We start from the raw sequence: 110,117 nt of genomic DNA, 5'->3' as shown, positions 1-110,117 counted from the left end.
GAGAAGGAATCTATATTAAGGTGTAACTCACGAGACATCAGGCCATCTGACGTCAACCTTCCCGCTAAGTCAGGAAACTAAGTTGGTGAGTGAGTCACGTGACGTCTAATCACGTGACATCAATTTCCCCGCCAAATTTAGCGGGGAAATTGAATTGGTGTCTAGGGGTCGTGAGCATGTTACGTGACATCAATATCCCCGCAAAAGTAGCGGGGAAACTGCCTCAGTCTATAGGCCTCGCAACGTCAGGTCACGTGACATCAATTTCCCCGCTAAATGTAGCGGGGAAACAGAATTGGTTATAGGTTGCGTGACGCCATTTTATGTCACAACCTGACGTCACGTGGCCTCTACACCAATTCAGATTCCCCGCTAAATTTAACGGGAAGACAAATGACGAAGGGATGGACGGACAATCTTTTCAGGTTGGTGGGTGCCGTTCAAAAGCATTTTATGATTTTAAAAATGCGAAAAATCAGATCTCGCCACTGTGTTCCCCGGCTGGTTAAGGTTCGCAAGTTATGAAGGAGCACGTTCAGTTGACTGTACAAACTTCAAGGTGCGTTGTTCAGCTTTCTCGGGTACAAAAGATATTCCTCCGCTGTACCGCATAGTCTCCACGACCAACGGACGCGAATCCGGCTCCCAACGGAAGGTCCGAAACTTACCGGAAGATGCATTAGCAAAGCTTTCTGGAACACATGAGGTCGCCACAAAAAGGCATGGATAATATCAGACACACAAATTTTATAAACAAGACGGTCGAAGACGACGTGGAAGGGCTCTCTTTTTACGTTCAAATCCACAAAAAACCACCACAGCACCTGGTCAAAACAAAAAGCTAGTTGTGAAGAATTTGCAAAGAAACAGCTGCAAAAAGGCAAGATTGCGCCAGAACCTGCACGAGTCAGCAAGAAAGACATGCTGCATGTTGATTGCTCTGCCAAAATTGTATCATAACAGTGATATTTTCAGCAAATTGTGGCACACCTCGCATCTGGGCCGCTTCACAATGTCGTCAGGGAGACTTCTCCGCTTTAAAGAGCTTTCAGCACTGTAGGCACGGTTGTTGAGGTCTTTGATGGTTAGTTCAGAAAGTACATGTCCGACAGTGCTTCAGTTGTACTAAAGGAGGCTTCAAGTTAAACTCGTAGAATTAGGGTTGCTTCTTCGTCTTTTCCCAATTCCAGTCCTCGCACTTTCTGGAGCTGGACAACTCAAAATTCGCTCTATATCCGGTTGCAACGCCTGCACTTGTTCTACGGCCCCTAATATTTCACGTTTTAAAAGTGTTTAACCTTCATGCAGATAGAATGTTAGTTAGTTAATGTAGAGTGTGCCTTGTTATACGTATCTTGTCCAAGAAGTTGGCTGAATGTTTGTTTTACCCCACAGTGTAATTATTCATGTATTGCTACTACGAAGTGTATACCATATAGATGCATAAACCCTGTTTCCTTTTGTAGTGTCCGCCAATTATGCCTTTATTGTATTTTGCGAGAGGTCGCACGAAAAGCTTCACTGCACTGACCGGGTGATATATATTTTTAAATATCTATAACACTACTTTTTTATTTCATATCTGGAATGCATCAAACGTTTGTGTCGCAAGTGCTGCTTTTATATATGTAATATAATTATGTCAGCATTTTGCGCAACGAAAGATATTTGTATCTTCTGGCGCTATTCAATAGGCGTACCTGTTCGTCCTTATACAGTTATTGATATTTTGCTGACTTGAACTAGAGATTTGAATAATAAACGCTTAAGCAAAATGATGCACCTTGTATATTTTGTATTTAACGGTGTCCTAAGTAGGTGTAGCGTCTTGCATTGTTCCAGACTCGAAGTTAATATGGTCTGGAATGGTTGCTAAGTACACTAACATTTTATTGAGATGTGGCCGAAGAGGAGGAGAAGTTTTCGTAGTTTGGTGCCATTATGTTGTGAAGTGTCCCTGTGCAGTCTCTCTGGGGACCTCTATACCTTCATCCGTAGGGTTGCCTCGAGGCGTCGTGAACTGGTGAAATTGCGGGGAAATACGGCAACTAGACGAGAGAGCAGCATCCGCGGTGCGATGGTGAGCTTGCCAGGATATTATTCAATGTTATGCAACCTGGATATTACGTGTAACTGATGCAAACCTGCGGCAAGTTACGCCACCGACGCGGCACCTGAGTGCGGTATCGTAATCCGAAGCTCTCAGGAGCCGCTCAAGTCGAGCGGAGAATCGTTCTCTCGGAAGCCGCTGTACGTTGGTGCGTGCGAGACCACAGAGGATTCCGAGATTGCCGTAAAATGGCGGCAACTCATTCTGCTCGCTTTAAGCATCCAAGAAATCCCTAAATCATGACAATACGCGGCTGATTTTCCTATTAAAAGGCATTCAAATATTGAGCACAGCCAGGTCATCTCAGGCGATGGGAGGAACATTGTTCCGGCAGCCAGGACGACATGGGACCAAGGAAAACACATTTCGCAGAGATTGCAAACGCTGTTATTACATAATTGGTATGCTCTTGCAGATGATAACAGCAAATAAAAGAATCCGATGATAACAGCACACGCACTATTTTAATTTTTTCCCCGCGGGAGTGATGTGTCTGGTCGTCAGCTGTCGAGCACGCGCTCGCTGGGTTGAATCGTAGTCCGGTATGTATGGGCAACAAGCCGCGCGCATTCGAGATATCACACCGCAGTTTCACTAGTCGCAGTCGCGATTATTCTTCGCTTGCTATTGGCTGACAGCGGTCCTGGTTTCGGAACATGCCCTTGCCACCGCCGCGGATGACCTCGGTGTATTAACGTGCATTACGGAATAGAAATTGCGAGACCTCCCTCAAGCCAAAGTTTCGCTAAAAAAAGAATTAAAAGGTGCCCAGAAGGTGTTTCTGGGATCACCTAAATGTGGCGGTAGCTCACTGTGGTGGCTATAATCATCCTAGAAATCCCTACCTCATGACGATACGCGGCTGATTTCCTTTTTAATAAAAGTAATCAAAGATCGCAACGCACTGAAGTCATCTCCGTCAACGGGAGTACCATGTTCAGAGTTCAGGACCCCTGCCAGCAAATAGCAAGCAAAGGAACCTCCGGGCTGTATGTTGCCCATACAGCCCGGACAACGATTCAACACACAACCCAGCGAGCGTGCGCTCAAGAGCTGACGACCGGACCCATCACTTCTGCGGAAGGCCAAGGAACAGCAACAACAACAACAATACAATTGAAATGGACGCTACTGTGAAGTGGCTGCGCGTAATTGATGCTACCAAGGCCGTTAGACCTGGTGGAATTTCTCTTGTTATTTTTACCAAGCGTAGCGAATCTGTAGCGTTGTATAGTTTTTGTTTTAAGTTAAATTTTCAAGACAGGAGTGGTTCCAATGGATTGGAAGATGGCGAATGCCACACCTATTTTTATATCGGGATCTAAAGTCAATGTTGAAAATTATTGTCCTATTTCATTAACCGCTATCTCATGCAAACTGTGGTAAAATATTATTTATAGTAACCTTTGCTCTTTCTTGGATTCGAGACATTCCTTTTCCCCCTCACAGCACGGTTTTCGTAGCGGGTACACTTGCAATACACAGTTTTTGGAATTTTATCATCAGATATCCAGATCATTATAGATCACATGAAACATGGTGGCTGCAGCGGCGTAAATTCCTCGACGGTCAGGGGGGTCCGGTCGCCCCCCCCCCCCTCCTTTGTTTGACAAGGAGGAGGACACCATGTACAAGTCCCCCTCCCCCTGACAATTACACCAGCGGCATCCCCTCCCCCCTTTCCTCGTCAACATTGAAGGGTCGGAGAACACAGACATAGTAACCCTGAAGCGAGAGGACAAAAAAGAGGACGGGCAGACAAGAAACTCCCCAGACGCGGGAAAAGCAAGGAGGAACTCGAGCCTATCCTTTAGCGGAAAAAATTCCCAGCTAGGTTGAGCGGAAAATTTTCCCCGCTAAATTTAGCGGAAAGAATTTCCTGCTAAATTTAGCGGGAAAAATTTTCCGCTAAATTTAACGGAGATTTTTTCCCGCTAAATTTAGTGCGGACATTTGCCCGCTAAACCTAGCGGCAAAATTTGTTCCGCTAAATTTATCAGAGAAATATTTCCGCTAAATTTAGCGGAAAATTCTCCCGCTAAATTTGGTGGCAAAATTTTCTTTAAATGGGAGGCCAGCAGGAGAGTAGGAGGTGAGGGTACGAATGAGGAGGAGGGGCATACCCTTCTCTCTCCGTACCTTCCCCCTCCTCCTCAAAGGCTGCGCTCTAATTTGGCATACCAGGGGATTGTAAACGTCTTCCATTTTTATTTTTAAGGAATTTTTCGTTTAACCTTAGAGTAGGTCCATAATGTTTTTTTTATTATTTTCTTTATTTCACCCCTACTTTGTGGCAGGCACGTTTGAAATAATGAAATAACTTTCATTATTTCAAAATGAGGACAAAAAGGGAACGACACACAGCCAGGCCTCGATACCTTTGTGTGTCGCGCCTTCTTCATTCTTGGTTCTCGGATAACAAAAAAAAAAATGTTCCTTGTAGTTTACAGAAATATAGTATAATGTCCAAAAATAACCCCTGCGTTTAAATATTCAAGTTTAACAATCACGCATTCTAACAGAAGTTCACCCGCAACATCTTTACAACTGCTTATAGGTTTTTAAACAAAAGTTTGATTGCAGTTCTATTAGCTGAGTAAAGAATTCCGTCGTAAAAGAATATGACGACTATGGAAAACTCTCGCAAATCGTCAACCAGGCACGAACATTTTGGGTACCAGCGGCTGGTCGCTGAGAAGGGACCCACCAGTCCTTTTTTTAATTTATTACATTTTGCAATACCGATATACACAAAGAAGTAATAACTGCAAACATATTCCAGAATGCCAGTGAAAATGCTGTCAAAACACAAGGAGATAGGCTTCGGCCAACTCACTACAGCCAAAGAAGTAGTTAAGGCAGGAAAGTGCGTCTGCAGTGTCTCCAGACTTCGAATAAAATAAGAGACAGTTTAACGACCGATCGACCTACCTTGCGCCTATCATCTCATTCATACTTTAGATTCCCTTATAAGCAGTCTTTCTGTTCGAAATTAAAAAAAATATATATATATATAAAAGTGAGAAAGGCACAAAGCTCCAAAATGAGTGTACGAGTGTAGAAGCCACAGATTGAAAAGCTAAGAAATTCACTTTTAATAATACTAACTTAAAAAAAAATACTCCAAATTTGTCAAAACAAAAGTACACCATGAAATACCAATACCCCCAAAACAAACTCCCCGTATACAGAACCCCCATTACAATTGATTCCCGGGGACAATTACTGATAAACGCCTACTTACTGATTCTTTAACGTTGACAATAAATCCAGGCTCTTACTGTTTTCGGCACCTGTGAATTTTCGGGCGTTTATTTCCTGGACTTTGCCACTTATCTATCTGCTCATCTCCGATAGTTTAGGGAATCATTAACCAAACTTAAAGATACAAATTAGCTCTCCATGGGTGATGCGTGGTGTGTTTACTCTATTCTAGAGTTCAATAAAAATCAGGTTTAGCGTGCTGTCCACCTCTGTTTGGGACTTGCATTCACCTGATCAAATTTAGTTTTACCCGGAAACATCCATTGGGGGGGGGGGGGGGGGGTTATTTACAAAATTGTTATATACGTAAGAGATCACTTCAGGGCAAATCCTTTGACAAGTTTGATTTTTTAAGCCGGAGGTTGCTCATGACGACTGAGACAAGAGTTGCCCGAATAAACACATATGTCGGAGGCTACTCTTTTCTTCTTCCCAGTAGATGAACTGCCGTGATCGATGTCCTCTATGAAAAAAAAAAAGTTCGTAATATTCTTTGTTGTTTTCTTGACACATATCAGCCAGCTATGAAATAATAAAAGGGGGGGGGGGGGGGGGGTAGGTGGCGAGCTCTCAATCACGTGCGCGCGATGTAACGTGTGAAGGAAAAGCCAAACCGGCAATAACTGGGCGGTTTCTGACGCCCCTCTTCCTGTGTGTGGGGTGGTGAGATTGTGTTATGGTCCGCCAGTCGGTTGCTTTGACGACTTGGTGTGAATTTGGTTTAGCGGAACTGCATTGTCCAAAAGCGAACGCCCGGCTCTCTTCTCCCCACCCAACCTCTTCAGAATGTGATCACCACCACTTATGGCCGTTTTTATTTTTTTTGTTCTTGTTTTGTTTTGTGAATTGTCCGTACAGAAGGTTAATAGAGAGTTTTCGTAGATCGTTTCGGCTGTCCCTCAATGTTCTTCGCAACCCGCTACAAGATCCGGGACTCTGCAGGCAAAGCTAGCGTCGCGCATGCGCAGTAGTGGCGTCTTCGTTCCGGAGAGCGTAGCCGAGGTGGGAAAACCGTCTACGAAAACTCCCTAATTACCGCAACCCAGGAGCCCCGTCCCCAAGGCCTATTAGTGCGAACAGGCGCGCACTTTTACGGCCTTCGAATAGAGGGGTTGATTCTCACTTGCACCGGCAGCTCAACGAGGTGACTGAGAACCTACCCTTCCTTCAGCGATTTAAAGGGGCCCTCCGGAGCGTTCTGCGATGGTCTATTTATGGCGGTAACTCAATCTACAGGCCCTAAGGATCCTAAAAATCATAAAATTACGGTCATGCGCGGCGGATTTCCCTATTAAAATTGCTATCAAAGTCCCCGGCACGCCCCCCTTTCTGAGATGACCCCGGAAAACGGGAGGGGCATCTCTTTACGCGTCAGCCAATAGCAAGCGAAGGATTCCGGCGTCACTGTGCGTCACCAACGCGGCCGACCACCGATCCGCGGAGGAATCTCTCCGGACTTTGTGGTCGGCAGTCGTCGTTCGTCGCACCGCACCGTCGCGCTGCTACTGCAATACGCAGTCGCATTCCACAGATGACAAGGAAAAGTTTGACTCGTTGACGTGGAAGGATCGCAAAGCGGGCTTCGGAGTCGGGATCCACGGGAAGAAGGAACACGTGTGTCGCAAACGCACGCCTGCACACGCCCCGGGAAGCAGACGAGCCGACGCGCCGACGCGCCGACGCATCACACCCTAGCAACAAGCTTGCGGGGAGAAAACATAGTTCACTGGTTTCGGAGCTATAATTGCGGACTATGTTTCCCGCACCACAATCAGTTTACGTTTTTCTCAAACTCTAATTTACAACGAGCTTAAAAAGTGTTGCAGTAATAACGTTCGTATTCGCCGCGAGATGCCGCATTTCCATTGGTCAAGTTTTAGCGATGGGCAGGGAGTGGGGGATTGTCTTCCAAGAGAAAATAGTCCCGATATATTTCTTCTGCCATCTGCTTAATAAACGGTTATGTAATCTAAAACTTTGTATACATATTAACTTGCACCTACTACGCAATATAACAACACAAACAGACGATCGCAGAAAGCTCCGGAGGGCCCCTTTAACTCCTCCTGAGGAGGTACCCCAGGTTTCTCATTATCAGCCACCTGCTTCCTGCCTTTGCTAACACTTCGGCGCACGCGAAGCCAAAGCCCGGCGGCCTCAATGCTTTATGGCTATACTCGTACTGCGCTGGCTGAATTTTTCATCCACCAAGGACAGATCAGACGCCTCGCTTTTCAATCACAACACTGTCCTCATGCGAGCGTTTTATTTTGTCTACAGGTAAGTTACCATGGACGTGTATTTTAAATATGCTCACTGACGAACTGGTATTCCCAGTTTATAGAACCTTACTCGTATAAAAGCAAAACAAGATTCCCAAATCACCTCTTTATGACAATTACACCACCGACACTCGAAACCATGAAGTTCAGTATTGCTATATAAAAAAAAACCTGTGCCTGTTTTTTTTTTCTGTTTCTTTTTTTCTTTCTTCTTTTTTTTTTTTTGCGTTACATTTTTCATGTGGGAAGCGATTTTTAAAGGGGCTGTGCAACGACATTGGGTAGGAATATTTCTTACTTTACACCAGCTTCCTGGCACTACTGGGACCCAAGAATACTCGAGCGCAACACCACTGAACAAGAAGCGTCTTCGTCGCGGCGGAATTCAAAGGATGAAAGCGGAGCTTTTTCTTTCAGTCTCTCCTTCCAAAGCCGCCTTTAGCTCCTTCGCGAAATTTGATGACGAAGCTGTGGGGACAATGGCAACAATACGATCCCCGGGAATGCGTCATCGAGCTTTGCGGTGACGACATTCAAATGCTGCTCACACAGCGGACGCGAAGACTGCGTACGCATTCGATCTGGGCTCGTGAAAATTGATGCCTCGACATGCATTCGGGTAGTGTAGTGGCCCGTGTCCAATCGCTGCAACGACGACAATAGCCGAGCCTTAAGGCTGCGGTCCCACGGCAGCCATCTTGAACAAGGCTTTAGTTCAACCAATAGATGGCGACACGTACACGTGGGGTGGCCGTAACATTGGTTCACAGTGGGATGGCTCGAGCACCATCACGTTCCCCTCGTGGCCTTGCTCGCGCCGCTGCCAGCTGTGCTCAGCTAGCTCAAGTAGCGTGGCCCAGCAAACGGATGTATGCGGAGATGCGGTTCGGCGGTTGTAACGGGCTTTCCCAACAAATCTTACCAAGAAGGAATCAAATGTTGATTGACGTGTTAATATTCTATCAATGAAAACTTCTTCTGCAGGAATGCACGCTCAGTAGACTCAATCTTCCAAGACATCAGTGGAAACGGACGTCAAGTCGCGATTTACGGTGCTTACCTCAGCATTTTAATGACGACTAAAATAACGTCACGAAATATTGTGTTTCACGGGGTCCGGCAGATGTTGTAAAGGTTGTTACATTATAGGTTCCCAGAAAACAAACGCCGTTGCAATATTTTCGGAAGTACCGACACACATAATGTTGTAAGTACAGCTTAGGAGGAATATGATGAAAACCATCAGAAGAAATAGGAAGACGTTTATTTGCAATGATGACGCTATGAATGAACGGCGTTTAGCGACGGCAAGTTATGAGCGTTCGGGAATTTAAAAGTTCACGTGATTGCTAACTATGGACATGCGTTTTTGTCGGGAGATGGTGTTGCGGTGATGACCTGATATCGGACGACTCGTGGCAGACGAACATGCAAGTTTCTTCTCAGCGAATGGTAGGTGTCCAGTGTCAAGCACAACACGTGGCTACCGACGTTGTCGACGTTTCGAACACTTACCGCTTTCGACAAATGTCCTGGCACCTGGGCTAACTTTCTGGAAAGACTCGAAGTCTTCCTTGAGCCCAACGCCATCATGAACAGTAACTGAAAACGATCCACTATTCAATCGGTGGGCGGCGAAGCGTATCCGCATCTGCGGAGTCATGGACGATGCGTACTCTATGTGGTTGGAAGTTTACACGATGCCTGCCACGACGTCCAAACACGTCAATGACGTTCTACGGTATCTTTTACCTACTTTTGCCCTACCGAAAATACTTTTCTTTGATAACGCGCCAAATCTTGCTTCAAACAAAATAAACAAGTTTTTGAAGAAAAAAAAAACGGCATCAGGCATCACATTAGTGCACCATACCATCCTGCAACTAACGGGCATGCAGAACAGATGGTGTGCGAAATAAAAAAAAAAGTAAAAGCCGTTTACAACTCCCTGTAACACCGAATTAGAGCGCAGCTCTTGAGGAGGAGGAGGGAAGGGTACTCGGGGGGGGGGGGGGGGGTGAAGTGACCTGGGGGGGTCACGTGACGATGACGATGATGTCATTATTGACGTCACTGTTGACGTCATCAGTGACGATGACGATGCGGACTCCGATGACGTCACTGATGACCTCACCGGCATCCGCATCGTCATCGTCATCATCACTGATAACGTCACCAGTGACGTCAATAATGACGTTACCGGCATCCGCATCGTCATCATCACAGATGTCATCAGTGATGATGACGATGACGATACGGATGCCGGTGACGTCATCGGGGAGGTCACGTGACCTTGGCGGGGGGGGGGGGGGGTCACGTGACCCTGGGGGGGTGGTCACGTGACCTCTGGGGGTGTCACGTGACAGGGGTCGCGTTACCCTGGGGAGGGGTCACGTGACCTTGGGGTGACCTTGGGGGTCACGTGACCTTGGGATGACCTTGGGGGGTCGCGTGACCTTGGGGTGACCTTGGGGGGTCGTGTGACCTTGGGGTGACCTTGGTTACGCCGACGCCGACGGCGACGCCGACGCCGCTCAAGCCGGGAACGGCCCCCTAAGAGCTGCGCTCTAAAAAAAAGCCCTTTTGAAGCTTACGGAAGAAGCAGTTGAGTGAAGAATCGCCAGGTTGTTGTTCCAGCAGCAAGCGACGGTCTCATCTTACACGGTAAAAATATCCGCCGAAGCAATATTCAGCGGACGAAGAGCCACACCCCTCGATGTCATGATACCATGGCTTACGAACGAAGATCGCGAGATTCCCAGATCGGGAGTAATTGCAGTTAATTCGGTCGGACAACTCGTCTACGTAAGGAATTTCATCGGAAGTCCGGCCTTCCATGTAAAACTTGAGTAGAAAAGGCTCTATGTTGGTTGACCGGAAGGTGTCATCTCTCTGAATACGTTGGATATCAATGCCCTTGAGTGTAAATATAACTAAATCACAAAACTCTCTTTGTGTATTGTGTAACTGCCCTTGTATTTCATAGTAGAAGCTATGGTGGTGATTTCTACCTTTCGCACCAGGCTCCATTTTCTTATTTGTCGCCTCATACTCCTTTGCGGTTTAAGTATGCTTCAAGAATCTTTTGGAACGGGGACACTTTACGTCAACGAGGCCATTTGTTCCAAGTAGTCAATCAGGGAATTCTGCTAGAAATTCAATCCTCCTTTTAAGGAATAAGCCGCACTTCTGCACAGTGCAGCTGTAAAGCAGCATCCTCATTGATTCTACCATATTCTGTTGCGGGTGAAGAAAGTCTTTGGGTACACGATACTTGAAACAAGTCTGGCACTGTACGTTGTGGTTCGACACCCACTAATGTCGTCGTCCTTATAGAGCCTCATCCTTTAATCATTACATCGTCACCTCATATTGCTCTTTATCAACAGTAAGTACAATAGGCTATCGCCATATTACAATCCAAGAATTGAAAAATTGACGCACGAGGACACAGCGCACCCGTAACAAACACTAGGACAACGTTCACAGTCACACCAAAAGAAAGGGACACTTACACAGCGCTGACTTCAACTCTTTATTGTCCTCGTGCGTCATGAACTACCAACTCGCCCGAACCTCTGTTTTAATGAAAAATTGAGTTGTTCAGTCCTTCAACAAGTTTATTATTTATATAATGTTATTACGTTACATTACCTCGAGACGATCGACGTCCATCGTCGATCTTCAAATACTTATACCTGTATATAAATTAGACGCACAAGGGGGGGGGGGGGGGGGCGGGGGGGGGGGGGGGGTGAGGTGGCCGAGTGCATGGTGTAGCGCACACCAGCTCGGAGCACTTGGAGCGAAAGCTCGCGCTGCAGAAGCCACCCCGCCCCTGCCCGTTTCGATCTGGAAGAGCAGCGTACCGGCGTGCGGTCGTGTGCATCAGTACTGCATAGTGCACGTTAAAGACGCCAGGTTTGCGGTTGTACCGCACTGGCTAAACTGCTCATCTACAGCTGAGAGTCAGACGCCCACTAAGGCGGACTAACTTCCGGCTGTATAAACATACACACAACAATTTGCAATTAGACGCATAATGACAAAGAGCACAGCGTGCCGCCTCTTTCCTTGGATGCCTCTTTTTAAACCAGCGCAAGCTCGCGCGTTCTCTCTTTTGAGACGGTTAGTACGGTCGCACATAAAACCCACGTTTCACCTACCCGGCCGCTTCCTCCTCTCATTATGTGTAGTTGGTTATAAATAAATAAGCTATAATAATAATGTATTATTCATATTTACTTTCAGTTTCAGTCAGGGAGAAGGAGTTTTGCGGGAACTAGAGCAAATAAATGAGCTGCGCTTGGAGAATCGGCACTCTCTTCCCCGTCAGTCAGGGGGGGGGGGGAAGGTGCCGCCGCTTCCAATGCACCCTCCTCAGAATTTACGGCGCTCCGTGGGGGCCGCCATGTTAAAACTTGATACCAGTGTTGCTGCATCTGTAGGTCATCTTTAAGTTAGAGCTGACGGAGAAAATCTGGCCACGGCGCAACGCCGATGTACGCTGGAAGCTAGAGCCGGTTTGCTTTCGTTGTTTTTGTTTGGTCGGAGAGAATCTAGCAACAACGCACGTTCAACATGGCGCCGGTATTGCTTCGGCAGCTTCGGTTCGACCACGTTTGACGCGGTTTTCGAGCACATGTAGCGAAGACGTGACCGGAGAAGTGCCCCTTGATGGTCCCGGAAGACGGAAAGTATCATTCGTAATCGTCGTGTGTGCATTGAAAGCGAAGGGAGTCACAGGGTCCACGAGTGCGCAGCCACAAGCCAAGGTTCACGACAGCGCTCCGTTGACTTCGGCGATCTCGTTCTGTTTGGTGCAACCGGTGCAACACGGCGATGGGCGGCAAAGAGTTGAAACGTTCGTGGTGTGTGGTGCAGTGCTTGGAGGTAGAAGCCCATACTAACACGAAGCGCAAATTGGTTATTGTGGGGTTGAAATTCAGCGGTTTCAGTCCCGTCGTCGTCAGCTGATCCGGTCCAGCTGGTCCGGGAGGACGCAGTGAGCGCTTTTAAAAGTAAATCTTCCTTCGTTCCGTTTCAAAATGTGGAAGATTCTCGACGCATACCGTGAGTAAAAAGCTGCGGGCGTTTTCAACAAAATTACGTCGTTTTAATGGAACAATGGACTCCGAATTGTTGTCCAAGACCTGCCGTTTTTATGCTTCGTGCTGTTGGCGTTTGCACAGCGACGCACACCGCCTGAGTAGATGATTCGGTCCTGCAAACGACCGGTCATACAGAATTTTAGGGAAACTTAAGTCACCACCGATATTTTCTTGTAAATCTCGTGTGAGTTTGTTGCGCTCGTCATGTGGTGTGAATAAATTAGGGCAACGTTTCCTCCTGCCTGCGGATGCATGAACTGAGAGCATTTTTTACGTAGTGAACATAGCGTTTTTTCTTTATTTTGGAAAGGTGATGGGGAATTTATTATGGTACAATCGCTTGAGAGTTCAGAAATTGGAGAGAGCGAGCATGCTTTCCCAACTTTGTCTCTTTTCTCTCTGGCATTGCCCCTAGTTTCAAGTTGCAGTTTCAGTAGACATGCCTACTAGCAGGTACAAACTGCTCTAAAGCAGGTAAAAGACTGGTAAGTCAGGGCGGCGCGGACTCCGTGTTTCAAGCTTTTCGCGAGGTGACTGGGTAAGTGCTTTTGCGAGGTATGTGGAATACACAAACGATTTTGTTACGCCCGTCGGTTGCGTCTCTCCAGCAAAACGAATAAGATTGTCTACAAAGGCGCAATCACAAGCCAATATTTACGATAACAGTGCATTTGATTTGGTGGTCCGTGTAGTTGTATTTTACCCTGCTTTCTGCAACACCGTGTCATGGCGAAGAGCTGGAACGTTCACGGATTGTGCTGGGCTACCGGTTGACCCAAAGGCGGATCCAGAACTCCGTTTTTTTTTTGTTTTTTTTTTCTTTGGGGGGGGGGGGGGGGAGAGGGAAAATCTAAAGCAAGATAGACAGATCTCGGGTTGCGCCTTTTGTTTTACCCGCCGCAGAACCACAGTGCACCGACGGCCCCTAGATGTGCGCCGCTGCGCGGACTTTTGGTTCTAAGCCGTGCTTTGATACCGCCGCCGCGGACTTCAGTCTCGGTTGAAGCGACGGAGTGGTTCTCCAAGTTCAGAGTAGAGTGTGCCTGCTAGGGTGCGGCCCACCCTATTTCGAACCCTCGTCCTTGAGTACCGAGCCTCCTACCACCTGGCAGGCCGGTAGTTGGTGTTACTTCGGGGGATCCACCCATGTCAAATCGCCCTTCGAGAAGGGGGCAGGGGGGGGGGGGGGGGGAAGCGGGGGCGTCCCCATCGCCCCCCTCTTGGGTCCGCCGCTGGGTTGACAGAAGCCCGCGTCGCCCGCATCGGCACTGAGTGCACTTGGGCTGTTGTAGTGGCTCTAGGCTGTTGATGCTCAAGCCTTTCATCCGCGGCTTGCCGCCAGCTGATCCGGCTGCTCGACGGTGAGGAAACGGCGAAAGTTACCTCTGAAGTGAATGTAAATCCTTGTTCATACAGTTATCCGGTGTCAAAGTGTGGAAGGTGTCCAACGTGTATTGAGGGCGGGAACTACGAGCGTTTTGCCTTGCTTTCGTAGCCGAAACCAGAACAGCGAGATAACTGCCTTGCGTGCTCCAAAATGATGAAAGCGATAAGTCGTCAAAAACCCGTTTCTAGGGTTTCAAACCAAGTAAACAAGACAAATATAATTCAACTTCATTGTCTGTATGCAGCAGGACTTATGTAACACAACAATACATTCTCGTTCCAAAACGAAAAAGAAAGTAAAACTCAGTCCGCCGTATATGGCAGCAACTTCTCCACTGCAAAACCTATGCTGGCAACGCAAGCGGTTTTAATATGGCAGCCTCCGCTTTGCGCCGCGTTCCCTTTCCCTCCTCCCCCCCCCCCCCCCCCCCCCTGCCGTCAGTGTTGTGAACGGCGCCATTCTGGTGCTTGTGCAGTGCAGGCGCAACTGCCGATCATCAAGATTTAAAAGTGCGACATCCTCAGCATTAGATTTGGTGTTAGGAAGCTCACGTAATGTTGCTTTGCTTTGTCGCACACTGTTTAAAGTTGAGGACGGAAAAGCGCTTCTTGTGATTTCAGATAAAGCTTCAAATAACTGGCAAACATGATTTTAAGCCACAATATGGCCAAGTGTCACTACTCTGACGCGTAGCTTATCTAATGACACTATTCATGCTCTTGTTCAAGAGGCTTGTAATACCTGGAGGGGCCATGACGTAAGCCCCGTGGATTCCACAAGCCACTACCTTTTGACACCTGCCTCTTCCTCATTGTTCCCACTTGTGCCAGTAATACCCTTGTTATACGGGCGCACTTAACTGCAGTTACGCTAAGCCACAGTTAGCGCACAATACTGGCCGACAACATTCTTTGGCTATGCAGTCAAAGCAATGGGCGAACGTGCGCTTGAGCATCTTGAGCACACATCAAAGCAGTGCACGAGCGCTCTCCACTTCTTCTGAAATAGCTGTCTGAGAGTATAGTGCGGTGACTGTGGTGCCACGTAACAGCAGTTAAAGCTGAGTTAACCACGGTTAAGGATGCTCGTGTAACAGGGGTATAATTAGCTACGGTTCAGAGTAACGACAGTTACTCTGAACCGTAGCAACCATGATTTAAGCCATATTGTGGCTTAAAATCATGGTTGCCAGTTACCTGAAGCTTTATCTAAAATCACAGGAAACGCTTTTCCGTACCCCACAAATGTTTAAACAACCCGCGACAGAGAATTGCAATATTGCCTCAGCTTCCTAGCACCGCATCTAATGCTGAGGAAGTCGTACTTTTGGATCATGACGATCGGCAGTTGCGTTTGCTCTGAACAAGACCCAAAATGTCGGCGCCCAAAACAATTTCGGGGAACGGAATGCCGATACTTTAAAGCTCATTTAGTGACTCTAGACATGAAGTGAACTCGGGTGTATTATTTTCCTCTTCGTCTTTATTGTTTATTGATTTCAATCATATCGAATAATGAATACATTATATCACGCTACAGGTGTGTAATTATTTGTCTTAGATTTATTAATCGGACCCAGTACTTAAACCATTCATTTTTCGATAGTAAATCTTCAATATATTTTTAAATGTGAAGGTAAAAAGACACGGAGATTGATGATGATACAGACGCCAACGCCGCCCTCGGAAATTTTTTGAACACTAGAAATCAGCAGTTTGTCTGCCACCCGCCAGGTAGCGCAACAAAACATCCAAACAGTTTTTAATTGTTTTTAAAATTTGCTAAGCTCTATACCTATTAAGAAACCAAAGCAAGATCATTGTGAAAATTGAATACATCGCAATGTATATCTATTCCAAGCAATAAATGTTATTCGATGCCAATAAATCTGTTTGATGTCCAAAAAAGATATGCATAAAAAACAGGTAAGTTTGAAGGGCTCCTGGAGCGTTATGTCTTTGAAAATGAAAAAAAGCCATCGTCCACCTCTTGGGCAACCATTGTAGCTCTAAATGTTATAAAAGATTTTGTCATAGCTTAATTATTTCCTCAGCGGCATTTGAAGTACCATGACACGAAGCACAAAAAAGTGCTACGTTTGATATAAAATATCTAAACAAAAAAATTTCACACAACATTAAGTTTTATTCTGCATATTACCAATTATAAGCACTACATCTGTAGCTAATTTCATTGCCCTAGCGCTTGTCATCAAAAACATATTTGTGCTGAAAAATGTAAATTTTAGGGCAATATTAGGAGGGATGAAAAAAACAAAGTAGTGCAAATACCAAAAAAGTGTATCGTTACATTCTGCTCCGACATCATCTTAACAAAACTGCTATATTGGAACCGTGCTATCTTTAATGGATCGTTCATAAAACATGAACTAGCGGAGCAAGTGAGGGTCCGCGCCATCATATTCGCAACGCTACAAACACGCTATGAACAGTAAAAACCAACACATACATAATATCAAATGAAAGAGTTTTGCATTGCCTTTCGAATGCCATTAATCTCACAAAACAGTTTTTAAAAGGAGAGGAGTAATGACCTGCCAAAAAGTACCTAAACTGTCACATTCAGTGGGACCGTGGCCTTAACAATGTCTGGAACTCAGCGCGTGTCCTGTGCTTTGCCAACCCCAGTGCGGGGCTATGATCAACATTGGAGGCATATAATCGGCTCCAGATCACGTGGCCGCTTGTTCTGGCTGCGAATTGGGGGGGGTGAACGGTGCTCGTTTTTCTTTAATTTTTTTCTGGAACTTCCATTGCGTGGGGTGAAAATCAAACGCGTGTTTCATAGGTCATTAACGTGAGGGATCCGTTTTAAGCGGTATTTGCACAAAGTACGAAAATTGTTGCATCGCCCCTTTAAAGGTGCGGTGCAACGATATTCAATTGGAATGTTTATCACTTTACACGAGGGCACTAGTGGGACTCAAGGATACTCACACGCAACGCCACTGACCAAGAAACTCCTTCGTTGCGCTGTAATTTCGAGGAGAAAACCGAGTGTTTTCATTCAATCTCTCCTTCGCAAAACCTGATGACGTAGCTGGGCGGTAGCAGTACCGCCCAGTGACGATATTTGAATGCGGCTCATAGATTGGACGCGAGCATGGCGTGGACACTCGATTTGGGCTCGTGATAATCGATAGCTCGAGAAGCATTCAAGTAGTGTCCTGTGTCCAATCGCTGCAATGACAACAACAGCCGAACCATAACGATGTCTGGAACGAGCGCGTGCCCTATGCCTTGCCAACCCCAGCGCATGGCTATGATCAACATTGGCGGCAAATAAGCGGCTCCAGATCACTTGCCCGCTTGTTCTGGCTGCGAGTTGAGGGAGTAAACTCTGCTCCTTTTTCTTTATTTTTTCTTTTTTTTTTGGGGACTTCGATTGCGTGAGGTGAGACACAAACGGGTATTTCACAGGTCATTAACGTCAGGGATCTGTTCTAAGCGGCATTTGCGTAAAGTACAAAAATCTTTGCATCGCCCCTTTAAGGTGGCTGCCACTGCAAAGTGTATGCCCCCCCCCCCCCCCTCCCCCGGACTTCGAACGGATTTACTCCCCTGGTTGGCTGTGTGTGCATAGATTTTCGTAAAGGTGTCAACTCGGTTCCACATCAGCTATTATTGCACGAACTGGCCATGCTAAACATATGTCGCAACGTTCTGAATACGAAATTATTTGCAAGGTCGAGAATAGTGTGCTGTCCTAAAGGGTAGTACATCCGCACTGACTCTGGTTACTTCGTGAGTGCCACAAGGAAGTGTCTTAGTACCTTTACTTTTTCTTGTATACATAAATGCTATCACCGAAAATATACAGGCTCATATTAAACTATTCGCCGATGACTGAGTATGATACAGGGAGATAAAGTCATCAGACGACCTCCCCATAATGCAAACGGACATAGGCATTTCACCTACTTGGTGTAGCCAGTGGAAAGTGAGCTCAAATCTGAATAAATGTGTAGCGACTGGAAACAGGGCGCCGAGGAAAACGACAAGCTGCAGGACAAATTTCCAACCTCAGAGATATAGTGGTACCTCAACACCTTCAGTGAACCTTCGGTCTTGGTCCCAAGTTTTGTATTTAGCCGAACCTCCGACCTCCGGATCTATATACTTATGTCTGTGTGTATGTTGTTTGAGGCAGGCACGTAGCCAGGATTTTCTTTCGGGGGGGTGGGGGAGGCGGGGCACTTATGACAAAATGCTGTATGAGGGGGAGGGGGGAGGGGAGGACCTATGAAAAATGGAAGATTTCGGGGGGGGGGGGGGGGGGGGGGGGGGAAGGGGCGGGCCCCATGGGCCTCCCTCCTGGTTTGAGGAGGGTACAAGACAAACGAAGTTATCAGACAACAATGCATATCTGAATGTGTGGACGCTATTTCTAGTTTGAGGAGAGTATATGCTCCGGATACTAGACCTGGTAAATGTTTGGTGGCAAACCAACAGTGTGTATTGAAGGCGTATAAAAAGGTCCCTTTGTGGTAATGCCCCAAGGCGTATGTATTTAAAGAGCAAGCGCTGCTTTATAAAGGAACTCTCCAGCGGTTAAGATTGTGGTAAAACAAAAATGAAGAGCCAAGCACTCAGACTGTGTGAACGTCTCACGTTAACTACGTTAGCTGGCAAGACAAAAAAAAATCAAAAGGACTGCACCTACAAGTCTTCCTTAGTGCTAAGAAAGACATGGAAGCGCAGCCATTTCCGATAAATGGTCACCGAAAGAGGTTTGTGGAAATATCAAGTTTCAGCATACCTGCAAAAACACCTTTCAAATTTAAACATCAATAATCGCTTTATAGTTCGCAATTCAAAGGCTGTTGTTGAAATATTAAGGACATATGACTACCGATCACAGTGTTTTCATCGTGGATGTTCAGAACCCTTTTTACTCGTTTCCCCAAGATTCTTTACAAGCCTCTGCCAAGTCTTACATTGAGTCACACTGTCAACTTTCGATTCGGAATTGAAGTGGAGTAACCTTAAAAGGTTGCCTTGAGCTTCAGCAATTCTATCTTAATTCCACATTCCTAGGCTGGCAAACGGGGTATTTTTGCAAATGTCCGGCGTGTGCATAGGCTTCAGTGTAGCACAGGTCTTAAGCAATATTTTTCTTCTGTGGTGCCGGCCGTGCTACAGAATCCTCCATTGACTCTGCGGCAGTCACAAAAGTTATTAGGTATATTAACGCTTTCCTGAAGAGGTTCGCATTCGTAGTCTCCGTTCGTCGAGAAATGGAACGAGACAGCTCCTTGACGTCGCCACAGTGTGCAGACTTATTGCCCGCGATATCCCTGTGCACCGGTGCCCATTCCACGGATACTCGCAGCGATGTTTTGTCTTCCCTGTTCGTCTCGAGTTCGCCCGGAAGTCGAAAGATTGCTTCGACGACGGCATAACACCGACTGTGTGTTATGAGTGCACGCACCGTCGACTGAAAGTCTGTAAAAATACGCAGTTTCCTACCTTTAAATAAAAACCGGCTGCTAAAACATAATCATAAGAAACAGAAATCAATCGCTGGGACGGCTGATAACGCAGCAGAAAGCTCGGCAAAAGAACTGGAAGTACAAACAAGTAACCTCCTTGGCCAGGCTTGGCCTCCTTGGGTACGAATGGGGCTGGTACGATGTCGGTGCACAGGGTTGCTTGACAAACAGCCAACCCGCTGATAATGTGGTGTTAGCCTTTTTAATATCGGTTTTAGAGTAGATCGCGGTTTCCCATTAGTGTAAAATTTTGGCGGTGCTCCTACTTAGTCTCCGTAAATCGATGTCTAAGGAACACCGCCGTCCCATTTTGCATCGGTGGAACTGGAACAGGCACTCGTTATATTTATACTAGAACGGAAAAAGGGACGGCTTTTCTTTTTTTGTCCAGTGGGGTAATTTTTAGTTTATTTTCATTGGGGAAATTTTAAAAGTACAAATACAATATATATACGAAGAGCAGGACCTCGTTAATGTTTTGGTTACTTATCTTAAAGTTTAGTTTGTGCGGCCCTCGCTTGGTAACAGTCAGTTGCAAGAGAGCTAGCGGACATCAACGTTTTCTTTCAGTGCCCAAGACTGCGATGCAAAGAGCAAACCTTTTAGTCTCACGAAAAGTCACAGAAGGAGGGACGTTTCAAATTCATCTACCTTCCTTGCTTCCAAGAATGCTCATACACCCAGGAATTTAAGGCCGACTACACACATCACTGAACTTCCACAAAGAGACCTACGATAACAACAAAAAGAACACGCCACCAGACACTGAACGCACCCTTATATCTCGAAGATTGGTTACCTAAGCGATACACAAAAATAAGCTTGATCCCTTCTCCCCTTGCCGCCCCCCACCCCCCTTTCAGACAGAACAACGAATCCAACCTTCACAAAGAAGGACTTGTAGTTTTCAAGACTGACTTTCCAAAAGCTCTACCCTTTTCTCCACTTACTCGTCTTGCGGACAGCAACATCGAGAAGAAGCTGCAGTTAAGTTCGAATAATGGAAGTTTACAAATTTAAACGCGAGAGGTTGGCTTAAAACCCTCTTAGAATGTAGGGTAACAGCACATTTGGCTCGTCTGAATCGATCACCCCAAACATAAATATTGTTCAAAGTTGATATTTTCAAAGGTGAATGTAAAAACAAATGAAACTCTGCTGCCGCTTGTTTTCTTCACCTGGTGCCTTTCCATCAAAGCATTCAAATTCGTATCTTGCCATTTGATGGGATAGATAAAAAAAAGAAATAATTTGCATGATATATCTAAATATGGTAATCAGCAAAATTCAAATGTAACGTATATATATAACGATACGTTCCGTATTTTAACTGCAACGAGAACGAGCTCCTTTTTCACATATGAAACTTGTAGCGGGAACGCGTTCCAAATATCTGAAGAGACGAGGAACGAGCATTCATTCCTTTGTTTGAGAAACACGTACAAGCCTGGCTTGTAGGAGTGCACCGCGTGTAGAAAAGCTTTCGCATTCCTACGCGTAAGCAGTCTTACGTGTCATCGTTTAGTTTGTTATACGGCGAGTTTCGCGGAACATTGCTGAAACGTTTCCGGCAAAAAATACGCGTCGCAGAAGAAAAAAAAAATAGAACACGTTCTGATTTTGAATGTTTTTTTACAAGCCGGTTATATGCCGGTCTCTTTCGCTACAGATTTCTGTCCGGTGAAGCAGTCTGAAGCCGGCGGTGGTCCCAAAGGCAGAGGCACTTTACAACAGGTGTCCGTCGACGGAGCTGTTACTGCAGACGTCCTTCGATCGAATATCCAAGCGAAGGCGGCGAGGGCCGTCACCCCACCCGTGAGAAGAAACAATCCCAGGTAGTCTCCCAAGTCATCCCTGAAATAGCCTGCAATAAAATGCATAAAAAAAAAAAAGAAGAAAACAAAACAAAGTCGGTTTATGCGGAGTATATCCTAGTGTCGGTTCCCGCAGGGGCGCCTCCTCGGTGAAAGCCGAGGAGGCGCCCCTGCCTTTCTGTTATAAGAAACACGGGGTGGGGCGTTGTCTTTGCGCTGTTTGCTTCGTGGGTTGTAATTTTGCGTTCTTGGGAGGGTAATTCCGCAGTCTGATTGACCGGCGAGCGATGGTGACATGCTCGGGATTTAGACATTGACAACTTAAGAAACGCTGAGCTTCTTAGGTTGTCAAAGACAAAATGTCGTTGTACTAGCAAAACACGAAATCAGCGGAGGCGGTACGAAGTTATTTAAAACCAAAGTAAGATGCCTAGTTTTTTTGTTCGTATTTTTTTTTTGTTTGTTTGAGAAAGAACAGTTTTCTTTAAACAACACCTTTATTGTAATAATACCTATATTTCCCATCACAGTCACAAAAAAGTAGCTAAAGTGTTATTGTAAAATATCCAGAAAGAATGATAGGAGCTCAGATACAGTGATCAATTGCAGGACTACGAAAATATCGGTGTACAATATTTTTTTTTAACATCCGATAGCAGCCGACGCTGCGGTCTGATTGAGCCAATCAAGCAGAACCAAAAGTTCATCATCATCATCGTCTTTCTGCGTTTTCTATAGACCAACTCAACTCACTGACGTCACGCCACTGCGGTGGCGCTGCAGTCGGCACTGCGCATGCGCAGACGCCTTACTCTTCCCGAATCTGGTTTTTGCGCGCGCGCAGTGCCCACACCTGGTGTGGGCAAAGCGGGCTTGTTTGGAAACATCGTGTTACTGTATATATCACGGGCTAAACCAATCACGCTTAATAAATGCGCCGTGGTCCTGCGCTTTTTACTGCGCCTGATTGGCTTAACCGGGTAATAGCACACGCATAAAAAAGACAAGCGCCAGACGACGCACTTTTAGCGCTTACTGATTAGCTCTATCAGATTGTGGCGACGGCTGCCTTCGCTCATAGCAGTAAGCAGAATATAAAACCTTTGCATCGCTTATCACCCCCACGAAAAAGGCTGAGTCACCGAGCTGTGGACGCATGCGCAGGTTGTGGTCTATACCGCACTGCACAAAACAGCGCATGCTCAGAAGGCGTTCCACAGTCCAGCAGACAAAGATGGCAGCGCGCAGAAGACGGTTTTTGCAAAGGTCTATGCGGAGCGTAAGTTCGTCTGCCTCTTTTGCAGGGGTTGTGCTGACGTCAGAACGGCGAGCGCTCTCACTAGCTTTGATTGAAGGATAGCGGGTAGAGCTCAAAGCATCTTGCTTTGAGGTCTATACCCACTATCCTTCAATCAGGGCCAACCAGAGCTCAGCGTTCTGACGCAACCACAACCCCTGCGTTGTGCGCACGATCTGCGTTCTTCGGGATGTTTCATTAAGTGCTCTATGCCACGAAGCCATTGTCTAGCTGCACATAGAATAGCGCAACCTACGAGACGAGACCCCCAGAGTTCGGGTGTTCCGTAATAATTCTGATGAGGAAGCTCTTATGCCCGAGTACCACTAGAGCTAGAACGCCTTCATGTGCGCTTCGCATAGCGTGATGCCAACTGCCTGTTTCCCTTTCCCACACCCTCTTCCACCGCCATTTTGTTCCTCTCATTGTTTCTCCGTGCGCCGGAAAGTGACCTTTGTGTCCAGCGGTCCTCCCATCCGAGAGGGAAAGTGTTAATCCTCCCTCCATGGGTTCCACAACGCTGCTCCGAGCTTGTGAGGTAAGGTGCTTGTTTCCGGGAGGGTTATAAGCCCCACGGATTATCGCCGAGAACCAAAATGGCTGCTAATTTGTCGGCGAGTGGTATTACAAAGGGTGGCATCACCCTAGCAAAGCGCACATGAAGGCTTCCTTACCAGATCGACAAACAGAAACATCACACACCGACAATCGTCGCGCATGCAGAGGGTGCACTCGAAGGTGCCTTTGGCTACCTTTGGCAGGCTTGCAATCTCTCGGTGCTCGTAAAGTAACCACGAGTGATTACAGGCCTGCCAAAGATAGGTTCGCGTTCTGTGCATCCCGCGCACATTTGAGGCTTGTCGGTGTTGTCTGTTTCTGTTTGTCGCTTTATACTCTACTCACCCTAGAGGCGAGACTGCAGCCAAAGCTACGCGGAGAGCAAGTCGTCTGCTTCTTTCGCAGGAGTTGCGATGATGAAAGAACGACATTGAGCTCTGATTGACTTTGATTGAAAGGGTAGCGGGTAGACCATAATACTAGATGCCATGAGGTCTACCCCCAATGTTTTGTTTTTCAATGAGCCAATAAGGGCTCGGCGTTCTGTGATCATCGCAACCCCCGCGCAATGAGCAAGCGACTTAATCTCCGCATAGGCGCGATCTAGCCCGCTCCCTTAATACAGGCATTTCTAGCGCGAATGCTCAACCAGCGGAAGAAGGCTTCAAAGCAGCAACCTCGAGCTCTTGCGCTTGTGCCATTGACTGCAGTCTCAGCTGAAAGGGATGGTGAACCAAAATTTGGATTTCAGAAAACAATGAAGGAGGGGTAGGCGGGACGCTAGAATCCGTACAACACCACCCATAAGGCGATATCTCGAATGGACGTCCGTATTTTCGGAAAAAAAGGTCTCGATTGAACGAAGCCCACGAGGCGCGTGACGTCAACATATCTCGCTTCCTCCCCTCTTCGCTTCGCCACCTCAAGGCGGCGAGGCGGAGACGACGCGAGGCCGTTTCCTCTCTTTCTCGACTTTTCTCGGAGAAACAAGACGTTAATATATCTCAAATGCGCCTCCTCCTCTTAGAAAAATACGGTCATCCGTTCGAGATATCGCTATATGAGTGATGTTTTGGTGTTTGTAGCGTCCCGTTACAGGCTTCTGCTGCCGTGTTCTGTGGAGTCCAGATTTTGGTTCAGCATTCCCTTAAAGGGAACCTGAAGCGGTTTTAAATATGAGAAAAAACACCTGAACCTAGTTAACGAGACCTCATCCATCACGAATATCGTATTCGTTTGGTCATTTTCTGCGCGGATTAACCGGAAAAGCGCCTTCAAAGGAGTGCCGAAGCCACGCCTCTCCGAAGCAGAGGGAAAGGGGAGAGAGGAGGAAGCCCGACAGCCGGCGTCACAAAAGGACCGGCTGGGGGACCCCGCCGCGGATGGCCGCGCTTTCCTCGTAGCTGCTAGTGTCTTTTCGAGCCGTCGTCGTTCTGCCGCTGCATAGCGCTTGCTTTTATCCCTTGAGTGGTCATGCTATTGACTCAATCGCCTGTCGTGTTGATTGTTTTCTTGTTTGTTCACGGGTTTGCGGAATTCTCGTGGCACCGAACCAAGTGACTCGTGCTGTGTTGCACGATGCCGTACTCCTGTGTAGCCGCCAACTTTCACGAACAGCGCTCGTCGCAATTGTTCTTCCCGCTTACTGTCTTTTCCACTTCGTCACCGAGATTTTAAAGGGGTGGGTGGGTTTGAGCAAGTACACCGTTTTTTGTTCGAAATGTGTTTCGGACGGCGCATATGAAAACTATGTACGTATGGGTTTGGGTCTGAAGAAGGCTCGCCTGAATCCGACGCTCTGCCGACCATCTTTGAAAGTACAAAGGCAATTCAGCGCATTAAAAGTCACAAGCCAAGAGGAAACGTAACTGGCTAGGAATTGTAGGTCGACTGTTCTAGAAAAAAACTATTACGTTATTAGAATTGTGCAGTGTGCTAGAAAAGCCGCGATCATTTAGCCGAATAGCGGGTTTCTATTCGCTCTCTTGTGTTAACCGCCTTATATTAGTGTTTAGTGTTGGTTTCTTATATTGTTGAAGTTACCATATTTTCCAGACCGACTTCGGTCCGGGAAATCTGGGAAACAAAAGACAACAATCTTGGGTAGTCCAAGATTATTTTCTTTTGCTTTTAATCTACTCGGCTACCCAGTCACGTGGGAGAGGAGGGCTTGCTCTAATAAGTAGTCATGCAATTCATAATGCGACTTTCACGGTGCAACTTGTTTTAGCATAAACTTTTTTTTTACAGTTGCTGACATTATTTGAGGTCACATAATTTTTAAACGTAAACCTAAATTGTGTTAAATTTTCCTTCCAAAGGTTCATATTCTCTTCAGGAGAGCCTTGTGGAAATACAAAGCATGTGACTTTCTGTTCTGAATTGAGTTCTTTTTTTACAAGTTACGCAGTGTTTTCCGTACAATGTTTCTGTAATGCAACAATTCTTTGTGCAGTAGAAATGCGATCGGACGATGATAATGCTTGGTGGCGGTGTGATGCAGTCAACAAATCTTGGTAAAAGTATGCGAATGTAGAGGCCCAGGAAGCTTTAACGAATAAAATTAAGGGGTGCGGGCACACATCTCCGCTTTAGTTTGCGGCAAACAAACTAAATGCAACAGAGGGTACTGCTATGACAAGGATGGACCTTTTGCGCAGTTATACGCATAGTGCCCAAGGACATGGCGTTGGCAGAACGGCGACCCAATTTTATCACCCGTCTCATCTCAGGGGAAGCTCTCCCGTCGCCCGAAGCCGATTATTGGCCTCGAGATCGACCTAGAGGTGGCACTACGGTCGCGCTATCATCATCATCAAAGCGGGGATAGGAGAACGGCCGCCCCATAGACTCTCCACGTTCGCGCGCGAGACGGCGTATATTCTTGCGTTTATTTTGTCGCATACTATCGGTGGGAAAACAATTCTAGCGGAAAAGGATGCGGTGCTGTTCGGTGCTTTAGTGAAGATCGAATTGTGTTGCAAGCGTGCGGCCTAAATTTATATAATCACTTCTGTGGGTGCGTCGTCTGCTCTAGGCGGACGTTGGAAAGCATGGATCAGCACGACTGATGCCTGTCTCCGGCTGAACTGGAATATTTATGTTAAATATTCGTTTTTTTTTCCTTAAATGGATGTATTGGCTCATCAACGTGGCAATTAAAAAAAACAATAATTCCAACCCAGATAATATAATACTGGTATTGTGGGCTGTGAAATCGCAGCTTCAATGCTTTTTTTTTTACTTCTAGCTTTTGCAGTAATAAAAATATTTATAATGAAGATAAGCTAGCCCCGTATTGGAAATTATCATGCTGTTGAGTTCCTCTGCCCTTTTACTGTGCCATAATGTGGGTAAGTTTTGTGGAGTCTGAACAAATCGACTGCGTTGCGATGAGGAGAGCGTGTCTCTTCTAGTTAAGACCTGCAAAGTGCACAATTGGCAGGACAACTGAAACAAGGGAAACAAACTGTTCTAATACATCTGCCGTGACTGTAATAAACGGGTGTGACCGAGCAACGCAGCAGTGTTCCTGTTATTAAATGCTTTTCTCGGTAGTGTGAGTTCACCCGCTTCAGTTTTCTTGGTGAGGGCCGCGGATGTCAAGAGGCTAATACTACAAATTTCTGGCTAAATAATCTTGTATTCAACCACAGTAGACTCTGCAACCCCAACAAACGACGCGCACTACGACACAGACAGCATCGGCCGCAGCGATACTCTTTTACTGATGGGGGCTAGACCTTTACGAGACTTTCCGATCACCCTCCGCTCTCATCTAACGTAAGACTGGGCAGTTCATCGATTAACTTTCAGATTATTCAAGTAATGCTTTAATTGCACTTTTTTTTTTCTGCCGGTTAATTGGAGTCTTGTGCTCGAGAAAGTCAAGAAGGAGTAAAAAATGCCTGCTTTAATATTTTTGGCGTCTTTATTTCTTTTGTGACACTGGCTTGCACGGTAAACCACTTCTTGCTTGTCATTCCACCGAGGGTGATTATACTGTTTAAATAATAACTTAAAGAATACTTCATTTTAGAAGGCTTTCCGTGTTCATATTTATTTAGGACTCACAACGTAAAGTTAAGAATGGGAATGCAATAATTATGACTTAGTAAAACCAGTAAAAAATGTGCAGTTTTAACGTCTTTCACGCAATATGACCGGCGAAAAATCAACATACGGATTTATTGATTGATTAGTCCATTAAAGGATACCGATCAGTCGGGTGAATTTTCTAATCAAACCGCAGACCCACTCAACATTCAATACTTTATGAAAGCCACGGTTTGTGCGAGAAAACAAAAATACGTGGGACGAGCGATTGTATACAAACCAACACACTAAGATTATGGAAGCTTCCGACTTATTGATAATCGCTTTGCTGAATTTATACGCGTGGGAAACGATACAACACAACCTTTAGTAAGAAGAAACGGCAAGAAAAAGAAGACATTAATAAGGAATGTCAAGCTCAGCCGGAAACGGGCTTGCCTCGTCGAGATCCATGCTTCTGAGCGCGCGCCCGTAGCAGACGACGCACGGCGGTATCCCCGCTTTCGCGCGTTTCCAATTTCGGCCGCACGGTGGCGACACGGTTCGATCTCGACACGGTTCGATCTCTCTATGTTTGTCCTTTGTCCCTCTTGTTCCCCTTCTCCAGGGATTACTTTCGTCGCGAATACTATCCCTTCAAACCACTTCAGCCTTGATGAACAATGCAGTCTGCACGCTCACGCGTGCAGCAGCTGGCAAGCACGAAGGCCGATGTGTGCAGAATTCCTGTCCTCTGACGACCGTTTTGGGAAGGGTCACGCTAATCCGGCTTGAGGCGTCCCGTCAATAGCACTCCGTTTATTGTCAACGTTTTAGGTTACAATAAGTAGCGGTCAGTACGTTCCTGAAGGTACAAAGCCGGCCATGTCGCTCGCGTCCGCGCAAGCGGTTCCTCGTCTCTGTGTTTATTACTGCGGGGGGTCATTTTCCTACTTCGCCAAAGGCAGAAACGCGTACTATGTCACGTCGAGGGTCGTTTGGACACATTCCTCTTTCGGATCCACCGAAAGATTTCGAAAAATCAGAAGCCGAACCCGATTTACAAGAGCAGAAGACCCGGCGCCCGGCAACTTCCGCAAGCGACGGAGCAAACGAGAATCGAGATGGTCCTTTTATGACGTAGTGGCGCGTCACGCATGGCTAGCCAATGGCGTGCCGCTGCGGCGATCGCTTCTGATTTCTTCGCTTTTTTTCGCGTTTAGGGATTATTTTGGGTCAAATGGTTGTGATATTTGGACTCACCAGGCACAAACGCGTCAGAATCAACCATTAACTCATTTTTTTCGAAAAGCTCTTCAGCTTCCCTTTAAAGGTGAACGGAGTATAGTGGGACTCGACCATTACGGTCTTCGCTCCACCGTTGCTTTAGTTACATAAAAAAAAAGACTGCGTTGACCATATTGCAATGGGAGAGTGACCCCGGGTCCTTGGATTATTTTAATATTCTACTTTTATTTTTTAGTGCCAGGTGACCTGTCTGTACTTTGTTGACCATTTAGGCCAGAGAGCAGTGGACGCTTTACGAACCAATCGGATCTACCAAACGGCATCAAAATCCCAATATCATGGTTTTCATAATTATGTGATGCCTATTTTATTAGCTAGACAAATCAAAATCCCTGAATTCCCCGTGCCTCGCCCTTTATTCATGTGTTCGCGTTTTCGTGTGTTTGAGCTCTATGATAATTTACAATACACCGTGGGTTAGCAATGTTACTGCTGTTATTACTATGCTTCCCATAGGGATATTAACCCCAGCCTGGGGCAGGAGGGAGATAAAATTTATAGAAATTTAAAAAAAAAATGAATTGGGACACACATCTAGCATTTTATTTCTAGCACAGTACACTTCTTCTTCCTCCTGTCTCAAACTCAGATTAATGACACTTTGGTAAACATTCACCAGCTCATCTGCACACTACCCCCCCCCCCCCCCCCCCGTCCATCAGCTCGTCTGCGCACCGACTTTATTTTCGGCGCTATTCTTTGTATAAGCCCAAATAAGACCGCAGCCAAAAGCTAGAATAAGCACTAACAAACACACAGGCTCAAACTAGGTCACGCTGCATGCATTGAGCGTATTTGGCTTAGCCGTGACGCTGCTCTTTTGGCGCCGCTTAATTGACCCGGTAGGCTCGTAGAATCGGTGAGACAATGTATAAGAATCGCACCCTAATAGCGATGTCACACCCGATAACCTTGAAACTCACTTACCCACCAGTAGAGGTCTTGGAAGAAGCATAACCCCAGCAACGAAGATGCATATTCCAAAGCACTCGCTGAAGCTATCGGCGTCCACAAGATCCATGTAAAACACCGGAACCAAAATCAAAGTAGCTCCGTTGCACCAACCTACGACTATGGCGAGGAATGCATGAAGATAAAACGCGTGGCAAAAAGGCATCAAACACAACGACACTGCACAGACAAAGAGACTGACGGCCATCATAAAGTTCTTGCCGATGAATCCTTTGTCCGTAATCCAACCCGATCCCATCCTTGCCGCCAAGTCTCCCATCGAGTAGAACGTAAGCAGAAGGACGGCGTTCCACTTGGAAATATTCCGGTCCGTCGCAAAGTCCACGATGACAGCGAGGTACGTGGACATAATGAAAGTGCTTATGCCATTGGAAAAGGAGAGTAGGTAGAACTTGGGTAATTTCAGATACGAAGGAAAGTTGACATTGAAGCGAATGTTTGTCTTTTTCGGTCGGACTTCATGTTTCTGCGTCTCGTAATATGCATCATCGATCTCAGACCCCTCAGACAACAGACTTTTGACCTTCTTGCTGCGATTCTCCGTTTCGGTGAAGGTGCGTACGCCATTTGTTAGGCCTGAGTATGGAACTTGTGTGTATTTCAGGTAGCCATCCCCTTGGTGTTCCTTTTTAGCGTGGTGATACTGTTTCACCGTTGACAGACATTCCTCACTAGAACTCATTACGAGTTTCGCACCCTTGACACATTCTTCATTTCCACTAACATCCGAATATATTTTTTCCTTCAAAGGCAGCATTAATGCTGAGCTCTCTTTGAGGGCAACTATTCGTTTATGTGACGCCTTTGTAATGTTGAGACCGAGCTGTGCACCTTTCTCACTAGCACACTCTAATAGACTAATCTCATTCTCTTTGTTTTCATCCAAAGGAATGCATGCGCTGTCCTTGTTTTCGAAGGGTGGTGGCCCTGGTGTTGTGTCTGGAGGTAGTCTCTGCAAAAGTGCCCCTGCAGTAGCGTTCAACATGAGAGCGCCAGCGATTAGGAGCATTCCCCTGGTGCTGTATTCGTCGACCAAGCATTGGAATAATGGCGGGAATATAAGTCCTCCAATAGTGAGTCCCGCGTAACTTACTCCACAAGCGACAGCTCTGTAACGGGTAAAGTGTTGTCGTATCACGGCGGTAGAAAGTGTGATAAAAGAGATGGCGATACCTGCAAACAAACAAATAAAAGTGATAATTAAAGTGTTGTGCATAAGATAATATTTGTAATATAATCTTTGAAGTTTTAGCGCTTTTCTCACGTCCTTCTTTTCCCCACACCTTCTCCGCATTCAAAAAAATAAGAAAAGAATGTTTTTTGTTGTTTTTTTTTTTCGAGCGTTCAGCGAAATAAACTCAACTTTCTTATTCTTGGTAAAGCATGAAAAGTAAAATAATAGATTACTAAATAATTTTTTTCTCCACAGAAATCTGTTCTACGCTCGACGTTATGTAGCAACTTAATATCAGGACAGTGCGAAATCTATTATGATATAAACCGGAGGTCTCCAAACCCCGGTTCGCCGGCCAGGTCCGACCAGCGCAAGCCTTCCGACCGGAACGCGGTAGCGGTCCTTCGAATGAAGCTTGGCACGCGGCAAGCTTCAAGCAAACACTCAGCTACCGGCCCAAAAAAATATGCATATAAAAAACAAAAGATAAAAGACGGCGGCGCGTTTTCTTTTTTTTTTAATACGCACAAGAAGATACTGAAAAGAACGAGAGAAATCGCATCGTAACAGGGTGCTCTCGCCATAACTAAAGATTTTCATCACCCCAGCATCACCATTCTCAGTCCTCCGTATCGTGTCTCTGTAACTAAATTAAAATGATTTAGCGTGCTCGTGTACATTGTTTCAGGATTAGTTTCATCATTTTTTTGTCTTTTTTTTCATTGCACGAATGGACCGAAGTTTTCACGCGCTTTAATTTATGCCTGGTGAGCTTTCGCGGTAACAATTGCTATGTAACGTAAGTACATCAATATTAAATTTCAAATTGAAACATGTGTATTTATCAAACTTAGTTTTTTTTTTCACTAATACTTACTCTAACATTCATTCCGTGTTTAAATTCTTACCTAGTTTTATTAGTTTAGTTTTTACTAGTTTATAATTACTATTTTTCTTCCCGGCCCTCGAGAATGCGACAGAGGCCTAATTCCGCCCCTTAGCCAAAACATTTGGAGACTTCTGGGTTCAAAGTGACTGAGCATTTTAGTAATATAGATATTTTATGAACAACTTTTCCATCCCAAATTTTCTGAGCTGTACCTGTCCCATTTGATTTTCTCGTCATCGGTATAGTTAGGTAAGTCAAGAAGCTGTTCTTCCTATAGTCGGATGCAACCTAAGAACAATCTTTTAGCTCCACCCACAAGCGCATTGCGCCCATCTGAAGTGCCTCCGCCGTCGAGAAAGTAGTTCGCTAGCAACGTTGCTTTTTCTTCCTCCAGGAAACCTGTCTTAAACTACTACAATATTTATTTAATTCATTCAGGACATTTAAATAAGTTAGAATACGTTTTTGTCAACGAAATAGCTGTTTAGTAAAGAAAGAAAGTCATGTAGAATGTACCGTCTTCCCAATTAATTTTCTGTCCAAGATACTGTCTAACATACCGTCTAACATACCTCTCAGCAGTGCTAAGCCTCGCGCCCGCTTCGGAATTTTCGTTGGCGATAGCGTCGCTGGATTCTCACGTTGTCGCGCAAAAACTGCTGCAAACGCAAGCCGATGCCATCAAGATTTTGTGGCGTAACCTCGGGCACGTAAAACACGGTGCAAAAAAGCAGAATAATTGTCACGAGAAACTATAGCATCGCGTTGCTAAGACCAGCAGCCATGTTGAGCTTTTTTTTTTTTTTCAAAAGGATCGCGATTGGTCCACAGAATCGTGACGTCATGAAAACAATTGGCTGGCGTTTCTCGGCGTAGGATTACATTTTCCTCTGAGAGGCATTTCCGGTTTTTTCTTAGCTTGCAACCGACTATAGCAAAATCTTTATTTTACCATGCATCTATACCCTTCGCTTCTTACTCTCGCAACACAGCGCGTTTTGAGTGCAAAGCAGTAATGTAAATCTCAATAAAGAAAATGTTAATCAATCAATTAAGCGCTAAAACACATTCATTCATTTCAGATGCCTAAAATGAGCCTCACAAAAAGTTCTACAATCGAAATTTAGGTTTTACAAGAACTTAAGCATTTGATAACCAAAGTAGCGTGCACTCACCATATATAACTCCCAAAAAGACGACAAGGAACCATATCCCGTTGGCAAAGAAGCAGACGGAAACGGCTAGGCCGCCGACCAGGCACGCAGGGACAGTCAACTTCCAGATCCCGTGACGCCTTCCCAGTGTTCCCGCTACAGGACCTACGAATTCAGATTGCATATTCCAGTCACACGACATATTACCGAGTCCGGCACTTTAACAAACTGTATTCGAGTGATTTCATTCTAGATACTTTGAGTGTGCTGAGCATGACTGTTTTACTCGGCATCTAAGAAAAAACATGTGGCTAATGGCATGAGAGTTTTCATTGGAATGACAGTCACATGCACTAGATAGGTTTACTCCGGAGCTTGAGTAATTGTGCAAATTTTAGATGATTGAAACCATAAGGAAATAAGAGCCGAAGCATTTTGTTTTTTTTTCTTTTCGTGAAACTTAGAGTGTGGCGTCGATTATAAATTGTAACTCGATTAATGGTCACCCTTTTTTGATTAATTAATAGATTAATCGGTCACGTTCATTTTCATTCATAATATTATAAAAAAGACAAAATTTCGATCTTCGTTGATTTAGCTGAATATGTACAATTTTAATTATGAACCAACCTCGGTGCGGAGTTGAGAACAGTTGAAAGACACTCACGTTCACAAATGCACGAGAAAAAGAGGTTAGTTGACATTCTCTGGCAAGAGCGATCTACTTTGATCGTTCATAATAGTATCTGCTGCTCTAAACGGACACTCGCACAGCGTTGAAGTGGCCGGGATACGTGTACCCTTCCGCACTTATCTGGAGTTACATATCTTGGCCCTACAGGTTAGTTCTAGGTTAAACTTTCACCTAAAGTTCGCTCGTCATGCGGGTGTTCTCGTGCACGTCTGCGTGGTAAAAGCGTTTAATATTTATTTCCTTTTGGTTCCTCAAAATTTTACCGATTCACAGATTAAAGAATTAATCGCTATTAAAGTATTACTTGAATGATCGGTAGGTTACTCGATCGATTGCCCAGCCCTAGTCAAAATACGCACTGGAAGAAACTGCCGCGTTTTCTACTTTCCCCCCTTTTGTTGTGCTTCAATGCGGATGCATGACGCTCACTGGAGAATAGAAGGACAAAATCAGAGACGCGGCATGGGACAAACGGCATTTTAAAAAAAGGTTTGAATGTCAACTCAAGCGAGTAGGCTCCGGGTTCTCTAATTCTGCTCGGTGAGATGGTAGAGACTCTGCAAAAGGCTATAGTTGGTGACAGGTTAAGAATCCAGTAGCTGTTCCGCCTCCGGCGCGAACTTTCTGCCTTTGATAGCATTAAACCTATGGACCATTTGCTATATTACCCAAGCATCAAGGAGAATGTAGGGATTGGTGTTCCACGCGCCACACGTGCTGGCCTCAGCAGCAGTAAATTTTCTAAAGCAAAAACCTAAAACAAATTGTATCTTGCACGCGCGTTCGTCCACGCTTTATTTTGGTCATTTACTTCGAATCTTTTATGCGGGGAAGGCGTGCGCGTGTGGCGCGTGAACACCAATCCCTGCATTCTCCTTGATGCTTGGGCAATACAGCAAATGGTTATTCGTATCATGCGCAATCAGAGCCCGGTTCAAGAAATGAGCGGGTAATGAAGGCGGAGTGCCTACTGAATTTTTAACTCGTCACCAACTAGTACCCCCGTAACAGTATAATATTAATAGAAGCAGAATTGAGTGCAGCACCACGTAATCCAAGATGCCTTTATCGTGTACGCTGCCCCTCAATATTAACGTTTATTATTTTAGTTTGTGCATATTCAGGGATCAGGAGTCAGTGGCTTGTCTCTCAGAAAGGGAAAGGAAATTGCTTCACAGTAACAGTACCACAGACCTCCGACGCAGAGGAAGATACCCATCAGCGTGACAGGCCACGACGCCTCTTCCCTGGTGATGTTCAGCGAGTTCAGAAGCGCCGTGTATATGATGGCAGCTGAGCGAAAAATGCCAAAGGCGAAGATGTTGCCCCAACAGCATCCTGCGGCCACGATCCAACTTGTCGATGAGTCCATAAGCAATCCTTCCGGTCGCTAGCACCCCGAAAAGAAATAAAATATAGTGTCTATATAGAGCTCGAGTAAAGTTACAGGAATCAGCCAAACGTCAATTTATCTAAAAATAACAAAGGTCTAACCCTTCACTTCTTTTGGCGGTTTGTTAAGTCGTCATTCATAAATTATTATCGTTTCTTTTTTTCGCCGATGGAAGGAAAGTTTTTGATCAGTCTACTTGATTTTTCTCTAAGAATTGCGGCAGGAACCTGCACTTATGTGATGAAAAATGTGGGAAAGTCAACATCGATTCTCGTTAAACTGAAGACTATACAGCTTCACCCTATGCTGCAGAAATGTAAAGATGAGAAGGCAAAGGCTGTATGGGCGTGAGCGTATACGCCGGCACGTGCGAGTGCAGCGGCGGTGTCGGCGGGCCGGGCGCAGCAGAGAGTTTCAGATAAGACGGCTGGGAACAATCACGTGATTGATGACGTAGCGGATGACGTTGGCGATGATGACCACCATATATAAACTGAAGCAGATCTATGCGTGAGCGCTGCGCACGCAGGTTGTCTCCCGTCTAAGCGTTGTTCTTGTGCCACTGCATTCTCGAATAACCCGAGAGGATATGTCCATTACCGCGGCACCGCTGACTGCTCTTTATTTTTACCGCCTAGCGGTGAAGTGTTGCTTGCGAGAGGGAGCCTACGAAAGCAGATTTTTTTTTTCAAACGTCGCAAGAGGTGCTGGTTAATCGTAAACGTCCCGAAAAAAAAAAAAAAAAAGAGCAGGAGCAAACGCGAGTGTCGCTGTCGTTGCAGCGTCCCAACTGTTGGCTGCCAAAACTTCCGCAGACTGTGAAGCTGGAAGAGCGACCTGCAACAAAACGGGCGTTGGCTGCAGCAACCAACGATGTTGTGACGCCGCCAGGATCGCGGACGGCGATAGCGTGACACTTCATATCCTATCGCCGTCCTCAATTCGCCCCTACGAATTATGCACCGAGCGCGGTCTATGCTTCAGAGAAATCCGGCACTTCGAAGCGGCACCGAACGATACCCTCGAATTCCCGAAACACTGAAATGCTGCAGCGCTAAGTCCCGTCTTATGGCTGCGCTAACAAATGCAGATGAAATCAAATTATAATGAAACGTCTGCGATGAGTGTATAATGGGAAAATATACACTTCGATTTAATTACTTTCTAAATTGACAACTTGAAAACCGAGTGGCCGAATATGAAGTTCTATGCTTCGCTTCGCCTTTAAAATAAACTAAAATTGTTTTCTTAAAAAAAGGAGTTATATGTGGATTATAGAGTATTTTTATTCCGCGAATCTGAATATCATGTTAGTTTTCCCCGAAGATATGACTAAACGCGTAAAAAACGTGAAAAACCTCCGACCAGTCGTTACGTCATACTATAGATCTTTGGGCCGCCAAGCGCGTGTCGCTCGTTTGGGCAGCGCGTGCAATTGCAAGGTTGGCAGGTGTATTCCTCCGCACTGACACCAATCTTGACGTTTTTCTTTTTCTTTTTTTTGTTCTTTTTATACTTTTTTAAAACTTTTTTTGACGATATTAAGAGTACGCGTGCATAGTTTTCATAGGCTCTGAAGATGTGCGAAAGCAGAGATTCCGAAAACTCCTTTTGTGACGTCACGCTCCGGGGAGGAATGATTTCAGCGGTACTTTGAAAACGATTTTCTGGAGCCTCCGTGCACCAAACTGAAAAATAAAAATTCCGAGGACGCCTAAGCACGTTTTATGAGTTGTAAATGCCAAAAGCATTCATGTCGTCCTTCCGCTCCCTTTGTTTGTCTGCGGTGTACTGGCGAGGTTGCGGCCACCGACGATATAGATGCTTCAAGCGTCACCATGTTCCCCGGCGCCGAGAGGAACAGAAGCGCCCGCAGCGCCGGCAGGGAGTGCGGCGGTGCGCCGCGCAGACCGCCCTTGCTCGCTTTTGACGGTTGCGCCGCTGGGTGAGGCAACGGCGGGAGTGCGAAGCTCGGCGCGGCGCGTGCTTAAATTATGTGTTCTCTCATCATCATCATCACCTTAGCTGCGGGTACCGGTTGACAACGGTTTACGGTTGACCTCAAAGCGTAACGTTAGGCCTAACGTCAGGCCAGCGCATACCCCCCCCCCCCCCCCCCGCCTTCCCGCCTCACGTCACAAAACTGCGCGTACCGGTTGACGACGTTAAACCCCAAAGCGTAACCATAGGCCTAACGTTAGGCCTAAAATCAGGCCACCGCATACCCCCCCCCCCCCCTTCACGTCAAACAGCTGCGTGTACCGGTTGTCGACGTTAGACCTCAAAGCGTAACGATAGGCCTAACGACGGCTAACGTCAGGCCAGCGCATACCCACGTCCCCCCATCCCGCTGCGCCGCCAGCACTTCAGCAGGCTCCTTGGCAACGATGACGCTGTTGCTATGGGTCCACATCACGCGTCGCAGCCAATGGCAATTTAGGTGCCGTTTTGCTCAGCCGGAATTTAGGTGCCGTTTTTTCGCTGCTTCAGACAGCGGCTACCGACAACGCCGGTTTCGCTCCATGGGACAGTAAATGCTTTCGCATTAATGATCTTGATATTCATAATGCTGGACGCCAAATCGAGACAATTTATGGGTTTTTACTCAAATACAGAACCCGTTCAGTTTCGCTTTGAGTCCACAGGGAGCCGAAGCTACGAGCTGATGAAACCAATCAGACAGCGCCAAAAGCGCATCATCACCATCATTTTCTTCCTGTTTATGTACGTGTTCCATCATCGCTGAACAAACCATAAACCGACAAGACCCGGTGAGTTGCGCTTTTGACGCTTTTCTTGACTTGTTCCATTAGCTCGCAGCATCGGCTGCGTCTGGACCTGAGACGAAGTGTAGGGACTTCGCCTAATAATAGTATAAACCTGAACCGTTGTTTTCAAAAGACCGGTAAAAAATTCAAAAGCACGCTGTTTGCAGTAGAAACTAAATTGCCTATTTTTATACCAAGCTCATGGCTTGAGAACGTTTTTGTGATTACTGTTTTGGAATACGCGAGCTTAGTGTGGTGCGCTTTCAGCAGCGATGAAAATATTAAACTAGAAAGTACTACAATATTAGATGATTGGTTTAAGTTTAATGCATTTAACACAAAATAATCATCAACTGAGTTATTTTAAAAAAAATCATAGCTTGGGACATCACAAGCGACAGCAAAATTAAATAAAATAAGAACTATTTGCAATTATGATAAACGGCTGTCTCCACATCCATGGTTTGAAATACTTAAAACCTGTCGGCGCCCTCACGGTTAAACCATTGCCGGGCATTAAAGTCGTATAAGTTCAAAAACTACTGTTACAGATTTTTTTTTTGTTTTGTTTGTTTTTGTTTCAAGGGTTATTCAAGTCTGGAATGATCTAACCAACGGTACTGTCACACTGGCGTCTTTTCAACATTTTGTAAAGGCTGTGGAGTTTCACTTTAGATACTTTTATCTGTTATTATGTCACTGCATTTTCATGCTAAAAATTTGTGTTAGTATACTCCTACAATAGCTGAGGAGATGGTACTGTGCTTGAATGAATAAATAAAATAAAGTATCCGCGAGAAAGCTACAAAGGCCGCGTGGGTGTGGCGGGCAGCAATAAATTTAAACCCCGCGTTATTTTATTTTTCTTCCGGCAAGAACATTTAGTTGAACTTTTCGGCAAGAGAGATTTTATTAAGTGCAAACGAGGCATAGTTTGCAGTCTTGTCCCTGTTACCTAGAAGAAGCAACGAAATAACGTTGATCGTTATTTCGTCAGAAATTAATCGATTCATTACCGTCTAGCAAATGCAGTAAAATATCCATCGCCATTATTTCCAAAAACTTACCAACGTTGCTTTTTGCGTCACTTTAGATACCAGTATATGGCGGGCGGTAATTCGCGGTTATAAACTTCGACATCAATCAAACACTGTGGGGTCGTTTGACGTTACATGATGCCCGATTCGATCAAGCCACGCTCCAGTCGCTCCCAAGGAAGTCACACAACACACCAAGTGCAACCAAACAGTTTCAGTAAGTCACATTCCCGCCGGCCAGGTCCCGTGCCTTATCTCTACTCCAGCTTAACCATTGCTGTCCTCTCACTTAAAACCTCCGACTTAAGTACTCATTCATAAGAACTGACTACCCGACCCCAGACTTGGCTGCGGCATCCCCGACTTGTAAGTAGTTCAACTACTCTACTCAAGTTACTGTAGTTTAACTACTTTTTCTGAGTAGTTTAGTAACTTTCTATTACATTTCGATTTCGGTAATTAGTAGTTTACTTTATTTACTTTTTCTGAGTAACTTCTACTCAAATTCCAAATTACTTTAGAATTTTAGTAGTTTTGCCTATCAACAAACTTTCCTGCACAAAAGAGATAAGGAGTTGGAGGGTCAGCTGATATTTGCAAAGGGGAAAGCATGTGGCGTAGGAAAGGGGGAAGGGGGAGAAAATGTGTTGAAGAGCCCGACACCTCCCAAAATCCCTCCTCTCCCCCCCCCCCCCCCCCCTCCCCTCTGCAACAACACTGCTACGAAGCGCGGGGAGCGAACAGGCACGACGGAAGAGAGGCCGAGTAACTGCGGGATTAGCGCCAAAAACTGCCGTTTTTTTTTTTTTTTTTTTTTTTTTTTTTGTGTTTCGAATTTTAACGAGACTTGACCCATTTGAAGAAAGGGCTGGTTCCCGCTACTCCCCTACGTAGATACTCTCGCCCACTACAGGAGGTGCTCACATTGCATCCTCACTCAAAGGAGGCAACAAAATGCAGCAACCGCTTTGAACCTCATCTGGTGCTCCCGTAGTTGGTGCTGTAATCGAAGAATCGCGTGCTAAAGGTCAACGCAAAGGGGACCCGTTTGCGCTGCCTTTCCTACCAAAACATAGAATAGGCAGATATTGAAAGATTTGAAGATCGTTCGAGAAACCTTAGTAATTCCGTCAACGTTTTTATATAAAAATTAATAAACAAGCAGTGTTGGGAAATACTCTAGGTACATGGTACTTAAAGACCTACTGTTTAGAAAACTTGTACTTAACTTGAACTACATCTGGGCATGTACTTGTACCTTTCGAGGAAGGTAGAACTCCCGACTTCAATGTACATTCCCCAAAATTAAAAAAAAAAAAAAGGTGTATCGTCGTGTGGAAACGTGCTCTTTCAAGACGTCACTGATCATTTCTCTGAGTGAAGTAATGGTGGTTATAAGACCGACACAAATAAGTGGCTTATAAGTTGATTGTCTCAAATAGCTCGTCACCGAGAGTAAAACAACTACTCCGTGGCGACTTGACTTTATACAATATTTGCTGCCATTTCCGTAAAAAAACTGATGCACCTCCGATTACCTCTGGAGCAATACGTAGCAGTTACAAAAAAAAAACACTGGGGAATGAAAGGGCATCATGATGAATTTCGTTAAAAGTTCGGGTGCTTTACCTTGAAATGTATTTATAGTGCGTTACTTCAAGTATATTGCACACAATGTACTTAATACTTTACTTGAAGTTCATAACCTCTAATTTACTTTGTACTTTGCTTCAAGTACTTTTTAGATGTACTTTACGCAACACCATAGACAAGAAAACACTGTCTAAAAATCAAGCTCAGGCAGTGCTAAACCTCAAACCAGAAATGACACATTTGTAGTACATCATTGACCAAACAAACAAGAAAGTACAAAACAATTATGCACGCACGTTAGGAACCAGCTATTAAAGCATTTCTTTGAAAAAGAAAAAAACAATGCGATCCATATTTGGCTAGCACAATTTTCCTAACGGATGAAAACCACGCACTTTCTTTTTACCATAAAAAGCATATAAAAGTAACTTCAAAGTAACTTCAAAAGTAATTCGCTACTTTTTTACGGTAATAATTTTTACTCTACTCAAATTACTTTCGAGGTCAATACTCAGTAACTTAACTCAATTACTTTTTTTTAGTAGCTTGTACATGTCTGTGGCTTCCTCATGAATCGAGACTTCCCGAAATTTGGTTGCTCCCCCCCTGGGTAGCCCCCAAACCCTTTGTCTCCCGCTCCCTCTCGCTCCCATCGGGGTTGTCATGTTAATATCCAAAGGGCACCCACGTAGCTTGAGCCAAGCTTTAAAAATATGTTGGTGCATTATAGTAAGACAAAACCGAATGAATAAGGTTGTTCATTGCTCGGAGCAAGTTAGGCTATTTTCGTATTTTGCCCAACAAACTCATTAAATAAACTTAATTAATTAATAAACTTTTTAGATATTCAATTTAGAGCGAAAATTTAAAGAAGAAAGTTTTAGAGCGTACTCATAAATATCCCATTCACTGTTTTTTATAAAAAAAACCTTAACACCTTTTTTTTAATGAGTTTCGAAAAAAACTTGCGAATTATGAGAGAAGCGTGAAGCTTTGCGCAGGTGCACCTTGTATTGCAGCGCTCTCAGCCGTGGCTTGAATAAACTAGGCCTGCATGCTGAATGCACCACTGTTGACTAAGCGCTGTTGACATATTCGTTCTTTTTTTTTTTTTTTTTTCATAATTCGGGCATTTTTGTTGAATCTCGGAAAAACGAACCCTGTTAGATCTTTCTTAATAAAAACCACTGAATTGGATGTTTTTGAGGACGCTCTACAACTTCGTCGTTGGAACGTTTGCTGTAAATTGAATATTTAGAAGTTTAGTTAATGAATCTTAATTTAAAATTATTTCGACAAAATACAAAAACAATAGCCTGACTTGCTGCACACAAATGAACAAACCGATTCGTTTCGTTCCGTCTTCCTAAAATGCACCAAACTGTTTTTAAACCTTGGCTCGATTTATGTGAAATACCCTTAATGTATATATATATATACAACAGGCATGGAGGCGGGAGGCCGAAGTCGGGGGTATATAACTGAAAAGAAAAAACCCTTAGTGAAAACAGCAACAACGGACGATTTAATCTTCGACGTTTCGGCCGGAGTCCGGCCTTCGTCAGGAAGGCCGGACTCCGGCCGAAACGTCTAAGATTAAATCGTCCGTTGTTGCTGTTTTCACTAAGGGTTTTTTTCTTTCTCAGTTATATATATATATATATATATATATATATATATATATATATATATGTATGTATGTATAAGGCCACCGGTGAGCCTCCAGGCGCACGGCGCCGGTCTGACGAGCTGACGAGGAATGCTAGCCCGTTACTGTAAGGCTAACCTTTCTGAACCAACGGATGTGAGCCGGTAGACAAGCGGAACATGCCAGCCCCGGCACTGGAGACGGGACGGGGTTCAAATGGTCTCAGACTGGTACACCGTACAGAATGTCGGCCTTGGCACCGCACACATGAATTCAGAATTAAGCTTCTCCTCCTCCCCCCCCCCCCTCCCCGAACACACTTACAAAGCGATATCATAATCCTTCTATCCTTCTTTTTATCAGAAAATACCCACAGGTGCCCACGGCGCTTTAGCCCTAGAAATGGAACAAAAACGTGACTAATTTTAATCAAAACTATGCAGAAACGCTTCAATAAGGAATAACGTGAAATAAGGAAAAAATTAACGTAATCGTTAGTGATTTTGCATTTTAACGTGTACGTGCGTCCGTTACTGAAAACTGTAACGCGTTATCAGTAAAGTCTTTACTTGTAAGTCAGGTAGAAAGACTAACCTGTTGCGTCGTGTTGACGGTTCGCTATGGTTTCCGTCCGTTGCAGTTTTTGAAACTTAAATATTCGGTGAAAAAGCAAGAGCAGTTGCACCTCTCTGCAACGCTTGAACTGCTTCTTTACACGCGTATCGAGGCCTGGGGAAGTGTGGGGCGCTTGCTGTTATCTCTCTTCTTATCTTGAGAGCCTCTCCATTGTATAAGATACCTCAGCGCATCAGCACCTGGCACAAAACAAAAAAAGAATGTTAGTGTGTTAGCGATAGCAATTATTATAATAAAGATGCATTGCAGTCCTTCAAAATGTTCCGGTCCCCGGGAGTACGACAGCTTTTGGAACCATCTGCTTTTAATATTAACAGTCACGCCATCCCTACCGAAAAATCCAGTATAACTTGCCACTATCTGGATTATGAAACCGGAAGTTTGTTTCTAGAAACGCGACAGCCGGATTGCAGACAAAGGAATAATTTCTGAAGACCTTAAATCCAGCTAGAGTGTGGATAGAATCCAGATAGATTTCCGGTTCTATAACCCAGATAGCGAAAAGTTATACTGGATTTTTCGGTTGTGAAAGTATTTGTGAAATTATGTGTGAAAGTATGTGTGAAAAGGTATGTGAAAACGAGCGACGATTCTAAGCAAACTAAGAATCTAATGGAATATAGAGTGTGTTCAAGGTTTGCTAGTATTTCGGTGGTGCTTATATATTGCTAATATGCCCGTCCTGTCATTAAATAAAAATGACTCCGTCGTGCACCTTTACGATCGGTTAAGGAAACATCCGAACGCAAAAAATGAAGTACGTGAGCTACGAAAGGTGCCTTTTTATTATTTTCTATGTCGGGCAGTTTTTATCGGGCACCTGCTCTCTGGCTGCCCCTATTTGCAAAGATTAATGGAGTGTGAAGGTGATGATTTGAACCCAGAACACGCATCTTATTTATTGCAATTTGAACCCAGAACAGTACTTACTTATTGCAATTTGATTATATTACGTGGCTTTCAATTTATTTTGATCGTCTGCGTGCATAAGGAGTTACTTATCCAGTGTTACTGCGTAGTTCTTGCTTCTCTCTTGGTTTCCCACATGTCTTTCGATCGTTTGGCACGCATATCCCTCATGCTGGAAAGCGTCGACGCCGTGTTCCCGCTAAGAGTGTCCGACAGTGCACATAAATACACGTACGAAGCGGTTTTAACACCGTTTTTTATACCACGAATTTCAAATAATAATACTGTAACTGACCAATTATTTCGTCTGCGTGACTGAGAAACGTTACAATGTGCCTAGTACGTACAAATTATTCGTGATATTTGCTCTTATAATCGAGCGCAGAGAGAAAATGCCCTCGCTTTTTCCCACAGGAATGCATTACCGGAAGTCAATTTCTGACTGCTTGCTGTCTGCTTAAAAATGCAACAGCACACTAGCGCCAGCTGAGCCCCTAGCGTTTATTGTAATAACTCTATGTTCGTATACGTTACCGGAAAACCTAACACGTTACCTGTAACGTCGTTACTTTTAACGCGTTATTTCAAACACTGGGCATAATGAGGCTTCTAAAGTCAGACACAAAGACTAACCTGTTGCGTCGTGGGTTCGCTATGGTTTCCGTCCGTTGCAGCATTTGTAGCTAAGATATACGGCGTAGAAGGAGAGCAACTGAAAAAACATTTATCTCCGATCCTTGAACTGCTCCTTGATACGCGCATCAAGGCCCGGGGGAGTGAAGAGCGCTTGCTGTTATTTCTGTTCTTATCTGGGAAGACCACATAAAATAATTCATCGCATTATCACCTGGCACAGAAAAGAAAGTGTGTTAGTGTGCTTGCGGTAGCAATTTCAATATTAAAGATGCACTGCCGTCTTTCCAACTGTTCCGGTACCCGGGGGTATACGATAGCTTTTGGGACGACCTGCACTTAAAGATTACGGTTACGTCATCCAATTTGTATCCCACCCGACCCCCTTTTTTGACGCATAATGTGACCTACACAAAGAACGCAATATGGTATAGAGACATCTCGGAGCCCCTCCCAGAAATGTTTAGCACTCCTCCAGATTGCCAATCCTGGATAAACCCCTGGCTCTGATCATTATGCTGATAAAACTAGCGATGCGTTTCGAAAGTATGCTACTTCGAGCATATGCGGGAATTCCGTTCAAATTCGTCACTTTCCCATTTAGATGCCACCAGTTTGCGTTCTTGAAAAAATAAAATTCAATTTAGAATTAGGTTATACGATGCACAGCAGTATAGCTAATGTCCGCACGATGCTAGTCCCATCCGCGCTCGCATTTATGTCATATGTCTCCGGTACGTAAAGAAAGATTCAAAGCACAGAAGAAAACGCCACAAAATCTTTTGTTTTTTGTAGTTCTGTTGCGTACTTTTTTATCACCACACAATTTTCACCTGAACCGTCATCTAGAGGTCAAGGTGCCAAGGTACCGGATATAAAGAGGCACTAAAGTGCATTTTTAATTTCGTCACTTGATGACGATAACGTGTCCCAACCGACCTGCGAAATCCGATATGAAAATTATTAGTCGTGGAATGTTTTACCACTAAAAACGCGATCACACATCATGACACGCCTTTTTGATACATTGACGATATCTTGCCGTATTTAAAAAAAAAGGACCACGCGTGATCGTAATTCAAAATTTTTCAGAACTCTGACTGTGCATAAATTAAGCTAACGTCATAAACAAATTTGCATTAGTACCCTTCGCAGTCAGGAGAACTTTTCTGAAAATGCATAGGATTGACAAGTTACTTACTATCCCAAGTTGTGAGGAACGTTTCCTTGAACTACCCGATAAGTGTAAGTTGCCGTTACGTCATAATTTATTCTATGTTCAAGGAGAGGTCAGAATATATGTTAGGTGTTTATTTAAACACTTTACATTTAAATTCTTTTTTTTAATGTTATAAAAAAAAACACCACAGCTATCCTCGAACGAACGTTAAATATCATAGGCCTGTTTCTCTCGGCCAGGGGGCGCGAGCGCGTCCTTGAGACTAGAACCGTATATTGGGAGAGTTTGGCCAGTTTATGATCTCGGCGCCGTAACGCCCCCCTCCCGAGTGAGTCTATCAGCCCGCGGCGCGGGGGGAGGCGCGAGCGCATGTGCGTATGCACCGGGCTGTTCCCTGCCGTGCCGGGTGTGCGGGAAGGGCGGCCATTTTCATTCTCCCTGTGAAATGCATCCAAAATTCGCTTCTTTCCTTTTATTTTGCTGGCTCTGCCCTGAAACTGATACGGTGTTATTCCTCGGTGGGTTAAAAAGCTAACAAAGTTTTTCTCCGCGTCTGACCTCAGACTTTCATTCAGGTGAAAATGAAGTCGGCCCGTAGCAGACGACGCGTAGCCTTAACAATGTTCGGTGACGAAAGCGTGCTGCGTCAAAATGGCGGACACTTCCTTGTGCTCCCTTCTTTCTCTCTTGCTCCTTTGGCGCTTTCCTTTCCTTCACTTTTCTCCTCTCCAGCGCCTTCGTCCCCACGCCGATGGCCAGACTCTCCCAATATACGGCATTGCGTGAGACTCGTTAACGGTGCACGAAAGACTGTTTAGGTCAAGGGGGTTATAAATACTACTGGGAGTAGGTTGCAATATTTGTGAAGCCTAGTCAAAAAACTTTAAACGATTGTTTGGCCAACTCTACCCTGAGATATCTGGCAATAGGCGCGCGTGACAAGTCACGTGCGAGATGGATGGTTGGTTGTGGAAGGATCTTTGCAGGGGTAGCGCACGCTCCGTCCGGTAGGTTTTATCAGATCGAAGGCTAGGCGTCAAGCAAGCAAGCAACCAAGCGGCTGAGGCGTATCACGACCAGACGACACTCCTCCTGGTACACGGAACGATCAGGGCGATCGCTGCAATCGCAACGGAGAAAACGAAAGCCTCGCGTCGCCGGGATGCTAACCTCCGCCGACTACGCTATGGCGCTTGCAACATCCCCAGCATTCCTAGACACGGTCTCCTTGCGCCCTCTCTTGGCTATTCTCAGCAAAACGCAGTAAAATGATAATTTCAGCCAAACTACTTCAGAAATCCTTAAGTTCCCCATGATATTTATAGAAGGCACTGATACATTCGTATTTAATACCTACTTGAACCTCAGGATTGTATACTTTTTATTTCTGGGCCCGATACAATATTGTATCGGCCACTTTGACTAAATTTTAAATTTATTCTCACTGAAATGAAGAATCGTAAAGTTCCCGAGGCGTATAATAGCTGCCAACTCATAGCACACACTGCAGTTTAAATTTTGGTATTTTAATTAATAATTTTTATTCCTCGAGACTTTCAAATACGGCCCGCATTTCGTCCCTGTAAAGTTAGCACTCCGCCGTGCACCAAGAAGCTTGCGGCCAAGCTACCTTTACATAGGCTTCTCAAAAAAAAAAAAAGGTTTGTTCGATGCGTTTGTGACAGCATATTGACTAAGAATGTGGCGGTTATAATATGACTACATAATAATTAGATGCTTACAATCAAAATTTCTGCCCTGGATTTCAAATATAAGCAATTGTTATGTAGGGTCAGAAACACTGGCATTGTATATATTTTGCTTTCAATTCGCCTGTGTACGTAAAGTTTTAGCTCGGTTACAGACACAAACTGAACAAAATTCTTTGAGGCATGTATAACTAGAAATATAACTAGAACGGCGCGCCGCTGACCGTTCGATTGTGTGTCTTTTTATCTATCTTATTTTATTGATACATATATATAGGCGTATAAATTAAGAACACAACGACGACGACGTTGAGAGGATGACACAAAGGGGAACAGCGGTGCCTCAATCTGAGTCCTGATTCCTCGGAAGCGGCAGCTTCTGCTTTGACTGCGCTACCTCCTTAGAACCTGACGCTTTGACTCCGGTGGACCCCAGTGAGCAACAGCGCCATCATGTTCCTGGGGCTCCTTCATGCACCGATCGAACGGCGTGCCCGAACCCCATGGTTCGCTGCTGACCCGCCCAACCCACCTCCACGAAACCTGGACTTCTGCGAATAGGACTGCCTTCCTCCCCAATACTTACAATTCATGTCGTCGTCATCCATGCATGTATATATTCCTCATATTATCATGTTTCATAGCTGCGGCACCGCGGGCCTCCATGGTACGGGCTGCTGCCTTTCCGCGTTGCCGCGGCTCTCCAGAGCCAAACAAATGAACGCTAAAAACTGAGGACTAAAGACAAAATGCTTTGCTGACTAACAGCCGGTAGCGCCTTAAAATAAAAAAAATAAAAAAGTGTTTCTTCGTTTAGAGGATAAAAATTCCAAAACTACACCATACTAGTGGCGCACATCACTGAAATAAGATACACAATACAGAAAATAACAGTATGTCTCTTGAACGCGAAATACACATAATTGGGGAGATCTTTTGTTTCTAAAAGCCAAATTCTGAAACCCAAACTAAGCTAATGTTTGCTGAAACTCGGGGTATATCGTGTGCATCTTTTCGAAAAAGTATCAAACGAAAACACCACGCAACATATTTGACGTTGTTTCACACCTCGAGACACTGGCTTGCACCGGCGCACCGACCGCCAGCGTAGCAGAGCGCGTAGTCGTGAAATGTCGGCGACTGATAATAATGATAGCTTATTTGCCAAAAAAAAAAAAAAGAAGACTCGGCGCGGACCTCCTCTCCGTCAGGGCTGGATTAGGCGCTGTAGGCGTTCTGGCTGATGCAATTTTTATATATTTATTTATACTGTTAGCTCGCAGCACGGTGTAAGATCAGGTGAGGACAGCGCGGTCCTCGCGACGTGCCCGATAAAGTTCGCGCTTCGCTCTCTCTCTTTCTCTATCTCACTATGGTTCCAAGCGGCGCCGGCAGGTGACTCGTCGACCCGTGGGCACGGCAAAAATGGCTCGTGGCGCCTCATGTACCACACGCGCAGAGCTCTAGCGAGGTTGTCGCACGTGCAGAAAGACCACGGTGTACCGGGGTGTCATGGCAACGAGATAATTGTTTTCGTTCTCACACACTTTCGCCGTTTGGCCGCCGGCGACACTGTTAGCCGCGGACACGGTGGCAGCGGAATGATGCAGCCTTTCGGATTCCCGTCGAACGAACGCTATCTGATTCCTCACGCCGCGCGTTTAGCCCAGCCGTGTGCTCACCTAAAGAGCTTACACCGTGGCCCGCAGGGGCTGTTACAGGAGTGCAACAGTAAACAAAACAGAACACTAGGTGATAGATATAAAGGCACATTTTTGAAGACTACAACTCACGAAAGACTAGAGTACGCTATTTTGTTAAGTGACGCAAATGAGCGGAGTGGAATGTATTCCCCCTCGTAAAGTATTTGGCCAGACGCAAACGGCGAAAAGGGTGGGAGGCCGGAGAGATGCACAGGAGAGGAGGTTCAGATAGGCGGTCGCGCGCTTCGAATTCCCCGTTTATCTTGCTCTAGGGTGCCTACATGTCTGTCTGTCTGAGGTTGAATACATTCATTGTTGCCCTGGACGTGCCAGCGCGTGACGCTCTCGCGGACTCGGTGCGTGACTTGGGCGGTAAAATGGCGTCTATGCATTAGCCAAAGCTACGCGCTCGAACTGAGCGACACCAGATTGCGAACGCTTCAAAATGCATAAAAAACGATTGGGCTGGAAAATGGCTGAGATGTCACCACTCAAGCCAAAGCGCGCGTGTGTATGAAGGCACTCTATCTTACTCTAAAGTCCCTCGATAAAACTCACGTTTACAAGTAGCGCCGACCATTGTTGTGGAAACGCGAAAAGGCACTTGCCACGGGCGGGTGCTCCGCCGCCATTCGGTTCCAAGAGCCGCTCATTTCAGTGTTGCGCTCCATTTGCTTCCAAGGGCCGCTCGAGACATGGACCTCGTGCACTGACGCATTTGACGCTACTTGCGAAAAAAAAAACGCAAACAGATCGAGGGGCTTTATCTTGCTCAAGGTTTGTACGCCACGTGTCGCGAGAATCGGGAAATAAAACAGCGTGTCTCAAAAAGCTGGCCATGCGTGGTCGGCTGAAGCAATCGGACTAGCTTTTCTTCAGCGGGGGTTACCTTACACCGGTAAGTTGTTGGTGCATTACACACGCAGTTTTACGATAACAGGAATCGATCAACAATTCTCTTCCGACGGTCACCGAACTGAGGAAACGATGTACTTCGTTCGTTGGTCGCGGCGGTGGCTGGACCCCATCGAAATGGAGCGTGGTGTGCTCCGTGCACTTCCAACCTGCGGACCTGCACAGAAGCGTTTCAGGCCGAATTGTCGCCTGAGAAGTAATGCCGTCCCTTCGATAGATTTGCCTTTCCAAATAAACGACATCTCTATGATTTCGCACATCATATCAATTATAATTACATCTACAGTTGTTTATTACTACAGAATATTCCATCAGTCACCGTCGACGATGGAAAAGACTGCACCGTATGTAGTCTTACATATTGTGCGCGGCATGAAAAATAAACTGTGGTTTATTTCTGTAGTGTGTTAAGGTCGTTTTGAAACAGCTCCATGCGCCGCTAGCTGTTTTGTATTCGCAACTTGAACGCCCTATGGGTGGCAGGGCTGTAGTTCCAAGATGGCGGAAGAGACGGTGATATAGAATTTCCAGGGTTTCCCGTGCGCCTGCTCGCTGACGCTGGTCAGCGCGCTAAAAATGATTTATTTATCTGCAAATGCGAAGCTGTTAGGGAGGGATCATATGACAGCTGACGGAGATGTCAATGCACGTTAGGAAAACGAGCATGCTGATATTTAAATGTTGCTGAAACCCGCACTTGCGAAGCTTTGTGGTGGGCGAGCGCGTTTTAGGCACCGGCCAGGTCATATTCTGCCACAAACATGTTTGTGGCAGAATATTTTTGAGGGAGATGAAGGTATCACGCTTTCGCTTTGCCTGGCCATCAGTGCTCTAGAAAGTGAGCCGCGAACGGTGAGCGTCAAGCTTCGGAAGAGCTGCGATCAGAGTATTGCTGCCTTCGTGTCACAGGCTCACAACTCGCTGCTCACCGCCTCGGTTTTAGTGTATTGCAACCCGTGATCAAAATGCTCTGTGGTTATCGATAAAAACTTTGTTACCGCAGGCTACCGTGCGGTGTAGCATTACAACCGGTTTTATCGCGCTGCGCCTTTGAAGTGCAATTTTCAGCGCGCGCCAGGAGCGTTGCTGTGCTCATCTCTAAAGAAAAAACAAAGGTTGTAGTCCTTACACTCCTTTTCACATATACGACACCCCAAAAACTTCAGTTCGCCGTGCAGCGCGCCGACGTCAAACTGAGGGCCCTAACCTTTACGAGAGGCTTGATGACGGCACAATATTGCCACGCTCGTCAGCGAGCGACCGCGCGCGTGGCCTAGTGGTTACCGTGCTTGACTGTCGTGCAAAAAGTCTGGGTTCGATTGCAGCCAGTGGAATGCTCTTTTATTTGTTCTTTCATTGCGTTCTCGTGAGTTCGAGAACATTCAAGTCAGATCGAGTTCTGAATGTTCCAGTCGCCGAACAATCTAGGCCGATTGTTCCAGAACCCAACGCGCGTACATAAGGGACTCCGCGTGCTGATCTGCAGTCAGTTTTCGCCCAGCGTTCGACTCTGCTGCTACGCCGATTTCGACGCCCGCGACGCTCCGTTATTATCTTTTGTACCCTTTTGTTTTTTGGCACAAGTACGCCACATTAAACGTTTATTTCTTTCTGTTTATTTATTGTTTATTGGCCACCACCCGTGACATTTTGGTGGAGGTGCGGGGTACCGCATGCCCGTGCAGCGTTCCCCTTCCAGGACCCGCAGTGCAAGCCCGACTCCAAGCTCGCTGACAAGACCACTCAGCGCGGAACCTGAAACTCGGACCAGCCGCCGCACCAAGGGAGAGGATCCGGAGTACGGTTTGCTCCTGGACAAACCCAAGCCGAAGAAGACGACGATGGACAACCACTCGCAGGCCCCCGCCGCTTCTGCCGTCGTCTACCTACCCGTCGCTCCTCGGACACCGGCTCCCTTCCACGGCGAAAGCCACGAAGACATCGACGACTGGGTCCAACAGTACGAACGAGTGGCCCGTCATAACGGGTGGACACCGGAACAGTGTCTGCAAAACGCTTACTTCGCCTTGGAAGCCACCGCCCGGAACTGGTTCGAGAACCACGAAGCTTCGATCACTTCCTGGGAGCAACTCAAGGCTGAGTTGCTAAGAACGTTCACGAACCAACAACGAAGGGAACGCGCGGAAGAGCTTCTTCAAGCGAGGATTCAAGGCCCTAACGAGAGCGTCGTTAGCTTCGTGGAAGATGTCCTGCGACTGAGCAACCGCGCCGATCCTGAAGCATCCGAAGCAAAGACGCTCAGAGTCTTGATGCGTGGCGTCAAAGAAAACATTTTCGGTGGTCTTGTGCGGAGCCCGCCTACCACCGTCGAAGGCTTCATGACGGAGGCCACCAACATCGAACGTGCCCTTCAAGCACGAGCCACCCACTATCACCGAGTTCCCGGCGTCGGTTCCTTTTCGCCTTCCGGCTGCAACACCACGGACATCCGCGAGATGATCCGACACGTTGTCCGGGAAGAGATCAAGAAACTTCTACCTGCCGCCGCAAGCCCAGCTTCGCCCTCAATCGCCGAGATTGTCAGGGAAGAAGTCCAGCAAGCGCTGCAGCCTGAGGTTCTCGTCAGCACCGCTCCGGAACCACCGACGTTGAGTTACGCCGCAGTGGCCCGACGGCCACCGCCTCCTCGTCGCACCTATGACACGCCGCCCCGACGTCAGTCTCCTGCGCCGCAGCACGACCGACGCCACGACGACCAGGTCCAGTACGCCTGCCCGGAGTCTCGCGCACCCCGCAAGACCGACGTGTGGCGAACGCCCGACCGACGCCCTCTGTGCTTCCATTGCGGGGAAGCGGACCACACCTACCGCCGATGCCCATACCGACGACTCGGGCTACGCGGGTTCCACCCGAACGACCCGCGCCCCCGTCATGGTGAACGCCCTGTCGAGATCGACGAGTACCTGCGACGACCTCAGTCCCCCGAGCCTGCGTCCCGCCGAGAGTTCCGGTCGCCGTCACCGCGACGTCCAGCTTCGCCGATGCACCGACCACGACGTGAAAGCCTGTCCCCCCTCGCTCCTCGCCGGGGAAACTAGGCGCGGCAACCCCTGGAGGTGGAGTTGCCGAAGACGACCGACGCCAAGATCCTCCACGAACGTCGGGGGGCCCCCACTCGAACGCTACCAGAGACCAAAACGACGCCGCTGCAGTGGTGTCCAATAGCCTAAACGTCATCATCGACGGCCACGACGCATCTGCACTCGTGGACACCGGAGCAGACTACTCAGTCTTGAGTGAGAGGCTCTCCCGCCGCCTTCGAAAAGTCACGACGCCGTGGGATGGACCTCAAATACGAACCGCCGGAGGGCACCTCATCACACCCATCGGGAGATGCACTGCTCGAGTCGAGATCCGCGGTGAAACGTGCCCTGTGAAGTTCATCGTTCTACAAGACTGTTCCAGAGACGCTATTCTCGACAGGGACTTTCTGTGTGAATACGGCGCCATCATCGACCTTGGTGAGAACAGATTGACGCTGCGCAAGCCCGTTCCGTCTTCAGAAAAACCTCAAACAGCGTCAGCCGCCGTCCGAGTCGCTGCCGACCACGTGAACCTGCCGCCGCGATCAAGTGTTGTCGTACCCGTAGTGGCCGATGTAGCTACCTGCGGCGAAGTTGTTCTTGAAGGCAACCTTCAATTACTCCTAGAAAGAGGAATAGGCGTCGCAAGAGGAGTGGCTGAACTTCAGGATGGGCGCACCGTGGTCTTCGTGACAAACTTTCGACAAGAAGCGCAACACCTCACGAAAGGTGCCGCTGTAGGCCACGTCGAGGAAATTCGGAACTCCGCCGAAATCGCCGCGATTGCTGAAGAATCATTCCCACCTCAGCAACACATTACGGCGCCAGCACAGCTCGACATTGACCGCAAGCTTCCAGGCCCGAAACGACGGCAGCTAAGTGACCTTCTCACCGAATACAGTGACTGCTTCGCGACGTCGTCGAGGGTGCGCCAAACCACCATTGCGAAACACCGCATCGTTACCGAGGACGACGCGCGCCCTGTGCATCGATCGCCGTACAGAGTCTCCGTTAAAGAAAGGGAGGTGATCCAGGAGCAAGTCCAAGAGATGCTGAATGACGACATAATCCAACCCTCAAGCAGTCCGTGGGCCTCTCCAGTTGTACTGGTTAAGAAGAAGGACGGAACGCTTAGGTTCTGCGTGGACTACCGGCAGCTGAACGCAGTGACGAAGAAAGACGTCTATCCACTCCCCCGCATCGACGACACGTTGGACCGGCTGCGCCACTCCCGATACTTTTCATCCATGGACCTGAAGAGCGGCTACTGGCAGATCGAAGTCGACGAACGGGACCGAGAGAAAACAGCTTTCGTCACGCCAGATGGGCTGTACGAGTTCAAGGTGATGCCCTTCGGACTGTGCACGGCTCCAGCAACGTTCCAGCGTGTCATGGACACCGTACTGGCAGGACTGAAGTGGCAGAGCTGTCTCGTCTACCTCGATGACGTCGTAGTGTTTTCCAGCGAATTCGACGAGCACTTGCGACGACTCCGAGCAGTTCTCCAAGCCATACGGACCGCCGGACTCACCCTGAAGCCGTCAAAGTGTCGGTTTGCCTATGACGAACTAAAGTTTCTAGGTCACGTGGTTAGTAACGAAGGCGTTCGCCCCGACCCAGAGAAGACTCGCGCCGTCGCAGCATTTCCAGTACCGACAGACAAGAAGGCCGTGCGAAGGTTTCTTGGACTATGTGCCTACTATCGGCGCTTCATCCGGGACTTTGCAAGGATTTCCGCACCACTCACAAACCTTACAAAGGACGCCGAGAAGTTCGAATGGACCGAGAAGCAGCAGCAGGCATTCGACGAGCTGAAGCGACGACTGCAGACTCCTCCTGTTCTAGGACATTTCGATCAAGATGCGGAAACCGAAATTCACACGGACGCAAGTAACGCTGGACTTGGCGCGGTACCGGTTCAAGTGCAAGACGGCACCGAGCGAGTTATCGCGTACGCAAGTCGGACACTGTCCAAGGCGGAGAAAAATTACTCCACGACTGAGAAAGAATGCCTTGCTGTCGTCTGGGCAATCACGAAGTTTCGTCCGTATTTGTACGGGAGCCCGTTCCGTGTAGTCACGGACCACCACTCGCTCTGCTGGCTTGCGAACCTCAAGGACCCGTCAGGACGCCTCGCTCGATGGAGTCTACGGCTACAAGAGTTCAGCATGACTGTGGTCTACAAGTCAGGCCGCAAGCACAGCGACGCCGACTGCCTGTCCAGAGCCCCCATCGAAACACCTTCCGGCAGCAGCAACGCCGAAGACGACGAGTGCTTCCTAGGTGCAGTGAACACCGACGACATGTCACGACGTCAAAGAGACGATCCTGAGTTGCGCGCGCTAATCGAGCACCTCGAAGGACGAGGGGGTACTGTCCCCCGTGTCTTCTCGAGAGCCCTGCCGACTTTCGTCCTCCGACAAGGTGTACTTTACAAGGAGAACTTCGGAGACAACAGCACACCATGGCTGCTGGTAATCCCCACCGACCTTAGAGCGGAGATCTTCCAAGCCTGTCACGACGACCCAACGTCCGGACACCTTGGTTACAGCCGTACGCTGGCCCGAATTCGTGAAAGGTATTACTGGCCCAAGCTGCCGAAGACCGTTCACTTTTACACACGGTCCTGCCACGAGTGCCAGCGACGCAAGAAACCGCCGACGAAGCCGGCAGGTCTCCTGCATCCGATCGCTCCCCCGACCGTACCGTTCCAGCAGATCGGAATGGATCTACTTGGTCCTTTTCCACCATCGACGCAAGGAAACAGATGGATTATTGTCGCCACAGATTATCTCACACGGTATGCCGAAACGAAAGCCCTTCCTGTAGGGACTGCTGTGGAAGTCGCCAAGTTCTTTATCGAATCCATCGTCCTCCGGCACGGCGCTCCCGAAGTTTTGATCTCTGACCGTGGATCATCGTTCATGGCCCAGCTGACGCAAGAAATCCTTCGTCTCAGCCACACCAGCTATCGGCGCACAACGGCGTACCACCCGCAGACCAACGGGCTGACGGAGAGACTCAACAAGACCATCGCCGACATGATCTCCATGTACGTCGACGTGGAGCACAAGACATGGGACGAGGTGTTGCCGTACGTCACATTTGCATACAACACGGCCGTGCAAGAGACCACCGGGGTGACACCCTTCCAACTGGTTCATGGTCGTAAAGTAACGACAATGCTGGACGCGATGTTACCCCACGAACCGGCTCTCGACGGAAGCGACGACGCCCAGGTGGTTGCCCAACGGGCAGAAGAAGTCCGCCAGCTCGCCAGACACCGTATTCAAGCCCAACAACGTGCCGACACTGGCCGCTACAACCTTCGTCGTCGGGACGTCCACTTCCAGCCCGGAGACAGGGTGTGGGTGTGGACACCGATCCGCCGCCGTGGTCTCAGTGAGAAACTCCTAAAGCGCTACTTCGGACCCTACAAAGTACTTCGTCGACTCGGGGATCTGAACTACGAGGTGATGCCCGACGGAACACGGACTTCATCACGCCGCGCTCCCCGACCTGAAGTCGTCCACGTCGTGCGCCTCAAGCCGTACTACGCGCGATAAGACTGCGAACTGTGATCTTGTGCACCGCTTGATAGGATTGTGTTTTGCGAGCCTCCGTAGGTTCCCATTTTTTTGTTTGTTTCGCTCTGTTTTGTTGCCTTTTACGTGGCATCGAGACGATGCCTTTTTAAAGGGGGGAGTAATGCCACGCTCGTCAGCGAGCGACCGCGCGCGTGGCCGAGTGGTTACCGTGCTTGACTGTCGTGCAAAAAGTCTGGGTTCGATTCCAGCCAGTGGAATGCTCTTTTATTTGTTCTTTCATTGCGTTCTCGTGAGTTCGAGAACATTCTCGTCAGATCGAGTTCTGAATGTTCCAGTCGCCGAACAATCTAGGCTGATTGTTCCAGAACCCAACGCGCGTACATAAGGGACTCCGCGTGCTGATCTGCAGTCAGTTTTCGCCCAGCGTTCGACTCTGCTGCTACGCCGATTTCGACGCCCGCGACGCTCCGTTATTATCTTTTGTACCCTTTTGTTTTTTGGCACAAGTTCGCCACATTAAACGTTTATTTCTTTCTGTTTATTTATTGTTTATTGGCCACCACCCGTGACAATATAAGATATTAAACAGCTAAAGTATGCCTCAAAGAATATCAGAAAAAAAAAGAACAAAAGGTTTTGCAGTAGGAGCAAAAAAAAAACGGTTACTTTTTTGTACAGCTCGGATATCAAGCCGCTCGTGAAAGTTGGTAGCGTCTGTTGAACGTCAGTGCGCTGTACGTCGAACTGAAGTTTAGGGGTGTCGTATGCTATGCTAAAACTGCTTACATAACGGGCCTGTTTAGAGGTTTTATTTATTTCTGTATCAAAAATAAATAATTTAATATACCGTACATTTTGTACTTTGTTTTTTGCAACGTTTCGGCCCCTCTCGCCAACACTGCCCGTTCTAAGCTCTCGTCATGAATGGCTGGCTAACACAGACGCGCTTAAAAGGCTTCGAGCATTTCTTTATTTGCTTTGTAATTACATGAAATCAAGAACGGGTATTTTGTCTTTTTAAACTGTCTGGAATAAATGGTTCTGTTCCTTGTAACGGCCTTAAAACGCGAACCCATTCCCGATGTGTATTGCTTGGCATACCGTTGCGCGACGAGTTTTCTCCTACTTATGGCAAAGAATAGACTTTTCATAGACCGTACGCTAGAGCACTTCATTATTAGCGCGAGCGTTTGTCGTCACGTTGAGGACAGATTGAGCTGGTGGACATCCCTGTCCTTCGGGCAACGCTGTTGCAAGGCGGAGCACAAACATTTCTATCTTAACGCGCGCACTTTTTTTGTCAAAACAGCTTCGCGCATTGAAGCTGACAGTCCCTACAACCATTTCCACGCCGCCGTCGCCGCTGCTGTCGTCCCCGCTCCTCTGGTTCTCCGTTCGTCCGCGAGAGGGCGAGCGGCGGGCTGGAGTTGCGAGTAGTTAGTAGCCAAAGCGTGGCGCCCTACTGTTCCTGAGTGCGTGATGTGTTTTACAGGGCTGGGCCCGTGCATGAATGTGGCAGGGGAAGTGGAAGCGGTAATGTATCAGCTATTAGTGGTGTACATTTCAGCACTCGAGGTCCAGAATGCTTCAAAGAGAAAGCTGTTTGTTTTGTGCCATATATGAAAGTTATTCTGAGCACCATTTATCATCCTCACGATTTGTACATGATACCGGTATGAATTTAAAAAAAAGAAAAATATTCAAAAGCATGTACCAATACTATTTTAGTGTAATGATGACAGGTTACCAGTAAGCTCTATGTATGACTATGTTGCAACAAATTCAATCGCACTCAGGTTGCAGATAAGCCAACAGAGGCCAGCTGCAGTGAACCGGAAAAAATGGAAATTCTCGGAGATGAGACTGCCTCAGTTGTGAGTTACATATTTAAAAAAAAATGCAACATTACCATCATCTATCAATTAGCAGTAGATTGGAAAAACCAGCCTAATTAACCTTCTTTCATCATGTCATGGCTTCTGCTCCCCATATGCTCACATGAACTAGCAGTGATGAGTCAGGACATACTGAACCTGCATTAGTCAAAGGAATGTGTTGGAACCTAGACATATATTAACTTGGGAATCCATTCTATGAGCATTATAAAGCTGCACTGATGTATGTACACACTGTTTTCATTTCCAGCAGAATTGAATAAGCTGAGTTAATTCTTTATAGTTCATCCAGCTTTTTTCCAAACCTACTGCAGCGGCCACTGACGTTTCTAAGCCATCGACAAGTTATGTAAGTATGCATTTTACATTGAGTGCTTTAAAGCGCAATTCTAAAAGTTGAACGTTCTGTGCCCGAGCAAGACATGGGAGTGCGTACCATTCTGAGAGATGCTCCTGAAAGCGAATCCTGACCAAGATAGGTGGGTGGGCAGGAATTTTAAATGGAGAGAGAGAGCTCAAGTGAGGATGCAGGCGAGCTGGTTGAAAACGGACGTCTTTAATCCTGGAGAGTGGGGAAAAAAAAACGACACTGCAACCCGAATCTCCAAAACACAGCTTAAGTCTATTAGACAAACCACGTTCCATTCACCCAGTGTGAAAATGGTTGTGTTGCGGCTTTACACAATAGTTCTGGCACATGTGCCTAGAGAGTAATGTTTCAACTGCAGTGTTAGAATGTATTTACCTCAATTTGTGTTTGAATCAACAGACTCCAGTTACAGTGAAATGGAAGAAATGGAAATTCTTGAAGACGAGACCAACCTCGCTGTGAGTACATATATTTCTAAAGGAGTACTTTTGTTGTTTTAACGATCTATCAAGTAGTAGAGCACCAAAAGCAGCTTTAATTAACCTAATCCCATTATGTATAGGGCTTTTGTACACCCACCATAGAGCTGTCATTGCCATCAACAAGCATGGTAAGGGAATGCCCTCAATCTACGATGCAAAAAAACTTAGCATGTTTTACTTATAAGATGCACAGCAGTCGCCTTGAGGCAGAGAGAGGTGTACAAAGCTGGCATCATCCTTTTTTTTTTGTTATGTGATAATTTCTAGGGCAATGAGACAGGTGAACATAGAGCAATGCATTGTAGGAATGCATGTTAAAAAATACCGGCAAATATTATCGGTTTAGGAGTATGACGAAATCTCCTGCCCATACAAATGTCTGTTATAGCTAAAAAAATTGCAAGCATAGCTTTACTATACCACAAGTAAAATCCACACATTAGTATGCAGTCATCACTAATGCTGGGAGAAATCGCACGACTTTGGTAGATTCAGTGGGTTCATAGACGCAAGCATAGTGCAATGGTAAGTATGGGACGTAGCAGCTGCTTCGCAAGGAACTCAAATTTCTCTCGAAGACCACCTCCAACCGAGAGGCTCAGCACACCGCTACAACAAATGGCTCTTGCACAGTAATACCAGGTGCAATGCACGGCGACTTTCAGGAGCCAGATCTGACATCAGCTCGCTCAAACGTAACCGGTCAAAAGCGTTAATCTTTTACTGATATGAATGTTTGGGAGAGAAGGAAAAAATGGATCACTCTCTTTTTTAGCATGTGAGGAGTGGTGGCGATAAAAAGGTTAATTTTTTTGTTAACAGTTAATGCCCAACTTTGCGCACCCTACCCAGTGGATCGAAAGCGTCTGCAAATATTAGGAGAAAGGTTCTTCTCAACGTTTCTTAGAATATAATCTAAGAAAATATATTTTAAAATAAGAACATAATTTAATCCCAAGTCAACAGCATTTTTTGTCTTAAATAAGGAATATAAATTTTGGTTTCTTTCTGTGTGGAGGTGCATTTTTGTTTATCCAATGTTTTCATTTTCATGAGCACCCAATTAGGTGATCTCTCATTGTGGTCTCCAGCTGTTCTCCGAGACCAGTGCAACAGACATTGACCCAGCTGAGCCATCAATACGTTCGGTAGATAGGCGTTGCATTATTACTGCTTTGACTGGCTAAGACATCAAAGTACACAACTCCTAAAGTTGAACTTTCTGCATCTAAGCAGGACCTGGGAGCACAACACACACTCCGGATAATGAATCCTCAAAGACGGAGGGTGGGCGAAATGTTTGAATTCTTGGAGCTAGTTCAATTCCAGAGGCTTTATTACGGATCACATGTTTTTCTTAGCTTTACTTGGTGTGCATGCACATTGACGTTTTGTAATTATCGTGATTTATTTACTACCTGCAACCACTAGAAATAAACGACGATTTTACCAACATAAACTTTTCTCACAAATCAATAAATATTCTTAATTTCATATTTCGTTTTGTACTTTGTAAAGCATGAGTCTTTGAAACTGACTAACACTATCACGATGTTTACAAGGGCTGCTATGCATACATAATTGCAGTGTATTCTATATTACAGTCATATGTGGATTAAGGTACAAACGCTTTGAACGACTTTTTTCACATATAATTATTTTGAAAGCAAAGAGTGTAGGTTTGGTAAAATCTATCTAGTTACCAGCTCCGGTCGTTTCTGTTTGACGAAAATTGGTTGATTACAGCAACTTGGATGAAAATCTTGCAAGTTGCGTTGCAAAATAAACTAAATGCTTTGAAAGAAAATCCACCTCCACAAAGACAGCAAGTGTGTTCGATATATGTTGCTGGTAAAACCCACTAAGCACCTACAATACGTTTATTCTGAATTGGGGCACATCTACAGAAAACACAACAAACTTCTAAGGCTTCCATCCCTAGATGAGGGATTTCGATCTCGCATGACTGGCTGCATGAACACCCTAGCTATGTGACTTTTAAAGTTCTCGTCAAGGGAGCCTGTTAAGTTCTGACCAATGAGGATGACCACTAACTGGACACAGAATTAAGGTAGCCAATGATTATGTGTAGTACCTGATGACACAAATACAGACTATTCAATAGTACACGGGCAAAGGCAGACGTACCTTAAAGGGCAACTCCGCTCAAAGATCTAATGGAAAAAAATGATGGACAAAAGTTTAGTGCGACTAAGTACAATCATAGCCAATTCCACGTGTCGAGGCAACCTTTTTAGCAGACTTAGGGGGTAATAGTTTGTCAGCCAACAACAGGAAGCGTGACGTCAACTTCGTGTCCTCCCGCTTTAACGCAGGTATTTCAGCTGGTGACGTGTACGGGGAGGTTTCTGACTGCTGCAAAGCGGAAAAAGCTTGATTTATGACAGACGCTGCTTGGCAAAGGCACAATGCGGAAAGGCAAACGTGTGCTGCGCTTTGTTGTTTGTACAAGTGCTAGCTTTGAGCATCATTTCAAATCATTTCTTCAGCAAAATCTGAAAATGCAGGCACTCGGCACACTAATAAGTAATCCAGAATGGTCCATACCCTGAGGCGGCACGAAACTGACGACAGCAGCAATGTCGCCATTGAACACTTCAGGCCAGTTACACACACTGCCGAAAAACAAATGATATTGCGTGATTCGGCGTTGCTGTCTAAGAGCTCAAAACAGTTATGAGTCATGACCCAAAAATTACAAAACATTGAGGGGAGTTGCCCTATAATCTGCTTGCCATTGATAGCCGGTCGCATATTCACCAGAACTGAGAGCGTTTGCTCTAACGTTGCATTTTTACTCGCCGAGGGCCTATGAATATGTAAGAAAAGCCTTCGACACGCGCCTACCACACCCAATGATAATGACCAAGTGGTACAAGACCATCAATGAATCCGCGGGTTTTTCTAAGGAAGCACTTGCTGATCGGCACATTAAAGTATCTCATAATGCAACAGCCGGGTACCCGACATTATATAGTCTGTAAGTAGATGAGATGGCGGTGAGAAGCCCCACCGAATGGGATGGGCGGAAGTTGCATGGCTATGTTGACATTGGCGGGCAGGTTCATGGTGATGTGCTGCCAGTTGCTAAATATGTGTTTGTTGTCATGGCTGTTGGCATTAACGGCCACTGCAAACTTCCCGTCGGATACTGCCTTACAGATGACCCAGGGGGAAAGGAACATGCTAACTTCGTGAAGCAAGCCCTCAGGTTAGTTCACGAGTGTAACGCCGAAGTCGTGTCACTTACGTGTGACGGGGAAGCCGTAAATATCACAAAGCTGCAAAATCTGGGCTGCAGTCTTGACATCGAAAATCTGGGAGCGGTCATTCCATACCCGGAAACTGAAGAGCCCGTCTTTGTTTTCCTTTATCCATGTCACATGATAAAATTGTTGCGAAACTGTCTTTGCGACAGAAAATCTATTGTAGATGGAGATCCGGACACCATCCAATCAATACTCATTAAGGACCTTTATGAGGTGCAGAAAAATGAAGGCCTACATCTGGCAAACAAACTGAAGGAATCGTATGTCCACTGGAAAAGCCAACCAACCGCCGGTTCTTCGTGGCTTGCGCTCCGGCCGTGTTACTGGCAGGACCGTTTTCAAATTTTCTTTTTAATTTAGGGGCATAAAAGCAAATGTGAAAACGTGTTACGGACGTAGCTTTAGGTAGTGACCATGGTGGAAACGACGAGGAGCAGAAAGAACGTAAACGGGGCGCAGTGGTTTCTCCGGTGGTGGTGTGGCGGGCGGGTTTCTCTTCGGTGCCTTCAAACTACGATGTAGGCTTCGAACTGTGTTTTAATTTTGATCTTCGACGATACTGGAAACAGCGGAGATGCCCGGTTGCTGGACGATGGGTGGGGGGTACGCCGGTTGTGCACTTGTGCGTGTGCTTGCAGGGAACTTATCGCTGTGTTTCTGACTGCAACCGAATTGAAGTATAAATTACTTGGCATCGGCGTGCTAGATGTCGTTCTTGTCGGCAAGGGAGAATCGCACGAGGCTGGGTAACGACAGCTACCACGCCGCTGCCACAAACTCGCCTCTGAGAGCCTTTAAACCGAGGATCCTATAATTCAATTGGCTGATTCTATTCACATTCTAACCAACTTAACCTCTCATTGACGCGGCATCCTAATTTTTTTATATCACATTTACCAGCAGTTTTGTGGTTCATCCGCAATAAACCAGAAATGTCTACAGGGAAGCCAATGTCAAGTTGACTTTTTGGTTCATATTTATTATGGTGCTTTCTCGTACTTTTCTGATGCTGCTACTCCCATTACATAAAGCTGAAGACTTAATTGTTAAGGCTTTGGTGGATTTCATCCCCTTGCTCCTTAAATCTTTTTGGAAAAATTGTGATTCATTGGAGCCTTTACAGTGATTCTTGTTTGTGTGTAAGGGTAAAAAGGTCTGGGATGAACCATGCAATTTCAAAGGCAAATTTGGGGTTTTATGTGACTAAACTGCGAGGACATCTGGCATACCCCAGCAGAGGACTGGGGATTAATTTCGACTACTTAAGGATCGTTTCACGCGTGCAGCCGAAAGCTCGTTTACACGGCGCCTTCTTCACAATAAGCCTCCGTCGTATTGCGGGCACCTCAGCCGGAATTCGAACCCGCCACCTGGGGATCCATAAGCCGGTGCTTTGAGTCGGAGCTACCGAGGCGGCAACATGCATAATCAACTGGTGTTCTACTAAATACTCAAAACATGCTTATTTGTGAAGGTAAAAAGATTGAGTGCAGCAAGTGACAAGTAAAATCATGAAAGCAGTTACAAACAACGCTGCCGTTTCTAAGAATTAGCCTACATTGTGTAGTGTCGGCTTACCGGCGATGCAGAAATACAGCCAATACAGTGTACTGCACTAAATAGATTTATCACCGACGGCATATTTTACTTGCTTTACCACAGAGTGATTTTGAACTTCTTAACATTTTCACTGTCATTTTTAAAATCTTAGAAAATCTACGATATGCAAATATTGGCAGACTTCTTTTTTCAGCTTCTTTCTCCAAACTGTGGTTAATATGCTTACTGTGCTGCCTCTTCCGTATGCTGACAAAGTAGTGCAACACATGAGCAACTGTCTCTTCTTTGTGTTCGGCACATGGAGATGTTAGTGTGCATACATCAAAAACGCCCTCAATTGTCTCCCAGTAAACAGTCTGACATTCTGCATTTTTTAATAAAAAAATTCCTGTTTTCTTTAGCAGGATAAACAAATTTTGGTTTGGATGAACTAGTCCTCCCCTGTTTTTGATGTTCGTCAACGATGCCTCAGCGGATATGTTCGGCTGAATTCTGAAAGCAGAACGGCATGTGGAGCAGCTCGTCACCTTTCTCAATTTCTCGCTAATGCCACAGTATACAATCTGCGGCATTAGTCCCTTCAGAATTTTTTTCGCTAAAAAATGTCCTCCCACTCCCCGTCATCAACGGAATGAGATTGTCCAGTTTCTTCTTCACCTGGTAGAAGAAGGGGGGAGATGACCTGCTCTCATCATCTGTGCAGATGAGGGCCTTGAAGTCCGACGAGACAAGTAAAGGTTTTTCTCTTTCGACCACTCTGCAGTTTCCAAACTTTGTAGGTTTCAGGAGACCGTAGATACTCAACGTCTGGTACAGTTGCAGATATATCGGTCATTCTGATTGCCTGCCATTCTGATCTTTCCAAAGAAACGTTCAATAGGATCCTGGTTCATCTTGCTTGTGACGACGAACCTGAAGTTGTGCTTCTCCAGCAGGAGCTCAGAAAGTTCCCTCGTAGATTTTAAGATGACACGAAGTCCTTCTGACGTGCTCTTTGTTAAGAAGATGTCTTCTATATGGTCGCACCACTCTTCAGTTCCTTTTCCCAAGTTTCAAGCCATCTTACACCACGGTTCAGGACAGCAAGGTCCGAGGTGGGGGGGGGGGGGGGGGAGGGGGGGTGTCCAAGGGGCGCGGTGATCAACTGGGTGGCACGTTACGCTTGTCGAACAGTCGAGCGGACCAGGGCTAGTCGTGCGCAGGACAGCAGCGTGGCAAAAGAAAGGGACTTTTCGTGTGAGCAACAGCTCGCGGTAGACCGTTTTTTACCCAGTTTGTCTGGAATCGAATATGACGAATTTTTTACATATCCGTCAGCTCTGAAAACCTATTTGTCTTATTTAAGGAGGACCTAAAAGCCTGGTGCAAGAAGGCATCAGGCTTCCTTCAACAGTGATCTTCCCTTAAAACTTTGCGTGCTTCATTGTCAATATGTTAGAGACAGAGACATTTTTTGTAAACACGACTCAAAGCTCAAGACGGGTCATAACAACAATGTTTCTGGAGTGTGTTGGTAGCTGTATGTGCTTACGTTACACGCTACACGCGTATGTGCTTACGCGTGTAGCCTGGAGTTGGAACTATAAAGCACGTTGCCCTCTCACTCAGGCGTTCAGGCGCATCCCTTGAAATGACCAATTCAATCAAAATATCGCTGCTGTCGCCACGCTGATTCTCGCAGCGGGTATATAGTAGAAAATACGGTGAATGCAGCCTCACAGCACTTTTCCCCAGGGTGAACATTCCCAAAGCCCCTTTTCGCCCTGGTGCAAGGAGGTCAGGTTACTTAGAGTGTGCATGAAGGACAGCGGCCGCACATGATAGGCTGGTTATGGAGAGCGGCAGCATGACGTGACACCTAGCAACCGAGGTGAAAGGCCGACCTACAAAACCATTTTCCGCGGGAGAAGAGGTTTCCTCCTTGCCACCCAGAAAGGAGGAAACCCCTTCTCCTTTCCACGGAGACTAGCTTCCGGAGCCGCCCTTTTCAGGGGAGGAGGAGGAAGGAGTGCGAGAGGGGAGGGAGCGAAGGTCGTTGGGGAGCACTTTTCTACCCTGCGGAAAATGGTTTCGTAAGTCGGCCTTTAAGGGGAAGGGAGGGGGGGGGGGTGCGGTGTTAGGGCGTACTTGGTCCGCCGGTGGGGCGCCGCGAGGCGGCGAGTACGGGTGACCCGAGGTAGGTTAATATTTTCTAATGAGCTATCCGCAAATGCCGGTCTGATCGTCGGTAGGTTCGCAATGACTCTAGCGATCGTCTGTTTGTGCTAATATAGTGACGGCCTGTGCACGTGTTTTCCTCTTGGCACTAATGGTTTGGCAGCGACCTTGAAAAACAAACAAGAGTTTTCCGAATGGAAGGCCGCTTTCTGAAAGTAGAACGCAAAGTAGTATTTAATACCTCACCCAACATGGCGGCTGCTTAGTGGTTGGCTCCCCATTCGCTCGTGTGACCGCGAGGTCAGTTCTGTCACGCCGCGCCTATGTAATTTGTTTTCGTACAGCTCAAAGGCACTTAAAAGGGTTCCCGCTCACGTATAACAGTCTATAATAGGCTTATATACTTATAAAGTTGTCTGGTCAATAACAGAAGCATATTTAGTTAGGTGTCTAAACCAAACTTTTATTTAGATATATTCAAATCATTAGGAAATCATCGAAATCACACAACTGGCTTAGTTATCTGGTTGTTTTCTGCTCTTGGTGGTACTTCGTGAGTGAAAATATTTTGGCATTCAAAGGATTGTAGTTTTCGTAAATAAAGGAAAGGCGCAGGACAAACTTCGTAAAGAATTTTACTACAATAAAGGAGTGGCTTTACTAAAACATGTAAACTGATGATCTTCAACAACTAAAGCTTTAACAGCTTTCAAGGCTTGAACTGGGTGCTTCGCTTTGTTAACCTCAGTTAAATAGCAAAAGTTTTTTTGTCAATCTATTAGGATAATATAATTGACCTTTTGATCTCCGTTCCACTAGAAAAGCGCATTGCAAAGGAAACGTAAGGCGCAGATAATTGACAAAATGTCGGGCCAAGATGTTTGCTCTCTCATAACGCTAAAAATTTATAAAAATGTTTATATAAATAATTTCTGCGGCATGCGGCACTAAAAACCCAAACACTTTAGTTGATGAGCCTCTACAAGATCACTCACCGAGTATGCTAAACATGCCCCATAGAAGCCTCACATCTTTATGTGATAGCGATTCTTATTCTTACGGTAAAAGATGTACCTTTCCGCTTGTTTGTTTGTTTGTTTGTTTTTTTGGGGGGGGGGGGAGGGGGGGGCTTTTTCAGCTTTCTTGTTCTCCAGGACTGTTTGCTGGAGCTCGTTAACAATTACGTCTTGTCATAAGCCTTGCGCAGGACAGGCGGCCCTTGGCGCCGGCTAGGAAAAATAACTTCTCCAGAATGCGATAAAATTTACTTTTTGGGGCACTAAACCTGGCCGCTTCCTTCAACCTTCTAAGTTTTGCAGGGAGCGCGATGACTTAAAGACCGAACCATTCTCAGATTCGCCTTACTAAACCCTCTTTGCCTTCTCATGAGAAAAAGACCACAACCATATTAAGCCAGTGAAGAAGGTTAGGCCCCCAAGAAGAAAAAATAGTCCTTGGTAGTTTCCAAGGGTGTCTCTAAAGTAACCTGGAAAAGAAATAAAAAGCACCATAAGCATAATTAATAAATTATTTCGAGTACACTTATAGCATGCGTAGTGGAGTTCTGCTTTCATCTACGTTTTGTTTTACGATCAGCTATGTATCAACCTAGAAATGTAGGTTTTTTTTTCCTTCGCGGCAACGTTCTAAGCTAGACGTAGAAAACTAAGACACCACACACCGAATAAGAAACTGCAGGACCTATAATATTTAAAAGGAAGTTTACGGCCACTGCCATGTTCTTCATTAGTAATAATTTACATGATGTCTAAGGCAGCAAGAGAGAGGCAGTTTACTAGCGCATTTATTTGGTTTTCATCTCTATTTTCACAGGTTACTGCTGGCCACGACTTGGCTCTACGTATACTAAAATATTTTAAGTCGCTGCGTCTATTAGCAGAGTTATAACATTAGTAGATAAAACACTTGGAAACGTCTGGCACAGGCCGTACATTTTAAACAATTGTTTACCTAAGTTGAATTAAAATAAACAGTTAAACTAGTATCGTTATCTTATAAATCTGCAGAACCTATAACATTCGTGAATCTACCAAGGAGTATCTTAGATTCATAGAGAAAGACAACCTACCAATCATCCAAGGTGTCACCAGAAGTGGGGGCCCGCACAGAATGCACGATGTACCAAAGCACACACTGAGCTTTTCGACGCCCACATGTTCCATGAGGAGCACCGGTATTATGATAAAGGTGGCGCCATTGCACCAGCCCGCCAAAAGGGACAACAGAGCATGAAGATAAAAGGAATAGCAGAGGGGCATCAGGAACAGTGATGTGGACCAGAGCAGAAAGTTCAAGGCCATCATTATGCTCCTCTTCAGCGTGCCTCTGTCCGTGATCCAGCCCGATCCTATCTTTTTTTTAGAAATAAATGAACTGCGCAAAGGACGAGGACAGAGGTAGAAACGAGTACGACACACAGAGCGCAGACTTCCAACTGTTTATTTGGCGCAGACACAACAGTATATATGACAGCAGCAATCAGTTTGCGGTTAAATAAGGTTTAAACATGACCGTCCAAAAAAGAGAATTCCTTGTCTGATAGTGAAACAGATTGCATGCTTATGCAGTCGTGACCTTTCTTTTTAATGAAGTAGGCTTCTACGAGTTTTCTTTCCGTTGCCTCATTTGCTCTTGCGAGAACACGTGTCCTTTGCAAATCAGGATGAAAACCGCATTTCAAACAATGTACAGACAGATGTCCGCCTGTGTTGTTTTTTATCGACAGATAGTGTTCTCGTGCCCTCAGGTTGAAACAACGTCCAGTCTCGCCAATGTATACTCGCCCGCAAGAAAGCGGAATTTCATAGATAACACCGGATGCGCATTCCGTGTATCGCGTGCTGTGCTCCTTTTTGCATTTGTTGATGTTCACTCTTGGCTTCATCATAGGGCACACTTTACTGAGTTTGCAGGGCGCTGAAAAGACGACCGAGAGACCATACCTGGCCGCTACCTTTTTCAGGTTATGGGACAGGCCGTGGTGGTACGGGATGACATGCACGCGCATTTTTTCTTTTCGCCTCTGCTCATTACTACCAGTTTTCTGCTTCTGTAGCAAGCGCACACATACAGCAGAGACCAAGTGTTGGGGGTACCCTGCGGCAGTAAGGCGGTCACACTGATCGCGGAAACTGGACGCCATTTCATGAACACATGATTTTTCTAATGCTGAAGTACAGCTAGACATAACGATGGCTCTTTTTACAAGCTTTGAGTGTGCACTGTCATAGGGTGTGCACTGTCATAATCTGTTTCACTATCAGACAAGGAATTCTCTTTTTTGGACGGTCATGTTTAAACCTTATTCAACCGCAAACTGATTGCTGCTGTCATATATACTGTTGTGTCTGCGCCAAATAAACAGTTGGAAGTCTGCGCTCTGTGTGTCGTACTCGTTTCTACCTCTGTCCTCGTCCTTTGCGCAGTTCATTTATTTCTAAAATCATGAACCAACTAGCCCGCCAAAAGGTGTTACCCGATCCTATCCTCGCCAACAAATCTGCCGTTGCGTAAAAGAACAACAGGAAGACAGCGTCCCACTTGGGAATGTTTCTGTCCATCGCCAAGTCCACTATGACTGTTAAGTAAGTGAACATGTTTGTCACAATTTGTGCCTGCGAAAAAGTGATTAGGTAGAATTTGGGAATCCAGAGGAAGGATACCAGGCCAGTATTCACTTTCACCGGGATGGGCTTAGATGCTCCGTCATGTTGTTTCAGCAGCGAACCTTCCACCATCATGCACCTATCATCGGGTACGCCCACCTGTCGTAGAGACTTTGCATCACCCTTTTTGAGGAGATGGCTTGCTACTTCAGCGTCTGCGAGATCTGTGCAAGCGGTGAGGTGTTTCTCTTCCAAGCAATCACCCACCTCACTTGCAAACAGTTCATCGTTTGGGGATATGTTGGGGCTCCTTTTGAGTGAAATGTCTTGCGGGATTATTCTGCTTGTATCGTGATTCATCGGGCAATCCAGGCGTGGTGAAGCGTTACCAAATGAGGCAACTGGCTTTTGTTGTGGAGTAGGCGGCAGCCGGTGGAGAAGTGCGCCAGCAATAGCGTTGAGCATGACGCCACCGCAGAGCAGCAAGCCTCCCCTTGTGCCATACTCGTCGAAAAAGAACTGCACAAGCGGTGGGTAGAGGAAGCTACCCAAGGTGACGCCGGCATTGCTAATCCCAGATGCGACGGTTCGGTAGCGGAGAAAGTGTTGACTGATCACTGTGTAGCACAATGTCAAAAGGGCTATGCCGCAACCTGGGAAGACAAATAAAGAGAGGGAGAGAGAGGGAGTGCAGGATCACATATGTGAAGATAGTCTATCTTTCATAGACGTTTTGCAAGTACGGCCCCAAATAGCCGCCTCCTTGCTGCTGATGTACGTTCGCTTATAGCTATTCAAAGTATTGCTAAGGCGTGCTCGCAGTTGCCAGACCTGTGCCCCCGAAAAGCGTTTTCCGCACACGGTGGCCGGACTAGAATATGAGGCGTGGCTACTTGCAAACCTGAAAACTCGCTTTTTCAATTTAAAAAGAAAGCTGACATATTGCACTTCGTAGATACACATTTTCAGCTTCACGAAGGGGCATATTTTAATACAATTGAAAATATTATTTTCATAGAGTGAAAACTTCCAAAAGGAAGACGCACTTGCTTCACAATGTGTATTGAGGCAGGAGGTAATTTAATTATTACTTAACGTTTCAGTAAGCTTGATTTTAATAGCTGGAATAACCGAAATATCAGTTATATATTTCACTGATCAATAATATCATTGTCTCGATCCATGCTCTCAACAGACAAATGCACACGATCACTAAAAAAAAGTACATATATATATATATATATATATATACACACATACAGGGTGTTTTTCTTTAAGCATAAGAGATTTGTTTTAAAAAAGTCGTGAAAGTTACGCTTATGCCGTTTGGGGAGGTGAGTTATACGGCCAGGGGGACATATTATAGGGGGCTAATGGTAACGATCAGTCGGCTAATTAATTAACATGCGTTAATTAACTTTTAATTAATGAAAATAGACATATGGTTCCAATTAGAAACTTGCTCAGTGTCATCGAAAAGCACTAAATCAGTAATTTTCAGAAAGACTTTGAGCGCGTGAGAAGCGTAGTAGTGCACTAAAGTTACCACTCGTGGAGCAGGTACAAAGCTAGCGGGTTGCGATAAGGCGCCCGCGCGATTTTTCCGTCTCTTACCTAGCCCCAGCCTTGTACCTGCTCCACGAGTAATAACTTTAGTATAATACTACGCTTCTTACGCGCCAGAAGTCTTTCTGAAAATGACTGATTTAGTGGTTTTCGATGACGATGAGCAAGTTTCTAATTGGAACCATATGTCTATTTGCATTAATTAAAAAGTTAATTAACGAATTTTAATTAATTAGACAACTGATCATTACGATTAGCCCCCCATAATATGTCCCCCTGGCCGTATAACTCACCTCCACAGGCGGCATAAGTGTAACTTTCACGGCTTTTTTTAAACAAATCTGCTAAGCTTAAAAAAAAAAAAAAAAAAAAAACCGGTATATATGCATATATATATACACACTAAGCAACAAAACCCCGCGTGAAATTTACGTCCTGCTTATAAAACACTGATAACTTAACGAGAATCGCTTTTTTCGCTTACCATGTGCAACGCCCAAGAAGAATGAGAGGTATGGAATCCCGTTTGCGAAGATGCAGACAGAAACGGACAGAGAGCTTAGAAGGCACCCCGTCAAGGTCAGCTTCCATACTGCCACGCGTCTCGCTAGAAGTCCGGACCCCAGGGCTGTGAAATAAATGACGGGAATTTGTTTTATGCGGATGCCAAGCCAGGCTGTTGCGAGTAAATGTTTGGGCGACCTATTTGCTCCGAACAACCTATCCCTACAGCTTCTCAAAACATTGTCTCGTATGAACGAGATAAGATTCGTTTGAAGAATATGATGTCATGACGACGACATGGCGAAACGCTAGGTCGTCATGGCGTTATGACGCCGTCATCATGTCATGTGACGTGATCATAACGTTATCATGACGTCATGGACTCACGTGACCTTACAGTCCTATGTCACGGTTCTTCATGACGGTCTCCTCATAGAGACCGGCTGATAAATCACATCCTGGGATCATATTCCTGACATAATTTTTTCCAGACGACAAATGTACCCTATAGCACGGACGAGTTTGCCTTTTAGAAAGATTGTTTTCTTCGACGGGCGCCATAACACCAAGAAATGGTATTCGAAATCGAATTCTGCGAGCAAATTGCACTTCCACCTACCGGCGGCAGAGTAAATCACGCCTGTGATGAACAGTGGCCACGCAGCCTGCTGTCGGGTCACGTGGTAGGTCGTCATGATGCCGACGTAGATCACCTGTGCGGCGCGAAACATAGCGAAAGAAAATATGTTGATCCAACAACAGGCGGCGGCAAGCACCCAGCTCCTCGCGGAGTCCATGGCCGGCCGCTTTCTATACGTTTGGCGCTTTGAAAGGGACCACGTTCCTTGGGGGCAGCTATCAATTGGGCTTATTCTTATGGGTGCTTTGGCCCAACTGATAAAGCAGGCCTTCATATGCTCTCCCTCGCTCCAGATGTAGATAGTGTTTAGGACTCAAGCATCTGGAACACGAATTGCAGCGGTAGCGCGTGCGAAATGCTGTTTTCGCGCGTTCTTGTTGAATTCAACCTGCGTTTTCCGCAGTAGACAACTGGGGCTCCAGGTTGGGCACTTGTCGAGGAAGTCGACGAGATCGTTAACCGCCGCGATGGCCCACTGCCGCGCTTGACCTGCGCGTTTTTCCGATGGCAGGGCGGCGCTGACCCATTGCGGCGGTCGGCAATCTTTCTCGCAGATTGTGCAACTTAGAACCCCTGTGCGGTCTTACAATTTTTGTTCTTTATTACAGGTCACGTGCTTTTCCACAGGGCAATAACACGATGTGGTGTAGAAAATTAAATTTACGAATGTGGAAGCTTGTGGCTCACATCAGTAACGGTCATTCGTTTAATTAAGGGCCTAGAGTTTACGGACTCACTCAAACCAGAAAGCACATCATGATAAGGGCAATTCCATCAAACATGAAGTCATTCTGCTGCTGTTCAATCATTCTTTGCCGTCGCTCTGGCAACTTGTGTGGGCGTCACGCAGCATATATTCTCCATAGCGGCTTTTAGCTCTTCGCTTTGTGCCCGGTTCTGCTGAGTGTCACGTGACAGGACAGTCACTGTGTTCCTTCTGGAAGAAATGGAGATGCAGCAAAAGTCACTGGAACGTAAACTTGTTTGACAAAGATCTGTTTGATTGGGTAAAGCTGCTGTATGCTTTCAGACTTTGTCATCCTTCTTACAACCTGCTTGATGAGCCCCTCCATGCCATCTCTGCCCGTGTAGATTTTGCTCGGACCAACTTGTCCTACAGCTACCCTACAAAAACTTGTCACGTATGAACGCGATAAGTTTCGCTTGAAGAATATGATGTTATGACCACGACATGATATAACGTGACGTTGTCATGACGTTATAACGCCGTCATCGTGTCACGTGACATTGTCATAACGTTATGATGACTTCATTGTCTCACGTGACGTAACAGTTCAATGTCACGGCACTTCATGACGGTCTCTTATAGAGACCGGCTCATAAAACACGTTTTGTGCTAGCACTGCAATTTGTTGCCTAAATGCTTGAGTAAGAGGGATGACGAAGCCTGACAGCAAAGTGCTAAGGTGGTTGGAGTAACTTTTAATGAATATATGCTGTGGGATGAGACGGTGCAGGACACAACCGTCGAGCTCTCAAAGGTTGTAGGCGCTTTGTATAAATACCGTAATCTCTTACCATCCTCGATAATGCTGTTTATATAACACGCCCTGTTCTGCTCATATTTCGATTACTGTTTCCTGGTCTGGGGTACCACTTCGAAGGCGAACGTCCAGAGACTTTTCATAATGGAAAAGAAGGCAATACGAATAATATGTAATGTAGCGTATGATGACACCACGAAATCTTTGTTTAAAAAGTTTGACACGTTAGAAATCATGATTACTATTGTTATAAGCTTTTGGTGTCATTTAAAAGATCATTAAACAACCCTGTTAGCGTTTTTGATTCAGTCTCTGGTTTGAAGTCGCGGGACGCAACCTACAGCACTCGTCATTCTGGAAACTGGGCCGCACCGCGCTCTAGAACCAATTATGGTGACCAGAGACTGGCTTTTACTCTTCCAAGAATTTTAAACAACATTAAAGCAACGGGAATTTCCGGGGCAAACACAAGCAAAAAGGAAATTCGTGGCCTATTTGAGTGATCTATTGAATACATGTCATGTTTTGAAGGTATAGAGGTATTCGCGTATATGTTTTTAAAAGTCATTGTGCTTTGTTGTGTGTTCGTTACTAAGCTCTTGGAGCAAGCGTGTGCAACTCTGAATTACGTATACATTGTTTAACCCTTTTCACTGTATATAATTGACACCACTGTCCTGTATAAACACTCGATTACCTGTCTTTATATATGTTAAATTGTTCATTCACTCATATGTTGTGTTTCTTCTGCGGATGTAAAGGGGAGGCGGCGGCTTCGTCCAGTAGCGACATGCTGTATTTTCCCCCTGCCTTCCCCTCTCAGACGGAGACCAAATAAAAAAAATTATTGATTGAGATATAGTTAAAAGGAATGGACACCAATCATAACCCTAAAAAGGTACAGCCAAGCGTTTCGAAACGGATTTCGTTTCTTCATCAGGTTTGACTACGCGGACGCAGCAGGCTTTCTTCTTCTCCTTTTGCTTATCGAGATACCTTATTTCTTCTTTTCCGGGTCTGTTAATTTGGCAGCTTTTCTTGCCAGGTGACGTAGGCCCTGGGTGTACACGGTTTGCAACGCACCTAGGCACCTGTTTATGTTCCCCGGTGGATGTTGAATGTGCAACGACTCGAGGAAGAGCCTTTTCCGTATATGTGGCTTCACGTTAAGCACGCCCGTGTTCGCGAAGTCGATTCAATGGTCGAGGTCCTCGTTGTGTTTGGCGGCAACGCTTTGGCCATGGTCAAATTTTCGCACGTCGTTCTTATGCTGACGGAGTCGCTCTGGAAGATCTTCGTTTCGCCAATGTAGGACGCGGGGGCACTCGGCGCATGCAATGTGCTAGGCCACGCCTGGAGCTCTTTCTTTTAATAGCCGGTCCTTTGTGTTGTGGCATGATTCGGCTCAGTGTGGACACTGGCTTGTTGGCAACTTAAATTCCCTCCTTCCTGAGTACACGCGCCAGCGCTTCGCCGCTACCTTTACGTACGGGACGCTGATGCGCGCGACGCGGGCAAGGGCGCGTCTCATTCGATGCCTTCTTTTCTTGGTGGGCGTCACCCATTGCTGGCGACGCGTTCAACAAAACTGCTGGTATAGCCGTTGTTCTGCAGGTCAAGAATGGTGTTCTGCTTCTCTATTCTTCGGTCGGCCTCTGATGAACAGATAGTTCTTGCCCTGAATAGCAGTGTTGAGACCACCGACACCTGGTGGCCTCGGGTGGTTCGAACCAAAGTGAAGGTGGCGCCCGGTGTGAGTCGATATTCGGTGCGCAGTGAACTTTGGTCCTTCCCCTCGCCTTGCCATCAGCACGTCGAGAAACAGCAAGGTGTTATCTCTCTCGTACCCTACAGTGCACTTTATGGCGGGCTTGTTGGAGTTAAGATGGGCAAGGAAATCGTTGACTTGATTTTTCTTTAAAACGCAGAAACAGTCACAATGTAGCGCATGAAAACTTTGGGTCTGCTGTCGAAAGACCGTAGCGCTTTCTGTTCTATTGTTTCCATTGTTGGGTTTGCCGCGGTGACCGATAGAAGCACCAATCGCCGTTCCGCTAACTTGCTTTAAAAGCTCACCTTTGCTGGCCCTTTCCTTGGTTGCCCAAATCAACTCCTTCCTTCTTTCCTAGCTTGCCCATCGCATCGCATGCACATACGGTGTAAATGAGGCCTAAGCTGTCTTAGCTGTCAGATGTCGCCTGTACTTCGTGTGTGAGAATATGTTGGTGTCCATGGGATTGTGGTTTTGAAAAATAAAGACGCAGGACAAACTTTGTTAAGAATATTACTCTAATAAAGGAGTGACTTTATTCAGAAAGCATGTAAGCTGGTGCTCTTTAACAACTATAATTTTAGTAACTCTCACATCTTTCAACCGCGCTTTGATTTTTAAACATTTTAAAGATTTAAAGCTAGAGAGCTAAAGGTTTTTTGTGATATTAATAAGATAATACCATTGACCTCTTGAGCTCCTTTCCAGTCGAAAAACGCATTGCTCAGAAAACGTAGAAATCAGATAATTAAAAAAAAAGTACGGGCCACGATTTTTGGCTTTCTCACAACGAATAAAATTTCTAAAAATGCTTACATAAAACATCTCCCGCGGCATGCAGCACTGCCAACCCAAATTATTTAATTGAGACTCCCTATTGCCCACCGAATCTACTACATATGTGTCCCACATAAGGCTGACCTCTTCGAGTGATAGCGGTTATTATTATCACGTTGAGACAAGTATCTGTGTTTTGTCTTTCTTATCATGCTTCTGCTATTTCTTTCTCAAACAGGAGACTTCAAAAACGTGCGGAGTCGCACAACTCCGCCATATGGCGTGCGACGTTCCGCTTCCGTTCGCGTTTTTTGCCAAAGGGAAAGCTTCCGTCCGCCAACAAATGCTTATGTCCTTTACGGACACCTACAGCATGCTCATCACCTGGGTCCACGGACAGCCACTGACACGCTCTGTTGGCGATCGCTCAATCGCTCCATGCCTCCACGGCTCTTCAAATCACACAAACGGGAAAGGGCGGGATACGAGGCGCGGTAGAACAGATGGACAGGCGCGCCATTGGTAGGTCGTATGTGGCGTCAGGTCTGACGAGCACTGACGTCACAGAAAATCAGAGGAGGCGAGGAGGAAAGCCGTGATGTTTGCCTGGTGAATGTCCAAACAGAAGACAGACTGCCGGACTTGAACTTTCACCAAGAAATTCGCTTCACGCGCTCTTAAGTGTCATGTTTGGACACCCTTTACTGGTGCCCGTGAACATCAACGCCGTGTCATGTGTCTTGCGCAGGACAGGCGGTTCTTGGCGCCGGCTAGGAAAAATAACTTCACCAAAACACGATGAAATTAACTTTTTTTAGGCTCTGAACCTGGTTTCTCCGTTCCACCTTCTGAGTTTTGCAGGGAGCTTTATGGCTTAATGATCGATGCATTCTTAGATTCGCGTTCCGAAACCCACTTTGCCTTCTCTTGACAAAAAGACCACAACCATATTAAGCCGGCAAAGAAGGTTAGGCCACCAAGAAGGAAAAATAGTCCCTGGTAGTTTCCAAGGGTGTCTCTAAAGTATCCTGAAAAAGAAATAACAAACACGATAAGAATAATTGTTAAATGATTACGAATACACGTATAGCATGCGTATACTTGAGTCGTGCTTTGATCTACACTGTTTTTTATAATCAGCTACGAATTAAGCTAAAACCATCGTGTCTTTTTTTCGGCAAAGTCCTAAGCTTGACGAAGAAAACTAAGACACCCCAGAGAAGGCTAAAAAACTACATAAACTAAATATATTAAACGAAAATTTATGAACACTACCATTTTTTATTAGTAATATTTTACACGATGACTAAGGCAGTAAGAGCAATGCAGCCTCTTGGAGATTTTATTTTGTTTTCATCTTTATTTCCGCAGGTTACTGTTGGGCATGACGTGGCTAAATGGGGTCAATAATTATTTATTTAGTGGCGTTTATTACCACATTTGGGGCATTTCTAGATACAATCGCGTGAGAATGTGAGCTACACGGCGTAGATTTGAGGCAATTGTTCCCTCAAGCTGAATTAAACTATACGGATCAACTATACACGTTATTTTGTGAATCTACAAAGTCAACGAAATCTGTACGCTACCAAAAAGCATTTTAGACTCAAAATAAAGAAATAACTTACCAATCAGGCCTGGCATCACTAGAAGTGGGAGCCCGCACAGAAGGAACGAGGTACCAAAGCACACACTGAACTTTTCGAGGCCCACAAGTTCCATGAGAAGCACCGGTATCATGATGAAAGTGGCACCATTGCACCAGCCCGCCAAAAGGGCCAACAAAGATTGAAGATAAAAAGAATAGCAGAGGGGCATCAAGCAGAGTGCTGAGGACCAGAGCAGCAAGTTCAAGGCCATCATTATGCTCTTCTTCAGTACACCTTTGTCCGTAATCCAGCCAGACCCTATCCTCGCCAACAAATCTGATGTTGCGTAAAATAACAACAAGAATACAGAGTCCCATTTGGGAATGTTTCTGTCCATCGCCAAGTCCACGATGACGGTTAAGTAAGTTGACATGTTTGTCACAATCTGTGCCTGCGACAGAGAGATTAGGTAGAATTTAGGAAGCCAGAGGAAGGACACCAGGCCAGTATTCATTTTCACCGGGATGGGCTCAGATACTCCGTCATGTTGTTTCTGAAAAGAACCTTTCACCATCATACACCTTTCATCGGGTTCGCCCGCCTCACGCAGAGCCTTTGCATCACCCTTTTTGAGAAGATTGTTTGCAGCTTCAGCGTCTGCGACATCAGTGCAAGCGTGGAGGTCTTTCTCTTTGAAGTAATCACCCATCTCACTTGTAAACTGTTCATCGTCTTGGGATGTGTTGGGGCTCCTTTTAACTGAAATGTCCTGCGTGATCATTCTACTTGTATCGTGATTCATCGGGCAATCCAGTCGTGGTGGAGCTTTACCAAATGGAGCAACTGGCTTTTTTTGTGGACTAGGAGGCACTCGGTGCAGAAGTGCGCCAGCAGTTGCGTTGAGCATGACGCCGCCGCAGAGCAGCAAGCCTCCCCTTGTGCCATACTCGTCGAACAAGAACTGCACAAGTGGTGGGTAGAGGAAGCTACCCAAGGTGACGCCGGCGTTGCTAATCCCAGATGCGACGGTTCGGTAGCGGAGAAAGTGCTGACTGATGACTGTGTTGCAGAGTGTCAAAAGGGCTATGCCGCAACCTGGGAAGACAGTGCAAGGGAAGAGAGGAAGTGCAGGATATTGTATGAGAAGATGGTTTCCATTTTTGATAGATGTTGGCAAGTATGGCCTCAGGAAGCCGCCGCCTTGCTGCTGATGTACATTCGCTTATATAGTCTTGCTAAGCCTTGCTGAGGCCTGCCCGCATTTTCCAGGCTTGCCCGTCAAAAAAGAGTTTTGCGCATACAGTGGCCAGACTAGATTTTAGGGAGTGGTTGGCCACTTGCAAACTTAAAAATTCAATTTTAAGATAAATAAAAGAAACGGACATATTTCACTTCGACGATAAGCTCTCTGAGATTCAGGACTGGGACAAGATGTTAATTCAGTTAAATTTTTTTTGTTTTGGTTTTGTACAGCGAAAACTTCCAAAACGTAAACACATCTACTTCACAAACTGTATTGAGGAGGGAGATAATTGAATTTTGACCTAATTAACAGCTCAATAAGCTCAATTTTAATAGCTGTAATGATCAACATATCAGTTATATATTTTTACTGATCAATAAGACACTGGTCTAAATCCGTGCTTTCAACGCACAAATGCACACGTTCACGCACAGACGTACAGATATACATACACTTGAGAATAAAAAAAAGCCACATAAAAGTCATGCCATGTTCTTTAAAAATTTTATAAATCAATGTGAACCGCTGATTTCGCTTACCATGTGCAACGCCCAGGAAGAATGACAGGTATGGAATCCCGTTTGCAAAGATGCAGACAGAGACGGACAGGGAGCTTAGAAGGCACCCCGTCAAGGTCAGCTTCCATACTGCCACGCATCTCGTCAAAAGTCCGGCCCCTAGGGCTGTGAAATAAATGGCGGAAATTCGTTTTATGCGGATGCCAAGAGAGGCTGCTATTAGTAAATTTTTGAGGTGCGTATTGTCAAATAAAATACGCTGTGGGACTCCGTCATCCCTTTCATACCTTATAATACCCTTCATGCTAAGTGTGTCCGTGTAATGTTTGCTCGGTACTTCACTTACGGTTACTTAACACTTATCACGTCTCAAACGTAGTACTTTTCAAAGATTATGACATCATGATGACGTCACAGTGTCACGTGACGTACCAGTTCTTTGTGACAATTCTTCATGACGATCTTCTCATAGAGACCGGCTGATAAACACATTCTGTGTTAATATTCCTGTTAGAATTACTTGTACAAATATAAGTCTCAGCATCGAACCTCACGGAAGAGTTCGTTTCGAAGAAAGATTGCTTTCTTCGACAAACGCCATAGGATCAAAAGGTGTTTGAAACCAAACTGTGCGAGCGAATTGCACTTCCACCTACCGGCGGCAGTGTATATCACGCCGGTGATGAACAGTGGCCACGCAGCCTCCTGGCGGGTCACGTGGTAGGTTGTCATGATGCCGACGTAAATCACCGGTGCCGCGCGAAACGTGGCGAAGGAAAATGTGTTGATCCAACAGCAGGCCGCAGCAAGCACCCAGCTCCTCGCGGAGTCCATGGCCGGCCGCTGTCTATACGTTTGGCGCTTTGAAAGGGACTGCGCTTCTTGGGAGCAGCTATCAAGTGGGCGTTTTCGTATGGCTGCTTTTGCCCAACTGATAAAGCAGACACTCTTACGCTATCCCTCGCTCCCGACGTAGATAGTGTTTAGGAGTCAAGCATCTGGCAGCACGTGGGAATGGCAGCACGTGGGAATGGCAGCACGTGGGAAAGACTCTGTTTTCGCAGGCACGTGCTAACTTAAACCTGCGTTTATCGCTATGGATAACTTGGGCTCTGGGTTGAACGCTCGGGGAGAAAGTTGACGAGATCGTTAACCGCCGCGATTGACCAGTGCCGCAATTGACCTTCGCGCTCTCCGATGGTAGTGTGGCGCTGACCCATCGCGGCGGTCGGCAATCTGGCCGACTTTCTCGTCGATTGTGCAACTTAGAACCCCTGTTCAGTCTTACGTTTTTGTTTTCCTCTCTAATTCTTGGTCACGTGCATCCCATAGCGCAGTGTTGGGAAGTGCTTTAAATGCATTGTACTTTAAGTACTACTTTAAGTAGATTGAAGAAACTTAATTGTACTTCACTTAAAGTACATTCTCTGAGTATGTACTTGTACTTTCCTTGAAGTATTTTTTTTCGTGTAACTTTCGAGAAAAGAGAAAAGTACAATTGCCGACTTCAGAGTACATTCCCCAAATTAGGTTTCGTTAAATTTTTATCACGAAATGATACTTTTTCAGCTCTGAAGAAATACTGGGAGGGATATTCTGCTCTTGCCAGAAAAGTGAGCAGACAACGCATCGCTCCATTTGTTCTGAGGGTTGCTTTCCCTTAGCTTTTTAAACTCTCGCTACTTCTTGTTTGGTCAGCGCAACTGAGGAGGTTTCAAATATTAGGAGAGCAAAATTAATCATAAAGTAGCACCTGAGACTGTGGTGCGGGAAAATTTAGGAGAGCGTCACAATGCTTTGAGATATTCTTTTGTCTTTTCCTTCGACTTGAAAGTTCCTTAATTTTTTTTGCACCCCAATCTCAGGCGTCATATTATGATTAATTATTACCAGCGCGCTTGCACATTTACTGTTTTTTTTTTTCTCCATTAAGGAGTTGACATTTCCTATGAGAGGATTGCTTGCGGAAGCTACGGGGCTGACGTCATGGTCTCTCCTAGTACATTTAGCCCCCTTGAGTGCAACAATCCAGTGCAAGGGGCGCCAAATTCAGAAGAGGGACTTCTGAATTTGACTCCAGTCCTGAAAATAACTACCCTGTGGCCACTTGACATGATCAAATATTTGCCGCTGTTTTTAAAAATATGTCATGCACCCCTGATTACCCCTGGGCAATGCATACCAGTTAAACTCACTGTATAAGGAAATGAAAGGGCATCATGAAAGGGCATCATGAAAGGGCATCATCAAAGATTGTGTTAAAATACTTGTACTTTACTTTAAAAGTACATTGTATTTATAGTACTTTACTTCAAGTACGTTGCACCCAGTGTACTGGGTGTACAATAATGTACAATAAATGGCAATGACAAAAAAAAACGGAAACTCCAAATTCAGAGCGAAAAAAAAGTTTGTTCTCTCTCTCTCTCTCTCTCTGTTTTTCTCGAACATTTCACGTGAAAACGGATTTTGTTTTGTTGTTAGAAGGGTGATGTTGCTCGATGTTGCAGAGCATTTGCATGCCTTACAATGAGCTGGTAAATGGCCTGCTGGTGTGCTCTTCACAGATGCTGCATGTTTTCTAATTCTGTCGTTTATGCAACGGCCTGTTTGTCCAGTGTAACATTTGCCGCGCGGAAGGGGAATGTGATATACAACTCCTGTTTGGCACTGAACATAATTTGCTTTGTGGAAAGTGTCGAATGCTTTCATTTGGTCTGGTGGTTGGTTACCTCTTCTGCACATAGAGTTTGTGCTTTGTTTAGTGCTGAGCAAAGTACTTGAATGTTGTCTTCCTGCGATCTTTTTTATCTTGTGAGTAATACCGTGAATGTATGGGATACAAATATTATTTTTTCTGGTATTTTCTTTTTCTTTGGAGTCTGCCGTTGTGTGTGTGTGTGTTTTTTTTTGTGCATATGTTCTCACAGACCTGTTCGTCCAATGTAACTAATTAAACTGTAATATCACTTGATGACCACATTTAATATTTAGTTGGTTTGCGACTAACAATTGTGTCTAACAAGGTAAATATTGGAAAAATAATGCTTTCGTAAAACAATTTACAAAAAAGGAAAAATATACGTCCATTCTGAGCACTAAAAAAATAATTTGCGTGTTTTTTTTTTTGTTTTTTTTTTTTTTTTTGCTGCGCCGCCAACAATTTTCGTCGTCCTTTTTAAATGAGAGATTTCTGAAATCGGTCATCGACCTCGAGGTCAGGATTGTTAAGATCTAGATTTTGCAAAAACGTTTTCACGCGTGAAATTGGCGCACGGTGTTAAAACGTGAAAGCAAAGGCTAACGTCTTCATGTGATAGCGATAGCGATTGTTATTATCACGGTGACACACGTACCTTTGTTTTGGCTTTCTTATCAGGCTTCTGCTATCTCTAGCTCGAGGACCGCTTCAGGGTTGTTCCAACATGTGGCTTCAAAAACGTGTGAAGCCACAAAACTCCGCCATACGGCGTGCGGCGGTCGGCTTCCGTCCGTGTTTTTTTGTCGAATGGAAAGCTTCCTTTAGCCAATGTCCGCTCCGCTTTCTTAAGCCCCCGCAACCGTTAGACGTCACCTTGCGACCCCCACTTTGCGAACCTCTGGCCTAAAGCATGCTCATCACGTGGGTCCGGGCAGTCACTCCCACGCTCTGTAGACTGTCACTCAATTGCCTTAAAGCTTCCACTACTCTTTAAGACCCCAAAACGGGAAAGGAAAATGCACCAGGCATGGCAGAACAGATGGCCAGGCACACCATTGGCAGGTCGCACGTGACGTCAAGTCTGACGAGCACCAACGTCACAAACAACCAGAGGAGACGAGGAGCAAAGCCGTGATGTTTGTCTGGTGGATGTCCAAACAGAAGACAGACTGCCGGACACCATCTTTCCCTTAATGTGGTGGAGAAGTGTCGCTCCACGCGTTCTTAATTATCATATTTGAGCAGGCGTTTCCTAGTGCCCGCGAATATTTACGTTTTCTCACACGTCTTGGCGCCGGCTAGGAAAAATAACTTCTCCAAAACACGAACCAATTAGTTTCTTTCAGGCTCTGAACCTGGCCGCTCCTTTCAACCTTCTGAGTTCTGCAAGGAGTGTGATGACCTAATGATCGATCCGTTCTTAGATTCGCCTTCCGAAACCGTCTTTGCCTTCTCTTGGGAAAAAGATCGCAACCATAATAAGCCGTTGAGCAAGGTTAGGCCACCAAGCAGGAAAAATAGTCTCTGGTAGTTTCCAAGGCTGTCTCTAAAGTAACCTGAAAAAGAAATGAAAGACACCGTAAGCATAATTATTAAATCCTTTAGAATACACCTATAGCATGCGTAGTTGTGCTTTGATCTACGAAGTCTTTTACGATCAGCTATGGATTAATCTGAGACCATAATTTTGGGCGGCAAAGTTCTAAGCTCGACGAAGAAAACTAGATACTGCAGAACGACTACAAAACCTCAGAAACTAAATTATTTAGAAGAACATTTATGGAGACTGCCATTTTCTTTATTAGTAATAATTTACATTATGAATAAGGCAGCAAGAGCAATTCATCCTCTTGGCGGTTTTATTTTATTTTTATAAGTACTTTCACAGGTTACTGCTGGGCATGAATTCATTCTATGAATACTAATTTTTTTCAATTTTTTGCGTTTATTACCAGATTTATAACGTTAGTAAACAAAGCACATGGAAACGTCTGGCACACTCCGTAGATTTTAGACAATTGTTTCCTCAAGCTAAGTTAATCTATGCGGTTCAAGTGTAGACGTTATTTTATAAATCTACAGAGCCTATGAAATCAGTGAATCTACCAAAGTGTATTTTAGACTACCAGTAAGAAAAATATTAACGTACCAATCAGCCCCGGTATCATCAGAAGTGGGAGCCCGCACAGAAGGAACGAGGCACCAAAGCACACACTGAACTTTTCGAGGCCCACATGTTCCATGAGAAGCACAGGTATCATGATGATGGTGGCGCCATTGCACCAGCCCGCCAAAAAGGCCAACAGAGCATGAAGATAAAAGGAATAGCAGAGAGGCATCAGGAACAGTGATGTGCCCCAGAGCAGAAAGTTCAAGGCCATCATTACGCTCTTCTTCAGCATTCTTTTGTCCGTGATCCAGCCAGACCCTATTCTCGCCAACAAATCTGCCGTTGCATAAATTAACAACAGAAATACGGAGTCCCACTTGGAAACTTTTCTGTCCATTGCGAAGTCTACAATGACAGTTATGTAAGTGGACATGTTTGCCATAATTTGGGTATGCGAAACAGTGATCAGGTAAAATTTGGGAAGCCTCAGGAAGGACACCAGGGCAGCATTCATTGTAACCGGGATGGGCTCAGATACTCCGTCGTGTTGTTTTTGCAACGAACCTTCCACCGTCCTACACCTATAATCGGGTTCACCCGCCTGTTGCAGAGCCTTTGCATCACTCTTCTTGAGAAGATCGCTAGCAGCTTCAGCGTCTGCGACGTCTGTGCAAACGGTGAGGTATTTTTTTTCCCAACAATCATCCATCTCACATGCAAACCGTTCTTCGTCTTGGAATGTGTTGGGGCTCCCTTTATCTGAAATGTACTGCGGAATCAGTCTACTTCTATTGTCAATCATCGGGCAGTTCAGACGTGGTGCAGCATTACCAAATAAGGCAACTGGCTCTCGTTGTGCAGTGGGTGGCCGTCGGTGAAGAAGTGCGCCAGCAGTAGCGTTGAGCATGACGCCGCCGCACAGGAGCAAGCCTCCCCTCGTACCATACTCGTCGAAAAGGAACTGCACAAGCACTGGGTAGAGAAAGCTACCCAGGGTGATGCCTGCACTGCTAATCCCCGATGCGACTGTCCGGTAGCGGAGGAAGTTCTGACTGATGACTGTGTTGCAGAGTGTCAAAAGGGCAATGCCGCAACCTGGGAGGACAGTGGAAGGGATATAAAGGAAGTACGGGGTGAGGTATGAGAAGATAGTTTCCATTTTTGATAGATGTTCGCAAGTACGGCCTCTGGGCGACGCCGCGTTTCTGCTGATCAAAAATTAAAAACAGCGCAGGGACACAGACAAGAACAAGAAGGTTGACGAACAAGGCGCTGACTTACAACTAAAGTTTATTTGTGCTAACTTTAGTTGTAAGTCAGCGCCTTGTTCGTCTACCTTCTTGTTCTTGTCCGTGTCCCTGCGCTGTTTTTTTTATATTTAACCATGAAATACCAACTAGCCCAAACTTCTGCGTTAGCCAACTTCATTTCTGCTGATGTACATTCGCTTATATGGTCTTGCTAAGCCTTACTGAGGCGTGCCCGCATTCGCCACATGTGTGCATCAAAAAAAGATTTTGGCGCACACGGTGGACAGACTTGATTTTGACGAGTGGTTGGCTGCTGGCAAACTTTAAAGTTCACTTTTAAAATAAAGGAAAAAAATACTAACATATTTCAGTTCGAAGATAAGCGTTCACAGCTTCACGAAGGGGTCAAGATATTAATTCAGTTTAAACGTTTATTTTTATGCAGCGAAAACTTCCAAAACGTAAACGCATGTATTTCACGAAGTGCATTGCGGAAGGAGATAATTTAATTGTGACTTAAAATTCTAATAAGCTTGATTTTATTAGCTAGTATGACCTACATATCAGTTATATATATTTACTGATCAATAATAAAGGGGTCTTGATTCCTGCTTTAAACGCACAAATGCACACGCTCATTTGAAAAAAAGTACACATATAGATGCACTTGAAAACAGAAACCCGCATAATTTTCACGCCATGCTTTTGAAAAACTGATAAATTAACGCGAACCGCAGTTCTTGCTTACCGTGTACAACGCCCAGGAAGAATGACAGGTATGGAATCCCGTTTGCGAAGAAGCAGACAGAGACGGACAGAGAGCTTAGAAGGCACCCCGTCAAGGTCAGCTTCCATACTGCCACGCATCTCGTCAAAAGTCCGGCCCCGAGAGCTGTGAAATAAATGGCGGAAATAAGTTTTACGCAGATGCCAAGGAACGCTGTTGCTAGTAAATATTGGGGGGCTTATTTTTAAATAAAATATGCTCTCAGACTCCGTCACCGCTCTCACACCTTATAAAACTCTTCATGCTAAGTGTGTCCGTGTAATGTTTGCTCGGAACTTGCCTTGCCCAAAGCGTATCACGTCTGAATGTGATAAGTTTCTTTTGAAGAATATGACGTCATGATGACGACATGGTGGCACGTGACGTCGTCATGACGTCATGATGGCGTCATGGTTCCACGTGACGTAACCGTCCTGTGTGATATTTCTTCATGACGGTCTCCTTATAGAGTCCGGACTATAAAGCGCATTGTGTTAAAATTCCTGATAGACTTTTTTCACGAATATGTCTGAGCATTGAACCTCACGGAATAGTTCGTTTCCAAGAAAGATTACTTCCTTCGGCGGACGCCTTAAAATCAAAAGGCGTTTGGACTCAAATTGTGTGAGAAAACTGCACTTAGCTCCACCTACCGGCGGTAGTGTAGATCACGAGGGTGATGAACAGTGGCCACGCAGCCTGCTGGCGGGTCACGTGGTAGGTCCCCATGATGCCGACGTAGATCACCGGTGCCGCTCGAAACATAGCGAAGGAAAATATGTTGATCCAAGCACAAGCCGCGGCAAGCACCCAGCTTCTCGCGGAGTCCATGGCCGGCCGCTTCCTCTCTCTTTGTCGCTTTGAAAGGGACCACGGTTCCAGAGAGGAGCTATCAAAAGGGCTCATTCTTATCTGTCGTCTAGCGCAATGGATAAAGCGGGCATTCTTACGCTGTCCTTCGTTCCCGGTTTAGATAGTGATAAATATACTCAAGCATCTAGGCAACGAATTGCAGTGGAGCGCGTGAGAAAGGCTCTGTTTTCGCGGGCACGTTTTAAATTAAACCGGCGTTTTCCGCTATGGATAACTTGAGCACTAGGTTGGACATTCGGCGAGTAAGTCAACGAGATCGTTAACCGGCGCGATTGGCCAGTGCCGTGCTTGACCTTAGCACCCTCCGATGGCAGGATGGCGCTGACCCATTGCGGCGGTCGTCAATCTCGCCGACTTTCTCGCCGAATAATACCAAGGACTTAGTATCCGAATTGGTTCGAACCTGTGTCCCTACCATGTAGCCCGGTCCCCGCGGGACCGTCTGATCGGATACCAAGACATCACCACCTATTACCTCCTCTCCCGTCGGATCTATCCGCAGGAGGATAAATCCATTAGCTTAGAACAATCCCAAGTCTGGCACCAACTTCAGATGAGAGCTTTTTCCAACCCGGTCACCATGACCCGTATCCACCCCAACCTTTATTTAACCTCGGTATGCCCCTCATGTGGCGCCCATGCCAACCTGACCCGAGTCATCTGGGCACGCCCCCGGGATCCCTTCCCCGAAATTACTTTTGAGGAGAGGTAGAGGGCTCTCTTCGCAACCCCGACCCAGACCCACAGGCCGATTGTTAAAAAGGGCGGAAGAGGTCGCCGGAAGGCCTCGGCCGACGACCACCACGGGAACGCCAACCTAAATCAAGGAGAGGACGTCCAGGAGGGAATGGGCCTCCGGCCCCACGCCCACCACCACCATGGGGACCTCTATTCCCCTTGGCCCATTTCCTCCATCAATAAAAAGAATTTTCTCTCTTTCTTTCTCTCCCCGATCTTACAGGTTTTTTTTTTTTTTTCTTTCGTAATTCCATGTCGCGTGCATCCCAGAACGCATCAACACGGATATGGTACCGAAAATTCAATTCACGAAGGCGCAAGGTTGTGGCTCACGCGAGTAACGCTTTTATTTGTTGAATTAGAGGTCTAGACTATACGGACTGACAACAAAACCAGAAGCCACACTCATGATAATGGTGATGCCATCGACCACGAAGTCAGTCTGCAGATGTTCGGTCATGCTTTGCCTTCGACCTATCGGCTTCATAGTGGGCGTCAAGAAGCGCATATTGCCCATAGCGGCTTCTCGGTGTTCGGAACGACGAGTCTTAGGGTGTGAGTACGGCTTTGAGCTCTTCGCTTTCTGCCCGATTCTTCTGAGCGTCCCATTCCAGGCATCTCCCTCTCAGAAAAATCCAAATCCAGAACATAGAGCCGAGGGTCATTGACGCTGCAAGCAGCAGAAGGAGGCCTTGGTATTCCCCCAGGATATCCCTGAAATAACGCGAAAAAAAACTTTAGGCCTAATCTTAAGAAACGTGATAAGCTTTTTTTTTTTTGATAAAAATACGGCCAGCAGTATTTTTCTTTTTTTATAATTATTATGGCAATTATCAGGGACCAGGACAAGGCGACGCTCGGCTCGAGCAATCGGTTCGCCGGCGCCATAAATGACTCCGACAGATTCGGCTACAATTTTGACACAAAAGCTTAATTTTCGTACCAACTGGGGGTTTGTGTACTGCACTTCGTGTTAGGTGAGGAACTTTCTTGCGATTGACTATGACAAGTAAAGCAGGCGAAATTACTTGTGCGGCAGTTGCAGTCTTCATTTGCGTAGCAAGTCAAAAAGTTGGAGGACCGGCTACAGTACCGACAAGTTTTGCACAATATCCCCGAATGATATCACGTATAGGTAGCGGCACCAAATATGTAGGCAGTCAACGCAAATGAATAGCAGACAACGAAGTTTTTGCGTCCTACGGCACTCTTGCGAGGTGTTGAAGTGCCGAGCGACGGCACTCCACGCGCGCATTCAAGTGCCGTCCAAGGGTGGTAAACTCAAGTCAAATTTAACAATTCGCATTTGAGTTGAGGATTAAAGTTAAGGAGGAAGAAGTAAGAAAACCGTTTCATGACCCCTTTAACCTGCCCGGCTGACAGCGGTATTAATATGAAGCACAGATGTCCCGGTTACTTGTACGCAAGCGTAGGTAAAGGAACGCAAGTAAACGGGGCTGTGTGAACCAGCCTCTAGTCTTTCAAAGCAAAGTCCTAAATCAGTTGGCTCTTCGAGCGCGCATTCGTCATCGCTTCATTTCGGTTACTATTTAACTCGAACCATTTATACTGATAAAGCTGATGCGTTCTTCTGCGTTCTGATCGCCTAATGCCGCCATTTCATTGGCTGCGAAGTGATGACAAGATGCGCCGGACTCGCCACGACCTGAGCATAACATGAATCAACCCGAAATCAAACAGCCGAAGTCGTGATTACTTTCCAATGCACCCACACGTTTGTAAAGCCCGCTGAATACATTGAGGAACTCACGGTTGAAGGAAACGTATCCGTTCCAGTAATTTGGCGGACGAAGTTTTCAACGAAGCGGTGTCAGTTCGATAACTTCTTCTTTCTTCTTCTATTTTGTTGACCCGCTGTAGCCCCCTTTTTTTTTTCTCTCTCTTTTTTAGAATCACATGATCACGATAAAATTTTACGCTGTGAATAGCCAATGCCAAGGCATATTCATCGTGCTTATTAAATCGAGTTTCTGTGTTGTTCTTGTTGTTGTTGTTGTTGTTTTGTTCTTTTGTGTGTCTATGATGAGTTCATTATGGGCTGATAAACCAGCGTGGAATTTGAATGTGCTGGCGACAGTGTTTTCATTATCACTCTGTTCATGCCACACATTTTCAGCGCTCACTCATGTAGAAATTGACGTATCGCATGGCTGCAAATGCGGGCGAACTGCTATTTGTCATGTTCAGAACCCGTTCCACCATAGCCCAATAGACAAAGATGGCAAAGAGCAAAAGGAGATTATAGTGACAGTAACAAACGCAGGTGTGATCTTTTATTTTACAATATTATACCCATACAATACAATACAAACTTTATACTCTCCACAGATACATGGGGTGAATGGGAGGCCGGAGAAAAAGCTGCAGAAATGCAGCTTGACGAGGTGCGGACCCCCTACTCAGCAGCTTCGACGGAATACAAAACTTACATAAATAAAATGAGTTCAGAAATAAAGAATACAAGTATAGTGCACACGTAGGAAATTCATTCCTAAATATAAAAACACAAATTTAGTATACTGTTGTTTGACATCTTCACTACATCTTTATTTCAATCGCAACATTCAATCAAGAAAAAGGTAAAGCATAACGACGTAGTGTTTGTTTTCCATAACTTGTCCTGCACTTCAAAACGAAGCAAATTGTTGTGTGTATGTTTATGCAGCCGGGAGTTAGTCTGCCTCAGTGGGCGTCCGGTGTCTCAGCTGTAGATGAGCAATTGAGCCAGTGCGGTACAACCGCTAGCCTGGGGCCTTTAACGTGCATCACGCAGTAGTGATACACGACCGCACACCAGTACGATGCCCATCCAGATCGAAACGGCCATGGTTGGAATTGAACCCAGGATCCTGGGTTCTGCAGCGCGAGCTTTCACTCCACGTGCTCCGAGCTGCTGTGCGCTAGCCCACTCAACCACTGATGCCTTTTTGTTTTTTTTCTTTATTGATGGTTACCGACTCTCCCCCCCCCCCCCCCCCCCCCGCCCCCGCTCCCTGCATTATGGAATTAGCCAAGGCTGGTGATGTCTAGACGGGTGATTATTTTTTTTCTTTTAATTCAAATAGCTGAAGAATTGTACTAGAACGCCCACATGTCGCATGTTTATACGCCATTGCTAAAATATAGCTTTAAATTTGCTGTATGTTCTGGAGTTTGTATAATTGAAACAATGACTCTGTGTGATAGATGTAGGAAATATCTGCTTTATTCGTATCACCGTTTTTGTAGTAACTGTATCATATCTAAAATTGAATCAATCGTATTTTCCCAAACGAGATCGCAGTAACACAAAGGTGAATATAAATATGAATTATATAAAACACTTTTACGCTTTTCGGTAGAACATATCTGTGTTTGTTCATAAATCCTACAAATTTACCAAGTTTACAGCAGAGTTTTCTTACGTGGTTAGTCCAGTGCATATTGTCACGGATAACTCCGAGTGTTTTAACACTCTTTACAAATTCAATGCGCAAAGACCCAAAGCTGAGAGGATGTTATAATCTATTACTTGCACCACGTGGGCGAAATATCATCTCTTTTGTTCTGGACACATTAATAGTTAAACAATTTAGCCCATTTTTTTCACTTTATAAGAAACGCATTAACTTTACTTATAAGACCCTCTTCAGATATCTGAAAAAAATACACTTGGTTCGTCCGTATATATAATATCTTTGCAACTTGAATCGAGCTTCATTGTGCCATTTATATATAACAAAAAAATAAGTGGTCCGAGGATACTTCTCTAGGAAACTCCTGATAATATATTTAAAGGTCTCGATCTCTGATTTTTAATTTGCACAAATTAGGAGCGATACTGTAAGTACGACTTAAGTAGTGTGAATGTAAGGTCACGAATGCGATAAGAAAATAACTTATTTAGCAGAATTAAATTATTTGTGTCATCAAATGCCTTGCTAAAATCTAAGAGCAGCCCAACCGTCAAACCTTTTCTTCGAAATTTCTAAGTATGTGCTGTTTTTTAACTGATAAGGCTGTTTCTGTTTATCATTTTTTTTTTCGGAATCCGAATTGACACTCAGAAATGAGCGAGTGTTTATCACAGAAATTAATATTGCGGGAGTGAATAACTTTATTTAGCCCTTTTAACACTACTGTAAGAATGGATATAGGACGGTAGCTCCTAACTCATTCTTGCTTCTTGATTTGAATAAAGCTAGAACTTTCGCGCTTTGAATGTTTTTTTAGGAAAGATACCACCTCTTGCCTCACAATTCCTTTTTTTTACGCTTCTTGTTAGATATAGTTTGTTGCAGGTCAAGAAAAACTGGACAAGCTCCTCTCGTGAAGCACTTCAGCCTTTCCTTTTTAACGACGGTACACTGGAAAGGGTGTGAGAGGGGAGGCGAGCCCACTCGACCTTTTCATATATTTTTTTTTAATTTAATGTTTTTATTCAGATAACATACATCAAACAGTTGTCTAGGGGGCCGTCGCCAAAGCCAACTAAAATGCCTGACGAGGCGCGTCTTGCCCACAGAAGACTGCGCCAGCGAGCGCTCTAGAGTTCGCGGCGCTGCATAAAGGTTGTTTTGTCTTGTTTTCTAGGGAATCCGCATATCAATCGAAGGTGCGCAAGGCGCGGAGGCCTTATCTGGTTCCCACCTGCTCTCCTCGATGGATCGAGACGTCAGTCGGTGCTCGCATGATTCGTCACTAGAGGCGCCCGCTGCCAGCACAGTGGCTATTTTTGGGTGATCCGAGAACGTGCATTATTTCGACGGCGGCACAAGAGCGGTCGTGTTCAAATAGCGACCTTGCGCTTTTGTGCCTGCGAAACGCGCTTTTTCGATCCAAGCAAACATGAGAGCGATGAACCCTGCTAAGCGCTACTGCTACTGCAGCGTGCTGGCGCCACGCTATACGCTAGGTGTTCCCGAGAAACGGAACACCTACCGTATAGCGTGCGAGAAACGGAACACCTACCGTATACGGTAGGAACATCTACCGTAACGCCCCAAGCCAGCCTCGCAAAACGCTGCCTGACCGGCCTCTTGGCCCCGCTGCAGCCCCACTGCGACCGGCAGGATTGGGCAACACGACACTTAGTTTCTAGAGAAATGCCGACGCCGTCGGCCCCACTGATCAACACATCTCAAAGTTCTAGTACACCCTACCTAGATCGGCGGCGAACAGCCCGTTGCCCGAGCCCACCCCGAGCGCCCGATCTGCATATTGGTTCCGGACAAATTCTGCGACATCTATGGGGAAAAGGCTACGAATAAATCGCGGGTGAATCCTCCTTCAAGTAATCCAAACTCCCAGTCCAGTGACATCTTTTAGACGTGTAAAACAATGATAGAATTGCGTAACAACATGCAATAAAATATCCAATTCGTAAGTTGGCCATGCTTATACCAGATTTTTGTCTTCTTTATTTACCTCCAGTGAACTGGTAGCAAATACAAGTGATAAACATATTTCAATATACGCGAAAATGGGATACATACTGTAGGGTACTTCTTCACTTAATCGTCGCGCTATTATGCGTCCTACTTTAAGAAGGTCGCCGCCTGGGTTCACAGTCACTCCACCACGCATCAACAAGAACGTTAGTCGCCTTAGACGAATATTAAGTATATGAAGAAAAAGCATTAAGTTTCGGAGAGGACGAACAGATGTCCAGAATGATGGGGGTCAGGAAAGAACGTCTGTGGAGACTGGCGGTCTTGTGGACCGTGTGATGAGTGTCCGAGAACATAGTCGGTAACTTTCTTTGATGAGGTCATCCAAAAGCTTAGGGTACGCTATAATAATTGATTATATGGAGAAGTAGTATCTATCTAAATTTTGTCCGTATTAATACAGTTTTCATCATTCTTGATTTTTTCATCCAGTTCCTTGGAGGTTGAAAAACAAAATGGCCCTCCTTTTCATCAGAAACGAATGGTCCACTGAAACGACATCTCAAGACCATGGACCTGAGACGGCTGTCATACTCCCAAAACCTAGAAAGCAGTCTAGTTGCACAGGAAACTGTGATAGGTGCTTTCTCAAACCAACTGAACATTAAAAATGCTCATCAAGTGTCATTACTGCTTCAATTTTAGGCTAAGAAAACCGTAGCAACATGACGACCATTGCAGATGGGAGTTTACTCAAGAGATTCTTTCAGAAGTCACTGGTAGCATCGGACGAAGGTTCGCAGACGGCTGTTGGCGGTTCCTTATCATGCCGTCTCTCGATTGCAGTAGCCTTGGTGCAAGTTGCGTTCTCGCCATCGTTCTTTCAATAAGACCCACATCCACAGCAATGCGCTGAGGGCCAGGCAGGCTGACAGAAAGAATAACATGCCTTGGTAGTCTCCTAGTGTGTCTCTGAAAACACCTGGAAGAAGTGGTACAAGTTGAAGTAACTTAAAGTTATGTTTCTTTTTCATTGATAAAGAAACGCAAGCTTCGAGTTATGGGTCTAGTTTGTGAAAAGCTGCTCCAATCAGTTGAAGTCTGTGGTCTTATCGGTAAAATCATTTGCTTTGTTAACTTTCTCTTAAGTAGAGCGGGTATTCGTTATAATAATCGATCGTGTTCTTTTATGCCAAATTATCAAAATGAAAGGCCACCTGTTCTCAACAAGACTACTTATTTAATTATAATAGACTGGCACATGTTTTTCTCACGAAATACAACCAGCTGCGCAATTTTCTTTTTATCAGGCTCACTGGGATGGTGAAAATTATGCGGGTTGGGCGTTGCTTTTACTACCGAAGCCATACTTTCTGTCATCAAGTCCAGGTCCAAGTCTACGTTTTCACCAGCTAACTTGCACTTTTAAACTTCCCTCTGTTTCAATAATTAAAAAAAAACACTAGATCGCAGTTAGTTTTTACGGACTTACCAATAATCGCCGGTCTAGTGCAGAGAGGTATTACGACGGTCAGTGTCACAAGCCCGAAACAAAAACTGAATTCTTGGGCGTCAACAAGCTCCATCACGAAGACGGGGACTAAAGTCGAAGTGGCGCCGTTGCTCCAGCCCGCGATTATAGAGGACAACATCTGAAAGGGGTACAAGTCGGTGGAAGCAAGCAAGAGAAAGGAAACCGCCCAGAGAAAAAAATGCAGACTCATCGTGGCGCTCCTCTTGATACATTTTTTGTCCGTGATCCACCCAGACCCAAACCTGGACGCGAGATCTCCCACTCCGTAAAACACGAGAAGAAGAACGGCATTCCACTTGGGTAGGTTCCTGTCTGTTCCGTAGTCCACGATGACCGTAAGGTAAGTTGACATGTTGAAGAGGACTTGCCCGTAGGAAAAAGCGATCAGATAAAACATCGGAAGCTTAAGAAATGAGGGTAGGGTTATCCTTTCTTGGCCAACTTGTCTCTCTTCTTGCTTTGCGTTCGGGACGTTCATTTTCTCTAGGCACACACTGTCACTTAGTCTCTGTGCTCGCGACTGATGGCTGAGTAAATTATCACGTTCTAGTGACATCTCATTCCTGTCTTGTCCATCTCTGGCCTTGGGTGCTGAGTCACTTTCGCCAAACGGAGAAAACACGGTCTCTACGCCCCGAAGAATGTCTAGTTGAAAGCTCTGAGGTGTTTTTCTCCCATTCGTGTAATCTGGTTTAGACGGATCTCCAATGACTGCACCTGAAAATTGATTGTTTCCTTCTGGAGGCAGCCTATACAAAAGGGCGCCACAAACAGAGTGTAGTGCGACAGCTCCGCATAGTAAAAACCCACCATTAAATTTGTACTCGTCAAAAAGAAGCTGAATCACCGGTGGGAAGATCAGACCTCCGATGGTATATCCAGAGCTGGCTATCCCTGAAGCGACGGCTCGATACCGGGAGAAATGCCGACTAATAACCGTGTTGAAGAGCGTACCGAAGCCGATGCTCGTGCCTGTAGAGAGAACGACCCAATCAGCAAGGGTAAAATGGCGTTGTAGTCACACAATCGAAACGTTACAAAGGCAAACGTGAAGGAGCCAATTAAAAGACAACACGGGCGGCGGCCAGACTGCATCCCAAAAATTGCATTGGGCCGACAATCATGCAAAGAACCCCTTTGGGCATTAAGTGTGTGGACAACGTCCAAAGAACAATAGGGCCCCAAGAACCAGCTGAGTCAAAACGGCAATCTGCGCAGAAATGATGCGCAAGCGGTACGTCGTGTCCTTGTCCACCAAAGTATTTCAGTCGTGAGTTTGTTTAAATCGCAAGAAGTTAGTCCTAATGGACGTCCGGTCTCTCCGCTGTAGATGAAAAATTTAGCCAGTGCAGTACCACTGCAAAGCTGAGGTCTCTCATCACTTTGTAGTGATACACGGTCGCACGCTGGATACGAAGCTCGTCCCGATTAAAACGGGCAGGGGTGGGGATCGAACCCCGGACCGTTGGGTTCAGAAGCAGCCCGCTCTTTGGCTTCGTTGCCATAGAAAGCTGTCTCTAAGTACAGATGACTGTGCAAAGTCTAAACAAATGTCCCCTTCTCAATGTTGCGTTATGTATCTTGGTACATAAGCAAGAGAAAAATTAAAGACACTTACAATTCTCTGTAATTCCGAATTAGAGCACAGCTTCTAAGAAGGAGAAGGGGAGAATAAGGAGTGGAGGGTATGCCCCTTCCCTTCCGTACCCTCCCCTCCCCTTCTGCTGCTCCCCTCCCGTTTAGCGAGAAGTTTTCGCAAAATTCCCCGCTAAATTTAGCTGGAGAATGTTTGCGCTAAACTAAGGGGAAAATTTTCCCCGCTAAATTTAGCGGAAAAAAATTCCCTGCTAAATGTAGCGAAAAATTTGGCGGGAAAATTTCCAGCTAAATTTAGCGAGAAAAAATTGTCCGATAAATTTAGCAGGGAATCTTTTCCGCTAAATTTAGGATAAGAATTTCCCTGCTAACTTTAGCCGGCAAACGTCCCATAACGCAACGTGCGCAATTACGCCGACGCCGCTCAAGCCGAGAAAACAAACGCCTAAATGCTGCGCTCTAAAAAAAAAGAAAAAAAGTTGGTTTTAACATTTACAGTATTGAAAACATTGAAACATTGACGAACTTGGGGTCATTTAAGCTTATCTTTGACGTTGTAATAATAGGGGAAACAAACCGTTCGCAGACAGTTTGAGCCGTGTTTCTTCCTTGCACGACGGTTCTATCATATCGGAAACCGTCCGCCGACATGATCGAAGTACGCATGCACCGAGTCAATGCACTTCGATCATGCGCACGTCCGCGGATAACTTTGTGTCATCGCGTCTGCAGTGAAAAACACCGTGTCCTTTTTGGCATAACGCACGAGCAGTGCGACCGGAGGGAACACCATTTCGTGTATCTCTGTCTGCGTGACGTACCGTGTAATAGTCCCAGAAACAGCACGAGAAAAGGCATCGAGTTCACGAAGAAGCAGGCAGCAAGAGACGCAGCGCCCGTCAGACTCGCCGACACGACCAGCTTCCAAACGGCGATTCGCTTTGCCAGAATGCCCGCCACGGCCGCTGAAATGTATACATTGTATACTCTTTCACAATACGGCTTACATCATTGCAAATAAGCGTGTAGTAACCGACGGCTCGAAGAGCGCGGGGCGCGGGGAACCCCGTGAAGCTCTCTCAAGGATCGCTGAAGGTCGGCGCCAGACCTGCGTGCTTTCGCGGGTAAGAATAACAAAACGAGAGTCAGGAAGCAAGAATCGCAAAGGTAACGACGTAAAACACTCGAGAGAATCACTTAAATTGTCGTTTTCATGCTTCCGTTTCTATCATTGTGATGCGCCGATTTCGTAATCGTTGATTGATTTTTACTTCGGCACTTCGGACGTAGCTTTGAATGGAGTTGGATGACCCTTAACAACGATCATTGACCATTGAAGAAACGCACGGCTAGGCGGATCCTCCGCAACCGATGAAATAGCGGCAGCGGATGCCAAGAACGCCGTAGGACGAATCGCCAAGAAGAAAACGTGATCTTAAGAGGCCACGCCACTGCGTCCTTGGCAGTAATTGTACCAGCTCGCGCTGGAAAACACATAGCTACCTCTTTACGTGCGCGCTGAGTCACGGAGCACAACTTTACTGCCGCTTGCAGTTATGAAGGGTCCGAGGTCGATATAGCAACAAACGTAGCGTGTTGGTAAACGTTATACACGATGAATTTAGTAATTTGTATACATAGTAATATACAAACACTGCAGTTTTGTCCTTTGATGTCACTTATTTATGACTCTACATCGTGCGCTCAAAAATATTTTATTGGTAGTAAACTTTTCGTACATGCTAGAAAGTCGTTAGATTTCTTTTTTGTTTAGTTCTTAGATATGGCCGATTGCTACCGCCTCTTGCAATATTCGCGAGTTTTGGAATCGATACATTGATTTACATCCAATGCTATCTTGTTCTTTGATGTCACATCTTTAATCTAAAATGTGCAAAAAAAAACTGTTAAAGAGTAATTGTTTATTGCCAGTGTATACTACGCATCACAGAAAGCTTATTATCGGCCAGATGCAGCGTTGGTTGTCGGAACCACATTCCAAAGTTACAGAACCATCCGTTGTCTCGGAACTCAGAAAAACCAATCACGGAACAAGAAAAGTCATCATCATTATTATGAGCCACACCCCTCGTTTCTTAAGTTGCCAATAACTATAGCTTCGTTGACACAATTAAAAGCTACTAAAAATATAACGTTTCGTGTTCTTTTTTTTACATTAAGTGGAAAGTAGGACACCACATACCTGCAAGACAGCTGAATATTCCCATCAGTGAGATTGGCCACGAGGCCTGTTCTCTCGTCACACCCATTGACTGGAGGATGTTCACAAACAGCACAGCCGACGATCGAAATACGGCGTAGGAAAATACATTGCACCAGCAGCAGCCAGCCGCCACAAGCCAGCTTCTTCCCGAGTCCATCGCGACAGTCTAGAGTTTTCGTGAATATCAGCCTTCTGAGCGTTGTGCATCGACAACGTTCCCATGGGAATACGTCTGATACCCCAACGATAAGCTTTATTGTAGACTCCTTTATACTGTCTAATCCTGGCAGATCGCCACGAAAAGCGGCCGCCGAAAAGGAAAAGATGGAGCGGCAGACAACGGATGAGAGGAGTGCCACGTGACTGGCGCCCCGCTGCGGCGAGGCTGCGAAACACACTTCTCCCGGGCGAACGAGTGTGTTTCGGGTCGTCGCTGCTGCACAAGCTGTGCGCTGACGTCCAGGTTCCCCGAAAAGTGGCTCTTTGATGTTCTGTGCTAACAGGTCCTCGCGCTCCGTATCTGCGATCTGGCACTCTGAGGCTCCGTCGTCGAATTGCCAGGGTTTGTGAGTATAGAGGAGGCTATGGTTTTATGTCCGACATCGCCGTCTCACCTGCATTTTTACGACCCTTCTGAGGGGGTCATTTTGCTACCGAATATTTCTTGGTATGTTTCTTGTGAGCGCGTACTGTCGGCATCGTAGATCTAGCATATTTGAGTGCTGGTAGTGACGATAGATACTACAAATAATGACGTGACCCTAAACAAAAGCGCACTGAAGCGCCCTAAAGCTGGAAATCAGTGAGACTCGGGCATTCATACTTACTTCTCGAGTACCGAGAAAAACCTGCCAAGAAGCGCATTCGCGTGCATGTTGTACATGTACGAGTCTTGTCAGAGCCGGTTGTTTATATTTCTCGCTCCAGTGGGACTCGGGCATAACGCACCTGCAGTTTTTAGTCTTTTAACGTAGAATCGTACTTTTGCCAAGCTAACTCAGATTTGGTGCATGGGTAAGTTATTTCCAAAATGTGATTTAATTGTAATTATAATTACGTTGCTCCTAAAGTACTTTAACCACAATGCAATTACTACTCCGGGAAAAGTAATGCATTACAATTACAAATTACTTTTAAATAGTTATGTAATTACTTTACATTCACTATTTCTGAGAGCGACCCGAATTAGTTTACGTAACTTTAAACCAGTTGTTTAGAATGCAACGCATTTTTTCATTCCTTGCCCCAATGTTTGAGGAGGCTTAAGCATCGCTGCATAAATGTCACGTATTGTAGTATCCTTTTATAGCTTTTGTGAAATTAATTGTGACGTAACAGTGTACCGCAAGGTGTCGGTGCGGTCAGAAGGGACGCATTGACTGACGTCACTAAATTTTGTTCGCCGGAAGTCACGTGAGTGTCACTCCTCGAGCTCCCCACGACCGCGCCTAAAACTTTTTTTTTCATCTTCTCCATGAACGATTGTAGAAAACTAAGTTTCAGTTCCACTAGCTTCTTATCACTGCACCGTTTGTTAGTTTGCGCGCTGTCAAAGTTGAGGACGAAGAGTCAGTAGATCGACGTGATGGAGGTCAATGATGAACCCGTTGCGAGCACAAGCCAGTGCACGAGTGCAAGCCATCAGCCCGATAGTACAGAGCCATACTGGGCACAAAGCAAGCTATCGAGTTTTGAAAATAAAAATTAGAACGCTGGCAGAAATTAGGATGTGTAGCATACGACACGCCCGATCGCATTGCTGAAGCTTCAGACACCGAGGTCGCCGGATCATCGTATGCGGAGGGCAAGTTCGTCTGCTTCTTGCGCAGGGGGTAGCGGTGACGTCAGAACGCCGAGCCCTGATTGGCTGATCGCGCCCCCCTATCTGAGCGTCGTCTGCTCCTTTGCAACGTCGTCTGCTCGCAACGTCGTCTGCGTCTGTCTTACCTTTCCTGCGACTTTCGTAAGTCGCAGGAAACGATCTTACGCCAAAAATATGCGTAAGCCATAACTTAAGAACAAATTTGTATTCACGAAACGAAATTTTCGCAAGTTTTGCGCAGGTTACGACGAAATCCTAGGACAGCTTTGAAGCTGTCGTACGCACTTCTTACAATCAGCATGGCCGACAGCGTCGCGGTCGCGACGACCCACGGACGTTTATTTTTCTATGTGCGCTTCTCACGCGTCCCGACTTCAAGCAGCAAGAAAAAAGTAAAAGTACTTGAAACAGACCACGACGAACAAGAACGCGCTGGATCCACAAACACCCGGGAAAAGCTCCAACGGCCATGATTCCACCGAACGCGACCAAGCGAGCACGGCAGTTAGGCCTAGCAGGCACTCCCGGACTCGGCGACCGTCTGCCCACGACCGGCTGGCGTGCTGAAAGGAATATGCCCGCGCGACCCTTGTGAACCCTTCCCGTATTATACTTTGATCGCTGACCTCACTTTTGGATTAAGAGGTCAATTTCTTCCTCTTGTTATCTCCTTGTTTCCCGAAGCAACGGCGACTCTCGCCGGTGAAAAAGCGGTGAATCTCCGACAGACGCAGGAAAGGTAAAGCAGCCATCGCTTTGACTAGCAGACGTAGAGCAGACGACGTCAACTGCGCCAACCCGCCGACGCTGTTAAAGAATGGGGGGTATCGCCGCACACGAAAGGAGGGACAAAGTATTTGGGAGGGAACTTGCACGCTCACCTCCCGGTTCTTAGTAAACAAACGTCGGCGCCTCGGGACACCTCGCCAGTGAGTCCTCTGAATTCCCTACTTGATGTGCGTCTGCTAGTTGTTAGACAAAAACAACGTACCGCTCGAGTTATTTCGTCTGCCCTCTGTGAAAGGCGAAGTCGAGCTCGCATGTAAAGACCTGCACTTCTGAAAGTCGCACGAAAGGTGAGACAGACGCAGACGATGTTGCGAGCAGACGACGTTGCAAAAGAGCAGACGACGCTGAGGTAGGGGGTCGCGATCAGCCAATCAGGGCTCGGCGTTCTGACGTCACCGCTACTTCCTTTCTCATGCGCAGAAGACGAAAATAAGCCCACTTGCGAGGCGTATAGTCTCCAGGCTGAAGATGTTTACGGTCTAAAGAATACGAACTGGTGAGTGTACCAAGTACAAGTAAACGTTGAGTATAAAGTACGTGTTTTGTCTAAAACATGGGCAGAACTTGTTTACTAGGTTCACTGACTCCTCTTCTTCTACCGTTACAGCAACATTAAGCGATGAAAAGCAAATAAAGAAACCTTTTATGCTTGGATTGCTCCCGCAGATGCGGAGAATAATAAAAAAATATATAAAAACAATATTACGCGCGGTCGGGGTAAGCACGAGGAGTGATACAACTCACGTGACTTCCGGCGATGCCTCCCTTCTGACCGCCCCGACCTCTTGCGGTGCACTGTTACGTCACAGTGCACTGGCGGGAACTTTGAATTGGCTTCGTATTTCTATTTTTAATAAAAAGAATCTACGCAACTCTAAAGTGAAACAATTCTTTGGTGATATCCTGATACACCATTTTAACGCCTAGCATAAAAAAAAAATCCTTTTCTTTTTGGAGGGGGGGGGGGGGGGGCGTGTCAGAGGCCTTTTAAGTCTTGGGCGAGCTGACAACCTACGAGAAATTGTCCACGACGTCGTCAAGGAAATGCTCCGGAAGAGTTTACCCACTGCTTATCGCCCCGCCTCGATTTCCATCGCCGAGGTCGTCCGAGAAGAGGTTCAACGAGCCTTCCAGCCAGAATGGTTACCGCGCTTGGCTTTCGCGTGGTGGCCCCAGGTTCGATTCATGGGAGCAGCAGCCGCTTCTTTTATTTTTTTTTTTAATTTCAATTTAGCATTCTTGTGAGTTGTCGTCTGACAACTCACGAGAACTGTCGTCTGAACGAGGTACGAATGTTCTACGCGCCGAACGTTCTACGCCTAATGTTCCAGAAATCCACGCGGACACAAAAGGTTCTTCGTGTGGCTGTTCGAGGACAGTCTCAAGGTCTCTCACCCCAGCGCTCAATCCTGCTGTTTCGCCGACATCGACGCCTGCGATACGAACCTTATTTTCTTTTATTTTTGGCGCAAGTTCGACCAATTCAACGTTTAGTTTCTCCAGTCATTAGCCGCCTCGTCATTTTTCATTCGTGGCAGTATGGTAACATTCACGCGAAGCGTGTCGACATAGAAGTGGAACGAGACCTACAACCAGGGTGGAGAATGAAAATCAAAATGGCTTAGATCGTAATTTAAATCAGACCGGTTTTAGTAGGATGATTTAAAACGCATATTATTTGCGAAAATATTCCCAAACATATATTTTATTAATTTGATGCTTTTTAAATGGCCATATATTATGCATTTAAATCAAAGAGTCATCACACCAGAAAGATTTATATTGGACTGAACACGAGCAAAAAGCAGTGGTCTTCGGAGAAAATCGATGCGATCAGCATCATTTCAGCCTCCAACTTTGTTCGTCAGTTACGTCACATATTTTTGCAATGAAATCAGTACGGAAAAGATAGAAATGAGAACTTATAAAGTAATGGTTTTGCTAAAAAATCAGATCGCAAAAAAAAAAAAGTGAATACAACTTTTTCGCTAACAAAAAGCTAAGCTGTTTTTGTTCTAATATGGCAGGGTTTTAATGTACAGAAAGTTGTTCAAATTGCGTTAATTCTTTTCTCCGCATTGCATTCACTGATTGGAAAAGTTTATAAAAAAATACCTGCAGTGTTTAAAAATGCATAAAGTTATAAATCATCAATATTTTCTAGCAACAGTGATATTATAGTTTGATATAAATAAAAAAAAATTGGCTAATTTTTTAAATCATTTGCTTTACGTGTAGTTTTTTTTTTTTTTTTTTGCTTACAGCATAGGTATTTGATGTGAAGTGTGTGCACTGCATGACACTGCCCACATAGACAAACGATTAACTTTTGTTTCACATTTTAGTGGTCGCTATTAAAACTACAAGTGCGGTGGACATTTCTCATTCGGGGCGCAAACTTGCCCGATAAAAGTTGCAGGGAGTACCGCCTGCGTGAGAGAAGCCCAACATCCTTGGCAGCACTACTGCTATTAAATGATGACGACCACTTTACATACTAATTTATTTCGAAGCGAGCTTTTCTCTGAGGTCGTCAAAAGACTGGCGAACTTTTCTCCGGACCCCACAAAAGTGGACGAGCTTTTCTCCGGTGAGCTCTTCTCCGGTAAGCTTTTCTCCGGTGAGTTTTTCTCCGGGATTCGTTCATTCAAGAGGTATATGCATTGGTCACTGAAACCGGACCACCCATTGGGCAGCCTTCAATTTGGTGATACATTTGCCCGCGGAAGGTGAAATTTGATTGGTTTGAACAAAACCACAGAAGGATAACAATGTGTTGAACCGTCAGCGATTAACGGGAAGAAAGTGTGACGTCACTTTCAAATCAAATCAAATCAAATCAAATTTATTTGACACCACATCGTACAAGGATGGTGAAGTCGGGAGCACAGACAAAAAGCCACTTGAGTGTGACTTGACGAGGTCTGTGCCCCCGATTGATCTATTAGCGACAGCGGCTATTATACAATAGTAAACAAGGAACAAGTAACAATCTATACAGCAGTTTGCAAAACAAAACTTAGCATATGTTAGGCCAATAATGCAGTGAAAACAAAAACCGGAAAAACAAGGTTGTATAAAACGAAACATAATAACATCAAAAACACATTTACTTTCTAATGAGTGTGTGAATTGAGTAATGATGGCAGTGTGTAAAAAATTGATTGAGTACCGTAATTTGTACGTGCAAAGGGTATGTTCCACATTTCACTGTGACGTGTGTCATAGCTGCTAGAGTTTCTTTTTAATTTCGATAATTGCTCTATACAATTTTTATTTTGTTTTTTTCCGCATAGTATCGCTTGAGCAGCAAGTCAATATATAAAAACTGTACTGCACAAACATTAAGACACCTAAAAAGTGGTTCTGTGTGAGCATCGTAGGCTGAACTAGAGATAGCGCGAAAGGCTTTTTTCTGTAGTAAGAATATTTTTGAAGTGTTTGTCATGGTTGTGTCCTCCCAAACTAAATGATAGTAGGTGATGTTCGAGAGAAAAAGTGAGTTGTAAATAATCAATTTTATACTAGTTGGTAGAAAATATCGCAGCCTTGTCAGAACTCCAACAACGCGGGCAAGTTTATTTGCAACCATCTCAATATGTTTATTCCAAACTAAGTGTTCTTCAAAGACCAGTCCTAGGTTTTTTACTGAAGGAACAATATCCACATTTGAGGTGCCAATCATAAGATTGGTTTCAACATTTGCTTTCTGGTTTCTAGGCCCAAAAATGACAACCTTTGTTTCAGATGTGTTTATGGTTAAGGAATTGTATATGCTCCATTTGTCTAGCTTGCTTAGCACATTATTTGCATGATCAATTAATTATTTAGTATTTGTAAATTTAAAAAATAAGCTTGTGTCGTCAGCGTAAATAACAAATTGGTTATTATCGTCAATGTATGTTATATCGTTTATATAAATGTTAAATAACAATTACGGTCCAAGGGTGCTACCTTGGGGTACCCCAGAATTAATGAGTTTAATACCTGACGTTTTATTGTTCATAACAACTTTCTGGCAGCGATACTCAAGATAACTTCTTAATAAATCTAAAAATATCCCCCGAAAACCACGAATTTCGAGTTTTCTTAGTAGGGTCTCGTGGTTTATTCTATCGAACGCCTTCGAAAAGTCTATAAATACTCCTTGTGTGAGTAATTTTTGTTATATTGCAGAGATAATAAGTTATTTTTGAGTCAGAAGTCCTGCCTCTGTTGAGCGACCCTTTCTGAAGCCAAACTGAGAGTCTGTTATTATACTATATTTTTCACAAAATGAAATCATTCTAAGATTAATAATTTTTTCAAGGCACTTTGAAAAAACGGGAATAATTGATATTGGTCTATAATTTGATCATTCATTTTTGTCACCCCCTTTAAATAGGACTTTGCAAGCGAATTTCGGCAACACCTACTGCGCGAGTGGTCGGAACGTTTGTAATCAAGGATGCAACAACAAAAGAAACCGTTGCGTCTTTCTCGTCAAGAACGTGATCTCAAATGAGGCCAACAAATTCTCGAGTGTTTTGAACGGTCATGTTGTTATTTCCGGTTAAGGGTGCAAGGGGCTCTACAAGGGTATTTTGAAAGGTTGTAAGTAGGGGAACCGATAAAGGAAACAATCGGTCGCCTAGGGCACTCGGGTTTGTGTACCGTTTTAGGGAGGCCATACAGCTTAGGAGCAAAAACCGTTGGAGCAAAAAAGGATGGAGTCGCCTAAGCGCTTCTTTATGTTTAGATCTTGCAAATGGCGAGCAAGGGACCTTTCAGATTTGGGGGTTGGATCCCGAGGCAACTTCACATAATGAGCCACGTCCTCAATGACCAAATTCATCTTCTCGTAATGAACCTCCCTGTCAAGTACAACGGTGTCCTTTCCTTTATTCGTCAGAAGGATAATGATTGACTGCTCTGATTTAAGGTCCCCCCATAGAGCCGACTGTTCTCCCATGTCCAGATTCGACGAGATTGTTCTGGCGCTGTTTCAAATAGTCGTTATGCGGCTACGTGCCGGATTTATCCCCATCGCATCTTTTAGATGTATGGAGTCTCTCTTCGACTTCAGCTATATCTCTTTTCGGCACAACGCGTGAGGCCAAAACGAAATCAAGCCCATTCGAGAGAAGACTTACGTAAACAACAGAGAGCTGCTTAGAAGACAGGTTGTAGACAAATGTAACGGCTGGCGGGGAGGAGGCTTGGGTATAATTTGGGACAGTGTTTCATCATGGATGTCCGAGAACCTGTAGACGGCTTTCTGCTGGCAAATTTATCACATAATTAAAGGCTGCCTAATGGGTAGTTTGAATTCTGTGACCATGACTGGCCTCTTGGCGGAACTCTTAAAAGAAACAGCGTTTGAAGTAAATCTATGCCCAGTTAAGTCACTGCCGGCATTGCGTAGCTAACACAGTTGTTATTTTGAACCACTACCATACAAATGGCTTCCACTCAACTTTAATTAGAGCATTTAGCCGTCCATTCAATTCACATGTAAAGTTGAGCAAAACCATGCGCTACCTTTCTTGGTTGTAACTCTTTGCCGAGGTGACGGCGATCTTGTAGAAACAGCTGTATATCGCAAGCCCTACGACAGCAGTAACGTTTTGAGCTTTAACTCTCACCACCCTTTGGAACATAAGTGGGCTTTTGTAAAGACCTTAATGAACCGTTCTGAACATATCCCTTCAAAAGCGGAATTACGCACATCAAAAATTGCAATTGCTTTTAAATCTCTCCTGAAACGCGGCTACCCTTAAAAATTTTTATTGAAGACACACGGAAACAGATGCGCCGAGGCGAGAGTGAAAAGACAAATAACTATAAATCAGGTGTTGTGGCCATTCGATAGGTGAAGGGTGTCTCGGAATCCAGTATTCGCCGCGCCCTTGTCCCTCTAGGCGTACGAACAACTTTCAAGCCCCACCTCAAGTTGCGTGACCTCATTTCAAAACCAAAGGTCCGAACCCCTCCAAAGTTCAAATATGGTGGGTTATGACTCGTCCTACATCGGTGAGACCGGCCGGAAACGAAGCACCCACCTCGAAGAACACAAGAGTGGCGTGAAAACGGCCACACAAACCACGAGGTCAAAGAGTAAACTAGTGGATCACTGCTGGAAAACAGATCACAGCTTTGACTTTCAGAGCGCAGAGACCTCGGCGCGAGAACAACTGAAGGTGGGGCCCACGAATGTTTCTGGAGTCGTGGTGCATTCGTAGTGACGCATCCGCCCGCAATGGAAACCGAGGTAATGCGTGAAACACATGTACGACGAAACCGTCCGATCCGACGTGCTTACTGCCGAAGTGACCTTCGGGGGCGAGGGTTTTCGTAGCACCGGAGGGCGTTGAAAACCCACTCCTCCGACCATCGTATTGCCTGATCGGACGTCGGATCGGACGGTTTTGTCGTACATATGTTTCGCGCTGAAACCCTGGGACAGGGTACGCCTTGGAAGTCCCGAAGTGTACGCGTATGTCTTTAAATAGCCCTATGCTTTCTGTACTCCTCTCATCCGTGCCCTTAAGCACGCACGGATGATGTCTCCTGCATGGGAGACTAAACGTTTAAATTAATATCGTTATGTCAAGTCGGTGAAGTTAGTTTTATCAGCGACTTTGGTACGCAAAAAAAAAAAAAAAAACTAGTAGGTACCAGTTTGCAGTTACTTGTAGCTGTACCTAGGTAGCGCACACATTACAAACTTGGTTGATACTTTAGTCATTCGCCTTGGCTGCTTCAGTTATGGTTAATATACCAGAACGAGCCGGAGAAAATAAAAATCCCTCCATGAAAAAAATTAGTTGACGTCATTTCACATCTAAAATTAAAGAAAACAATATTGTTTCTATTTTTTTTATTCGCCGTATAACGTTGAATCTTAAAACAATAAAATCCTTATTCAAGCATCAGAGGATTATCTGCTGGTCTTGAAAGCGCAAGTTATACTTCGCTTCGTTTTGCGATGCGACAATCGTGGTTCGCTTGTTTTGGGTGCGCATTCAGTATAGTTATGAGTCATTTTTTTTTCTTATAAATTTCATCGAACATATTCTAGTGTCTAGTTCGCTTCCTGTAACCCCATCTATTCCCAAGAAGCATCATAACAGCATATTTCGGTGATGGTTTGGCCCTCCCAGATGATGTGCTATCTATAACAAATATTATGCCCGCATACTTTTTTTCCGAACTTGAAATAAGACATGTATTTCACCACGTGTTTTCTTTTTTTTTCACAATTTAGGCAATTTATGATTTAAAAAAATTAGGTAATGAACTTGCTGTTCCGAACATGGTGTATATAGATCAGTCTTCTTTCTTTCTTTAATAACTGATAAAAATAAATAAAAAGGAGAATCAATTCATTTATTTAGCTTTTTCCACAGATGTCATTCTACATTAAAGAGGAAAAGGGTAATAAAAAAAATGCCTAAGAGGGTTTAGGAAATCAACAAAAAAAAATGGCACCAGCTGCGATGCCGGCGAATGTTTTGCGCTTCCTGTGATATGGAGGGAGCGACCGCGATGCGTTCGCCAAGGCTGGCTCATCCTGTGTATGAACACTTTTTTTTTATTTTGGTTTATTTTTCTGTATTATATTATACACAGGTGCCATGTGCTTTGCAGCCAAGATCTATACTCGGCCGTCATGGGTTCACTTGTCCCGACTGTCGCGTTCCGTGCGGACGCCGTACAGGGGCTCTCCAAATCGACCATTCGTAAGTATGACCTGTGCAGTGAGTGCAATTCTCGAATGTTTGTAATCAAAATGCGCTTCAGTGGCGTTTTGAGCGGAGTAAGGTGTATCCACCCCCCCCCCCCTTTTTTTTTCCCCCGCCAAAAGAGAAACAAGAATCTCCTTGTTGATTTTTTTACCGGTAAAAGAAATTACGCATCACAGCGGACGCTCATTCTCCGCGGAAATGTAGCGTTAGCGCTTCAAACTAGATGTCAAAGTTTCAGAACGATTCATTTCTCACTAAAAAGTTAACACTCGTTTTTCTTAAAAGTTTTAATGGGAAAATGGCGGCCTTCGGAGCTCTTCAATACATCTAACTGAATGGCGCCAGTTATCGAAAACGGGCAGAAACAAGCCTCGTTTTTCCAATGAAACTTTCAGAAAATCACTTATAACTTTTGATTGAAATAACGGTTCAGCTTGAAGCTTCGACATCCGCTTCGGATCGAAAGCCTTACCGTTTTGTCAGAAAATGAGCCTTCTGCAATGTGTAGTTTACTTTTGAAAGCAAAAAGATTTTTTTGTTTGTTTTTTTCTAATATTTTGGTTTCTCTTGACGCCGATTGCTCTTATTAGCGAGGTTTCGCAAATGATTCATTGTGAGTTTTGCATAGCTACGTCGTAGCCTGTAAATTTGGCGGAAAAACTCCGCTAAATTTAGCGGAGATTCACAATGTTGTGACAACGTGAAGTCAGTGTGACCTGACGCCACATGACGTCACAATGGACCTTTTCCACATACCGACGGCACCAGGCGGTCGCTGCACGAACTAAAAATCGAGGAAGTGACTTACCTGCGCTACCAATCGATAA

General features: G+C 45.5%; 5 protein-coding genes and 1 pseudogene across 6 annotated transcripts; 1 reads left to right on the top strand and 5 right to left on the bottom strand.

Annotated features, from left to right (window-relative positions):
• Window positions 1–21,281: 21,281 nt before the first annotated feature.
• On the bottom strand, window positions 21,282–34,958 carry LOC115309679. The gene is made up of 4 exons (XM_040217051.1): window positions 34,756–34,958; window positions 32,889–33,032; window positions 29,606–30,823; window positions 21,282–21,530 (listed from the first exon to the last, which is right to left on the bottom strand). Exons 1-4 carry the CDS (start codon window positions 34,931–34,933, stop codon window positions 21,310–21,312), a joined length of 1,761 nt encoding a protein of 586 aa, XP_040072985.1. The 5' UTR covers window positions 34,934–34,958; the 3' UTR covers window positions 21,282–21,309.
• A 14,660-nt stretch (window positions 34,959–49,618) lies between these two features.
• LOC120845217 lies at window positions 49,619–59,208 on the top strand (annotated as a pseudogene).
• An 8,187-nt stretch (window positions 59,209–67,395) lies between these two features.
• On the bottom strand, window positions 67,396–73,861 carry LOC115309697 (monocarboxylate transporter 9-like). The gene is made up of 6 exons (XM_040217047.1): window positions 73,851–73,861; window positions 72,347–72,537; window positions 71,708–71,851; window positions 69,528–70,310; window positions 68,121–68,399; window positions 67,396–67,517 (listed from the first exon to the last, which is right to left on the bottom strand). Exons 2-6 carry the CDS (start codon window positions 72,522–72,524, stop codon window positions 67,396–67,398), a joined length of 1,506 nt encoding a protein of 501 aa, XP_040072981.1. The 5' UTR covers window positions 72,525–72,537; window positions 73,851–73,861.
• A 2,851-nt stretch (window positions 73,862–76,712) lies between these two features.
• LOC8028389 (monocarboxylate transporter 12-B-like) lies at window positions 76,713–80,604 on the bottom strand. The gene is made up of 4 exons (XM_029969070.2): window positions 80,427–80,604; window positions 79,792–79,935; window positions 78,049–79,104; window positions 76,713–77,448 (listed from the first exon to the last, which is right to left on the bottom strand). The coding sequence occupies exons 1-4, from the start codon at window positions 80,602–80,604 to the stop codon at window positions 77,288–77,290; spliced, it is 1,539 nt and encodes a 512-aa protein (XP_029824930.2). The 3' UTR covers window positions 76,713–77,287.
• A 3,235-nt stretch (window positions 80,605–83,839) lies between these two features.
• On the bottom strand, window positions 83,840–87,428 carry LOC115309684 (monocarboxylate transporter 13-like). The gene is made up of 4 exons (XM_029967925.2): window positions 87,251–87,428; window positions 86,580–86,723; window positions 84,621–85,676; window positions 83,840–84,027 (listed from the first exon to the last, which is right to left on the bottom strand). Exons 1-4 carry the CDS (start codon window positions 87,426–87,428, stop codon window positions 83,840–83,842), a joined length of 1,566 nt encoding a protein of 521 aa, XP_029823785.2.
• Window positions 87,429–94,328: 6,900 nt separating this feature from the next.
• Window positions 94,329–99,143, bottom strand: LOC115310641 (monocarboxylate transporter 12). 2 transcript variants are annotated; one of them, XM_029969071.3, is made up of 4 exons: window positions 98,932–99,143; window positions 97,550–97,693; window positions 95,091–96,104; window positions 94,329–94,580 (listed from the first exon to the last, which is right to left on the bottom strand). In XM_029969071.3, the coding sequence occupies exons 1-4, from the start codon at window positions 99,107–99,109 to the stop codon at window positions 94,423–94,425; spliced, it is 1,494 nt and encodes a 497-aa protein (XP_029824931.2). In that variant the 5' UTR covers window positions 99,110–99,143; the 3' UTR covers window positions 94,329–94,422. The 2 variants fall into 2 exon arrangements, with proteins under 2 accessions (XP_029824931.2, XP_040072980.1); XM_040217046.2 differs by lacking the exon at window positions 97,550–97,693 and having other exon boundaries at window positions 98,932–99,100.
• Window positions 99,144–110,117: the final 10,974 nt, after the last annotated feature.

Source organism: Ixodes scapularis, unplaced genomic scaffold (assembly GCF_016920785.2).
Source record: "Ixodes scapularis isolate PalLabHiFi unplaced genomic scaffold, ASM1692078v2 PGA_scaffold13__105_contigs__length_92229423, whole genome shotgun sequence".
NCBI classification, from domain to species: Eukaryota; Metazoa; Arthropoda; class Arachnida; order Ixodida; family Ixodidae; genus Ixodes; species Ixodes scapularis.
This window is presented reverse-complemented; position numbering and strand designations above follow the sequence as displayed.

Coding starts and splice junctions, on each gene's coding strand:
- LOC115309679 (XM_040217051.1), bottom strand. CDS start 34,933: ATGGACTCATCGACAAGTTGGATCGTGGCCGCAGGATGCTGTTGGGGC. Junction 33,033..34,755: donor TATCTTCCTCTGCGTCGGAG/GTCTGTGGTACT, acceptor CTGAATTCGTAG/GTCCTGTAGCGGGAACACTG. Junction 21,531..29,605: donor TCCAAGACCTCTACTGGTGG/GTAAGTGAGTTT, acceptor ATTTTATTGCAG/GCTATTTCAGGGATGACTTG.
- LOC115309697 (XM_040217047.1), bottom strand. CDS start 72,524: ATGGACTCCGCGAGGAGCTGGGTGCTTGCCGCCGCCTGTTGTTGGATC. Junction 71,852..72,346: donor CGTGATTTACTCTGCCGCCG/GTAGGTGGAAGT, acceptor TTTATTTCACAG/CCCTGGGGTCCGGACTTCTA. Junction 68,400..69,527: donor GTTGGCGAGGATAGGATCGG/GTAACACCTTTT, acceptor AAAAAAAGATAG/GATCGGGCTGGATCACGGAC.
- LOC8028389 (XM_029969070.2), bottom strand. CDS start 80,604: ATGGACTCCGCGAGGAGCTGGGTGCTTGCTGCGGCCTGCTGTTGGATC. Junction 79,936..80,426: donor CGTGATATACACTGCCGCCG/GTAGGTGGAAGT, acceptor TTTATTTCACAG/CCCTAGGGGCCGGACTTTTG. Junction 77,449..78,048: donor AGTGATGCCAGGCCTGATTG/GTAAGTTATTTC, acceptor TTTCTTTTTCAG/GATACTTTAGAGACACCCTT.
- LOC115309684 (XM_029967925.2), bottom strand. CDS start 87,428: ATGGACTCCGCGAGAAGCTGGGTGCTTGCCGCGGCTTGTGCTTGGATC. Junction 86,724..87,250: donor CGTGATCTACACTACCGCCG/GTAGGTGGAGCT, acceptor TTTATTTCACAG/CTCTCGGGGCCGGACTTTTG. Junction 84,028..84,620: donor GATGATACCGGGGCTGATTG/GTACGTTAATAT, acceptor TTTCTTTTTCAG/GTTACTTTAGAGACAGCCTT.
- LOC115310641 (XM_029969071.3), bottom strand. CDS start 99,109: ATGGACTCGGGAAGAAGCTGGCTTGTGGCGGCTGGCTGCTGCTGGTGC. Junction 97,694..98,931: donor AATATTCAGCTGTCTTGCAG/GTATGTGGTGTC, acceptor TATACATTTCAG/CGGCCGTGGCGGGCATTCTG. Junction 94,581..95,090: donor CACTAGACCGGCGATTATTG/GTAAGTCCGTAA, acceptor CACTTCTTCCAG/GTGTTTTCAGAGACACACTA.